This window comes from Rhipicephalus microplus, chromosome 7 (genome assembly GCF_043290135.1).
Source record: "Rhipicephalus microplus isolate Deutch F79 chromosome 7, USDA_Rmic, whole genome shotgun sequence".
NCBI classification, from domain to species: domain Eukaryota; kingdom Metazoa; phylum Arthropoda; class Arachnida; order Ixodida; family Ixodidae; genus Rhipicephalus; species Rhipicephalus microplus.
The window spans coordinates 97,111,064-97,235,754 of record NC_134706.1 but is presented as its reverse complement, the minus strand read 5'-3'; the positions used below and the strand labels follow the sequence as shown (position 1 = coordinate 97,235,754).

Here is a 124,691-nt window from a genome sequence, read left to right as displayed (position 1 = left end):
CACAGTTCCTTCAATAAACCCCCTTTACATTTGGTGTATTGTGCTTGGTAACTACATCACCTACACCCTGGAACTCCGATACCGCACCCTGCCGTCGACCACGCAAATTGACACTGCCCGACACACAGCAACTATCGCGGCTGCTACTTGGCCCGGCCCGGTTCACCAACGAGACTTCCCGATCTTTCTCGGCACTGAAGACCAGGACGTCAAGGACTGGCTGTCGTCCTACGAAAAAGTCAGTGGACCAAACAGGTAGGATCACGCTGCTAAGTTGAGCACCATCAACGTTTACTTGGCTAATGTGGCGAAGCTGTGGTACACAAACCACAAATCCGAGTTCGAAAACTGGGCCGCTTTCAAGCAGGCAATATCATCGGTTTTTGGTCGCCCAGCCGTGAGGAAGTTGCGTGCCGAACAACGCCTGCGTACACGGGCACAAGAACCTGGCGAAACGTTTACCACCTATATCGAAGACATACTCGATCTCTGCAGGCACGTCGATTCCGCATTGAGCGAAAGTGCCAAGATCCAACACATTATGAAAGGTGTCGATGACGACGTATTTCGAATGCTCCTTGCGAAGTCTTATAGCACGGTGTCTGAAGTGGTAACTCTGTGCCAGAGCTACGACGAATTGAGATGGCAATGAGCTCGTACCAGTCGTCCATTTCAGCATAACCAACCACTCGCTGCACTCAACGTCGTGCCTGACCACTCCCGCCTTCTAGCACAAATGAAAGACTTTGTGCGTGAGGAGGTAGCACATCAGCTTTCCCTCCTGCTGTTTTGTCAGGGCCAAGAGCTGTCGCAGCACCAGCAAGAACGACCACCGCCCCCTTAGCTCCCGTGCTTCGATATGGGCTTCAGGACCAGATTGCCGAAGCTATGCCAGTGCCCTTTCAGCAGCAAGTTTTCGCCGTGCCTCTTACTGTTGTTGCTGGAGTAAAGAGGCAGCAGCCACACCAGCCTTCGAGCCGTTCAGAAGACTGCCGCATGTCACCGCTCCTACTGAGTCTTCCGTTGCATGGGCTCCTCCCCTCGCTACCGCAGCCTCGACATCAGCCGTATGCCGCGTGAGCGGCACCCCTCGCTGAAAATGCCTGGCGAACTCGCGATAACTGGGCGATCTGTTTTGCAGGCGGCAGCCCTAGCCATATCTCCCGATACTGCCATCGTCGCGCACCCGGCTACCGAGACGCGCCATCGCGGAGCAACTACATGCACCGACCCCCTTGGTTATGAAAGTTTGGATCATTGGTCAAGCACGTCTTCCCGTGACTATCCGGCAACTTCGTCTCGCCGCTCACCTCCACCCAATCGTCTCTTCATTTCTCTCATGCGTCCATCACCAGCCCCTCAATATGAGGGAAACTAGCCATCGCAGTTCAGGAAGTAAGAAGTCCTCACACTTCACTGTCAAATATCGTTGAAGTTTTTGTAGACGGCGCCCATGCATACGCTCTTGTAGATATTGGTGCCGCGGTTTCTGTTAAAGACGCCAAACTTTGCCACAAGCTCCGAAAGGTGACCACGCCGCTTGATATGATGTTCTTTTTTTTACGTGCAGCAAATGAAGAACCTGTTCGACCTATAGCCAGCTGCCTGCACTGCTCGACTCGCAATTGCGGAGGGCCACTACATTGTTCAGTTTATCCTCCTTTCCTCCTGTTCTAATAACATACTTGGCTGTGATTTCTTATCGAATTATCAGGCCGTTAAAGAATGTCCCCGTTCCAAACTTTAACTGCTTCATTTGTTCAACCAGCCCACGACCACACGAATCAAGCCGCGCACAAGCTAATTCTCAAAGAAGACACCAATCTTCCACCGACCACAGCTGTTTTGCTCCCTGTGGTCTCCGATGGCATGGATGATGAAGTAGCATTTTTTGAGCCATCAAGCCTCTTTCTGAACCGCGAACGACTTCTGCTCACTTCTTTGGCCCTCTCAATTTCTAATAAAGCCAGTGCTCTCTGCCCATCAAACTGTTCGAAGGCGAATCTCTTGGATGCGTACAGCCCATTGATAACGGACAAGTTTTTACCATGCCCAAGACTCATCTCAAAGTGACTTCGCCGCCATCAGTGATCTTAACCACTCTGATCTACAGGCTTCGAGAGTGTTCGATTTGGCGATCGCAGAATGACTGTCTCCATCTGCACGATCTGAACTCCACCGACTGCTGTACCAGTACCGCGAATTCTTCGATGTTATTTAACCTTCACTTGGCCGCACTTCTACCACTCTATATTACATCGATATCGGCTCCCATGCGCCACTACGGCAACGACCATGTGTTAAGAAAAAAATGTATTGTCACAGACGTCAATAACACTGAACAGAACGTTTCCTTCTTGACATACTCTAACGAGGATGACAAAACAGACTTCACATACATGAACATGGATATGAGATGATGTTGAAAGAACATATACATTCGATGGTTCACACAAACACAACCACAAAAAATATTTCAATGTAAAGAAGAGACACAAATAAAACATGAATATTGTGAGCGCTGACTATGTGCTTCATCTTTCATATGTATGAAAAAAAACATTCGAGTGATCATCATCGTATGTCACTTGGGCTGGGTCTCTTTGGCTCGTGCATCTGCGTTGAAAATACAACGTGGTTGCTGCCGTACCAGACGTGGTCTCATAAGTGGTGGAGCATGCTTTGGTTCCCACGACCTCCTGCTCTACCCGTCACCCCTGGAGCTCCGGTCTGGTCGACGGTTGTGCCCTCAAGCAACAGCATTGGCAAAACCCAACGCTTCCGCTGCTGCGATTGCTCCATCTCAGCCACTCAGGCTTCACTTCACCGTGAGTACCTCTCACCGAGACTCTCCGGTATTTTCCGGTCTTCACGACAAAAACGTCTAATAATGGCTGGACAGTTATGATCGAACCAGTGTGTGTAATTATTGGAACGAGGCGTACAAACTGCACTACGCTTCTTTTTACCTCGATGGCGTCGCTAAAACCTGGTATTACAACCACGAGAGTGACTTCTCCAATCGGTCGGCCTTCGCGGGGCATCTCCGTCAGGTATTGGGCATGTCTTCAGGATGCTCTGCGGTAGCGAAACAGAAGCTCGCAACCCGCATCCAGGGGGATGACGAATCATATACGTCCTACATTGAAGAGGTTCTGGCTCTCTGTCGCCGAGCACAAAATGACAGGGCGGAGGCGGATCGCATCCGACACCTACTGAAAAGTATCAACTATGTGGCCTTCAATGCTCTCGTTATCCAGAAGCCAACTACCATCCGGGATGTCACCATCACTTGCCAACGCCTGTACGCGCTTCATTCCATGCGCCTTCCATACACCTCCAGCGACGCTCGCTTTACCGGAGAGCATAAATTGCGAGCCCTTATACACACAATTGACAGAGAGGAACTCCACGGCCTTATTCCAGGCAACCAACCATTGCGTCTGTCCACCCATCTCCTCCCAACCTGCGTGAGATAATCAAGGACGAACTGGCATCAATGACAAGCGCTGCACATGCCCCGTCTTTGGTGCGCTTTCCGGCGCCGTCGTACGCAGAAGTTGCACCACGGGCCCCTGCACCAGTTCTAACCGTGCCTCCTGAATGCGATCATTTAACTGCAATGGCAACGCAAGTGCCAAGTTCACCCCATTATTCTACATGGCGTCCTCTACGCCCATCTGCTTCTACTGTGGCATAAGGGGTCATATATCCCGTTTCTGCAGCCGCAGTCAGCAGGATGAACGACGTGGTTATCCAGCTTACGAAAGAGACTTTGCCCCGCGACTTGATGAATACGATCCCGCACTGTATCCGTCCACATCCCGTCGGTCGCCATTCCCTCCACGGTCTCAAGCTGTACCTCATCTTTCTCGTTCATCTCACCGGCGTTCTCCATCACCGTTTCGGCGTACGTCATCACTTCTGCGTCCCGCGCCGATTTCTCTGGACTCGGAAAACTAGAAGGTGCAGTTTTAGGAAGGAAAGCTGTGTATTGTCGAAACGTTACAGCTCCTCCGCTTCGCCCAGCTAATTTACTGCCTGTTTGTGTGGAAGGCATTTTTGCTGACGCCCTCATAGACACTGGAGCCGCCATTTTGGTAATTGATCGTGAATTGTGATTTCGCTTGCGTAAAGTGCACACTCCTTATGCCGGTTCAATGTTATGCGGCGCTAATGACAGCCCGATTTGCCCGACCAAATTGTGTACTGCTCGTATTCTCGTCGATGGAATGCGTCATCACATAGAATTTGCTGTGCTGTCTTCGTGCGCTCATCAGATAATCTTAGCCTGGGATTTCTTGTCATCTGCGTGTGCCGTAATTTCGTGTGGTTGGCCCCTCATTCGTAATACGGACACTGAGCTTTCTTCTGCTGCCGACCTATCGTCGCCCGACCTCGTCACAGCTGCGGATTTCCTCCTGCCTCCTGCACAAAAGCGTGTCCTTACGATCAAGTCGCGAGACATTCTAGATGGTGACGCTGTGATTGTTCCTTGCCAGGGCTACATTTTTCGAGGGATCAGCATCGCATCTTGTTTAGTGTGGTGGTCATGCAAGCATCATCACCTACAACACGACGCCAGAACCACTACTTTTTCGCCGACTTCCCCAAACCAACGAATATAAAGCATTTACGGAGCTTTGTGGGGTAATGCTCCTACTTTCCCCGGTTCGTGCGCAACTTCACCTCTATTAAAGTGCCATTGAACTAAATTTAGCCAGCGCCGCTGATATTTAGTCATGGTCTTCTGAATGTAACCAAGCCTTCTGTACACTAGGTCGTCTCCTGATTTCACCACCGATACTGCGTCACTACGATCCTACGGCGGCAACTGAGGTCCACACCGACGCCAGTGGTGATAGCCTCGGTGCAGTTAACACGCAACACGAGCCTGGATTCACCGAGTACGTCGTCGCCTACGCCAGCAGAACTCTCACCAAGGCTGCATCGAACTACAGTGTCACCGAGACGGAATGCTTGGCGATCGTTTGGGCACTTGTCGCAATCTGCCCACACCTTTATGGCCGTGCTTTTGATGTAGTAACGAACCACAACGCATTATGCTGGTTGTCTTCGCTCAAGAATTCATCGGGTCGTCTTGCCCGTCAGGCTCTTCGGCTTTAATAATATGACATCCGCGTTGTATATTGTTCCGGCCACAAGCATACCGATGCTGGTGCACTGTCACGATCTCCCTTATCCCCGGTCATTGCATCTGTTTCCTTGGACAACACGTTGTCAGCTCTTGGCGAGGACACCTTCTCTTCTGCACAACGCGATGACCCATGGATCGCTTCGCTTCATTACGCGTTATCTGAGGCACCGACTTTTCCAACCACTTGAACCCTGTGCCGCTCCGCTCTGCAGTTCAATATTCGGGATAGTCTTTCGTACCGGCGCAATTATTCCGCAGATGGTAGGAAATGGCTACTAGTCATTCCCCGAACGCTGCGCTCTACTATCTGCGCGTCGTTTCATTCCGACCCGCAATGAGTTCACGCCGGTGTTTTCAAGACATACGAGCGCCTACAAAAAAGGTATTACTGGCGTCGAATGTTGACCTTCGTACGCCAGTTCAATCGCAGCTGCCACGAATGTCAATAGCAGAAAAACCCGCCACATCCTGTAACAGGTTCATTGCAGCCACTTCCATACGTAGACCACCCATTCAACCGTGTAGAAATTGACCTCTGCGGACCACAACCATTCACAACAGCAGGCAACCAATGGGCTATCGCGGCTGTGGATCATCTTACACGGTACGCTGAAACTGCTTTCCCCACAGCTGCAGCACAAGACGTCACAACTTCTTAGTGACCGTGGGCGTGTTTTCCTCTCCGATGTAATTCAAGCACATCTTCAACAGTGCCATATTGTACACCCAAAGAGCACAGCCTACCACCCACAGACGAATGGTTTGACTGAGCGGTTTAATCGTACTCTGATGGACATGCTCGCAACGCATGCCACTTCTGATCAAACAAACTGGGACCTAGTTTTTCTATTTGTGACATATGCGTATGGCATCACTACGCAAGTCACTACAGGGTTTCCCCCATTTTTTCTCCTGTACGGTCGCCAACCATCGCACACCATTGACACTTTCCCGTCATACTCGCCAGATCTCTCCGTATGCACGCCTGTCGCGGAAGTCGCTCGTTACGCAAAAGAGCGCCGCAAGCTGGCCAAGCGGCTTACCACATCCGACCAAAAGCGCCAAAAGGAGACCCATGATAACGACCATCGTTCTGCACCAACGTTCCTTCCTGGAGCACTTGTATGGCTGCATGTACCGCCCTGCGCCCCTGGTGTATCACCCAAGTTACTCTCTAATTATCATAGTCCCTACCGCGTGGTCAAGCGTAACTCTTCCGTGAACTACGCCATTGAACCCCTCACGCCACCGAGCAACCGTCGTCGGCGCGGACGTGATATCGTTCACGTAAACCGCCTCAAGCCCTACTTCGACCCGCTTGTCCCCACGTGTTTGATTGCGAGGATGGCTTTATCTTTTTCGCCGGGGGTAATTGTAGTGAAGAAGAAAGACGTTGATACTATGGGCTCAACTATCATCAACACAAGAAAAGGCACCAGATCGGCGATCGAGCACCGTCATCTGGGTCCGCCTGCGTTCCTTTTGAGCTACCACCCCCTTGCTGAGTTCCTTCAATAAACCCCCTTTACACGTCATTCAAAAGCGTGCGTGCCATTGGCTGCGTTATGAGTTCGCTGGCGATGTCAAACGCTTGCAACAGCGCGGAGCTGAAGCGTCTATTGGATGATTGCGGAAGCCCGTTTGCCGTGTTGAACGCCTACTTTCGGCAGGAGTTTTTCCAGTGACACTCTAGTTTCGGCTGAGACGCCTGTGACCACTTGTGGTTAGAGGACGAGCGCTGTAACTAACGCATTGCGACACACAATAAACCACTCAATACAATATTTCATGACCGAGATTTAGCGAGGCAATGTGTGCGGCATGTGAAATAAGTGTGGTAAACCCAAGCCAAACGTGTCCTCGACCTCATTAAAAAGGACGAACATGTAAACAATAACTATGAAAGGCTTCAGTGCAGCGTCGGGTTGAACTCCCTACTAGACCCCGGGGAGTAACGCTGCATTTTCGCTGGTTAACCACGTGTAATGACTGCGTGGCCAGTGATAATTTTTCTATAAATAAAAAAATAATACAAGTAGCATTTTATTACGTCTCTTGACGCACAAAACGTTCTTTCTCTGTTGCAGCCATAGTTTGACTACTGGGGATCAATTGTAGTCGTATATGCTCCTCGTAATCAGGATCATTTTCGAAATGTTGCGTATACATTGAGCTTAATTTCTTGATTAGTAAGGTATTGCTGTTGATATATTTCTCGTTTTGGAAGCTGTCGTATACACCGAGCTTTCACTCTATACCATAAATTGTTATCTGTTTTAGTGTCCCTTTAGCGTGCATTCACATCGAACAGCAGATGGGCCCGATTTGGCTCCACCTAAACTGGACTCTTACGGCCGAAATCAAGCCCATGTCTGGTGGATGAGCAGCGGAGCACCATAACGTCTAATCCCCAGCCGCATAAGGCCAAGGTGGTAATGGGTTTCTGATTTAAAGATCGGTGCAGCTTTGGCGGCAGAGGTGCGACTTATTGCCGCGTGTCTTGGCCGCGAAATCCTTGTGACTGCCAAGAACTGTCTGATGATTCATCGGGTACTACATGGTGGTGGGCAGCCAGGAGAAGGACAGCGATGAAGTATTGAGAGGCCGCAGTTGAACAAGGTTTCAGTAGGCCTAGATATGCGCATGACTTGGCTCAGACTTCCGAAGCAGTGGTGCTAACTTTTATTTTTGGCAAAGTCACCAGGGTGCTTCTGAAAAGTCGCAAGTTTACCTAAAAGTTGCTACACAATGATATTTTTTTCCAAGTCCTAACATTTTTTTACTTGTGAAAGGATTATTTTTTATCTAAACAGTGTTTTTTAAATCAACTTTTCTTGTGACGAATGAAGTTGTACTGTACTGCTACCTCCTGGTTAAGACACTGTGAACCGGTCAGCAGCTTTAGTCCACCTGTTCGCGGTGAACTGCCAGCCGTTCAACTAAGCCGGTTCAGTCACTTTGCCCATCTCTAACTGGAAGAGGAGTGCTCGGACAGGCCCCATTGTGTGCTAAATATTCCAGTGCTGCAAATAGCTTGATCCTGTATTCTTTGGACTCACTTATTCTAACTCGCTCCGACAATTCACTGTTCTCAGTTTTCTAATTTTCTATATCTGCTTTAGAACCTTCTATATCAAATTTTGAAAGTTCTCTCAAAAAGCCACTAAGGCTAGAAAACATATAATGGGTGCTTGCACGACTGAATAAGTGCTAAATATAATACGTCACTGTTCCGAAGTCTCTCCTGGCCTAACCCATGAGAGTAACAGGACCAAGTGTGCTCTACCCACTCGTGAGAAAATTGTATGGACGCAGCCTTAGTAACCGGCATGACCCTTCTTTTGTGACATGTAAGCCTCAGTATGTCAGACGCTTCAACGTGCAACTTCATCGCTTCAATATTCTTCATTAAGGATCAGGCAAAATAATCAAAGCTATTATATGAGAATAATATTTTTTGTGGCTATATTACATAGAGATGCATTGCATACTGTCAGGCTGAAAGCGGCAAAAGTCACTCTTCACGGATGCTAGTTATTTATTAGCGCTCACATGTTGTTGCATCAGGAGCATATTTCTTTTTTATACTTCGTTTCATGCCCTCTGTAAAAGCTGCATATCTTTAGGAATGCACTTTTGCATGCCACGTGCTCTTCGCTGGTACCAGCTGGCCTCCTCCAGAGTAGGCACCGTGAATTACCTGACAGCAAAAAAAAGATAATAAAGTATGGTGTAGAGTATGGTGTCGTACTTCATATATTTGTACAATACGATCAGTTGTAAGAGGTCCAATATAATAAGTGCAACATAGTGCAGGCATGAAAGTTATATCATGGACACTCTAATTGGAAGACATTTATGCCCACTATGCATACACATGCTTATCTCTTTCTTGCCATAGTGAAAAAATGTGTATATCAGCATCTTTTCAGCTTGCACAAGGTAGGGTAAACTGAAAATAAGTGCGAGAGGCCTTCGTCTAGCAGTGGGCTAACAGAGGCTGAGAATGTTGATGATGAATATCATACTTGGTGCACATGATGGACAGCCAATATATAATATTTCTATGCACTGATTTCAAATCATTTACTGTACAAGGAAACCACTTCAATCAGAGCGAACACAATATTTTTTACTTGCTGAAGTGGTAAAAAATCAGGAACCGTAATGATGTCAGAGAATTCAGGGCAGGCAGATCTTGGAGTGGTCGCACTCAACGTACAGCTTTTAGTTGCAGAATAACTATGAATAGGCCCCGCCGCGGTGGTCTAATGGCTAAGGTACTCGGCTGCTGACCCGCAGGTCGCGGGTTCAATTCCCGGCTGCGGCGGCTGCATTTCCGATGGAGGCGGAAATGTTGTAGGCCCGTGTACTCAGATTTGGGTGCACGTTAAAGAACCCCAGGTGGTCGAAATTTCCGGAGCCCTCCACTACGGCGTCTCTCATAATCAAATGGTGGTTTTGGGACGTTAAACCCCACAAATCATTCAATAACTATGAATAGTCAAGCTTTTTTTGGATTTATAATGATACATAGAGACACAAGGGAAAGAAGAAAAATACGACAATATCTGTCTCCCGTGTTGAGACATGGCTAAGCTTTTCATAATGATGGAAAGACCAATGCGAGAAAAAAAAACAGATACAGTAATACGGGACATGGACATTTCTTCTTTAGTTGCTTCAAAGGCCCCGTTTTTTCAAATATTCCGAGGGTGAAACGACTGTGCGAGTCTCGTATCTTTGTGAGACCACGTCTTAAGGACCTGATGGAAAAATGCGCCAAATTTTCTACGTTCGACAGCGCTAACAATGCGGCGCAATGTTGAAGGCTCTCTTGTCCGAATTGTATGGCTGTGGCTACCGTAAACTCTCGCCTCTATTTGCTTTGACAATAGGTTACCAGGGAAGGAAAGGTTGAACGCTTGTGCAAAGACCTTCACATATTACCGACATTTTCTAGTCGCTAATAGTTACTAAGGCTAAATAGTTGCAACGAGAACGAAGGTACAAGTTCGACACTGAGCCATATGAATAGGCCAGTCTTTGATGAAAACAAAGCTGTACGTTCAGAGGTCAATCTTGTCTTTCTAGCTTTGGTGTAGCCAATCAGCGTTTGCTAACTTAATTTATTACGTCTAGTGAAATGTGCTTGGAAAGAGGCTTTAATTAAAGAGAATCTTAGGTGTGTGCGACGATCACGTTTGGAAAATGCTGTTGACTGATTTGAAAGATGGTTCCGCTAAGGGCAGCCTACGCCCTGATGCGTTGTGTATTTATTTGTAAAAGAGAGCTTCGCCAGTATCTTTTCACACACAAAAAAATAAATAATGCACTAGTTTATTTACCGACGTATCAACAAAGCGTGAAAAAATTAAACCCCTGACGCTTGTGAAAGCCAACATTGAAAGCGTTGGTTGCATCAACAAGTAAGGGCCGATTACCTGCGAGTTCGTGTAATAATCATTTGAAATGCATTCGTAAATACCTCGATGAGGCAGTATTCTATGCACGCTAATCGTCATGCACTTTCGGAGTCTACTGAAGCCTTGTGCTGTCTGCGCGTTGAACCAAGTTTCGCGTCCCATTTAGAACGCTTCCAAAACCACCTTCGCGTAACCTATGATACCACACCCACGCTAGTCCATAATGGCATTTTTTTAGGAGCAGAACACTTGAGGAGCGCGGCTTATCACCCATCGATGCATCTCACTTGGCATGACCACGTTGGCAGTAAAGCGCAAACTACAGACCGCTACAAACCTAGTAATGTTAAGACCCGCGTTAAAATTGACGAATAAGGTGTAAAAAGTACATTTATTAAAAATTGTTGAGGAGTAACTGTGTTATTTACTTTAAAATTGCTTAAACATTTACCAAACATAGGAATGACTCCCGTGGGGCACGAAAGAGGGCGCCACCGCCTCGTTGAGTAAGCGATTGACCCTCCCTCTGCGCCGATGGGCGCTCCATTGGCGTGGTGGTCAATCACAACGTGACTGCACTTGGTGGGTTGAAAAAAGACCTGACAAATTCTGATCATGCGCAGCCGAAAACAATTGATATTTTGCACACCGAGTATTTGGATGTGCCTAGCAAGCTTTTACTCGTGCCAAGGAAACTCTATTGGCTTTGCACAAACTTTGGCGTCATTGACATTTTGGTTTACGGAGCAGTAGAACTCAACGAATAAGTTTCACTGAGTGCACGTCAGATTCACGTCCTGGGGTTTCACTGTAACGGAGCTGTCATGTAATTTTTTTTCGCTTCATACGTAAAGCACAGCACACTTGACACATACAACATTGTAGGAGCATGGGCGAGTATACAGTTTTTTTTTTTTTCGAATGGCGATCAGTTGGGGGGGGGGGGGGTAACCTTAGGTGTTGCCTTCTCGGGCTATGCAGTTAAAAAACAAGTGAAACGCTCGGGTCATTCGGGCTGCTCACCTATTTTCTTTGCATTAATGTCACACGAAATGCTTCGAAATACGTATAGTGGAGTGGTGCGTGCGCAAAGCATCACAATAAACTGTACCTTGTTAACCTCCACATCCAAAAACAAACTACACAAAGCACTTTCCAGCATAACGACTTTGTTCGATGTTAATCGGTGAGCTAACCCGTTGGACATGCAGTTGCTATTGCTATTTAACACGCAGTAATGACGTCAGTAGCAGTGCAGGACTGCCCGAGCAGAGCCGCCTTCATGCAGCTTCGAAGCTCGTATGTGAAGCCGCTTGCTGTGGCTCCAAGCACACGCCAGTAAATGTTCATCTTTTTGGCACAGCACGAAACAGTGTTATTTCTGAAGAGTGCAGATGATGAGCACAGCACAAAGCAAAACCAGCTGTTCGAAACCCGAGATTCCTCAAAAGAAGTATAGCTGGATGACCGGCTTTCAGCCTTCAGCGTGGTGAAAATGTACCCGACGGGAGAGGATCTCTAGGGCTAAGCGATACTAAACCTGGAGGGGGGTAGTAATGAAAAGCTGGAAGTGGGGGTGTCAAAAAGAAGGTTGTGCTGTCTCCCTTGTCTAAGCTTTGTTGAGGGCTCGAAAGCTTTGGGCCTCGTTGTCAAACCACAATATGCCGTTACCAAGGCATTTGGTTCAATGTTTTATAATGCTTCATTCACACGCCGAATTTTACTCAAAGAGTTGCTCAACAGGGCATAGACATGTTGCCTTAAATTGTTGTTCTAGTTCTTCTCTATGTACCCTTCATGCCCTTTTATAGTGTATGAAATAACTGACAATTTTATTTCTACCATTGTTGCAGTCACATAAAAATAGCAATATTTTGATTGTGACACACATTCAATGTAGTAAAATTTCAGGAGAGTAACCATATGAATTCCTGTCACTTATGAACATAGCCTTACGAGATATAGTTTCAAAGATCTGTCAAAGGTTACAAGACGTTACTCAATTCTGTATGTGGTGGATAAAATGGAAAACACAGCTTCGCGCAAAGAAGTATATACAATATGTTTCACGCTTAAAAGAAATTTCGGAGCGCTTATAGTAGGTGATGTGGCCAGCGCTGCAGTTTCGTGCCGCTGTAGTAGACAATGCGATTCAACCCTATGCGCCTTGACTGCCTGGTCATGCAGGAGCTGCTGATTGTGCGCGAGTGCAGCGCTGTACCCAACGGGGTGTCATGCAATGCGGTATTTCTGTGCAGGATGACAGAGACTGTACTTATATTTCTCAAAAAATGAAACAATGCTACCTGTCGACACTGCGGCTGTGGCGTTTCCTTTTGGGCGCTTGTTTACTGCAAAAATGGCATACAGTAAAAATTTTTAACAACTTTGACAACTGATAAATGAAAAACAGTCAATGCGAGCTTTGTAATTACAGCACCGAATAGTCGATAAATCACTTTCCTATATAATCATACTTCGTAGTTTGCTAAAGTTGACCGTAGTGGTATGGGCTAGTCGGAAAGGATTTGCTTTTTTTCAGTCGCTGGTGTCAAGCTCAGCTCATTTTCTTTCTGCCTTTTTTTGGTTAGGTCACAACACGGTAACAATCTGAACATTTATTTCTGATTGCACACCTTGGTCATCCCCGAACCATGTTTTTTTTTTGGCCTATTGTAAGATACAACACGTCTTATAGTTGTACCTTACAATAATATCTTACAACTTTGTAGAGTAATAAAATGCGAGTTGTGCCTTATAGAAAAACATAAAACGCTTAGGAAATTCATTGTCGTCTGCATATACACATGTGTAAATATATGAGATGAATGACGGAACAACTCCTTCAGCGAGAAATAACAGGTCATTTGTGTCTTATCGATAGTTCGAGAAAAAATGCACATTGAGTGTTCGCGAGCCAGAAACACGTATTTACACAGCCATGTGGTGTGTGATAAAAGACCAGGAGCTGATAGACACAATGTGATAACGGTGAAGAAACGTGTTTACTCCGTGTATATAGAGATCAGGCAAAGTTCAAAAGTTTACGTGACCGCTCAACAGAGGGGCAGTAAAAGAGAACGACTTCGCTTCGAATAGGTTACATTTCTTTACGGCATATACGCGAGACGTTCACATGTATAGCAGCATAATTAGGAATATGTCGTAAGAGAGGTTCATAAACCAACAGTTGAGCTGTTTTTTTTTTTTGTTGTTGCCACTATGGGCTGTGGTCACGGAAACAACATCTTTTGGTAAGAAATAGTCTCTCCTCTTTGCTGGCCTCGATAATCAAAACGGCAACAGCGAGCCTCATCATTTGGACACACATGTACCATGGCCTGAAAGCGCATTCATTGGGTTGTGCATAAGTAGTAAATATTGCATTACATTATGCTCTCAATGCTGAGTTAATGAGAATATATCTTCTATATGACAGTGCCACAATCTATATATCTTAGCGTGTGCAAAATTAATGCACTCAGATAGTATGTGAAAGCGCCAAATTACAAACTAAAAAATGGGCCTTGTGATCAATGGTGGGTAAGCCTCTTTTTTATGCGTACGTTGCCTATTATTCTATCGTAATTATCGTACAGTTCTCAAAGACGACATAGTGACATTACTGCGATTCCTTATTCTTAGCATATATAGGAGTATATAGCTTGTGTCAGTCGTCACATACCTGGTCTCTTCTCACGCGCAACTGCGCTCAATACACAATATTACTATGAGCTTGGGAGTAAGCTACAGTGTAACGAGCTGATCTTTCTTGTCGCGTGTCAGGGAGCAATTACACGAGTGTTGCCCCTTTCACGTACAGGCTTTAAAATGCTCAGATTTATGCAAGGTACCCAACTGAACCTACACTATAGCATCAATTTATCGGAGGGGTTAGAAAGTCATTGGTTCACTTGGGGCAATTTCAACAATCTATATCCAGACATAGTAACAACTATCCATAACCAGTTTTGGAGAGTCAACTATAGGCAGAATATTTCTGAAGTTTTGTTTGAAGCTTCTGAATCATCGGCGTTTGATTGCATTTACATTCTCACAGAAGCTTGGTTTCTTGTTTCTCTTGACCTTCAGGAACCCCCGAAAAATGATACCACATGAGTATTCACGTTGTTGGTGGTCTTTTTTTTTTTTACAAAGTCGTCACTGCCATCTTATTTTAAAACGCAAGGCTTACCTTCTATAGTTGTCGCTGCAACAAAGCAATTATCTTGAGCGAAATAGATATCATAGCGACCGGATACTGCATGGTCAATGTTAGAATAATCTGGAAAACGTTGTAGGAATGCGATATGTGTTTTAAAGGTCAACAATAATGTGTATCGTGTCGCAGCAAAGTAGTTTTTCCTACAGCACCTGTAGGCTGGCGCTAAACAGGGCATATTCAATGTAAAAAATATCTCTATTCAAATTGGTCCTATATATCCCAAGTTTCTGTTGCCTTTTCAGGTGGCACAAACAGTTCACACAGATCATGAGCTCGCATTTCTGGTTGCAATGCGGGGAGCCACCAAATGAGGGTGTGCGATAAGACTATATATTAAAGTCATATATTAACCTACATAACGTCGCTTACAGCGTACATTTCTGTAGTTGCACTGCAGTCATTGGAATCATGTAGAGTGGCCTACCTATATTTTAATTGAAGTTTATTTATTTAGTTTGCTACTTATTGAATTATTTATTTACTTAAGACTGTCGACTTCATGCTTGGAGCAACGTATTACATATTATTCACTCACACAACAAAGCAACATTCAATACAAATGAGAAATATCCGATTATTAACCAGCATAAACAAAAATAAGCAACAGTGACTATACGGATGAATATATCAAAACAAATGCTCGCACTAGAAGCTCGCGCATTCCAATATAGAGAATACTGTGTAATGCATCCTCAAAATTTAATGACGTTTTTCATTTAACAACCGTATTAGATACGCTACTCTTTATTTACATTTTGTCTTCGTAAAATGAGTCTGGGAAAGCATTCCTGCGTTTGAAGTGTGCTTGAGCTGCTGTATTATTGTTAAGTCGATTGTATCACTTGCAAGTGGTCAAAGGTACACATTTTTTGCTTATTTTCGTTTGCCTACTAAGTATATACAAAATAAAATTGAGGCGATGTTTGTAACTTGATATTGCCAAGACTCAAGTTCACAAGACTTGAACAAAGCCGTGCCAGGGTGTGTGTGTTGGTATTTACCGCCTACAAAAAGGACTGCAAATATCTGTATTCTCTCAATTTTTGTCCTTAGGACGTTCTGGTGAGGCTAACAGACCATGCTAGTTGCAATACACTTATCGTCGACCGGCTTTTGCTTGTGGCAACGAAAAAAAATTAATAGTGTCCGTCGCCTTAGCAACCAAAGAAAAAAATTATTTTTGCTTAGGTAAATTAGGTAGAATGACGTGTGATATTTAACATATGCCTTCCTTTCATAAGGTTTTTATTGGAGCGGCTTCTTTAGGAGCCAGTTTATGTCACAACATTCATAACGTTTTTCTTTATTTCGAAAAACTATGTAGTGTATCATAGGATGGCCAAGAAAATACAGCTTATCTGTTTAATGGACTCCGCAGACAAAGTCAAATTGACTCTATAACACAATCATTACCTTAGGAAGATCACCCATGATACAGACAGTACATGTGCGCTGGTCACTTTATATCTGTATCAAAACTTCTGAACACTAAGACAGATACACGGAACTTTGTTGCTGCAGTTATCCTACAGAGACGCCTCGCCCCTGCACGTATTGAGAAACTCGGTCACAACATGGAATGCAGCAAGCAGCAATAAATGATCGCTGCCTGGTGACAGTGTGATAATGCACTAGAGAATCCTGACACGCTTTCAGAGTATACTACTGCGCTTTATCGCCAATTTTATAGTAACAAGATGCCATTAGGCATCTTTTTAGTGTTTACCCTGATTATACACCGCTACTACTATGTGTAGAAAAAAAGCTTGGTTTTTTTCCACCATCCTGTTTTCAAGAAAAATGAAGCGATGCCAGAAAACTAGTAGTATACTTTAACAGGGAATATGATTTTATAACATTCATGAAGTACTTGAGAATGCGTCATTACCTAAAACTCGAATGTTGTAACCTCAAGTCACATCTATCTCCAGAAATATCTTTATTGTATTCTGCCCACCGGCTATCCTGAGAGTAAACGTAATCAATTTGGAATAACAACTTATTGTGCAACAAAACTAAAGTTGATATTTTTTTATTTTATTTAAATAAAAATATTCAATAATTTGAAATAGAAATAGTAGGTTTTTTATGGCCAGGGAAGGTTGACCTTTGGATATATATCATAATGCCATTTTAAGTATGGACATTCGAGCTGTTAGCTCAAAGCGGGAATAAATCTGCTCTTTCATGTGTAAGTCTGTGCTATGGGGAAGTAAATATTGCATTTTTTTCAATATGTGTAGCTTTGAAAATATTTGCTAACATAAGGTCTGTTAAAATTTAGTACTTATGTAAATCTTCAATTTACAAATCATAGTGAGCTTACCATTTTTCTTTATTATACTTGTGTCCAAAGTATCTGTAAACACCGTAAATGGTAATAATAAAAAAATCGTAACACATTATTAGCACGGGCCTCTTTAACTATTTGCGGCTATCAAGGAGGAATACTTACCTTTATAAGCTTTCACAACAAGAAGTGGTGGTGTTCGTGATTTTACTTTAAGTAAGGCTTTCCTGAAATGAATATGCAAATGTAATTGTTATGGTCTCTATACGAGCTGCGAGGTTATTCAATGATATTTCTCTCTAAGAGCACGACGTATACCAGAAGTAACACAAAATGGCCCTATGTTAGCCTTCACAACTGTGGATAGTTATTTGTGAGGGAATGCGTTATGAGACGACACTAGATGAAAAGATGGCTTTGAAAACATGTGGAAATGCCAAGCATTGTGTGCAAAAAGCAAAGTTTAAGATCACCAGATGTGATTCTTACTATGCAGTGGCGAACCACCGCTTTTGCGAGGGGAGCAAGCCTTCTTTATTTATCCATCAATATATATATATATATATATATATATATATATATATATATATATATATATATATATATATATATATATATATATATATATATATATATATATATATATTTATATATATATTATAAAGGAGATTTATTAAGCAGAAAGGTCGGTGCTTGGAAGGCTTGGAAGGCGATGCACCAGCCGCAATTTCCGGGCTTTCTGTCACCGGGCTTTCTGTCACCGGGCTTTCTGTCAACTTACATGAGTCCTGCAGGGCTATTTCAAAGTTATCTTTCAGTCTCACCAAGATCAACGGCCATTGAGCGTGTGTATACGCTCAGTATGCACAGGTGTTGCCTAGCGTCACAGAGAGGCAGCAGAGTAGCATTCATGCGACGCTTGAAACTCGCATGAAAGTAGTTTTGAAGATGAATATTTTCAACAGCGCACGGCAATAGGAGTATGCAATGAATAACCTGTGGCAGTTAGCGCAGAAACGTCACTTTCTGAGAACGCACCACCGAAGATTTAAATGCATTTTATAAAACTTACCGGTAAATTCGTTCTCTGTGTTTTAATACCTGGAAGTAAAACGTAAAGATATTCGCCTGAAAAACTATAGCTTTTTTTCCGAAAGTTATCCATTACACTTGATAATAAAGAAGCGCAAATAACACAGTCAACGTTAGAAAGCCACAGCACGCGCTTACTTGAGGAAGATTTTTCAAAAAAAAAATATAATAGAGGCAAGCACAAACCCTATCGCAACAGCCCAGATGCCACATCGTAACAATAATGTTTGCTTGGCGAAAGGTTGGACCAAAAAAAACTAAGTTGGCGCCTTAGCTCTAAACATGAAAAAAAAATCTGCAGAATGTAACATATTGTGAAATGCCTAAAATGACCCGGCTTTTGACTTTCTCCTTACCATGCAGAGGTCCAAAATTTGATTTCGAATCACGGTAATGCAACTGAAGAAGACCTGGCACTGCTAACTTCAGAATTGCCTTTAAATATGGCTTGCATTACATCGCACGCTACATCGTCTTTGTGTCTCATATAACTTCCTTGATCGAGTGCACACCCGTTAGGATTCTCGACTTTGCTACCAAGAAAAAACAATGGTGCAAAGAAATCGAGAAAATCAACTTGACGGTTGCTAAGCATGAACTTTCTCCTACTATATGTCATTTATTCGAAGAATGCTTAAGGTATTGCTGATTCTAGCATAAAAGTGGCATGCGTGACCTATCAATACATCGCTGACGCCAATTACGTCACGGAAGTGACGTCGGTAAAATGCTCGTTAACATGTGAACAAGGAATAGGAGAAAAAGTTTCGGTGTTCTAGATGAAGTAGAATTCGAACTCGTAACACTTTCTCCGCACCGTAAATGTACCATATTTTATTCCTACTTAGGCACCGACACACTTGCACATGCACAAGGCCTTGCTAGCACGCGTCATGAAGCTTGCTCTTCCTCTTCTCACTGCACTCTAAGTTGCCATGGCTGGCGTCACCGTCTAGGAACCATGAAGTCAACTACTGCATCATTTCACTTACGAGAGCCAAACAGAGATACTTCTAAGCGAAGTGGAGGCTATCACTGCAGCATGGCATATGCGATGATTCGATTTGGTGACCATGTAGTTACATGCGTTCTCCTTCGAATCATCTGAACGTCTCAGACCTGGTCGCCAATGTAGCGCAGCTCACAGATACTTTAGTACGTTTTCTCAACCACCAATTTTTTTTTATTTTGATAATAACGACTAATATTTCCGCCGCTAAAAATGTCACAGAAAGGCAACAATGTAGGTGCACGAGCATCGAGAAAGTGTAGGCTTAGATGCATCGAGAGACATCTCTGCCTCTCGAGTTCCTGAAGCGATGTGTCGCAGTGTATGCACGAACTGTAGGTTATCCTATCACTGCGGAGGGCACGTCTTGTCGTTTGTCTTGTTGAATGGATAGTATTCAAATAACCATGTTGCATATACGTAATTTTATTATGCAGTTCACGCCATTTTTCAAGTGTTTTTTGCGATATTCAGGTAAACCATGACTGCTCATGCTATGAATGGGTTGTATTAATGCTCATATACTTTTGATCTCACTCTGTAGATATGGAACGAAGGATCACGGTAGGTGCATCAGTGTCAAACTGTGCTTTACTCTCCAAACGTGAATAAAGATTGCGGAGAATTTCATAAATCAATGCACAATGAACATCGAGGTATTTTATTAATATGCACTTCACATCATTGTAACAACAATTTAAACGAATGAATGAATCCACTTTCACCCACTTTATTTACGCCGAGGGTGTGGTGGTGGATGCGGTGGTCAGGGGCAGGGCACTATAGCATGTCAAAGTAGTCAACTATGTTCTGCTCAGCTGTAACAATTTTAAGCAACACATTTACTGGACGTTCATGAACTATGCGCTCGTCCTCGTTTCTTGTGTTCGTTATCGAAAGTTTTTTGCGCTGAGAAGTTTATATTGAATTACCAACTAGCCCAATCAGACACTTCACTTTACAGACCATCATAATGCAGCAAAGATATTTGAAAGATGCAGCATTATTTCTATCATCATTTTACTGTCAATCTTTAAATGGTCAGGTTTTTATAAATGAAATTCAAAGAATGACTAGGTTAAGCATACCCACACTCATTAATTTCGTCTGTTGGTATGGCAAATTACAACAGGCGCCTTCGTAGTTGTAACTAGGTAGGACTTCTTTAAAAAGGCAATAGCAAGCAAATGATGGGAGCTTGGGATAAAAAGTTTAACATTTATTGTAGTAGAGCGAACGTTTTGACAAGCTCTTCCCTCCAGGGCTTCAGCCAAGCATTCAAGGCTTGCAACAGTGTTAGCCTTGAAGGAGACAAATGCATTTGTCAAAGTGACGGCTGCAGCACACGCCCTGTTTACAAGTTTGGTCGGCACGTAGCTTAGTGGTGATGATGTTGATGGTGTTTACTGGCACTAGGGCTATGAAATCGCCAAAGATCGCAAGTACACGAGAGAAATTATATAGGCAATGAGTCTGGTTACGGGCTGTATAGGGGCTCTCAATTCATTGCGCTGAAGGTGAGTAATCATATATGTAATAAAATGACGACAGAGACACGATATGTGTGCTGTAAAAAAGATAGGCACACGGACCTTATGATAAACCTATAGAGATATGATATAGCACGAATGTCGCTTCAACCTCTTTGTCTTCAAGAACCATGAGACAGGAGCTTCGTAATGTGTCGACTGCACAGCAAAGGCCTTCTTTCAGAGGCAGCGCAAAAACATATCAAGGAAGATCGCGTGATATCAAGGAATATCTCTTAAAAAACGCGAATGCTGACTTCTGTTTGAGAAGTGGAACCCCGCCGATGAACAACGACGGATAAAGTGGTGTTTGCTCTCGGTAGTGGGATGTAAAGTGCTTTTTTTTCTAAAGCTGTGTAGTTTCTCCCACTGGATTAGGATGTGGAAAATGGTGAGTGGTTCACCACAGTTTTCTGCTGGACAAATGGTGTGGATAAAAGGTAAATCACCGCCAGACAAAAGGTATGAATGTATACTGTGTGGGTCCTATTCTTAGCCTCGTAAGTGTTGCGTCTGCATGACATGATAAATATTGGCGGGACTTGATAATGGTGGTCAGTTAGCAAGGTGCGACTTGACGTGTAGTTCATTTTCGTGGAGACTATCCCGCGTACATTGCAAATAAGCTTTGAACGGTCGGAAATGGTCGACCTTCAAGTGCAGGGATGGCTGTGGATGTATTAGAGGTGTTAATGTGGATGGATCGAAATAGCTGGTCCGGAATACCCTTACCTTGGATTTTGCCCTGCCCTGGCAACCACCATACTATCATATGTTTTTTGAGGGTGTAGAGTGCGCTAAGGAGTAAGTAAACCACACAAGGACAACATTTTTAAGAGTAATGAGAGATTTTTTGATACGTAAGGAATCAGAAAAAATTAACTGCTTTTGTACTTTCAATTTTTGATGTGTTTGACAGCCACAAGTATCGCATGAGCTTCTGCTGTAATTATGTTTGTACTTGGATACAGAAAGTCGGCATTCGAAAAGGACCAACCGACTACTGCGTACGACAAACAGGGGTGAGACTTTGAGGCATCTTTAAAGAATTTAGAACACGTGTATATGTGTTGAAGTTCCAGCAAGTGTGCGTAGATGTGAGGAATCAGTGCGTGTTTTGTGACTTTGAAGCATGCACCACATTCTATAGTCTACCACTGCCATGGCGGGATATCTGCAGCAGGGGACACCAGGTGCTGTTCAGGAATTTACACACCTGTTTCCTCAGCTAGGCTCCTCACACGAAGCTAGTAAGGCCGTCGAAACGAAGGGTGTTTCTTGAATAGGACAGAGCAGGACAGATGATCGATTATGAAGTGTGAGATGTGTTTTTGTGTGTAGTTTTTTTTTCGGGTTATACACCAAAAAATTGTAAGATCTCTGCAGATGTACCGACCACTCGTTCGATTCACCGTGAGAGTTTTTCAAGGCCCTAGTGTGAATGACTCCTGTTTAAAGACGAGTTTCGAAATGGTGCACTGGGTCAAGCATCTTGAGAGCGCTTGGAGTAGTAAACTGGAATTATTGCTCCATTATCAAGGCTCGTGTGTATGAGGCTTTCTGGTAGAATATTAAGGTGTTTGCTGTCTCTTCTCCACCAAGTGCGCAAAATGACTTTCATTATGTTCATTCTTTTTATACACTTATTTTATTATACTTAATATTTGATATGAAGGTGAGCTTATAGCATAAAATGAAGCCTTGAAGTTTATGTTCTGCCGATACAGGTAACCGCTGGCCAAGCAAGTCGATTTCGCGATTTGGGTGGGAGCCTCTCTTTAAAAAAAAAGAACATGTGTCATTTTGTAGACTAAGCCTGATCCCATTTTCATCACCCCACCTGGAAAGCTTGTTCAAACAGAAGTGCCACGCACACATAGTAAAATTACGTGAGCTAATACCTATTTGGACATCCCCCACATATGTTGAATAGAACATGTTATGTGAAATAAAGAGACTTAAGGAATTCATTTTTGTCATAACAATAGTGCAACTCAGGACACCCTCCAGTAGTATTCCCACCCAATCTAACAGAAAATGTGTATTGGATAGATTACTTTTAACTGTGGTGAGCATCGTACCTCGCCCACATAAGTGTGAGGAACCTTGGCATTCAAAATTGCCATGTTACGTCATGCGCTTTTTGCACGTCCAGAAATCCTGAGAGAAAAAACTGTTAGTGTAAAGACGCTTCACGAGTTCAGCTTTAGTGCGTATATATAAGTGGTCGGTTCTAGAGCGGCCTGTTTACGGGTGTAGTAGTTTGTTTTTTTTTTCGTCGAAATGTATTGATCTGAAATTTATATTTAGCTCGAAAACTTTACACAGGCGAATTTTTAACGCGATAGGCCTGTAACCAGGGACAGACGATGATGACGAATCTTTTACCTGTTTGAGAAAAGGTGTCATTATAGCATAACTCCAGAAAGTAGGGATGTACCGGAAAGCCCTATGCTACAATAGAAGGAAAGCATTGTTCTTTGGAGCATCATGGGGTAAGTGTTTCAGCATGTCGTATACAGTACTACTGGAACGCGCTGCAGAATCGCTGCAGTAGTTATGTGCTGCCTGTAGCTCTGCCAATAAGAAAAATTCGTTGTACCCTTTATTTCGTGACAGATTTTTTTCCATACTCTCTCGCTTTATTATCGTTCTTTTTAGCTTTCGAAATAGTGTGTTCGAAATAGTGTTTCGAAATAGTGTGTAGAGTTAGATAAATATTTGGAATATTCTCCCTGAATGTCAGCTTCGTTTTCCATGCATTTACCCTCGGTGTCCACATGGACACCAAAATTGCTGGTTTCTCTACTACTTTAGTGCATACTTTGGCCTTATCTCTATAAGAATTGCTACCCGATATGAACTACTGTGAGTTGTTCCTTCTAGCTTGCTGGCGCCTTCTCTGGCCAAGCCTTGAGGCGCTCGTCGTACCACCAAAGAACACGACGTTTGCCTTACTCCCAGCTCGAACTCCTCTCAGTTGGATCTTTAAAGCTTCCACCGAGAAGCTGGAGTTGAAAATTCATTTTGGTTTTCGAAGAATATTGTAAAATCGCTAGTTGTAAGCTTTTTGACAACTCCCCAATAAAAATCAAACAAAATGATTGAAAAAATTGTGGTAACATGAATTTAAGAACAAGTTTCTTTTCAGACTAAAAAACGTAGGTATTTTACGTTGAGTAGACACGCGGCCAAACAGAAAAAAGGCTACCATGAGCACTGAAGCCGCCAGGGACGAAGTAAATCTCGAGCAGCACATCAATAAATGAATTGAATTCGTATTTGTGTAGCTTGTAGTGGGGCGTATGTATACTGAGTAGTTTGTCAGGAGTGTCTGTGGAATCATATCTCGACTTGCTGCTGCTTCCAGTGCTGTTTAGAACAATAGCTGTTCACATGCACGTTTTTGTCGAATAGAATCGCAACACCTCAAAAATATTCCAGAGCACCCTGGTCGTCTTTTCGGAAAACCGCAAACTGATAGAGATAATTTAAGTGTTTAGGATTTAGCTCTGTCTTCTGCAGACACAGGACCTTTGGACTAAATTTGTTTAGTTCTTGAAAACTGTCTAGTTTTTTGTGACAGTCTTCTAATTGTGCACTGCAATATTTTGTCGATTTTGAAGGTGTGCATGTGCTGCGCGGAGAAAAACGATTTACTTTGAAAGCTTTTTGTAGATGTGAATTTTATCTTTCTTGAAGCGATCGGGAGGACTTAGCCGCTCCTTGGCGTAGTCTAAGCCATCGAGCAGGAAGTGTTTATTGTGGCTGTCGTGTTGACAGACAGTCACTCTACCTCATGGTGTTTTCTGAGAGTAGGCTTTGTCACATTGCATGATACTTTCGGCCATACCGAGCAAGAGGTCAAGGTTTGTGTGCTCCAGGGCCGTGTTCAGGATGGGTGTGGCAGCCGTGGCTTCTGCCCCTGTGGGGAACAGGTGGCATTTGGATTGACACACCATGCATGTTCCTAAGCAACGCAAAAAGCCGTAGTTGTTCGCGTTCGGTACGAAAGAGCAGGTGTTTGCTTTCAGTACGAAAGAAGTTGTGCAAGCACTATTGCTTAAATGCATCATTGGTGCGCGTGTCACATTTGCGGTTGACGCCGCCGTGGTGGTCTACTCAATAAGGTACTCGGCCGTTGACCCGCAGGCCATATGATTGAATCTTGGCATCGGCAGCGGCGTTTTTGATGTAAGAAAAAATGCTCTGGACTCGTGCGCTTAGATTTGGGTGCACGTTGAAGAACCCCTGGTGGTCGAAATTTCCGGGGCCCTCAACAAGAGCGTCTCTCATAATCATATGGTGGTTTTCGGGCGTTAAACCACACATATAAATTAATTACATTGACGATACGCTCAAGCAGCTTTCTGTACATGTTTTATCTGCACTCACATTGTACGACAATGGCTTGCGGAATGCTTTGCAAATGAATAAATGCGTGGGCTTGAATGCATCGTAAAAGCTTGGTTTGGCGAATACGTATGCTACCAGGCAGGTGATGATCATGATGCGTTGGTATTGTCATAAGCGGCGAGGAAACTGCGCGTCTGTCTTTCCTTCAAGGGGCACGAGCTTGTGCAAATCAGTGTTTTAAAAGGCATGCCCTGCCGTAGTTGAGGAGCGAGGAATGCCATGAGATTTTTATGTCCACATCTTAAAAGCTCCACTTAATCTTCCTGTACCTGGCTTGGCTTCGTACTGGTGAAATCGGTTCAGCTTTTTCTGTACGAATACGGTAGTGTATTGATATTCCAGTTAGATTAATTCAGACCGTTTCTTCTATAACGCATAGCCCACTCTCCTGCTACAAAACTCGTTATTCTACTGGCGGTTGAGAACCATGTAATGCTTCCTGAATGTCTTGCATTATGTTGCAATGGAGCGCTGTAGGCTGTTATCTTTCCTTTAGGTATGTCGTAAACCCTTAAATTTTTGGATGAACCTTGCCAGCACTTTAACATTGGCATAAAAGTGCGTAATTGAAAATGAAAGGTCTAAAATAAGGTAACACCAGTCATCGAACTAGCCTGAACTAAACTGGCCTGTATTGTTGTGTATCTGCAGTTGATAGAAGGTGGTCCCATATCAAGCCGAACTATTCAGTACCTTGACGGATTTATGATGGTCTTTGTTTCTAAAACATCATCTATCAAATAATTTAGCACAGTTTGCCAACAGTTATAATTTTATTGTTTAGAACTATACTGCCATGGCAAGATATTAACCGCAAGCAACAAAGTTATATTCATATAGGAGCATGCAGAATAACAATTCAACAATAAATGCGAACTTACTGGTTTTTCTCGTGGAATGTAGCTTAAGGCGTGTATGAATCCAGTTAAGGTGACCGCATGGTAATGAGATCTTACGCATGTCGGGTAGTTGCTTTGAGAGTAAAGTCCGTGTGCTATGCGTATGTAGTCTCTCTGCTGCAGTAACTGCATAAAATGAAAGAAATGAAAACATAAAGACGTATAAGGCCACGTTGCGCAACTCCTGCAATCGACGAGGTCCCTTCAATGCACTAAACCCCTCACGTGGCTGGCCGGTGTTACGCAGTTGCACGTGTGTGGTCTGGCGGCTGTACCCGCTCACGGCCGACTGAACACAATCTTGTGGATGAGATCTGGGAGGCCGACCAGATGGTCATCTGAACAGGGGTATGGTACAGGACCTCAAGAATTCTGCAACACATCTCAAATTTCTAACCTTCAGGTTCCTGGAAGTCCTCGTACTCAAATAGCACCCTCAGGTCAGGTGCAATTCAAATTTACGCTGCCGGTGGTTTCATTGCCACCAGCTGACACAAGCTTAGCATGCGTCTACAGAAACATTAGTAGAGTAGAGATGGCCATGAGAGCGGTGCCATGGATGAAAAAATGAACTACACCACTTCCCGCTAAAGGAAAAAATGTGTACATATGATGCCGCTGCCGCTAACGCTTACAATGGTGGCGGCGTTGATGCGGGTGCTCATCAGGGCATCGAGCAGGAGAGATACCTGGGGAGGCACAAAGCCCGCAGTGAGTAATCAGTGTTTTCTGCTGGAACGTGCCAACCGCTGCTAATGCCAATCAGGGACCGAAAGTCCACATTTAGTTAACGCGCACGCTGCGAACTTTTACTGTTCAACCATGTACAGCAGAAAATGGAACTCAAGATCCAGTGCCTGTATATACAGGGTGGTCAGTGAACTTTTGTGCAGCACGACAAGTCAGTTTTTTTTTTGCTATCAAACAACTCACTAGCAGACTATGACTGCATCGGTATTGTGAGGCGAGAGAGGGGGAGAATAGGAAAGAAGGTGCAAGGAAGATACTGCTCTATGAAAAGCACTAAGGCGCCATTTTTATGTTATATACACGAGTACTATTATAAATAGTGACAACGTGTTGTATTACGTACGTTATTCGCTGCCGAAGGCAGCCCTCGTGGTTGTCCAGTTAGAATATTTTTGTTCCCTAAACACAAAATCTGCTCTTTCGAGACTTCAGGTTTATCTTACCGACAAATTATACGACACAATGATATAAAATACATCATTTTACGTGTAACGCTACATTGCGAAAATTAACCAATAATGTGAGTAAAAGTGGTTTTTTCCCCAAATTTCTCACAATATTTGGCAATATTTACACTTCACTTGCTCCCGAAGTGTTTCAATCAATTAATATGCAAACAAAGAAGGTGATTTTTATGAAAAACACTAAATACGCAGTATATTGAAATTTCTCACCAAAGCAAAAAACAGAAAACGAAACCAAATTGAATAAACTATCAGAATCAGGAAAGATTATTGCCTTGAGATTTGTTAAAAATAATTCGTAGTAACTACTTAAACCAGTAGTATTATATATATTATTTGACGTGACACAGTTTTTCTTCCTTGCCAAGCGTTTGCAGCGCCCTCTAGGCAACATAACTTTTTGTGAATTCTAAAGCCTTAATAACTACTTCTCACGTGCACATATGCCTTCACAATTTTTTACATGATTAGAGGTAATCGCGAATTGACCAAGTGCCATAACTGATTTGACATAACTGATTTGTAAGTGCAAGTGTAATTACGATAGTTATAGCGCGAGAACAAAACGACGACACAGAGACAAGAAGGACACGAAAGACACGAGCGCTCGTGTCTTTCGTGTCCTTCTTGTCTCTGTGTCGTCGTTTTGTTCTCGCGCTATAACTATCGTAATGCCATACCAACTAGCCCAAGCTGCCACACTTCTAAGTTGCAAGTGTAAGTAATGTGTATTCGGTTGTATTTGTATATCCTGTGTATTTTGTTTGCCCTCCTGCAATAGGGCAAACATTGGAACTGGCCGTTTGTATTATATATATATATATATATATATATATATATATATGTGTGTGTGTGTGTGTGTGTGTGTGTGTGTGTGTGTGTGTGTGTGTGTGTGTGTGTGTGTGTGTGTGTGTGTGTGTGTGTGTGTGTGTTGGCAGCAGCAAGCACTGGACCAGGTTAACTGCGGAACATGGGAAAGGCCTTTGTTCTGAAGTGGACGTAGTCAGGCTGATAATGATGATGATGATATATCATCAGCCTGACTACGTCCATTGCAGGACAAAGGGCTCTCTCATATGCCGCCAGTCAACTTGGTCATGTGCTAGCTGCTGCCAATTTATACCCGCAAACTTCTTAATCTCATTTTTACTCCTAACCTTCTGTCTCCCCCTCTCCCACTTGCCTCCTCTGGGAATCACATTGGTTACCCTTATTGACCAGCGGCTGTCCTGTCTACGCATTACATGCCCGGCTCATGTCCATTTCCTCTTCTTTATTTCAACTATGATATCCTTAACCCCCGCTTGTCCCCTTATCCACTTTGCTCTCTTCTTGTCTCTTAAAGTTACACCTACCATTTTCTTTTCCGTTGCTCGCTGCATTGTCCTCAATTTAAGCTGTACCCTCTTTGTAAGTCTCCAGGCTTCTGCTTCATAGCTAAGTACCGGCTAGACGCAGCTGTTATATATATTCCTATAGAGGGATAGTGGCAGTCTACCTGTCATGATATGAGAGTGCTTACCAAGTGTGCTCCACCCCATTCTTATTCTTATAGTTACTTCAGTCTCATGGTTCGGCTCCGCGGTTATTACCTGCCCTAGGTAGTCATAGTCTTTTACAACTTCAAGTGCACTATTACCTATCTCGAAGCGCTGCTCTCTCCTGACGTCGTTGTACGTTACTTTCGTTTTGTGCAGATTAATCTTAAGACCTGCTTTTCTGCACTCGTTCTCTAACTGCATAATCATGAGCTGAAATTCCTCTCCTGAGTTACCAATGCAATGTCAATAGCGAAGCGTAGGTTATCATGGTACTCTTCATAAACTTTTATGCCTAAACTGTTCCCTTTCTAAGCATCAGAAAACCTCCTGTAAGCACGTGGTAAAAAGCATTGGGGAGATTGTATTCTCTTGCCTTACACCCTTCTTGATTGGTATTCGGTTGCTTAATATATGAATCACTATGGTAGCAGCTCATCCCCTGTAGATTTCTTCCAGTATGTTTATATCTGCTCCTGTCGACGACCTATTTCCGTAGTTTCTGCATGACTGCTGATATTTGTACTGAATCAAACGCCTTCTCGTAATATATGAAGGCTATGTATAGTGATTGGCTATATTCTAAGCATTTTTTTATTACCTTTGTAGTGGGGAATTCGCAAGGCAATGACTAGTGGGACCATCCCTGAGTGCGAAGCGCGAGCGGGAGCATGAGCTGTAGACACTGGACTGCCCAAGCATTTGTTTCTGTACCGGCTGTCTGCCTATTACCTGGCGTCGCTAATAAACCCCCTTGCAAAGTGGTGGAAGTGTGCTGGGTACGCAAACCTGGAACTTCGAAGCCGAAATCTGCCCACTACATCAGCAATGCCTGATCAGACGACCGAGCAAGGCACCGCCCAGCAAAGCACGGCCCAATCTCAGTTGGTCATCGTGCCTACCACCCTGCGCCAACGAGATCCGCCCTTCTTCAGCGGCACCAAGGACAAAGATGTGGAGGACTGGTTGTAGCTGTTTGAGAAGGTTAGCGCCACCAACAAGTGGGACGACCCCTCGAAATTAGAGTATGTCCCATTTTATCTCAAAGACGTCACCAGCCTGTGGTTCACAAACCACCGTACTGAATTTATCACTTAGGCCGGTATCAAGACCACCCTCGCAGCTGTGTTCGATCGCCCCGCAGTGCGCAAGCTGCGTGCTGAGCAGCGCCTACGCGGACGTGCACAAAGGCAGGGCGAAAACTTCACTAGCTATATTGAAGATGTAATCGATTTATGCCGGCGCTTCAACCCTGAGATGACCGAACATGACAAGATCAGGCATATCTTGAAAGGCATAGACGACGATGCCTATCAAATGTTGCTGGAAAAGAGCCCAAGTACCGTGTCCTAACTTGTGACCTTGTGCCAGAGCTTGAAAGAGATTCGGAAACAACGTGCAGCAGTTCGGAGGTCGACGACTGCAGACGACTCTCTCGCTGCCCTGGCCGTTGGTGGTGACAGCTCCCTGCTGGAGCAGAAAAAAGAAAATGTACGCGAAGAGGTCACATGACAACTTTCATGTCTCTCGTATCTGCCGACCACCGAAGCACCAACGAACCGCCTAACGCCGACAATAAGACAGGCTATTCAGGAGGAGGTCTCCGAGGCGTTGCCATTACCTACGCCTGCCTCTCAACCAACGCCTGTTGCCGCGCCCCTGACTTATGCGGCCGTCGCGGCAATGCCTCCTCCATCTCGTCTGCCAATGTATACGCCACAACCTGTGCGACCGTCCACCACGCCGTTTCCAGTTACACAGCAACACACCGGAAATCTTTGGCGCACTGCTGACAACCAGCCTATATGTTACTTTTGCGGAATTCCAGGTCACGTTGCACGTCTATGTCGTCGGCGCTTCACAGTTAACGCACCAAGATATCCTGACTATTCGTTTCGACCTCCATACCACGCGCCTCACGTACCACCTGAAGTTCACGAACGCGATGCGCAAACTGCTTCCGGCGCCCGAACACTCACTTCTAGACGTTCTACTTCCCGCTCGCCTTCACCTTCACCATGTCGTCGTTCCGTGTCGCCTATGCGTCGACGACCCACCTCCATTGAGACGGAAAACTAACTGCCGCAGCTCCTGAGACACGAGCTGCGTCATCGTCTAATCGTTTAAGTCCTCGCCTGTCTCCCGCCAATCTTATCGATGTAATCGTCGAAGGTGTACGAACACTCGCACTCGTCGATACCGATGCCGCGATATCTGTGATTAGTCAGAGACTCTGCCGCTCTCTTCGTGAAGTGACGATGCTTTCTCCCGTACTGCGAGCGCCCAACAAATTGAGCCCGTCTCGTCATGTACAGCAAAAGTTGTGATTCGAGACGTGTTGTACACCATTGAATTTCACGTGTTGGCTTCATGTTCCCACGATGTCATCCTAGGATGGGATTTTTTATCACGTCATCACGCCATCGTGGACTGCGCTCGGGCCGAAGTGGAGCTGTTACCGTTTGGTGATGCGCCTTCTGTTGATGCGGCCGTATCTAGTGTGGCTAACCTTGTCGTCGCGACGGACATAGACCTTCCTCCTTTCAGCGCCCAGTTTGTCCCTGCCTGCTGTGCTTCACTTTCTGACGCTACCGTACTATTCACGCCATCTGACATCTTCGGTAGCCGCCACCACACATCGTTGCCATTCGCCGTTCTTGAGCTTTGTCAAGACACTACCGGAATATTTATTTCCAATCCCAACTCGTGCCCCCTCAGTTTGCGCCGCAACGAGACGCTCGGCCACATTCAGCTCATCGATGAAGTTACTATCGTGCCTGCCGATTTCTTCGACACCAAGCCGAATATGGAGCTGAACGCGTTGGTTTCTCACTTTGCCTTGAACAGCGTGTCTACCGATGCATTTCACCGTTCTATTGACAGCCATCTCGCCCCGGCTCAACTAGAGCAGCTTGTTACCCTGCTGCACGAATTCAAGCGTTCGTTTGACTTTCCCCAAGCGGTGCTAGGAAGAACGAACACCGTTGTGCACACAATTGACACAGGAAAGAGTACTCCTTTGCGCCAGCGCCCTTATCGTGTGTCACCAGTGGAGCGTCGGGTAATTGCAGAACAAGTAGACGACATGCTACAGCACGGAGTCATCAAGCCTTCTTGTAGTCCTTGGTCTTCCCCAGTTGTACTCGTCGAAAAAAAAGGATGGTTCAGTCCGGTTCTGCGTAGACTACAGGCGCCTAAACAACATTACGAGGAAAGATGTTTACCCTCTTCCCCGCATAGACGACGCTCTTGATTGTCTCCAAGGTGCAGAATTCTTTTCCTCGCTTGACCTTCGCTCGGGTTATTGGCAGGTCCCAATGGCTGAGTCTGATCGTCCAAAAACGGCGTTTGTCACACCGGATGGCCTCTATGAATTTACCGTGATGCCATTCGGACTCTGCAATGCGCCTGCCACATTCGAGCGAATGATGGACAGCATTTTACGTGGTCTCAAATGGAACATTTGCTTGTGCTATCTTGATGACGTTGTGGTTTTTTCACCCGATTTCACTTCGCATCTCACTCGTCTGCGTAAAAATCTACAGTGCCTTACAAACGCCAGGCTTCAGCTTAACCTGAAGAAATGTCACTTCGGGGCTAAACAACTCACCATACTTGGTCATGTCGTCTCGAAAGCCGGCATTCTTCCCGACCCTGACAAGCTTCGTGCTGTTGCCGAATTTCCTAAGCCAACTACTGTTAAAGAACTACGGAGCTTTGTGGGCCTGTGCTCCTATTTTCGTCGCTTTGTCCGGAACTTTGCCTCCATCATCGCTCCACTCACCAAACTCCTTGCTGGCCCTGCAGATCTTTCAAATTGGACAGCAGCCTGTGAGGAATCCTTCGCAACAATGCGCCAACTCCTTATTTCACCACCCGTACTGCGCCATTATGACCCTACTGCGCCAACCGAAGTACACACGGATGCAAGTGGCGTCGGCCTTGGTGCAGTACTCGCGCAACGCAAGCCAGGTTTTACGGAGTATGTGGTCGCCTATGCCAGCCGCGCCCTCACTAAGGCATAAGCCAACTATTGTGTTACGGAAAAAGAGTGCCTCGCGATTGTGTGGGCGTTAAACAAGTTTCGCCCCTATTTGTAAGGCCAAACTTTTGATGTGGTAACTGACCATCACGCACTCTGTTGATTGGCTTCGCTGAAAGATCCTTACGGCCGCCTCGGACGTTGGGCACTACGCCTCCAGGAATTTGACATACGCGTCGTCTACCGATCGGGGCGAAAGCACTCTGACGCAGATGCGCTTTCACGATCACCTGTGAAATCTGATGATACGGATATATCAGTCCTGGACCTTCCCCTCTCTGCCGTTAGCGTCACAGACATGCCATCCGAACAGCGGAAGGACCCTTGGATCGCCTCGATATTGAATATGTTTTCTGACGCATCAACTTCCTGTTACCCGCCTGCTCTTCGCCGCCAAGCAACGCATTTCACCATACGGGATGGCCTGTTATACCGTCGCAACTATCAAGTGACGGGTCGTAAATGGCTGCTAGTCATACCCAGCCATATGCGATCTGATATCTGCAAATATTTTCATGCTGAACCGCAACACGCACACGCCGGTGCGCTAAAGACGTATGAGCGGATCCGCCAACGTTACTACTGGCGGGGTATGTACACGTTTGTACGCAAACACATTCGCTCATGTTCCCAGTGTCAGCAGCGCAAGACATTTCCTCATTCACCCGGTCAACTGCAGCTTTTGCCATGTCCTGCATACCCATTCGACCATGTTGGAATTGACCTATACGGCCCGCTACCGTGCTCTGTTGGTGGCAATCGATGGGTGATTGTGGCTGCCGACAATCTGACAAGGTACGCCGAAACGGCAGCGCTACCTTCGGCTGGTGCTCGTGACGTTGCAACCTTCATCTTGCACCGGTTTGTTCTTCGTCATGGTGCACCACGGGAGCTCCTGAGTGACAGAGGACGCGTTTTTTTGTCCGAAGTTCTGCAGCAGCTCCTACATTCATACCGTACGGTACATTGCACATCAACAGCCTACCATCCTCAGACCAACGGCCTAACGGAACGTTTCAAAAGAACCCTCGGAGACATGCTCGCTATGTATATTGATTTCGACCACTCCAACTGGGACGTTGTTCTTCCTTTCGTGACGTACGCCTACAATACGGCGATTCAATCAGCAACGGGCTTTTCTCCTTTTTTTATTTTATATGGTCGTGACCAGTGCAACACACTCGACACAATTCTGCCATACAATCCTGATGCCTAAGAGTTCAGCCCAGTTTCTGAAATGGCCGAACATGCCAAAGAGTGTCGTCAACTTGCGCGGTCCTTCACAGCCGATAACCAAGCCCTCCAAAAAGATCGCCACGACCATGATCTTGTTTTTATTTATTTATTTATTTACAAATACTGCTGTCTCTCAGTTCGAGACATTGCAGGAGTGGGTCCATAACAGTGAATACACACTAAACTAACAAAACACATGGTTTGGTAGTTCATTCAAAAAACTATTGGTAGGCAACTTTCGGAGAGAAACATCCAGATTATTCCACAATTCCACTGTGAAAGGAAAAAATGAAAACTTAAAACAATCTAGAAATGGCATGAAGGGTGTGATGTTAATGGGGTTTGACCTGCGAGTGTTTGCAACGGAGTTGGCAAAGGAAAAGGGCATGTCAATGGTGATTATCTTGTTCACGATTTTATGTAAAGTGCCGATACGCTCGCAAGTACGTCTGTGTTCAAGTGATTTGAGTGATAGACGTACAGCGTGTGACGAAGGCGAAAAATTGTGATCATAACGGTGATATATGAATCTTATTGCTTTTTTTGAACACCTTCCAAGTGTGCTATGTCGCATGCGCAGTGAACTGACCAGACAACGAAGGCGTATTCAAGAACAGGCCGTATCAGGGATTTGTATGCTGTTTGTTTGCATTCGTGAGTTGCATCTTTTAACGTTCGCTTCAAGAAGCCCAATTTTCGGAGCGCTTTCGAGCAGATTAGGTTTATATTGCCACCTGGCCATGAACTGCGGCGAGCACGAGCCCGCATCGAGGAGAAGAAACGAGGAAGAAGTTGTTGGGCTAGCGCGCTCTCGCCGAGGCTTTTGTTTTTTTTGGTTGTGGTGTCCCTGACCTGCGCCTCTGTGACTACGCGGTATTCTTTACCTGAAGTCCCTCTTGTTCACGCGCGACAACTGGTGGAGTCGCTGGGTATTCCCAGTCAATGATCCAAACGCCTCCTGGGAGCCCTATACCCGCAGTCGCAACACCTGTCCACCGGGCCAGCCGGAGAATCCGAGGATTGTCCCCCGAGCGTGAACCTCTACCGGAGATGGCATCAACTGCACCACCCCAGAGCGGTACGGAAAATATTCCGATGGCTAATTACACGCTGCAGAAGCCACGAGTGCCGAAGGTGTTCCGTGGCTCCATGTTGGAGGATGTTGTGGACTGGTTGGCTCACTTTGAACGCGTTGCGGCTTTCAACGAATGGACCGACGCCAACAAGCTGCGGAATGTATATTTCAGCCTTGAGGACGGAGCTCGTACTTGGTACGAGAACCGCGAACCCTTCTCGTCGTGGACGATGTTTTGCCGTCAGCTGCTGGCAAGTTACGCTGACCCCCATCGCCGTGAACGAGCGGAACGGGCCATCCAATCACGCATCCAAATGCCGAACGAGAGCGTGATGGCGTACGTGGAGGACATGACGAGCCTTTTCCGTCGCGCTGACCCAGGTATGGGAGAAGACAAGAAGTTGCGCCACCTAATGCGAGGAGTTAAGGAGCAACTCTTCGCTGGTCTCGTGCGAAGTCCCCCGAATACTGTGGCAGAGTTTTTAACTGAAGCAACGACAATGGAAAACATGCTGCAGCAGCGATCAGCTGTGTACGACCGCCACGTGAATGTTGCCTCGCCGGTGGACCAGATTGGAGTTGCGGGGAGTAACGTCAATCTCGAAGCTCTCTGCGACCTCATCAGATCGGTGGTACGCGACGAGCTGCAGAAGATTCACGGGCCGCCTCCACCTGCTGCGGGATCCATCTCCAGCCTCATCAGGAGTGAAGTACAGCAGGCTTTGCAAGTCCCGCTGTCCAACGATGCTTCCCCGCCTGTACCGATCGAGCCTCACCGTGCATCTTATGCCGAGGCTGTGAGCTGTTACGTCGCTCCTGCATCGTACGCCGAAGCTGCGAGTCGTTACGCTCCTCCACGCCGTTTCGTACACCCTGCACATCGCGATCCACTCCCAGCAGTTCAACCAGTCCAGCATTTCGAGAATCGGCAGCTCCTCCCGCGGAAATCGGACGTATGGCGCACACCGGACAGGCGGCCGCTGTGCTACCACTGTGGCGAAGCCGGACACGTGTACCGCGAATGCCAGTACCGTCGCCTCGGACTTCAGGGTTTCGCCGTCGACTCACCCAGGCCAAGATTTGGCGAAAGACCCAGAGCGATTGAGGAGTACCTGTCCGAGCAGCGCATGCCACTGCTCCCGCGGCGCCAGTCACGATCACCATCTCCAAGAAGGTCTTCGTCAAGTGTCCCGAACTACCCAGGGGCGGCGCCAGCACGGCCGCTCAGCCCTAGGCGGGAAAACTAACGACAGCGACCTTCGGGGGCGGGGCCGCTGATAAACGACACGAACAAGGGCCCCAATCCATGCGAGTACGTACCAGCAGTGGTTCAACGACGACAGCTCCCGAATCAGAAAGCCGACTTTCCCTAGATATACCTGTAGTGCTCGACGGCCGCCACGATATTACAGCTTTATTAGACACAGGGGCCGACTACTCCATCATGAGCAGAAAACTGGCGACGCATCTCAAGAAAGTGGGTACGCCGTGGTACGGGACACGAATCCGTACAGCCGGCGGGCACGTCGTCACCCCTCTCGGTATCTGCACGATTAGAGTCGGCATTCGCAAACGCACATTTCTCTGCAGCTGCCTTATACTTCCTGAATGCTCCCGAGACCTCATCCTAGGCGTCGACTTTTTACGTGAATACGGCGCTATCATTGACCTCCGACAGCGCACAGTGACGTTCTCTACAGACAAAGCAGAAAAGCCTGATGACAGCCATCTCAGTTCGCTTCGTGTTTCGGCCGACATAATCACGTTGCCTCCACGTTCAAGCATCCTGGTTGAAGTCGTGTGTGACGAGATACGTGACGGTGAGGCAGTCGCCGAAGGCAACTTGACACTTTTGTTTAGCATAGGTGTCTGCGCAGCCCGCAGCCTCATTACGCTTCACGACAGACGTGCCACGCTGCTTGTGACAAATTTTAGTAATGAGCAGCGGCACCTGTTTCGACGCACCGCTATCGCTTTCGCCTACCCCATCGAAGACGTTGCTGAATGTTTTTCTGCCGCATCAATAAATAGTGGGCTACAATCGACATCGACCGGCGTTTCTAAGGCTCTTGAAAAGGTGGACATCAATTCGAGCCTCACGCAGAAAGAACGCACAGCGCTGCAGGAGCTGTTGCTTGAATTTCAAGAGTGTTTCGCTTCATCCTCAAAGGTGCGTCAAACGCCCCTTATGAAACACCGGATTATTATACACACCGATGTCTCGCCCATAAAGCAACAACCCTACCGAGTTTCTGCCAAAGAACGTGACGCGATCAATGCTCAAGTCGAAGAGATGCTTCAGGATGATGTTATACAGCCGTCCAATAGTCCATGGTCATCGCCAGTCGTTCTTGTAAAGAAAAAGGACGGAACGTTGCGTTTCTGCGTGGACTACAGAAAGCTGAACGACGTGACAAAAAAAGACGTATATCCTCTGCCACGCATCGATGATTCACTAGACAGACTACGGCGAGCAAGGTATTTTTCATCCATAGACTTGAAAAGCGGATACTGGCAGATTGAGGTTGATGAAAGAGACCGAGAAAAAACTGCTTTTGTTACACCGGACGGCCTGTATGAATTCAAGGTGCTTCCCTTCGGCCTGTGTTCTGCACCAGCGACATTCCAAAGAATGATGGACACTGTTCTTACCGGTCTGAAGTGGAACACCTGCTTAGTTTATCTCGATGATGTCGTCGTATTTTCGGTCACTTTCGAGGAACACTTGAAACGTCTGCAGGCTGTTCTGGAAGCACTCCACTCTGCGAACCTCACGCTGAAGCCAGAAAAATGCCACTTTGGCTATAAAGAACTTAAATTTCTGGGGCATGTTGTGAGCGCAGACGGTGTTCGACCTGACCCCGACAAGACAACCGCCGTAGCCTCCTTTCCCGTTCCCCGTGACAAGAAAGCAGTACGCCGCTTCCTCGGTCTGTGCGCCTACTATCGTCGCTTCATCGCCAATTTTTCTAGAATTGCCGAGCCTCTGACTCGTCTCACACGTGACGACGTACCATTCGTTTGGAATGAAGAACAGAACGCGGCTTTTATCGATCTACGTGAGCGTATGCAGGCACCACCAGTTCTTGCTCACTTCGACGAGGATGCTGCCACGGAAGTTCATACCGACGCGAGCAATGTAGGTCTCGGCGCCGTGCTTGTCCAACATCAAGAAGGCACCGAGCGCGTGATAGCTTACGCCAGCCGTGCCCTGTCTCGCGCCGAGATGAACTATTCCACCTCGGAGAAAGAGTGCCTAGCAGTAGTGTGGGCCACTATGAAATTCAGGCCTTACCTCTACGGTCGTCACTTTAAAGTAGTTACTGATCATCACTCATTGTGCTGGTTAGCCAATTTACGAGACCCGTCTGGGCGTCTGGCACGATGGAGCCTTCGTTTGCAAGAGTTTGACCTTACCATTGTCTATAAATCAGGCCGCAAGCACGAAGATGCTGATTCCTTGTCACGTGCACCTACCGGAGTTTGTGATCCCGACAATGACGATGACTGCGGCTTTCTCGGAGTCCTCACTGCAACAGACTTGATCGCACGACAACACGATGACGTCGAGATTCGCGCAATCATTGACCAACTAGAAGGACGCAACACACCCGTACCTCGGCACATCTCTCGCAATCTCTCTTCGTTCTGCCTGCGGAACGGTGTCTTGTATAAATCAAACTCGAACGGCAATGGAAAAGCCTACTTGCTAGTGGTCCCATCTGACATGCGAGACGACATTCTTCTGGCCTGCCACGACGAACCCACATCCGGGCATCTAGGTTCTTCACGAACTCTCGCCAGAGTTCAACAGGCGTACTACTGGCCGAGACTTGCTATGTACGTCAAGAGATATGTGAAAAGCTGCCGTGAATGTCAACGCCGCAAATCTCCGCCACTGAAGCCTGCAGGCCTGCTGCAACCAATCACACCACCAAGGTCGCCGTTCGATCAAATAGGCATGGATTTACTGGGGCCGTTTCCTCTGTCATCTGCCGGTAACAAATGGATAGTTGTAGCGACAGATTATCTAACGAGATACGCCGAGACAAGAGCCCTGCAACGAGCTACAGCTTCCGATGTTGCCCAGTTTTTCGTCGAACAGATCGTTCTTCGCCATGGCGCCCCGTCTTGCGTCATCACTGATCGCGGAACAGCTTTCACGGCTCAGCTCATTGACGATGTATTCAAGCTAAGCTTCACGAGCCATCGCAAGACGACGGCGTATCATCCGCAGACTAACGGCCTGACGGAACGACTTAACAAGACCATCGCCGATATGTTGTCCATGTATGTAGACGTTCAACACAAGACGTGGGATCAGGTCCTTCCATACGTAACATTCGCCTACAACACTGCCATCGAAGAAACGACACGATTCACACCGTTCCGTCTCGTCTATGGGCGTGAGGTCCAGACCATGTTGGACGCTATGTTGCCACACGATTACGACGGGTCGCTCACACCTGACGCTGAGCAGCTTGCTCAGTTTGCCGAAGAAGCTCGACAGTTGGCACGCCTGCATATTACGCAACAACAAACTGCAGATGCACGCCGCTACAATCTTCGCCATCGACAGGTCGAATACCACCCAGGAGATCTAGTTTGGGTATGGACTCCGGTTCGCCGCCAAGGGTTGTCCGAAAAGCTCCTGAGTCGCTACTTTGGACCCTACAAAGTAGTGCGTCGCATCAGTGACGTGAATTATGAGGTGGTTCCATATGGAACCATGTCACCCCAGCGTCGAAAGCACTACCCAGAGATTGTTCACGTTGTACGGCTCAAGCCGTACTTCGTACGTTAGTGGGACCGTACCTCAGCCTTGTTCTTTTGTTGTTGTTTTTTTTTTCTTAAGTGTGCCCACAGTGTGCATGTCTGCTTTACTTCCGCTTATCCACTACCATTCGCGCGAGCATCGGGGCGATGCTTTTTTTTTCAGTGGGGGAATAATGCCACCTGGCCATGAACTGCGGCGAGCACGAGCCCGCATCGAGGAGAAGAAACGAGGAAGAAGTTGTTGGGCTAGCGCGCTCTCGCCGAGGCTTTTGTTTTTTTTGGTTGTGGTGTCCCTGACCTGCGCCTCTGTGACTACGCGGTATTCTTTACCTGAAGTCCCTCTTGTTCACGCGCGACAATATGTTTATGCCATTTTAAGTTCGGTGAGAATGTTACGCCAAGATACTTGTATTCGTTGACATGCTTCATGTTCTGGCCATAGGAAAAACGTAGGGGTTCCTTCTTGTTTGTGAATGTCATGCTTACCGTTTTGTTAAGGTTTAGTGCCATTTGCCACGTTGAGCTCCAGGTACGGAAAGAAGAAAAAACATTATTTAAGTGTATTTGGTCACGGGAGGTACTAATACAAGCATAGAGGACACAGTCGTCGGCGTATAGATGAAGTTTGACCTTTCTATTTTTTGGTTATTTCGACAACATCGTTGAGATAAATTAGGAAAAGAAGAGGCCCAAGGACCGAGCCCTGCGGCACACCTGATGTAACAGGGAGGGATGACGAATGCGAATTGTTAAACGTGACAAACTGCTGCCTTAAATTTAGGTAATCTGAAAGCCAAGATAACAAGCGAATGCCGTGAATGCCGCGCAGAAAGGCTTTTAATTTGAGGAGGAATTTATTGTGGCAAACAGTGTCAAACGCTTTCGAGAAGTCAATAAAAATGGCGTCCACTTGACCGCGATCATTTAGAGTCGAAGCGATGTCATGCGTAAACCCCAGCAACTGCGTGACTGTTGAAAATCCTGCACGAAAGCCATGTTGATTTTGGGAGAGGAGGTTGTTTTCAGGTAAATATGTGACTACATGTTTGTGAATAATGTGTTCAAGAATTTTACAGCAGGTGCAGAATAATGAAATAGGTCGATAGTTTGGAATTACTTATTTGACGCCAGATTTGAACACCGGAACAACTTTTGCATTTTTCCAAATCTGCGGTACAATTCCTGTTTCAAGGGATCTCTGAAAAATGACTGTTAAATACCTGGCATTCCATTCAGCGTAACGTTTTAAAAATGTGTTAGGGGTGTTATCAGCGCCGGCACTCTTATTTGTGTCGATGTTCAGTAGGAGATTGACAACTCCAGCGTAACTAATCTGTAGTTCTGGGAAGGCAGGCAATGTACTGTCAAGACCGAAAGCGGGACTGGTGCCATCATCTGTACTAAACACTGATTTGAAATAACCATTGAACGCTTCCGAGATAGCTAAAGAATCCGAAGAGGGCTGCTCGTTCACAATAAGTAAAGAAGATGTCGGGCCTGCAGGATCAAGAGTTTTCCAGAATTTAGACGGGTCGTTTTTCATAAAGGTTGTTAACGAACTTTCATAGTAGAATTTGCGGGCAGCATGCATTTTTTCTCTTAGCTCTGTTTTCAGAGAGTTCAATAAGTGCTGGTTATTTAGGAGAGTGTTACGATGCCTTCGAAGTCGCTTTATTCGCCAGTAAGCTGAATAATTTTTCTGTTTAGCCAAGGATGCCGAGGGTTTCGTTTTAGGCACTTCTGTGGGACATATGTGTGTATGCAGTGTTCAACAATCATATAAAGCTGATCAACTAACAAGTCCACATGACATTGGTTGCTATTGAACAAGAAATCATCAAAAGACGCTGCTAGAACTGCAAGAATTGAATTGTCGTCCGCGTGGGTATAATCCAGAACCGTTTTGTACGTCGGAAGTTTGGGTTCACAGGCAACATTCAAGCTAAGAAGGACTGCCTTGTGGTCAGATACCCCATTCACTGCTTCACATTCAAATCCATTCTGCTGTACAGCCTCATTCAAGAATACAAGGTCTAAAATTGCATTTTCCCGCGTAGGAACATCGACTACTTGGGTAAGATCAAACGACACAACAAGGTCAACTAAAGCTTCACTTAGTGCCCTATCGCGACCAGTGGGTAAGAGTAAATTCCAGTCAACATGCGGTACATTAAAATCACCACATAAAATCAGTTTAAATTTGTGAAGCCTGTTTTTCAATATATAATCACTAATAGCAGGAAAAACAACGTGGTCAGTACCAGGAGGCCGGTATATTACGCCTAATATGGTTATTTTCGCCCCAACGCTGATTTTGCACCATAAAGATTCTGACTCGGGAAGGTCGGGTAATGGATACAACTTCAAACTATTCTTTAAGAAGATGGCGACACCGCCACCGCGGCTGTCCTCTCTGTCTTTACGTAGCACCGAGAAACCCGGGGGTAGGAATTCAGTCTCAGAAATAGTATTATTTAACCATGTCTCAGTAACACAAATTAGTGATGGGGTGTAAGTTTGGATGAGCCAATTAAAATCTACAGTCTTATTCACCAAACTGCGAGCATTTACGTTCAGCAGCACTAATTTACGCTGGCTTCCGGAAAGTCATTCATTGCTACGGGGAACACGATTGCTAGACGCTTCAATAATTGTTCAGAATACCTTCCCCGTCGGTTCTCTCGTGTGGCTCCGACTGCCTTTCCACTCTCCTGGACTGACTCCCAAGTCTGCACCGAAGTATACGGGCCCTTACCGCGTCATACAGCACCCTTCTTCTGTCACCTATGTGATTGAACCACTCAAGCCGTCCACGGAGCAGCGCCGCCTTGGTCGTGAGACGGTCCACGTCTGTCGCCTCAAACCCTGTTACGACCCTCCTGTTCTCTCATCACCTTGAGTCGCCAGGATGGCTCGTCTTCGTCGCCGGGGCATTGTAGTGGGGAATTCGCAAGGCAATGACTAGTGGGACTATCGCTGAGTGCGAAGCGCGAGCGGGAGCACGAGCTGTAGACACTGGACTGCCCGAGCATTTGTTTCTGTACCGGCTGTCTGCCTATTACCTGGCGCCGCTAATAAACCCCCTTGCACCTTATTGATAGTATGAATGGGGTCGATCGTTGAGTAGTCTGTTCAAAATCCTGCTTGTTCCTTTGGTTGATTGAATTCTAACGTTGTTTTGATTCTGTTAGCAATCGCCATTGTAAATAGCTTGTATACCACGGAGAGCAAGCTGATCAGCCTGGAATTCTTCAAACCCTTCTCATCCTCTTTCTTATGTATTAGGATGATGGTAGCAATCTTCCAAGATTCTGGTACTTTTCCCGTCAGGAAACACCTCATAAATGTGGTCGCTAGTTTTTCTAACACAACGTCTTCTCTATCTCTCAGCAGATCTGATGTTACCTGAATCTCCCCAGTAGCTTTGCCTCTTTGCATGCTCTCCAAGGCTTTTCTGACTTCTAGTATTACTAGTGGTGTGATATCTGGGTTACTGCTAGTTCTTGTATTAAGGTCATGGTTGTACTGGCTACCGTACAGATTTCTGTAAAACTCCTTCACTAGATGTACTATCCTGTTCATATTGGTAGTTACTTTGCCTTCCTTGTACCTTAGTGCACACATCTGGTTTTTTCACATCCCAACCTTTTTTCACTGCTTTGACGCTTCCTCCATTCTTCAGAGCATGATCTATTCTCTCCATGTTATACCTTCTTACATCAGATACATTACGCTTATTATTCAACTTCGAAAGCTCTACCAACTCTATTTTGTCTGTTGTACTTGAGGCGTTCATGCTTTGCCGCTTTTTAATGAGATTCTTTGTTTCCTGGGACAGCTTGCCAGTGTCCTGTTAACTACAGTGCCACCCACTTCTACTGCAGACTCCTAATGATACTCGTTCACTGCATCAACGCTAAGGATGTTTTCATCAATAGGAGCCGAATTTCTGTTCTGAGATGAGTCTCTGAATTCCTGTATATTCCTTCTCAGTGCTAGCTCATTGAATGACTTCTTGCGTATCAGTTTCTGTCGTTACTTTTTCAATTCTAGGCAAATTTGAGACCGCAATATTCCATGGTCACTGCATCGTACCTTGCCAAATACTTCCACATTCTGCGCAATAGCCAGGTGTGCACTCAGTATAAAGTCCATTTTTGTTCTTACTTTCGTATTCAATATATATTTCTTACTTTCGTATTCAATATATATATATATATATATATATATATATATATATATATATATATATATATATATATATATATATATATATATATATATATATATATATATTGAATTGCGCAAACGCTGTACCACTGGCATGACTGTTCTACCACAAATTAATTACTACTACGGATTCAACCAACAACACAAATATCAACTAGACTTAGCAGACAAATTCACAACGGTTGAAACCTTCTATTAAATCAGCCTGCTCTCAGCTTTCTCGAAATTGACGAGAAAAAAATTTCAATTTTTAAACGCTCACCTTTCTTACTCGGCTAACTACGATGGAATAATCATATGTGATGCTAAATGCTGGACCTGAAACAATATCGGAAGGAAGGTATCATAGGTGTGCGAAGTAAATGCAGTACAGAAACAAACTCGGCCTCACGTGGGATACAGCCGAAATTCTGACATTCCTCTAGTAACATTTCTTTCGGTAAAGAAAATAAATTGGTTGATTCGTAATCGTTTTCGAATAACGTCATGGCATAAACTATAAAAGGTTGATGAATTGATTACCATGCTTTTTAACATTGCATTCGGTGAAAGGGAATATTTTGAACGTAAATCTGATAATTCATATCTGCAGTAATTACAAAAACCGTAAATTACACGGTAAAATGAAACACGATATTCTTGAGGTAGAATATGCTATGCGCAGGAAATGCATTTGAAGAACTCCGTCTTAAGTGAAGCAAAGTGTGAGCTGGTATGGCTGCATTAGTCCTTATCACTGAAATCCCAAACATTAGTTGCCACTAACACGTATTAACAACTAGTATAACGTGAAATATTTCAAGCGGTCAGTGCAGAAAACTTTATGAATTGAGGTGTAATAGTGAACAGTTACGATTACGGGACGTTTTTTTTGGTTGACGAAACAGTGAGCAGCTACTCTTTTTTATATGAACTGAGCGCACTGCGAAGGTGTAGAGCAATGCCATACCTTCCGTACATTCGGTGTATCATAGAGTAAATGTTTGTCTCAAAAATCTTTTCATTTCTTTTGTCAGCATGCAAACTTCTGTGTGACTTTCAGCAGTTCGTGAAGTTGTGCGTTTCTCAATCTTCATTATAATACTGTAGTGTACACATGCCTATGCCCTCGTTTAAACTCGTGGCCATGGTGGTCTTTGTGGTTATTAAAGAAATATTTTTGCGAAAGTCCTGTTCCTGTATTTCAAATACGCGACACATTAATACGTCTACTTTTGTCGCAATATGTGTAGTAAGCCTGAACTTCTTCAGTTTTTTTTCGGTGACCTGCATGTGACTTAAAGCTAAATACCAAGTTCGCTTTAATGTGTGCTCTATATTGTGATATTCAGAAGGCATAGTCCGTGTATCTTGGAGCATGAACAAAACGGGAACGTCTGGGTACACAGACAAAATATTCAACGAAATGTCTCTCTGGTGCCCATCACTCTGCACAGCTAGGCAAAGTTCAAAGTTTAACTGACGCTTTGACAGATAACAAAAGACTACAATAGCGAGGATGGGGGGGGGGGGCTGAACTGTTTTTTTTCCAAAGCAAGGTCAATACTCTGAAAAACATTTTGTGTAGTATCATCTCTTATGAATATGCTTTGCCAGTGTACTTTTCATGCTTACATATACTTAATTCCTATTTCTCGAAAGATTGTTAGCGTAGAAAGTAGCATTATAAAGTAATGAAGATTTGATTAATGTCAACTACACATATTATTATTATCAATAGAAAACTGATTTGCTGATGTTATTTGGCAAAGTACCACTACTTCGAGGATGGAGTTGGGTAGAAAAACCTGAGCAACGTAAAGCTGGTATGAAGAAACTTGTGATATGACACCAATGATGACAATAAAATTGCATACCACTGTTTAAATACACTTCATGTGTTCCTCTCCACGCACTACAGCGATATAAAATACATTAAAAACCACGAAACCTGCTGTGACGAGATGCTGGCGCCGTAATTCTGCCGTCTAAAACAGATGACTATTCAAGTTCTCTACAAAATCAGCCATCGCATTCTCTTTCTATGCTGTTCAGATACACTAATAAACACATTCAAGGGGCTTTTATAACCAATTAGTGCTCTTTTATTTTGCAAACACCAACTCTGATTGAAGTGCACATAAAGCTGTGGTCAATTTTCGTATTGATCATGTGTTATTATATTGATGTGCGACAAGTAAAAACGCTTCAGTATTTTGGATATTTTATGCTAGCGCGATTATCAGATATTCAACAAAAATTACTCACCGCAGAAACAAAACCGTAGCGTCGACAAGCTTGACATGAACAAAAGCCAACTGAGTGCTATAACCATGTGTTTCATCTGACGAGAAAATAACACTATTGATCAAAAAGGGCTCACGCTTACTGCATAATTGTACAATGTGTTTCAAGAAGTGTGACGAAAATTCTCAAAATAATCAAGAAAACGCTGCATTTGCTCGCTGTTTACTTGCTTGCTTTTTTTGTAGCTAAAGGCTTTCGAAGATGGCTGAAGAAAACATTTGGGACAGTAAATAAAAGTTTTCGGTATTTAGGTTTTAATCAGCGGTGCCAACCTTTAAAACTTTATGAAATATTTAGGTTTTCCTGTTAAGAACCTGATGCAGCTTTAGGATATTTAAAAAGAGGCTTCAAATATTAGTTGCGAGGTCGTGAAGTTTTTCCAAAATGTGCGGCAAAACCGAAACCGAAATGAGGAAGCGCGTTACTGGCTCAATGTTCAGCTACGTCCTGAATGAGTGAGGGTCGTGATTGTCTGAAGTTCAATATTTCACATTATTAATTGAGGCTGCCATTTTTACATCTCATGGCTGCGATTAGGGGTTTCACGCATGAAGAATTTAAATTACCCTGTTTAACCCACCTACACAGCTTACCTAATTAAAAAAACCTTTATGTTAACTTTTCTAATTACTGTTACAAATGATCGCTTCAGTCATCCTAAAAGGCAAGTGTCTAATTAAAAGGCACTTGTAAGGAGAGCAATCAACTGTTATTAGATTTGCCTGATTTAAAAAATTTTGACACATCACTTCAAACGCCATGTATTTTAGTATCCTAAGCAAAACGGGGGACCGGGCCTACGAGACTACATGGGCGTCACTTCGAAAAACCGAAAGTAGATTATGAGAGCCTTGTCGTGTTTTGCTGCGTTCTTGCTTCTTTTTCGTACCGAGGTTCGCTTTGTAATCATGATTGCATTGATCCTAAATGACGTTCTCCTTTGTAATATTTCCTCGTAGCCTAATAAGGTGAGGTCCATTTGCGAGATTCAAATGAACCATGCATACTGCCTGGGAAATAACATACTGACTATTGAGCTTTTCAGTTCATCAGACTTTGGAATCTGCCTGTTTGCGAAATCTGAACAGACTTGTAAAATACCGCGACAATCAAAAGATGAAGTGCCACATGTCTACCATCGCCTGAACGCAAATGTTGTGTCCGGACAACTTTTTACTTGTGACATCGCAAAAGCGGAAACTGCTAGTAGACATCTTCCCCACCGCGGTGGTCTAGTGGATAAGGTACTCGGCTGCTGACCCGCATGTCCCGTGATCGAATCCCGGTTGCGGCAGCTGCATTTCTGATATAAGCGAAAATGCTGTAGGCCTGTGTGCTCAGATTTAGGTGTACTGTAAGGAACTTCAGGTGGTACAATATGTGGAGCCCTCTATTACGGTGTCTTTCCTAATAATATAATGGTTTTGGGTCGTTAAACCCCGTATATCTATCCTCGTCAAGCAATCAATGCAAGTGGACATTTGTGTTGATGGCTTCTACTTTGATCATATATGGTTCAATCTCCCTATCTTCGGCGTTCGCTGCTAAAACTGAACGCCGAGGACGCGCAGCTTCAATTTTTACTTCACCATGTAGTGGTAGTCATGGAATACGGTGTATAGTAGGCGTAGTTGCTTTGCCATGTGTCTGCTATTGGTAATGTGTACAATGAGTTTAGAATGAGTTGTTGCTGGGCAAGTTGGTGCGTATTAACACAAAGGGTAACTGGGCTGCACACGTATTCAACAGAGACGCACGCATAGGTGCAGTCTTTCAACAACTTAGTAAGCAAAGTTATCGCCTTTGTACGAACTATCAGCTTGACCTCAAGACTTCAAGGCACCATGCTTGCCCTTTGACAGACTCTTGTGACGTCAAGCTCAATGCGGTAACGGGTGTCGCCACAGGATAGCGTCTCGTACCTTTCTCACGGACACTTAATACCTTTCTGAAAGAACATTGCGCGGTGAAACAGTCCCAGTTTTAGCAATAAACCCAGGTTTCTTGAACCTGCTTGGGCCCTTTTTCAAACGGTGACTGTATGTTATTGATACAAGCATCGGCTTTTGATTTTCTAACAACAGCATACCCTTTTCTATTGCATTTGATTAGTTGAATGTCCATTGCTTCCACTATTATGGGACATGCATGGGTTATGTTTTGTTTTCGCTAAGAAACTTTTTGAATAAAAATTAGAGAATACGACACCAAGCCAATAAAAAAATTAGGGGTCACGCACACCAAATGGGAACCTTGTTTAATATTTATTGTAAACAAGGGTCTTGTTCAGAGTGCTGAAACGTCAATGCCTTTTCCTCTCTCTTTGTCGTTGTCCTAGTTCATAATTCAATACTTCTTTTTGACCAGACGTGTGACCACAGAATTATCAATATCAGAAACTGTCTAGATCCATTTTTAACTAATTAGCCGAAATTCCTATCATTGAGAACAATTTTACGTGAAAACCTACTTTTAATCAAAATATGATCATCAATAGTAATATTGTCACATTTTAATATTTTGCTAGATCTGCGGGGCGCTAATCAGCAGACTTTTTTTTGTTGAGCGAGTTTTGAGTTTTATATGCACTATATTTATTTTATGTGCACATTTCTAGGAAAAAAGATTCTATAGCAACGTAGCTGTCCCTGCCTGTAATTTAATGTTGAAGTAAATACTGCTTGTTTTCTTCAATACTTCATCTGAACGCGTTGATTGTTTAAAAATCCATCGCCCTCACATTAATGCAGACGAGTTCGAAATCCAAGACACTTCTGCTTATGAACTATGCTTCCAAAACCGTTCTGGTTTAAAATGTTGGGAACATAAAATACACTTAGATTTGCGTCAGAATGCTATAAAATTACACCGATTTTACTTTTGTGAAACTGTCTTCATTAAAAAACAACGCGCTCATGTGTAAGAAAACAGCTGGTTGAGTACTCGAGAAGAAATAAATAAAGTAAGGCTCACAAATTGAACGAGTGTATAACGTCACTCTGATCAATTGGTATAGCAAGCAGAGCAAAAACATGATGTACAAAATAAATATGTGAAATAAAATGATAAAACAAGCGAATCTATTCCCAACATAAGCATTACATCACGTAAAGCAGATGATTTATTCAACTGAGAACAAAGCAAAAATTGAGTGGTAATACGAAATGTGTTATTGGCTGCACAGACGTGCCAACAGGTGTTACATAACAGAGCGCTTCACAGTTAGGGTATTTGAGTCTACTGCGGGTTGCAGAAATGTAAACATTGTGTGTCTAACAATTTCATTTCAGTATCACTGTAAGCGATCTGCTATATATAGAATGATTTATGATGTTGCAGATTGCATTGTTAGGCGTTAGCAGACCACCTAGAAACTAAAATTTATTCAGGCTTCGAATTTAAGTGATTTTTTCTTGTTTGTAGATCGCGTTTTACAGTGAAAGCTGTTGTGAGGTCACAACAAGTGTCGCGTGCGGCACCATAGTTGCCCGCTGCTGCTGCCGGTGTGCATAACCACTATTGCGAAAAATAGCAAAAAATCTAAGTACTTAACATCACCAAAAACTCAATGTTATTTCAACCCGGATTCCTGCCTGCCAGCCTAGTATTCTACCACGGAGCTACGCTGGTGCAGGATACTACGTAGCAAACAGGTCTTAGGCAGGCTTGATGTCTGCTAAGGAGTCACGTTAATATGAGTAATAAGTGTTTTAAAATGGTATAGGAACACCAACCAGGCGTCACACACTAGGGGGTCATTGAATGCTCCAACTCATTACAACAGCTTGAGGTATAATTATTTGTCATCTTCAGCCACAGGATTGAAGAAATGCGCGAAACTCTTTGAAAACGTGCAATGGGTACCACGCTTCTCCAAAGAATGACGAATGTGGGCATGTGAATGGTTCCCATAGTGCAGAAAAATTACGTCTGATGACGTAGAGGTTACCCTGAAAGCGTGCTTGTACTAGTTACTGAAAGAGTGCCTAGCAAAGGACTCTAAAGGGTCGATCTTTCCGCTTTTGCTGTGACTGTGCTGCACGTTTCGTGCAGACCTGGCGTTTTATTCTTTAATATGCTTCATTTTGTTGTGAGACGATTGGGGTTTTCGAGGGCTGCGTTTTGAGTACACCTTTGAATGCTGCAAATAAGAGTCGCGAGATCATAATACGCATTAAAATACTACGCACACCTCTCTACCATCATCGTTTCGGCATATGCACCTTCGTTTATAAATGAAAGCGCGAGTTTCCGAAGTTTTATTTCTAGCGATATCCATGCTTCCCCAAAATATTTGGAATGAACTTTTTTTTCTTGCACTTCAAAAACGAATGCACGTGCTCGAATTGATTGAAGCAGGTTCAATGCGCTTCACTCTCCCATTTTATTATTTGAAATTTTTTACGGGCCTCTTCGGCATTGTGTAAGGGAAGCTCTGAAATAACATTATTAGGCAAAAAAAAAAACGTGAAGGAATCAAACACTATACTAGGAAACAACGCAGGAAAAAAGTGAACACTTCCTAAATAAGATGTACATAATGCTTATTACATAGTGAACAAATACATGTTGAATGCATAGCAATAGTACAATACACATATATTTATATATACATACACATGCACACGAAATTGTGCTGTTTATGGACAATGAACTACTTCAGTGGAAATGAGCAATTAGTTGGTGGTGGATGTCCTCGAGTTCGGAACAATTGATGAACTTCCGAATATGCCACGATTGCTGTCACGATGAGTGACATTTGAATAAATCTTGTTGCTCATCTGCGCACACATTTAGCGAAAGCTTGGGAAACATACTTGTGCGTGTTGAACGCAGTCTAAGACGAGAACAAAAAGAAAGAGAAGTGCACCGACCGGTTCTACTAACGCCGCTATTTGTTGTCAGTAGCACCCGTGCGCGTACAACTCGTCCTTTTCGCAGCAGTCCTTCAGTGCGCTAAAATCGTAAAAGTGCAGCTAACCAACAAACCCGCATCGTCGAAAAACCCTCGTCAAAAAAAATATTATTCATGCATACCTTTAGAAGTTTATTGACTGTATGTTCGTCGCGCACATTACAGCAAAGCTGTCGTGTTGGAGGTTTGCTGTGTGTCGTAGGTAGAAAATAGCCGGCACGATGGACCGGCACATGCTCTTTCACCGCCCGAGGACTCTTTTCAAATGATTATCAAGAAAATTGTAATTTCACAGTGGTTAGAAAACTGCAAAACAACCCAGCGGAAAAGAAGACAAGGCAAGAGGTGTGCTCCTCTTTTCATGTTCTATTTTTTTGTAAGTCGTTGGTGCCTTCCTCTCCGTGCCACCGCATTACAATGTCGTATCAACTAGCCCGAATTGAAGTTTTCCTAGCAAAACAAGCGTCGACGTGCAGCCGCTTATCGGCGCTTCTCGCTCTTGTGTACACTTCATTATATTCAGTAAAGCAGTGTTGTGAACCTTGTGAGTTGCCCCATTTCCATGGAACATACACGTCATTTACCCCGGAATCTTTGTGTATTGCCATCTCGCGTATGACGTCATCGCGGGTATACTCTGGGTGCTACGCTGGTGTGACAGGGTTTCTGACCATGGTGCAACCCTTCTTCCGACGGCAAGATCAGCTTGCCACCAGAGATTCAGCAAACTTTTGTCGTCCGAACCAACGCCATAAGGCACTGATTTTAGGAAACAGGTCTGTCTTTGTGATTCCTCTGCCAGCCTCCGACGAACCATTGGTGCGCCAACATCAGTGATGAATTCCCACATGTTTTAGTTCCGTGGTAATCAAAATGTCTTCGCCAGTGTAGTGCAGTTTCGTGTCTATTTTACGATGGCTGGTTGACACCCAGCGTGTGCATGAGTGCGTTGTAAAGACATAACGATGTAGACCACGCTTCAAACACTGTGAAGATGACAGCAGGCAAAGGAGTAGAAGTTATTTAAGGCATACCAGCCCCATGGTAGGCAGTTCATACAACCTGCCTTGTCGTGCTTGTAGGCTACTAAGTTCAATGCGCTAAACTTCTGTTACTTCGCTAAACGCGCTACAAAGTTTGTTATTCCGCTAAACATTTCCCTCATTGTACAGCTTTTGAGCGAAGACTCGTCTTTAGCTCCGTCGCCTTCGTAGTGTGGTGCTCTCGAGTGCCGTTTCTTCTTAACGTCCTCGCATTTAAATTATCGATGTGCGTTTTTGCTGTTCCTCGGTAGAGATTGGTGTTAAGGTAGATATAAACTGTCAAACACTTGTGGCGCATACGCGCTTTCTGTGGCCAATGGTATACGGGTATATGCTACACGTGTTTGGAGGACGAGGCCTCAAGTCGTGGTCGACGGAATTTTCACCTAATGATGTCATGCTCAGACATTCATTGTCGTCCACGTCCTTTCCCCTCTGACAGTAATTTTAGTCTACAGCAAAATATGAAGGTGATCACGAGTGCACCCAGACGTAGGCGGCTAGATAGATAGATAGATAGATAGATAGATAGATAGATAGATAGATAGATAGATAGATAGATAGATAGATAGATAGATAGATAGATAGATAGATAGATAGATAGATAGATAGATAGATAGATAGATAGATAGATAGATAGATAGATAGATAGATAAATAGATAGATAGATAGATAGATACGCTTGAAGTATCTGCACTACGCAAATAAATGCTTATCGTATCGCTGAATGCGAAGCTAGCCGTGCATTATACAAAGTGAATGATATTAATTATTCGGACAAAAAACAGTGGAGAACAACGCTAAAAGTGATTAGAAACGATCGGTGTTGTTCAATGACATGTGCGAATCTCACTATCGTACGATCGGTACGCTTGGAATTTGCGGTGCTATTGTGGACACCCGATTATTTTTGAAAATCATTTCTAAATGACAAAATTAAATTCTGTCCTCGTGAGGCAAGCTCTACCCTATAAGCCACGGTTTTTTTTAATGAATCGTTGCAATACCTATTACGCAAGCCCACCCGCTCTCTGTGCAAAAGCAAAGCATACGAAAAGATTAACTGACTGAGCCTAGATTTTAAAACGCTTCCGCAGTCCACCTCGACTATTAGCCACAGAACCCGACTTGAGGTTGCACCGCCTTCGCACGTTGGTGCGCATAAGAGGTCAGTGGCACGCATCAAAGGTACGTAGTGGGAGGGTTTCGACAAAGGAAACAAGTTGACTGCAACGCTCTCATAATAAGTATATTGAGGGACCTTTGAGCTTCTCCTTTAGGAGTTGGACGCCATAACGATATTTTGTTCCTAGTGCGTACTGTGAACACTTAGTGTATGAAATCTTTTCGAACTTACTGTGCACTCACTATGTGACCTTTAGGGTGCAGCAACGTGTGCATTTCGTAATGGGTGACTGTACGCTTGTACAACGTAGGGTGCCTCGAAGCATGCGCTCCGGAGGAACGGGCGTCGAGGCACTGTAGTAACAAGCATTGTTATGGCAGTATTTTATGTTGTATCGTAAAGAATTCATACGGGACGCGTCTGTTCGTAAAGCATGAACATTACTTGCAAGCAGAAGAAGTTACTTTCATGGTTATCGCAAGCTTGCAGGGACATGGCTGTGTGATGTAGCACCCGCTTGTCACGCAAACGACTCGAGTTCGATCCATACTCAGACCCAGATATTTTTATAATTATTCATTTTCATCTTTCTCGACTGGTCGGTCACAAAAAGATGTTCTTTTTGCTCACAATCAACGAGGCTGACGTGGAAGCCGGAATTTCTGTGGAACGAGATTTTTAACGCTATGGTGTTAGTACTTACGCTGTCTCTTGTCTAATAAATGCAGAAAGTCAGCCGAATATTCCGTTAAATGTAAAATCACCTACACTTGCAGTTGTATGGAGTCCTGCCTTTGGGTGACAACTGTGTGCTTTCGCGCTATGCCTCATATTTACGCCGCAGCTGCTGCAGCTCGAGGGTGATCCTTGAGAAGCGTTGATTGATTGATATGTGGGGTTTAACGTCCCAAAACCACCATATGATTATGAGAGACGCCGGTTTGGAGGGCTCCGGAAATTTTGACCACCTGGGGTTCTTTAACGTGCACTCAAATCTGAGCACACGGGCCTACAACATTTCCGCCTCCACCGGATATGCAGCTGCCGCAGCCAGGATTTGAACTTGCGACCTGCGGGTCAGCAGCCGAGTACCTTAGCCACTAGACCACCGCAGCGGGGCTCCTTGAGGAGCGTAATGGAGCTCTTATTGCGTATGCACTAAAGAAAAAATGGGCAAGCCTTACTACACTCAACCAGTCTACGTTCTTCACTGCAAATGTCTCCGAAAGACAACAGTCTTCTCTTTGGAGGCACTGCGTGAGATATGAAAGCCATCTGGCAGTAATCTCGGTAGACAGAAGGTTATGCATTACGCAGAGCGAATGTTGGTGGCAGCTTTAGGAAGGCATAGGGAACACCCGCCTTTTCGGGCTTATTGTCGCACTGTCTGCCCAGCGTAATAATGCTACGCCTTCAGCATTGCATATTTATTTCTGTGAAGAAACACACCACATAATATTTACGTATTGAGGTTGCGCCTCATATATGCGTAATACTTGCTTTTCCATTCACAATGTTCAGAACCATGAACCAAGCCACTAGTTCGAGATAGCCTGGCAATGAGTAAGTGCTTAGTGTTTGGTTGTGTGGCTGAATCATTTCGAGTCACATGCAGAGAGACCAACATGAAAAAGTCAGACCGAGTTTTCTGCATTTAATTACCTATGAATGACTATCATCGTTACAAGTTAACCCTGCAACTGCGTACGGTGAAGTGCGACACTTCAGCAGTGGTTCACAAAGAAAGGAAAAAGGAGGAATTAGAAAAGATGGAAAAAATTGGTCCCGAATCTGCATGATACACCGCAAATGTCGTCGAAACACGATAGTCTTGCGCCCGGAAAGAGTGAACAAAACGTTTATTTGATAATTTGCGCAAGGAAATTCAGTGAATGCTACTCTGGAGGCGCAGCGTTAGAGCGCCTCGAACGTGTAGTGGAGGCGAAAGAGCGCCTCAAGTAAAGTCGCACGTGAGACATGAGCGCTATTTGGCAGTTATCCGGGAAAAAAGGGCGCGCACCGTGCGCGCCCGTTGCTCAGGTAATATGGTGTAGAACGCAAGGCGACCAGTAGGTGCCACCACCGTGTTGTTTTGGCAAAGCGTTCGAAACACTTGCCGTTTCGCGCAAGCGTTGCATGGCCAACGCAGCGTTATAAAGGCTACGATGCTTCAAATTACTGATGTATGTCTTTTCTAGTAAAATTACACATACAAAATATTGACGTGTTGTTATGGTGTCTCAGATATGCGCAATAATTGCTTTTTAATTGACAATCGCACATGTATTAACCCTAAATCTTGAGTAATATTGGTGGGCGCTGCGGATGGAGTCAGCAGTTTGGATTATCGTTTGGTCACATCAGTGCCGTGTAGGATACCATTAAAAGTGCACGACTGTACAGACAGGCAGACAAAAAATTTTTGCGTCGAAGGTACCCAAGAAAGAGTATCGTCTTTAAAAAGGAAAGATTAAAAGACAGAAAAGTCAAGATTGAGAAGTGGTTAGATAAGTTCGCGGACGGAACATTTGTTGAAGAGGAACCATCAAGGACAGGAAAGCTTTCGAATTTCTGAGCACCGCACCATGACAACTTTCCTGTCACCCTGACACAATGGTGCAGTTGTTCTGCCCCCGATTCACGCTCGATCTTTCCCGACAATGTGCCCGACTATATCGAATCATCGAACATCCTATCGCGGACCGTGAAGATGGATTCAGACCCTTGCTACGAGGCAGTGAAAGCCACGTCTCCAACCATACATACATGTAAATGTACAGTTCACTAGGAGAGGAACTACAGTAGATAAATACTGTGCGGTACCCCTTGAAAACAGGGACTGATATATTGCCCTGTAACAGCTGACATGAGGCTTCATAACTCTGCCGCTTTAGGGCGGAGCATCCACCTTTGTAATTTGTATCTTGATTGATACGTGGGGTTTAATGTCCCAAAACCACGATATGACTATGAGAGACGCCGTAGAGGAGGGCTACGAAAATTTCGACCACCTGGGGTTCTCTAACTAGCACCCAAATCTGAGCACATGGGCCTACAACATTTCCGCCTCCATCAGAATTGCAGCCACGCAGCCGTGATTGAAACTCGTGACCGGCGGGTCAGCAGCCGATTACCTTAGTCACTAGACCACCGCGGCGGGGCATAATTTGTATCTTGCTACATGTGTGTTTATGGGGCGACTTCCAGAGACTCAGCTTTGTCTTCTAGTTTTTTTTTTTTGCGTGGGAACTTGTTAGCTCATATTTTATAACGGCATTGGAGAGCCCTGGTGGACCCCGTCATAAAACACTTTCATGTTATATTTTGTACAATCATGAAGACGTCACAAATTATCACTTGACTTCTTGCAGCGTAACGACACACGAAGCCATTATAGCACCCTCTTTTTGGTGGCGAAAACAAACGCAATGCACATGAGCTCAAGAGAAGAAAATAAAGACTGCGCTGGGCAGTATCTTGTGAAACCACGGTTTCAGCCACAGGGATGTTTTATTCGCCGTTCAGGAGTGCATCAGTGCGACTAAACGATTTTCTTGCTAAATTACGGTCTCACTGTTTTTTCTTTCTTCCTTTTTCTGCAAACTTTCAATTGGCACTAGAAATCTTAATAAAATAACAAGCTTTTTAGGAATGACGCAATGCTGAAAGTATCGGCAAATTCACTCTATAATCGGCCAATTCACTCCTTTGGGTACGAGCAGAGGAAAACAACAACAACAACAACCACGACTCTTGTTACCTGCTCCCTTATTCATCAACAGAGAAGAAGGAAGTGGGGATGTTTTTTAGGCACGATGCTTCTCTTAGTTTAACCTTGTCTTGCGTCATGCGCAACCGGCAGTATATCCCGAAGAGTATAATAGAAGACGCTGTCTCGTAGACGCACATTCAAACTGCAGTTGAGTGGTGATATTCTAGATGGCGCTGATCACTGTGCTCTTATTGGCTGTTGCGCAGGCTGTGCCTGGGTGTTCGTGCAACGAGTGCCTGCCTCAGTCTCTTCGATTGTCTTCGTACGTGTCGAATCGTCGGTGATGCGTGGACAAAGTCAAGAGGAGGGCACCGAAGGCCACGGCCGCTCGTACTCGTCGCCAGACAGACAGACAGACAGACAGACAGACAGACAGACAGACAGACAGACAGACAGACAGACAGACAGCGGGAAGAATAGTCGGATGGACGCTTCGTTTCACTCATCATTCACTCCATGAATACTCTGTGGAGGTTTTATCTTCTAGTCATCTTAGGTAACTATGCAATGAAGCCTGTGAGTTTTTCATGCGAGATGCATCTTATTGTGGCTTTTTAAAGACGATAGTCTTTCTCGGGGACCTTCAACGGAAAAATTTTAGTCTGTCTGTGTGTAAATTTGTCTGTTTGTCTGCCCTAACGATACCTCAAACAGCACCAAACGGCAAACATTATCCGCAACGCCCATCAATAATGATTAAGGTATAGCGTTCATAAGTGTCCGATTGTCAATCACAAAACGCCAACATTGCGCATGCCTGAGGCGCCATAACAACATGTTTGTGTTTTGTACGTCTGCCTTTACACTAGAAGAGGCACACACAAGTAACTCTAAGGACTGTAGCGTTTAACGCGCTGCGCGGACACTGCAACGAAATGCCCAAGAAAGTGTTTCCAACACTTTGCTACGACGGCATGGTGGTGGCACCTGCCCGTCCCTTTGCATTCTACACCTCATCACCTCTATGACTGGCACGCATCTTTCTCCACGGTCGCGCATGTCTTCATTTTCGAAGATAACTGCGAGATAGTGGTCGTGCCTAACGTGCCTAGATGCGCTTGTTCGCCTCCCTTACACAGTCGAGGCACTCTAACGCAGCGCCTGCGGAATACCATTCACCGGTTTTCTTGAGCAGAACATCAAATAAACGCTTTGTTCTTTCTCTCCAGGCGTAATACTATCGTCTTTCGACGACATTTACAGTGTAACATATAGATTCGGGCCAATTTTTTTACAGGAAGCTTTGTATTTATTTTTATTAGTGTGAATACAGACACTCAGTTCACCGTAGTTTCACCCAAGGTGAACGAGTCATAAAATGTAGGCTTAAGAAAGCAAGGATTTAACTATACCGCTTTGGAAAACGCGAGAAAGCATTTCAATAGTCATATTACCATCATGTGACCCCATCTTCCTCGTGCCCCTAGCTTAACAAATAACATGCTGAAAATGTTTAGCGGCTGTTGGTGACAGTGTCCTAAGTGCTAGTAGCACCAGCCCGTGCATGCCTCTTCCCCTTGTCCACGTCCTTTAGTGCTCTCAAATGGCATAAGTACGTCTTTCGAGCTTTTGCTCCGTGTCGGGAGTTGGAATTTTTCAGCTGCTGTCTGTGAAAGTATCATAAGCGTTTAGCGTATTTAATAATAAAATATTGCTGCTTGCAACGAGCAATTCATTTATTTACATGACGTCTCTCATCATTCGTCATATGATTAAATCTACAAATAACGGAACTTAACCAGCGAATGAGCGGTCGTTGCAACAAAACGCGCAGAACATGTTATGTAAAAAACAGCGCAACAATGCCGAAACGGAAGCCGAACTCTAAATGCTAGAGTCAGTGACAAAAACAGGCCGGTAACTTCTTATCAGTGCAGCAAGATCACAGAACCACCATGAGAAGAAGTTGACACCATACACGCTGGCGAAAAAAAATTATTACTAGCAGAAAACACAAAAAGCTATCGATAGTTCGCGTGCTATTGACTGCAACTCTACTTGATTTCACAGAGGGTTTATGTTAAAAATTTAGTAGAAATAGTCTTATGGCAGCTTTGGTCCTGTCGTTTTTTTGTGCCTTGTCTTGGTGTGTTGCTTTACATTTTAACCTAGAACTATCACTCACTTAGCCAATTTTATTTTTTATTTACTGGCTTTTATCAGCTTTCAAACTGATGTTTTATTACTCTAACAGGTCAGACTGGCGGGCAACACTGAGCTGCCTTCACATAGCGAGCGCCCACGCGCTGTTGAGATGTTACTGGCTAGCACTGGTAGCGTGTCTTCAAGAGCCCATGGCTTACGAGGTGATATAGCCGAAGGGCCTCTGCTCAGATGCTGTACAACGAAGCCAAGGTAAGGAAAAAAACAACCTATAGCATGTAGAATTTTTGTCACACAAGGCGTCCTAGCACGACAAAGGCAGCAGGATTGACGGGCGAACAAGACATTAGTACTGTCTTACAATATGCATAGTTCATTCTTTCGTGTCCCCTTCAGAACCCTTGGAGCGTAGTCCACATTGTCCTCCTACCTTTGACGTCCTCCAACGCACGCCTAATTTTTACTATTGTAGTGAAGCAAGCACGAAACTGCACTGCACTGCCCTTCTAACTACCACAGGCCGGAATTCTGTGGAATTCCAACTGCAAGGTTAACGCACTGGTGGTTCGTCGGAGGTTGGTAGAGGAATCACGAAGATGAAACTGTTCTCCGGAACCACTGTGTTTTGGCGTTCGTGCGGACGACAAAATTTTGCCGAACTCTAATGGCTAGCCGACCTCCACGTCAGAAGAAGGGTTGCGCGATAGTCAGAAACTCTGTCACAACAGCGGAGCACCCCCACGACGATGTCATACGCGAGATGGCGCTACACGAAAATGGCGGGGTAAATAGCGTCTATGTTTCATTAGAGTGGAACAATTGCCACCACTGAGCACTCTACTTTGCTGAAAATTCGGAAGAGAACACCAGAGCAGATAACAGCTAGGCATTCAGCATCACGTCTGCTTCTCTTAGTAACCGTCTATCCAGAGTGCTTGCGCTCTGAATAAACGTGTGGCGATTCGAGGTGATGATTGTTTGCTATCTATGACACACAGCGAACCTTCTCCGTAACGGATTTGCTGTGACAAACGTGATGGACATACAGGCAATGATCTTCTCTATGTATGTAAGATGAACAGATTTTTCGACGAGGCTAGATATGCGGGCTTGCTTATTAGTTGTACTTGAACTAATTCAGTGCTCTAAAGGTCACGGAGAAAAAGATCATGCACAGCCACTGGGTGCTACTAAGAACAGTTAATAGTGTTAGTAGCACCAGTCAGTGTATGCACCTAAGGAATCCATGTCCACATCCTTTAGTGCATTCAACTTGTATAGTTACGTTTTTCGATCTTTTGCCATACGTGGTGAGAACACCGCATACCTATCGTAATAATAACTAGTCACGACGGTGGCGACGACATGGTGAAGGAAGTCAAGCGTCGGACTAGAATTCCTATGTAACACAAGAAGATTACCTTACTGGGCCATTGATCAGCTCCGAATTTTTACTAGCCAATTTAATATTTATTATTTACATATTATACTCTAGTGACTTAACCATCCGCATAATTTCAAATAACGATTACACCTCCGATATTTTAAAAATTCAATTATTTCTTTTCTTTACTTTTTTTACATTGTTCCAAAGTAATCTCGCCAAGTGAAAATAAACTAATCCTATTTCCCTAGCCTGGATAATCTAAAGGTGTTGACTTATATTGACCGCCGGCTTCTTGGCCGATCCCCCTTAGTGGGTGAGACCCACGAAAAAGGATCAAGCAAGCAATCAAGCAAGCAAGTGAGCGTTGTCACTGCGACAGCAAGCGGCGAGTAATCAGAATTTATGTTTCTCTGCTCTATTTAGTGTTATTCTTTATTCTTCCAGTAAAACGTTTTATGTAAGATAACGCATGTAAGTGACTTAACATTTGGAAAGCGCTTACTTCAGCCTCACTCGTTCTGACGCGTACTATCAGAAAGCGCGAGTCGGAGGCGTGTTGTTGACGCTGTTGAAATGAAGACGGGCGATCAAATTGCGATGAAGACGAGCGATCACATTGAATTCATTGAAATCTATGAATTGACGTAACGCAAGCTATATTTCCTCATATGTGCACGTAAGAGGTGGTAACAGCATTGTTAGTTTAGTGTGGTACACTAAACTACACGCCGTTACCACCTCTTTTTTTTAGTGTGGTACTAAACTAGCACACTAAATTTCTGCTGGTACACGTGTCATTCCTGCAGGCAAAATTTGGACGATCCTTCCCTAGTGATGGTATTTCCTCATCTGCGTTTAGACGTTTAACGTAATTTTGATGCTGTACCTTTCTTCTTGTGTAGTACACAGTATAAAATAGCGGTTGTATTCACTGTGATGTGTTTATGTTCATCGGCGCAACAGAGAGACATTCTCTTCGACGTCCATTCAATGACAACTAGCTCTCCGTAATTCGTAGAAGTGTTGCGAGACGCGCCCAGGGCAGTTTTTTGTTACGCAGTGCAACAAAGGTCGACCATAGGCCACCTCACATAACAATATGTACAAGCTCTGAATGCACAACTAAGGAACCCGAAGAAAATTATGCTATCTCGGACTATGTGGTCTGTCGTGAACTTACTTACAGCGCAACACCAGAAAACATACAGGACAGGGAAAGAGCAAAAGAAAAAGAAAGGATGGCGCTGACTCACAACTGTAGTTTATTGGAAAAAAACGCGGTGAAAAGCATATATATAGGTAGTGGCAGCGTATATCACAACATGCGCAGAATACTAGGGGCACCGAGGTAGCGTTGTAACACTCATGGCAATAAACAAGATTGGCCTAAATAACTTAATTCTTTTTCATGCAGTGTGACGGATGGTTCACTAAGGCATTTGCTACCCCTAATCTTTATATGGTATGCCCCAGCGCGATTTCTCTTGTTAGCTGGTTAGGATGCTTGAAGAATATGGTGGTTCTCTCAAAATAGGGACGACAACCGCATGACCTGCAATGTTCCGGCAGATGAAGTCGTGCGATCCCTTGAAGAGATAACTCATGCTTCCTTAAACGAACATTCACACATCGTTTCGTTTGTCCCATGTACTCCCTACCACACGATAATGGAGTTAATTACACAGATTTTTTTGCGCCTGCAATGTACTTGTTTTTCTGATTCACAGAACATTTCCCTTTGGCTTGTTTGCTCCTCAGCGCATTAACAATCATCGAGCAAATGCGACCTACCTTATGTTTGGCGGAAAAAAAATGTCAACACCATACCTTGAGCCTACGATTGATCCTAACCAACTGTTCCCACCTACCGTGTTACTACTAGGTTGTCTGGTTGTGATTAGCTATCCGCCGTTGTTTGATTTAGTCATGCTCACATTCCGCATTGGCTACGTGACGTGACAAAACATTTAAAGCTCACGCAGTCAAAATAACGTATTAAAGCCGGCAGCACAGTAGCATGCCAAAGAAACCTCCATGTTTTGCGGACTCACCGTAGAGCGAATATTTTCAGATTAACTAGTAGGCAGCTGCCCGCTGATGGTTCTAGCGCTAGCTCTCGCATTCCCCATGCTGGAAAAGGTTACTTGCAATTAGGAGTCACTTTGCATAGTAACATAACGCTCTCAAGACGCTCCTGGGAGCCTAGAACCCGTTATGGGAGACATCATTTGATTGAAGATGTTATGAATAACTGCTTTGTAAACACCTCAGCAGTCGCTGCAAGGGGCCGCACAATAAGCAAAGGAAAGCTGACCATTTGGATGTGAAGCAGCAATGCCCACCTCCCGGGCTTTTCTTTTGACTCTCTGATCTGAACAACATAGCCTACTTTGTAGGCTATGTATGTGAAATAAACGTGAGGTTGTCAGTCAGGGCCGCCTGTTGCGATTATGGCGAAGGAGGATCATTCTTTCTTTCCCTGTCGGCGCCACGTACCACGTCATGTTATTATGAGCTAGCCATTGACCAAGAACCTCTCGCATACTATAGGCCTGAAGGCATCGAGTCTGTCAGAACGAACCCTCACTCTGAATGAAAGTAAATAATGTAAACTTAAGAGTTCGTTCTACAGCGAATACTATATGAGATCACAACTTGGGTTACGCGGGGCGCCGTAGTTGTCTGCCACTGCCGCAGGTGTCTCTAACCACTTTGTACGATATAAGAAAACAAATTCACAGCATATCCACAGAGTTAATGATGATGAGTGACGTGAAGCATCCGTCAGTCCATCCTTGCTTCATTCCGTGAGCACGACCATTCGTGCATCCATCCATGCATCCGTCTAGCCACCCGTGCTTCCATCCGTTCGTACGTCCGCGCGTTCGTCGATCTGTCCGTCCATCTTCTATTCTTTCTGTCTGTCTGTCCGTTCATGCGTCCATCTATTGAACACTCCAAGAACCATTATCTCGCATCTCGCAACATCCTGTGGCACATACCCCTTCCGCGCGTCCGTCTAAACGTCTGCCCGTCTGCTAGTCTGTCTGTCCGTCCATCCATGCGTCCGTCCTTACGTTCATTTAGTGAACACTCCAAGTACCCTGTGGCACATGCCCATTCTAGAGCACGTTATGTGCCACCGGTGGCTACGTATGACTACGGAGGATGAACAGGTCCACGCCTTAACGAGCTTCGCTCCTAAAAACTGAGTAGTACCTAGGACACAGTGGCACTCGCACCCCGGTGCGCTGCCTACCAGCCCAGTATTCTACCACTGAGCCAAGCTGGTGCTTGGGACTTGTTCGCAAGTTCCCCTTAGGCCGGATCAATTTCGGTAAAGGAATCACGTCAATAGGAATAATAAAGCGTTTTAGAACAGCAAAAGAACAACCAGTCGTCACACATTGCGCATAGCGTAACAAGTGCGTTGTTCAATGCTCCAGCCCATTACAAAAGCTTTTTTTTTTTTTTTGATCACCTTCTATCTGCGGCGCATGCTCGCTTCAGGCATAATTCCGCATTACCATCAGCCCCTGCATGAACAATCGGCACAAAACTCCTTGCAATTGTTTCGTGGATACCACGCTTCTCAAAATAATGACGGCGGATAGCAAAGCGAATAACGGCGTACCACCCAGAAATCATTATCATCAATGACGTAGTGGGTACCCAGAAAGTGTGTTTGTAAGTCTGCTTGCGTTTAGAAAACACTTTTAAAGGCCGCTCTTCAAGTTTTCTCTCTGACTGTGCTGCGCCTTCCGCGCAGGCTTGGCGTTTTTTTCTTTCTTAGATACATTATTATTAGGAACAGACAACGATACTAAAGAAAGTGTCATGTACGCCATAAGAAGTTATAATGTTGTATGCCTTAAGAACGAAAAGTCAAGAAATACAAACATATGCTTCAGTGGACACGAGTAAAAATATGATTTTTTTTTGCAGTTTTAAATTTGCGGCGTTTTCTGAACCAAAATCAGCCGATTCTTTCAGCTGTGAGACTTTTTTTTTGTTTAAAACTGAACTATTTTGAAACTTGTGCGATGACCTACCATGCCCTCATTCTTAAGTAGCAAGGAATTTATAGCATTTCAAGCATCAGCGCTATAGGCAGAGGTTACAGTTTGGGCGCTAGAGGGCATTTCGTGTATAGAGAAAATACTGAGCTGAGAAGTGCGCAAACAAAAGAAAACAGAGGGATCACGCTTTCTGTCGAGAATTCTAAATCAGGCTGGGGATGTCATAGTGATGTCATCAATTACAAGGTGAAAATCTCTTATGGTTTGACTAATAAAATAAATATAACCAGCTTAGAGGACATGCGTAAAGCTGTCCGGCCACATTATTTTCACATGGCTTAAACGGATGCCAATATTTTTCTTGGAAGACGTCGACATCTGGTGTAAATTCTAGAAAGGCCAGTTGAATTGTGATCTATTAGTTCATAAAGAGAACTTTCCGGCAACAGTTCATGACGCTGTTATGCCAATGTATCTAAAACGAGCTGTTCCATGGTTGCATGAAAAGGCCTCCAAGGGAAAACTCAAAACATCTACAAGTCATTCAAGGTTTTCGTGTGAGAACAAGCTCACAAAAACTTTGTTCTTGGACACCAACCACCGAAAGTATGCGCTCTTGATCTGTGTTCAATTTCAATGATGACAATAGAGACTGTGTGAATATGATGAAATTCTTTGAAAATTCACCAGGGCACTTGACAATGCAACGCTACTCGATCTCTCACTGACTGTTGGTTCGCTCTCCATTTTCTTGTTAAAAACAATATCGTTTGTCTGATATTCTGAGTACTCCTCACATCACGCCTCTACCTCGTTTTACAATGATAAGAGGCAGCTCATTGAGCGAGGTGCTCTTTACACTTTGATGTCCTCGTTTTACCAACGCCACTGAACCATTTGGACCATTTCTTCAGCTTCTCTTGGTCTACCAAGGCTACCTTCTACGATCTAGAAATAAAACTTAGCTTTTTGAGTGAACTGTCACTACAAACGCCTGCTTCGTAAGCTTGACTAACTTAGTTTTTGGTTTTAACTATGCGCACACAACCCCACACGTGCATGTACCAGGCCTAGCGAATTAGTTCACAGTGTAGGCACTGTTTTCTGCGGAAATACTACGAAATATATTCGTACTATGAGATATACTTGTTGAGAACGTGGATGACGTCGGAAGGTCTTCACTGACCCATTGAAAACTCAGTCTCTGCTCTATTCTGTGCACATTCATAATGTTGGGTGTTTATAGGAGGAGGCGAGTTGTGCAAGAGCAATCGATTTAGTTTAGGTGATTGCTTACAGGTATGTAAATAGTTTGGCCAAACATACCTAAAATTGCAGAGCAAATCGCGTACGTAGCCAAATGCGCGTTAGTAGAAAAATCTTTTGTTCCATTTTTTATTTATCGTGTACAAATTTGTTTCCGTTATACACTCATTCCGTAGCAATACTAGCCTTATGAGGAAACATAAAACTTCTAGACAGCGGCTCTTTTGCAGTAATACACCCAGAGCATCGATTACCACTGCCGATATGAAGCACACGGCATTTGTTGAAAAAAACTTCATGACATACATTTTTAATGACCTATCTTGTATTAACCCCGGTCCTGGCACCGAGTATATAGTGTTTGGTCATCCAGGCCTGTGGTACGTATCAACTTGAGGTACTGATATTTATTGAAACAAGTTTCGCCTATGTTACGTACTACTATGACGTCTTAACCTATTGTTTGTTTTTTTTCTGCAGAAAGAATGGCTAGGCATGGTGTACTACAGAGCGACAAGCATGCACCTAGTGGGTCGGAGCTGGCAACGTCGAAGACATGTTGCTTGGACGACCTAGAGAGCATAGAAGCTTGCTGCCCGGTTGAAGCAGTCAAAGAGAGCATTCAGTGCGAGGACGGTGGCAAGCGAACATGCTGTTCACCGCAACGAGTGTCCACATGGAACAAAATATTGTGGGCCGCCCGATTGGAATTGCGACACACAATGCAAGGACTTGCACTTGTGAGCTTTTCACAGCCTTTTATTCATCGAACCACTGCGAAAGTTCAGCAGGCCACGACACTAGTTCAAAAGGTGCTTTTGTCGCATCACTGCCTGACCACACTTGACATCGATACCGATAGCTTCAAAGGATCAGAAGCGCATTTCTGTGATGCCTTACGTGGGAACTGCTCCATTCGCTTCCTGAAGCTTAACATCAGCACATTCGCACTGCGTAAGGACATATATTCTGCAATAACCTGCCTTCCGAACTTGAAAGCGGTCGACTGCCTGACCGACTGCGAGTGTCCGGTGGAGTTTTCTGCAGCGCTTGCGAAGGTACTACGAACGTCGACAAAGCTTACTACCCTGAGAATTCCAAAGCTGAATATGAATACCGCAAGCACAACCAGCTTTTTGCCAGCGCTCGTGAACAACTGCACTCTCACAGAACTTTCCTTGCACAGTTCCGTGATAAGTGAAGCTCTGCCAGAACACCATAGCTCATTTGCGAAATTTCTCGCCAATTCAAAAGTCCTCAGTAAATTGGTCGTAGCAGCTTCTAATGAGGTTAGGCAACTTTCCCTCAAGTGGGTGCTTGAAGGACTGCTGAAGAACACTACTCTTTCAGAAGTCACGCTCGACGACTTTGTCGTAGATCCAGACAGTGCTGTTATGATGACTAAGGTTCTGACCTTCAACCATGCTTTGCGCGTATTGAAGATCCCAACTTTGGTGTACGATGCTTGGCTGAGCAGAGTAGAAGATCCAACAGCGTCATGTCAGACAGATTTTAGCCCCTGGATTTCTGCGCTTGTGGAAAATAAAACACTCGAAACAGTCATGCTGCCCTTGAGAATTTGGGAAACCGAACAGTGGGAAGAGCTTTTGAAATGCCTCTCCTCAAGAGCAAGATGCTTTAAGCTGACCATCAAGGGTCACTTCAGCAAACGGTACCAATGGGAAAAACTGTGCAGTACTCTTCGAAGTACAGGAATGGAGGAGCGAGTGTCCTTCGACACAACCTTGTATATTTTGGACGAGCATGAAATGTTGGAGTGTAAAGCGTTCTCCAAATTTCACTCATTTCCCTGTCAAGACGATCATGGAGAAGTATCTCGAATGTTTAGACGACTAACATCTTTTACTCACGTGACCGCTGCTCACTTGGAAATATGCATACCAGACGTGAACAAGAACATCAGCTCCGATATAGCTCACTACATCGCGACAGCGTCTGCGCTGAAGGAGCTGCGTTTAACGATATGGCTGTGTCAGCTGTTTCGCAAAGCGGCACAGAAAGGCTGGGCGGCAATCTTAGAATCACTACGAAAAAACACTAGTGTGAACGAGCTTTGTGTCGTCACAAGATTCATGAGCGAACCGGAAATACAGCTTTTGGCAGATACACTGAAATACTGCCAGAATGTTCGGAGGGCCCACGTAGGAGTCGGAGACACTGAAGTTGCTGCGGCCTTTGTTCGCCGTCTGCATGATGGGATCGAGTTCAACTTCAACTTGCTCCGCCTAACGGTCGACGGCTGTGAGCTCACACGGTCCATGGTGAGCAAGGAATGGTTCGTCATCTGGGACACAACAAGGCGCAACTCGGATCTGGTTGCTCGAGCGGCACAGTACCTTAATGGGACTCGAGTCGACAGGTAAGTGTGGAACATCCGTGTGTCTTCATTTCATCAGTCAATTACTTCCCGCTGCTGTGGTCTAGTGGTTAAGGTTCTCGGCTGATGACCAGCAGGTCGCGGGATCAAATTCCGGCTGCGCCGACTGCATTTCCGGTGGAGGTGGTAATGTTGTATGCCCGTGCGCTCAGATATGGGTGCACGTTAAAGAACCCCAGGTGGTCGAAACTTCCGGAGCCCTCCACTACGGCATCTCTCATATTCATATGCTGGTTTTGGGACGTTACACCCCAGATATCAATCGAAGCTTTGTGAACAAATGTTATATCGATTACTCTTCTTCAAGGTAATCGCCACAGAATCGACAACGTAACTGCCGGAGAATCACCAACAATTTCTGCCCACCTAGCACTGCGCGAGATGTTTCTATTTTATGATAGCAAAACTTTAGTGCGACGACAATGATATGAACTCTGGAGGTGCATCGCGATTTGCGGTGTATATGCGCGGTTCAATATGCAGGGCACTTGAGCTACCTTTAGCCAGGGTTCGAAATTGTGCCGACACACAAAATGACGATGCGACCAGGAGCATGTTGCTGATTGTTGCCAGAAGTGAGTCATACTATATTTCGTTTGCTTATTAATTGTTCAGTCGGCTCCCTTCATTCAATTGTTGTTAAAAAAATGAGTCAAAAATTCAATGAAAAAGTTGGAGAATGATTCGCAAAATTATCTAATTAGACAGTTTCGAATTTCATAACTGTTAATTATTGTATTTTCTACTAACTACAAATGCATTCAATATACAAAAATAAATAATACGCCATAAACCCACTGGCGTGCATACTCAATCCCTGATTTTCGTGTTCCCTAAAGTTTCCTGTACGAACGGACGGCTTCCTTGGCACTGGTTTATACAAGCGATACGGAGCCGCAGTGGTTAACGCTCTTGTGGCTGATAGCAAAATATGTCTATCGCAAAGCCACCACTATCGTCGTAGCCCTGTCAAGACAGCCCAATCAGGCGAACGCCATGGTCGTCCGTACGAGCGACGCTAGCGAGCATTAGAGTAATCGTGCGCACCCGTGCGTGAGCGGGCTTGTCGCGTGGTATTTTTCGCATTTTGCGGTCACTATTAGTTAGCAGAAAAACACTAAACATTAACAGATGTAAAGATATAAAGAGCCTAATCGGATGTGTTTCGGACAGATGAACAACTTTCTCATTGGAATTTCTGTACAATTTTAGTTGCTTCAAAAGTTAGTTACCAAAAGGGGTCTAATTAAGCAAATAATCAGAGCACAACAAATTGTGTGACTCACTCTAGGCAGTATTCAGCAACACGAATTTTATCGCGAGGTCACTGCGTGGGTCAGCATATTTTCAAACTCTGGCTAAAGACAGCTAGGGCATTTAGTATAAGCCGGTTGTCTGAACCACGTTAGACAAAAAAAAAATGAGCTTCAGCAGTATTCTACCTATCCTACATTAGTGGTAAAATTGCTCAAATACAACTTCTTTTTTATAACTAAGCATTAGGGAATATATTTTCTTTGATGAGCCCTTTTTTCATTCTTGCATGTTTTATTACGAAATCAACTTTTTATTCTAGGCCGTCTGAAATAACACCAGGTTAGAGTGTTTTTTTTTTTTTGATACTGACGCCATCCTGGTTGTTTCTGTCTAAAAAACGAGAACTGCATGAATGACGTTAAAATATAACATAGACCCGCACTCGCGTGCCGCGATTTAAGCGCTTCTATGCGATGTTTGTTTGGTACAAGGCTGCGGGCGGTAAATGTACAGGGCTTCGTGCTACAGACTTCATGAAAGTTTTGCTGCCATTTAGCGGCCGCTTCGTGCACTTCCTTTATGTTGAATACAAAGAGCGCTTCACATGTGGACACTGAGTGTTCGTATGAACGTGCGCCGGCTGATCTGGTTGGCAGTGCTGATTTAATTTCGTTTTGTGGCATTGCTCAGATTGAGAAAATTGGGATGCTGTGAAAAGAGTTGCATGTAACGATGTTTGAAATAAACTATTTTATTCTATTCTATGTCAATAGATATTCAATTGGAGGACGAAAAGCAGCAAATTGTTGCTCTGCTTCGGCCATTGCTTAAAACTAACGTGGTATTTACGCTTGCTGTTTTTCCACAAGTTCTTTTTTTTCGTATACGATGCAGTGTTTTTCTTAAAAACTATCAAATCAAAGCATTCCTCTTCGCAGCAAATATCTTTGCCGAAATGGAAAGAATGGGCAATTATTTAGGTCATTCAGGAATGATTATCTCACAAAAATAATTAAATAAAGTTTTTTCTATTTTTAGTCTGGTTGTTTATATGGCAAAGTTATTCTACGTCACAAACCATGGCAAGCCTAGTTTATCAAAACAAAAAGCTTACGCGTACTTTTGAAGATACATTGTGAAAATTGCGAACTAAGACGCCAGAGAAACCGGAACGAACTGCACTGGGTGACCCACAAAGGTGGTCCCTGTAATGGGTTGTGCGCGAGTTTTTAGCTAAACCACCACGAGATGCAAGTTCTTAGCAGAAATCGAGAAATAACCAAACGCTGCAAGGTTTCCGAACATTGCTGGAGATGTTTATATCATTTTTACCGCAATAATAGCCACTTTTGGTGTCCCACGTTTAAACTACACTGCATCTCTTGTTTCCCACCATGCAGCAAGAATTTTCTACATCCATTTACAAACAGATCAGTTCACCATGTACCGGTAACTTCTACTGCAGACGTATGCATTTCCATGTTAGCCAAACAATGAGTATTCACGCAATGAATAGCCAGTTATTAAAATGAAATTTCTAGCCAACAATGAAACGGTAATACAGTTCATGGAAGATTCGACAGACCGTATTCTTGGAGCTCGTACTCACTCGTGAACATGCAGTGACATGAGAATGATAAGTTTATTAAGTTTATTGTTGTGATGGCAGTTGTACGTACACTCTCACCCGCTATTCACCGTCACCGTCATCGTCATGTCCCGCTTATGTATATATATATATATATATATATATATATATATATATATATATATGTAAAGACACCAAACACACAAACATAACATACCAAAGACACCAACCAGCGACCACTCACTGTACAGCTTGTTGCGCTTGCCTACGCAGCCATGCGCCATGCTTGTGCAGGTAACTTGACCGCGAGCTATACATATGCCCTATTCCCTGCACGCTACGCAGATCTTAGAGCAGCTTGAGATTATTTTGTATTACAATTGCTTCCACAATTCTATTTAAACTGAAAACTGTCTTTCAGTCGCGCAAAAAAGTGGTCCCCCTCTATTCTTCACAGAATGAAAGAAAAAAAAAACAAAGAGAGAAATGGAGAGCTACAGGAAGAAAAAAAAGCAACTTCTGCAGCCCTATTATGACAGAGTGCACATCACGTGTGTTCCTATGCACCTGTCGTCCACTAGTTTGGTCGAGGTTTTTTTTCTGTGTGTAAGTAGGTGCACTAAACTAACTCTCTGTTGATTTTCGTGGCTAATTACGCTTGGTAGCTTTTTGATTTGTTTTGCTTATTTCTGGATAAAATTACCAGCGTTGCATTCAAATTACCCCGACCTTTTGTATTTATTGCTCACGTGACCAGTTTTTATAACCTTTGTAATGTTCGAATTTTCATATTGTTATGCATCGTGTGTACCAATATTCACTTCAGTATGTGAGTCAAATACTCATGGTCTAATCGATTATTCTAAAACATCATTTTTGATCATCAGTGGTCACTTGCTCGCTACCTTGCCAGAGAAGAGTCGCGATTAACATCCCGGAACTTAAACGTCTTCTTTGCCACTGCTTCGAAGCCCTTCGCGCCCTTCGAAACAACCTACATGGAATTCAGGTGACAGTGGTAGGAGAGTAGTTGCACAATAAGGTAACAAGCAGCCTCCGCAATGCAGTTCAGACGGTAAAATTTGCCTCATGTGTACGTTGTCAACAACCTTCTTGAGCTCCGCCTTCACAGTGACGCTGCTCCATTCAACACCTTTTTTGAAGGCCAGGCCAGTGTCTCTTGTTTGAGGCTACTCGTGTGCGCCACTATTTCCTGCCTCACAAAATGATCTGGCGCGTTATCCATTAACATAACACTGCCAGGTTGTGGTAGCGGAACCAGCTTCTCGGCTTTCCAATTGGGGTTTAGAAGACAAATCATATTAACGGGGTTTGTACGTAGACTGCACAGCGCTGTTTATTTACGCCCGACTACGCTTACAACCAGCGTTGACCAACGTTTCGTCCATGACAAGAATAGGCCTACCGTGTCGTCGCATCTACAATATTTAGTGCAGGTACCGGCATTGACTCTAGACAATGTGCGTCACTTATATTAGAAAGGCGTTCCGAGATCATTTGTTGTACTTGGAGCGAAGCCTTTTTGAGAATCCTCTGCATCGTCGTCGTCGTGGACGTGGTTGGTAGCATCTCGCCTTCTTTAAAACACTGCAACGCTTTTGCGATAGTTGGAATTCGCCTTTTTTCAAAAAAGCCCTGCACCACTTTTTGCAAGACGCTGTGCTCAAAATCGTCAATTTTTTACGTTCCATCATGACTTTCCGACAAGAAAGCTTCATTTGTGCTCTGTCTTTGCTGGTGTCCACCGATATAGCCTTCACTCACTCACCTGGTTTAGGTTTGCGGTCGACTTGATAAGTGCATGCAGACTAGCACTTTCCCCGCACTTGACGCGAAGCCGTTAAGATTATTTATAGCTAACTGCTTACCCAGCTGGGGCAAACGATGCACACTCTAAAATTGTTTCACTGGACGCACAGCTTGTGTGGCATCTTGCACAGCGAAAACCAACTCTGGTGACGCCATGTTACCCTAAGGCGGCGCATCACCACTTCACAACAAGCACCCCCAGAGGGGCATCTATGCAAGATTTCTCAAATTCACTAATAATTCACATCACTCTTTACACTTTAGAAAATTGAACCCTAACAATGTTTTCAAGTTTTGTGAATGCAGATAGCAGAAGATAACTGGATTGCTAAAATCAAATATCTAGGGGACTATTTGATGTGCCACTACAGCTCTGATTGGACAAAAAAGCTCTACCTTAGGCTGCACTGCCAACAGCTTGTGAAACGAATTATAGTATTAAGCATGGCTCAGCGCTGTAGGGGAATGGGGTTGAGAGCACGAAGATGTTGAGAGAGGAGAAATGGTGTGCGTAACTGACGGCGCGAAAGACGGCTTCTGCAGCTCGTTGTCGTCTCCAGTGTCCCAAAGGCAGCCAAGAACCGCCTTGAAGACGTTAGTGTGGTGCCGTGAGAAGAAGACGAAGTCCCTCTCACTCTATAGGCATCAGATGCCACCGCGAGGCAGGAGACGCAGAGGGGTCAACCCGTGTGCTAGAGTTCAAAAGAAAAAATGAAACTGCGTCGACGTCTGCGCTGTGACCATATTCAGCGCGTTCCTCAAGCACAGCCACCTAACAACTTTGACAGTTTTTATTTTATACTTGTCCTCTGTATTTTTATGCGTTCTTTTCAAACGCACTTCTTTGTACTGCAATGTCGTGCGGAAAGTACTGAGCTACTTGTAGTTCCTTGTGCGATATTCTGATTTCTTGCTATTGCATTCATTGCTTCGCCCCGGCAGCAAAACTGACCTTTTTACAGTGTACACAATTTGAAGTACTTCCGCATTATAGAGAGAAGTGCGAGCAAACTCTTAAGCTCTCATTTTAGTGCGTGACGCTTTTGCTGGAACAACTTATAAAAGTACGTATTTTGGGGGGAGCGTTAAAAACTTCCAGAAAAAAATAGGGCTTTTACTCACTTCTGTTGTAAAGACTGGAAACAGCAAAGCTTACGTCCTTGCCAGTAGCATGATTGCAGCTTCCTATCGGCCTTCGCATAAGTACTGTGCTAGAGCCTGCATCTTCGTTTCCCTTTTTTTCACGCCCACATCACTGCTCCTCACCCTTGAGTCCCTTTGCCATTCCTTGCTGTACTATCGTATACAAGGCCATGCAGTACTTTACCCTTTCTAATCCTCCCTTTCCTCTCATTTCTTCTCGCCCTAATATGAGTATTCTCGTCACCATTTTTTGTTCTGAAAGATCGCTGTACTTTTGTATACAAGGCTGTATGCTATATCCATGCTCTTCATCATTTCCGTCTTGCTAACCTTCACACCTCTTCTTTTTTCTCATTATGGCTTACCGCTTTCTTATGCATTGACTTTCTTCCAGCTCTGCTTGCGCTGAATTGCCTAGCTATGCTCAGCTTTCCTTCTCGACCGGCCTCGTTTTCTCCCGCTTCGCCAGTTTCTCTGGGTTGAAAAACAGCGCTACTCCAAGCTTATAGAGCTCTCTAACAAAAAAAGGTCATTTGTCTATTTTGTTGCGAGAGCAATTATAAGTGCTCTCTCAACAGGTTTAACCGATGCAGTAGCATCACCGTCGTTTTCTGTAGAATGTCGAATTTTATAACACCACTCTGCACACTGCATACTTAACTATTAGGTAAAAACTCCCGAGCATTGACGACAAACGGGAAGAGCTTACGGGGAAAGTGTCGCACACAGCAGCAAATATGTGTTCGTAGTATACAGTGAATTTACGAAAATGATAGCTAAAAATAGTCAACACGACAATAGAGCTCATAGTAAAGAAACAAGTTGGATGTAGTACAGACTACTCAAGAATAGACAACATTCATACTATCAATCAAGACATCGAGAAAGCCCGATATACAACTAACCCTTATACCTGATCTTTAGAGATTATGACAAAGGATTTGATGTGGTAGAGATATCAACAGCCATGTTGGAACTGTGGAATCAGGGCGTCCATGAAGCACTTATGCACCCTGAAATAGATCCACATCGGATCCATAACCAACCATGACGGCGAAGTAACGAGAAGAATAAGGAAGGGGTGTAGTACATTCGGCCGGCATTCTTCAATCATAAATGGGGGTATGCCTCTATCTCTCAAAAGGAAGGTATAATAGCCGCATCTTATCGGCACTTTCCTGCGGCGCGGAAACCTGGAAATTTACAAAGAGGGTTCGACCTAAATTGAGGATGAGGCACCAAGTGATACAAAAGAAATTGATAGGTGTTACCTTCAGAGACTCCAAAAGAGCAGTGTTGGCCAGGTGTCAAAGGGAAGTTATGGATATTATAATAAATAAAAATATTCACATGGAACGGCCACGTAGCAGCTCGGAAGGATAATCACTGGTCACTAATGGTAACTGACTAAATTCTAAGAGAACACAAACGCGCATAAGTTTGCAGATACAACGTGGCTGCAGAAATCACAGGACCGGATTGATTAGGGGAACGTGGACGAGGCTTTGAGCCCTGCAGTGGGTGTAGTTAGGGTGATGGTGATGATGGTCCTCTGTATACGGACCAGTCGATGGCTTATGTGTACACGACATCACTTGAGCAAACAGCTCATGTCACAAAATAGGCTTGAAATATGGGTGATGCCAAAAGACAGTGCCACTAACCCCTTTTTTTCAGACCTTCCGAAAGGGCCCTTTGAGCCATACACAATTATAGAGTAATGTTTGCCACTAAGGCCCTGAAATAAGTTTTCTTCTATCCCCTTGCAGGTACGGCGCTGAGGCTCTCGAGCGAATCGGCAAAAACTTGTCGCTGCAGCAAGAGGTCGCACATCTGCTTTCAGTGAGCGAAGCGGACGCCGCAGCTTTAGTGCGAACTGAGCTGAAGGCCATGCAGTCGTTAGACGGCTTCATGCGAGCCGCCGGCGTTGTGAAAGATGGCGTCTCTTGCGAAAGGCGCGAGGACGGCAATATACAGTTGGAAGACATCAACGAAGATTGCTGGAGTCTGATCAGACGTCATCTCAAGGTAGAAGACGTAACAGAACCCGCAGCTACTACACTCACCGAAGACTTGGGACAGCCCATCACCACAGCATCTTAAGTGACGAACAAAAAACGCATGCTGGGCCGGCTTTCTCTAAAATGAGCCGATAATTCGCCAATAGCGGATAATATAGGTACGGCTGCGAAAGTCACTTGCACCTGTGTATGCTTCTTGCTTTTCAGGTACTCTATTTCAGGACGTTAGTCCACATATGATAACGTTAATATAACATTTTTTCTATGCAAATCGACGTAGTGATAACGGGGTATTCGATAATTGTGCCCCGAAGTCGAAACGTGAACGAAGGGAGCAGACTGTATGCCTAAGGTGAAATTTTATTTCGCCAAACTTTTCGCCGGTAATTAGAAACTCTGATTGCAGCGATACACTCTGGCACAGATAGTCGTAAACACAACGTCTGCCGCCGATCAACTGACGAGCGGTGAAGCGCATCGGCATTTATGCATGTGATGTAGAACACTCCAACGCTATTGCTAAAGGCCGTGTAACTTCAAGAATAATCTGTTGCGCACGTAATCTTAAAAAATTCATCTACTACAGTCCAGAAACTTCTAGACCACTTTGGCACGTTTTGCGCTGAATATTAGTTACAGTGAACGGGGCTACAACAAAATTTCAGGAAGGATTGTTTCAATAGTATTTTATGAGACTTGTCTATGTCGGTAAATAATAAATAGGGCAGTAAATACAGGCAAGTTTAAAGTGTCATATGATCGCTTACATTGACAGACTATAAACAGGGTCGAACCATTTCGGCACTCTTACATACCTAATCACTAACAACAAAAGTACTGAGAATACCTGGGCGTGATTATCACAGCGCGCATTCCGTACACAAAAAGAGTGCATAAATTACCCAGGATACTTTACGGGGTATTTACTTACAGATTTTGGCTATTATATGCAGGAGGTTTGTATTCATGCTTAAAAAATTATTCTTTCTTCTGCAAGGAAACATCAAAGCACTGCAGTTAAGAATATCCTGCAGAGCAGAGTGAAAATAAAAATACCAAGTAAAAAATATGTGACCTAGGCAGCATGTAACTGGCTGCTTTATTTTCACAGCAGCGTCATCCTCCAGAGCACAATGCCGTGTACTTGCGAACATAGTAAAAAAATGTTGCTGTTGTAGGAAGGTCCTCAGCGCTCTTGAGCTCTACACGAAAATGGCGCAACTGTTCAAACGCAATAATGCGATTCTGTTCAGGAACTTAGCGTGGCATACTGCCTCACGCGAATTACAATATGCGTGGCTCTTTTTTACATCACCATCATCATCAGCTGCAGCAGCACAAGCATTGGCCTGATGAGACGCACTACAATTACAGCCACCATGACCCGCCAATACACGGCATTGTGATTGCTGCTGCATGTGGTCAGCCAATATTTCCCTTTCTCTCTCGTGCCGTCGCCTTTCTTTCGAATCCAGCCAGTTACGCCTATGATCAGCGGTCATCTTGCCTACCCACTACGTGCCCTGCCCATGTCCAATTATTCTGTTTGTTTTCTGCTAAGGTTTACCGAGCATCAGTTTGTTTTCGGACCACCTCTGCTCTCTTCGCTCCTATGGTTCACCCATGGATTTCCTTGTCATTGTTCGGTGCTTCGCCCTCGGTTTATTGATACAGCTTTATAGTAACAATATAGTTTGTTGGCACATTTGTGAGAATACATGTCAAATTTTCGGTGCCCAATACTCCAACCACAATAAGGGCACTTTGCAAACCTCCCTTATCTTCTGTGATTAGCGTGCAAAGAAGCAGTGGGTTACTATACTTTGTGTCATGACAGTGGCTGAGAGACAAAGACAAACAGGTGGAGGTAAAGCAACTTGCAGCCGGCTGAGGAAAGTTTTGACATCAAGAAAATTATTGTGTCTCAAACGTCGTCAGAAAGGCCTAGTCTATGCAGACTAACTTCATCATAGCAAACTATCTTAGGATGCTTCACAAGTCCGTTTTTTTAGTATGGCCTGTTGTGTAGATGGGGTATTTGTTTGTTTGTTTTTTTGTTTTTTTTATGCGCGTGGGCGCTTCACGTGTTCTGAAAAAGTGCTGTTGCATGAATACCTCTGCTGCACATACGTAGTTGCTCTGTCAAAGCGGACTAACCTGTTTATTTATTCCTGCCTTTTATTTATAAATCTTTAGTAGAAAGTCAGCAATTGTGTTGTCCTATACTTAGTCTGCGTCCTCCTTGCGCTGTGAGGTATCAAAAATGAACAATCATTATTTTGTTAATGATGTTGTTGAGCAGTGCAGCATGGTGTTTGTCCCTCTATTTAGTGCAACACTATCAGTGCCATTAAAATACTGAAGAGGGGAAGGGGTTTTGAAAAGTACGAATCTGGCATACTGCTATTGCCAGTGCAAAGCGCTTCTCGCGAACGTAACGGCTGGTACATCTTAGTTCAGGGAGTGGTCATGGCGCAACTCTACATATATAAGGTAGAGCTGCTTTCGCCACGAGTGCGTCCGAGCGTTTTCGCACGAAGATGTATTAGTCGTTGTGGCGACACACTGCACACAAAGCGGCGCAGTCATCGTGACTCGGCTGCATGCTGCAACGCCTGCGCGATGAGTATTAGCGCCATCGCTGTTTCACCAGAGGCTGACGTCACCTCTGGTGACTATAAGACTCAAGCTGCCAGGCTCGCTTATCTTATTGTTTCTCCAACCTTTCGAGTGCAGCATCGGCGTGGTTGCACTGCTCCCACGTTAATAAATGGTCATTACGTTTTATGTCGGGATCCATCCTTCATCAACCTGGCATTCCCCATCTTGTAACCCGGAAATCAAAGTAATTCTGCACCGCTATGACCAAGCAAGAATCCCTTACCGATCTTCGCCAACAATACAGTTTCAAGAGCTACTTCAGGCTTAACCACCGCCGCGGTCAGTCCACGCCCACCAAAGCTCTGTTCCAGCAGGCGCCACCACCCCTACGGCCACGGCGCCCTGAATCTTCATACCATCGCAATTTCCAAAATTTTGCCGAGGAAGCCAAGCCGACTGGCTCCTCAAGATAGGGGCTGCTTTCTGCCTGCGCAACATCAGATCGCAGCAGTAAAGGTACGTATTCACGGTAGACATGCTTCCTCCTGATCTGGGATGCGTTGTGCCTCCTCCGGGACCACAGGCACACGACCGACTTCGAAGTTTCGGGCTAGTCCTACCTCAACCAGCAGTGCCACGTCAATCACTACCTGCCATGCGAAACGATAGCATCGAACCTCGGGCCTTCACTACTCCACTGCAGAAACAAGTGAACTCAAGCTGTCCAAGTGCACCATGTTTTGACTCTGTGACGTTAACCGGTTCACACGTGACTACGCAGACACCGCATTTGCATCACATGATTTCCCACGACGCTCGCAAGATGCCACTGAGTACATCAAGTGCCACCAATGAGTGTCGTCTCACGCCTTCTCGCGGCGAGATCGTGCTATAAGTGGCAGTGCCAGCCCCACGCAAGTGTTGATAGGCGGTTGGCGCCTCCTACACAAATTCACACAGCGGTGCTTTATTGCGTGCGGTCTGAGCCGACTGCAAACGAATAAAATGCGTTGATTACAGTTTACTGTTAATATCTATGCTCTTATCTACTGAATTGATGCGTGATGCTGATGCAACGAACATTACCCACAAGTAAAGCGCATTCTGCCTTTCATAGGATGGCTCACCCAGGGTGACTCTCTTCACGCGTTAGCAATAAATCGCACCTTTCCTGTATTCTTTGTACGTAGTTAGCTTGTGTTCCGCCTGCAAACCACTACAGTAGCGTGACTAATCTACTTATTTAAATTTTTGTCATCTGCACGACAAAAAGCAGAGAACGAAATGTCGTAGAAAGTCTGTATATCTGTGGATTCGTTCAGCACCACTGTTCGCACTTTATGTTCATGATTTTTTTTCTCTCATTCTTTTCACCGTGAAATCCAGGAGAGTCGACAAGTCTAGTCAGGAAAGCATAGTGGCTGACGGCGATTTGCTCTACACTGCGTTTAATGCGTGTAGGAACATGTTCTTGCACCAATAAAAATTAAATTGCTATGTAAAAGTTCAGCAGGAAGCTTTCATCAATGAAATACGTGCATGGCAGTACCACAAAGGTCTGGTTAATGGGACAAGCATGTGTGATTTTTTGTTACAGAAAACGACCCCTGTGTTTCGTTTGTCACTAACAATACCACAAAAACACTGAGGACAATATAAAAAAGGTGGTATTTTCACTAGAAATATGTGGCTTTATAGATAAGACATTCCAACTGAATTAATCTTCAACGTCTGGGCTCACTAAAGTGTTCCTAAATCTAAGCTCTTGGTTGCGCACGATAACCTTGTTTTAGGAACAGTTTCAGTACTGATGTACCACAGCTTATGCGATAGTAATACTTCTATGTAGTGATACTACGGCCAGATAAACACAAATAAGGCTCCTTGATCGATAACTACAGTGTCTTAGTTGTACACCTACCAGCAGTGCGCAAGTGCGTCGCTTAAGGTTTTTTTTTTTTACAAACGTGTAGCTATAAAACGTTACATTCACACAGTGTTTTTTAGTCATCATATTTGGGAGGATGCCAAGAGCATTTTGCGATGTGCTTAAAAAGAAAGCGGCACCCACTCTGAAATTGGTTTGGTGAATGGAGGGTACGATGATAATAAACATCACTCTGGACAGTTGCACTTGTCGATCTTATTACAATGCATTAGCAGCCGAGCAAGACCAATTGCTTTCGTACGTCGTTTCAGGCATATGTAGAAACAGTTACACTTGCGCTAACGTGACCGTATATACCACATTCAGAGAACGTGTATGACGCACGCACACACAGAAACACGACGTGCCCTGCAGACGACGCACAAAGTAACCCACAATTCGCCTCATCGGCCAGGTGCTGTCAGTCGGCGACTCTGCTCGATCTCGCGGCCAACAGCTTCTTTTGCCAAGCCTACTATCACATTCACGTTCGAGTCACCAGATGTGGGATGCCGGATCGATAAAGGATGAATTTCATCATAAAATGTTACAACCGTTTATTAACTTGGTACCAGCCGCAGGGCAAGCATGCAATTGCTGCGCTCCAACGGTAAGGGAAACAATCATAGAAGTGAGCCTGGCAGCTTGGGTTTTACAGGCTAACCTCACCTGTGGTGAGGTCATTCTCCGGTGAAACAGTGGTAGCACGGACTCTTATCGGACGCGCATTGCAGCATTCGGCCGAGTTTCGCTGATTGGGCCAGTTTTCACGCAGAGTGTCGCCACAACATGTTTACTTCTCCAATATCATAAGTCTGTCAGATTTGCTCCTGCGTGCTCCTTTTTGTGACTGGCAGCAATGTATGTGCTGGGCACTACTTGTCGGTAAACAGTGTGGGTATATTGCTCGAATGCAACGAACAACTTGACGTGTTAAAAATGAGGCCTTCTTAACAATTCCTACAGTGCAACGAATACTTCAGGACCACTTCTAGTAATCTAGCCAGTGGAGCTTACTTTCTCAGCAATATACTTGTCTTCTGCTAATAGCAAGAAGAATTATGATAATGTTTGAAATTTAGTATGTGTTATACTTGTTTAGAAAACCCATGCAATGGTAAGTGCATAATAAAAGATGCTTCTGAAGAACACCTCGTATTCCGTTTTTTTTTCTTTTTTACGACGAGTGGCGGAGACAGATAATATCGTAAAAAAACTATATTGAGACAATTACCAACTAAATACGCCTTTTTCACTGAGTAGGTTAAAAAAAAGGGCACTGACAATTTTACCAACGTTAATAAAACGAATATTTCAGTATGGCGAGCTTTCAGAAATATCCCTGTTATTTTCTATTCAGTTTATGCAATAATCTGCCCCTTAAACTACCTTCTGTATAGTAAATATTTAAGTTGAGCAAACGTATTTTGTGAACAATCCCTCAATTTTAGATCAAATCAATTGAGTTTTGCACTCCGTATCCGGAGCGTGCCGCCTCCTAATCACCCCTACATCGGTGGTGGTGGAACACTGCTTCTGCATGGAACGCCACCAAGACAAAGCCGCCGTGAGGAAGATAAAAATGATTCTTGTGGGCTTCGGTACCTTAACAGAGCCATCAGATTAGAAAATTGCTATAAGTGTTCACCCAAAACCAGTGCAACGAAGAAGTTGGGATGGCTAGCATGTTCAAAGCCTGCATCTTTGGTTGAGACTGTGCGAAATAAAAGAAAGTAGGGCTACCTCGCATCCCAGCAACAAGTTCTGCCTTAGGCAGTGCACAGGGGCACATTTTTCGTTTAAAGTCTTGGGTCCTCCTTCAATCTAAGTGTGCGAGGACAGATGAAAATTGCATATGTATTTTCCAAATCAATTCAAGTGGGCATTTGTGACTTGATTTGCTGCTGTGCTCGATGCTATTTCGCATTGTATTGTATATTCAGCTAAGTGAACGTTCATTTATGCGAAGTATTTCTTTGGGTTCCCTGAGGTTCGCTAAAGCGCGAGTTCACTATATATACTTGCAGGAAAATCTAGTATGTTTTTGAGTCTTGTTGAACTGAGTGAAGCGTGGTCTATTAAGTTGATTGCGTATCGGCTGGTCAAAAATTTAAGTGTATTAAAGAAAACGTACCTTCGTCACTTTCGTGCGGTCTTGAGTGGCGCCTCACTATTCTTACGGTTTTGCCACAAATTTTTTTCTGGGCGTACAAATAAAGCCTAGACAACCCTGAGTTACTCAAAGTAGCAAAAGTCAGCAATAGCAAGGTACACAACTGCCGTAAAGTTACACATGCTTACCTAAGCGTGTTTTCCGTGTAATAATGTGAGTATGATGACAAAAGTGCGAGATTTTTACTTTCAAAGCGGCTGCATTAGAGAACCCCAGGTGGTCAAAATTTCCTGAGCCCTTCACTACAGCGTCCTCTCATAATCATATGAATGGTTTTGAGACGTTAAACCGCGCATATGAAACAGTCACCAAGAAAATAATTTTCAACCTAATTTGAAGAGAACACTGCTAATTTTGCTTCTCAATTCTTAAGTATTTTACGTAAACTCAGCGTAATTCAGTGCAACTGTACTTTGCTTGAGCTCTGTAGCTAAACTCTCTGTCAGTCGGGTAGTGCACCAGTTAGACTTGGCAATTGCAAGATGCGCTATGTGTTTCACTTGTAATAATTCGATGTAATCTCTGTGTGCACTTGTAAAGTTTCATTATTTTCTGAGATAGATCGAGCAGAGAAGGGATAGAGGGAGGCACTAAAGGGTATTCACGTCCAATTGGTGTTAATTGTACAGCCTTAAACCGAAAAAAAAACGTTTTTAAACCATATGCCGAGCAACATATTTTCGTCCATAATTGTTTTAGTGGCCAACACCTCCATACGCAACAAAACTCTCATGAAAACTTCGTAATTCACGTCATTGTTTCAAACTACCTTACATGTACAAAAAATACTTCGACATTTTATTTTATTAGTATCGGCAGAGACCACCATGTTTTTGCCCAATCTTCTCAGGCCTTGATTCTATGAGCTTTTGTAAGACAGTGCTTACTTATTTTTATATCATGAAAGTGTTTCATGCCGAGATCCACTATGGCTTCACTGATCTATTTCCGTCTCAGATATGACGTCGCATAATATACCATAAAAGTAATGCCAAAACTGATAACAAGCGATTACACAGCGTAACATGACACTTCAAGCGTAGTGGGGCCTTCGATATTTGTTCTTGTTCATCTGCAAGAAAGAATCAATGTTGGGGTGCTCAAGAGCATCAGTAGCTAAGGCATTTATTTCAGCGATTCTCTGAGGAAAGAGTACTCAATAGTGTTTTTTCTGCACTTCAACTCGGCCACTATTTTTGTGGGTAGAGACCTAGTACTAGCCAATGAGCTAATGACGGCTACTATGAATGCGAATTTATCAACTTTTTAAGGTGATGAAACCACGGAACCTCAATGGAAATACCTGCCAGGAGATCAAAAATTTTTTGTTGGATAGGGAAATTCGTAAAATACCATTTATTTAGCCGGAGCTGTAACTTCATTCATGTTTCAGGCACGTTTATTTTGAAGAAAATTGGTAGGTCATTATCTAGGCATATTACAATGTTATTGTCCCAGGATATGTACGCAAATTAAACGTGTTCTTGGAGCACCACTGACACTCTTTCCCTTCGCGTCATATGTAATCAACTTTATCACATCAGTATCAAACAAACGATGAACAGGCTCTCCAAAGTTTGAACCTAAACAATATTAAGCAACAAAACCTATAACCACTCTTTTTTTTAATGCCTCTTACCGTTTCATTGTGGTTTTGTACATTTCGTTTGGGGATGAAACGCATACGGTGCGCATATGGAGGACTAATTATTACGATGGACAGAGAAAATTGGAAGGTGTTTGCGCAAAGCCCATTCTGTAAACTTTTTTTTTGCTTCCCGATAACAAGCATTACTCTATTTCAGTGCAAGAGCATTGCATCAACTGTCGTAACGGGATGCTGCTTGAGGTGAACGCACTGTGACTATTAAAAACGCCAACACAGCGTCAGTGCACTAGCGGTAATTTCCGGTGAGTACTGATAACATGTCCCAACGTGCATACGGTACTATCATAAGCAAAAAACGGGCGCGATCATTCAATGGTAGCGGAAACAAGTCGTGTTAAAAAATTCAAACCTTTACTTGCGCATGTAATTGTCAAATGTTACTTAGGCACGCCTGTTATACACGTTTTTTTTTTTTTGGTAGGAAATGGTAATGATATTTTACATAGCCCAACACAAGCCGGCGTTTGGTATGCTTCGAGAAAACTTCCCAATAGTTTAACCCTTACTTTAGACAACACTAGCGTCGTTCAATTTCTTATTCTGACAACGGCAGTGCTTTTGGATTAACTGCGTCGTATATATATTGATGAAAAGTAGTACACCTTTTTCTTTATTCTGCTTCAACTACATATATTTGCTGCCATTTCATACCGTCGAAAAGTGTTTAGAAACTCGAAAAGTGTTCAGAAAAGGACTAGAAAAGTGTTTAGATACTCAGCATGGTAATAAGGATACCATAGGTCAACTTTAGTGTGCAGCTTCATTGATAATGATATGTGTCCTTTTCTATTGATACAGAACTGAGAACTCAATATTTACGAGTCGCTTGAGCTAACACAACAATTCCCAGACGTTGAAATGCTTACTCTGTCGTCGATGTCTACTTCCTGCAAACCTGTACAAGGCAAATAATTGCCGCGCGCAGTTGTCCTGTAGCTGCACGAATTCATAATTTGTAAAACTAAGAGTAACTACTATGATCCCCGTTACGGTGCTCATGGTAGCTGAGATTCTGCCAGATAATCTCATATGAGATCCCACCAGTATGTCAAGTGTCAGTGTCTAACAATCAAAGCAATGTGCATTATTACGTATCATGTATTATTCAACCTGTAATGTTTTCGCATGTATATACGTACTGCCGCAGCATTGGACCGGTGGGTGGATCTACAACGATGACACTACATAACCATGTAAACAGGCTTTTCATTGCAGCAAGCATGTGATGTGCGCCATACGCTCGTTAAGTGAAGGAAAAGAACAAAAATAAATTGCAAAAACTAAATCGCCAGGAACATAAAGAATAAGTCATAGCGAAAACATTCCCCAAATAGTGTGTGTGATTATTAAAATTGGTTGAGCGTAAAGCAGAAAAGACATATTTATTCTCCATGATCATGCAAAGAGTTTCTTTTTATTTTGTTTACAGGTACTGCAGGCTTTCTTCGTTCCATGCAGGAGTAAAACAGAAAGAGTATATTTTACAATATTGTCACGGGGTCGTGACGTGGCCGAAGACAGGAGACTTCGTGTTAGGATTTAACTGTTTATTTGGGCGAACCTGTGCCCGGTAAACTGAAAGTCCAATTACAGCAGCAGTCTCGCACAGATAGCAGTCTCGGACTGATAGCGGCGAACGGAGCGTCGGCCTTCGATCAACAACTGACAAGCGGCGAAGCGCGACGGCATTTATACTCTTGCCGTCGAATGTTCTAGCGTTATCGCTGGCGGTGGCGTAGCTTCCAGAACAATCTGTACCGTTCGCACAGTGGGCGTGATCTTATCGAAATGATCTACTACAGTCCGGAACCTTCTAGAAAACTGCAGGCGCGGTTTGCGCTGAGAATCGTGCGGTGTTTTCGGACCATAACAAAAACTTGGGAAATGGAACGTGGCAACCCCCCTCTAAAAAAAAGGCATCGTCCCGATGCTTTAACTAAAGATGAAAGTACAATAATAATGCAAGAAAGTACAATGAATAAATTACGATACAACAATAATACAAAAAAAAACACTAGTTCAGTTTGTTAACGCGCATGAAACGGCTTGAGGCGCGCGACATGGACGACTTCAGGTCGCGATCGGCGTCGTTGAGAGTTCGTGATGCCGTCGGGGACAACCTCGTAATCAAGTGGGCCGAGCCGTCGAACCACCCTGTACGGTCCGAAGTACCGTCGCAGAAGCTTTTCACTTAGTCCACGTCGGCGTATCGGCGTCCACACCCAAACACGTTCACCGGGCTGGTATTCCACGAAGCGTCGTCGAAGGTTGTAACGGTGGCTGTCGGTCGTCTGTTGATTCTTGATACGGAGACGCGCAAGTTGTCGGGCTTCTTCGGCGCGTTGAAGGTACTCGCTCACATCGAGGTTTTCTTCGTCGGTGACGTTGGGTAACATGGCATCGAGCGTCGTTGCCGGGCTCCTTCCGTAGACCAATTTGTATGGCGATATCTGCGTCGTCTCCTGCACCGCCGTGTTGTATGCGAAGGTCACATACGGAAGAATGGCGTCCCACGTCTTGTGTTCGACATCGACGTACATTGACAGCATGTCGGCGATCGTCTTGTTAAGCCGCTCGGTGAGGCCGTTGGTCTGTGGGTGGTACGCTGTCGTCCGGCGGTGGTTTGTTTGGCTGTATGCCAAGATTGCTTGAGTTAAGTCGGCAGTGAATGCCGTTCCTCTGTCGGTGATAAGGACCTCTGGGACCTCCTGTCTTCGGCCACGTCACGACCCCGTGACATCTGGTGGAGGTGCTGCTTCGTTCATGTACCGGACGCCCCCGTCAAGCCGTGTACCCAGCACCTCCACCAGATGTCACGGGGTCGTGACGTGGCCGAAGACAGGAGACTTCGTGTTAGGATTTAACTGTTTATTTGGGCGAACCTGTGCCCGGTAAACTGAAAGTCCAATTACAGCAGCAGTCTCGCACAGATAGCAGTCTCGGACTGATAGCGGCGAACGGAGCGTCGGCCTTCGATCAACAACTGACAAGCGGCGAAGCGCGTCGGCATTTATACTCTTGCCGTCGAATGTTCTAGCGTTATCGCTGGCGGTGGCGTAGCTTCCAGAACAATCTGTACCGTTCGCACAGTGGGCGTGATCTTATCGAAATGATCTACTACAGTCCGGAACCTTCTAGAAAACTGCAGGCGCGGTTTGCGCTGAGAATCGTGCGGTGTTTTCGGACCATAACAAAAACTTGGGAAATGGAACGTGGCAATATATATATAATACCTTGAATAGCTTGGCATAATTCAGAGAGTAGATAAAAAAAGTACACAACTGGACAGTGGTGTGAACACTCAGTTCATATATAGTTTTTCTAATAGAGCAGATTTCCACTCTAAAAATGTAGTACGGTAAAATGCTATACTCACTGCTTTTTACCGACGACAAATATTGCTCTTACATTAAGGGATGTCTTTCCTTTCACCGGGCACGGCTTATCTTGTGGCCATTACCTCGTGCCCGCTGATATAGATAGCGTGAAGGGCAGTTGTGCTGCCCGCTTTTTATCGGTGCTATGTGCGCTTTCAAAAACATGGTGCACTCGTCTTATTATCTCTAAGGGCGACACTGCAGAGATTAGTCCTCATGGTTTTTCTCTGGCAAGTATAGGACTCTAGTTCAGAAGTATTTGTGTAGCCTTATGCACGTTTCTAGTCTAGCTCGCAGTTTTCAATAGCCTCGTGGCAGTAATAGTTATGCATTTTTTTATTCTCGGCATACAACAACCGAACAGACAGTGTGTGTTTCTACAACTTTAGCATAGACACTCTTTGCGAACCATATCGCAGCTATTATTTTATTGAGATGCCTGAGCTACTACGCGTTGTAACACTCCGGGGAATTCAGCGTGGCGTCGACTGGAGACCTACACAGCTCGCCGGTCACCTCCCCTCATATCTGGAGCCTTGTAGCTTGTGCGGGGGTGTAGAGCCGACGACGACTGCGCTGCCCTGCTCACACATCTTCTGCGATAACTGCTTACAAGCGAGCACGACTGAATCTGAATGTGGTGCGCAATTTTGCGTGCTGGATGGCCAGCCCTTTGTTGCAAAGGAACATGCCTGTTGGAAGAAATGTTCGGCGAAAGATGCTGCATCTATAAAGGTGGGCCTCACATAGCCAGCGTTTACATCAATGTCAGCTCGTGTATATATGTGCATGTTTTCGGTCAAAAGTGCCTTTCAAAACCACCAGTCATTTAACGTTCGGAGGTCCTTCACGGTTTCGAGCAAGCAAAGTGGTCTGCAACGACAAGCGGGCTCAGTTAATCTGGCTTCTTATAGCTCCTTCAAATGTATTGGATAGCTTCCCACAAATATATCCAGACTAGTGGCACGCGTGTTTAGTGCCGGAACATAGTTTCAAGCATTGCCTTCCTGTGGTCAATCTAAACTCAGGAGGCCCATTTATCTTTCTGGGTTTCCAAACAGGTAAACTTGATGTGGCCAAGAAGCACAAACTTGGATCTATATAATATTGCCGTTTATATTATTTGGCAGTATGTAATACTGACTCATATATTCTTGAAAGTCCTATTAGCGTTTGACTGTTTTTGCTGCCTAAATCTTTCCGTACAACAGGAAGTGCTTTTTTGTATGTTGAGGCGGAAGCTATTTCGCCTTTCGGGTGGAGCCGCTAAGATGGCGTGCTGCTTGTATTTTGATGATGCTAAAATACAAAAAAAACGCTAGCATTCTCGCTGCTCTTTGCCAGCATCCAAGAGAAGTGAAAGTGAAGCATCCCACTGATGTGGTGTTGTCGGTATATTACATCATTAGTGCACTGGTGGCGTGAATTTATTTTCTATAATTATACTGCAGTTGGAGCTGGTTCATATGTATATTTTTTGTTGTGAGATGTTTAACGCTTACATTACTTAATCTTCATAGTGCATGTTTTACGCAGCGCGCAATCTTGAAAACAGATCAAATTAATTCTTCTGTAATCTTTTTCAACAATAATGCGTTTATGTAGACCACCACAGATTACATTCATCTCACCGCACAAATAAAATAATATTTTTCAATGCCTGGAGCGGGAACGTCTTGCGATAAGTGTTAAAGGTGAGCACGCTTGTAATCTGAGTAGCGTTTCATTCACTGTGACATTTCCTTCTTGAGCAAACAGCGGGAAGAATCAAAACAGACAGACACAGAACTTTATTCGGTCCTGAGAAACGCTACTCTTTTAGCATGATTAATAAATTGTGCAGGGGAACGTTGCAGCAGGTCAGCAAAATGTTACACGAAAAATTGCAGTTCAACAGTCTTGGAAGCGAACATCAATTTTCAGAGTAGCGAAGCAATGAAGAAAAACGAATACGTAAATTACGGCAGTTGTCGACGGTTGGTACCAACTATGAGACAGCAATATTCGGAGAACAAGAAAGGTGTATAGCGAGTCGGGCAGGTATTTTCAGATTATGAAAAGTTGTCGACCATTCTCGTTTGAGAAACAGGTGTACAACAGTTACATCTTGACGGTACATTCAAAATACGGTCAGTTTAACAACTATCGATGTCTTCATTTTCTCGATACGTACTTTAGCAGACGCGTCACTTTGATTTTTCTTTAGTTCACACTCTGCGCAAATCATCGCCGCATTAGTTTGCTGGACGCCGCCATAAGGCCACACGTTCCAATGAGTCTTGTACCATGACGTTCGGCAAATGATTTTACAATGCCTCGGTATACTGTGGTAACTTTACAGCTTGCATATGAATGCATGCTAAATAACATTTTGACCCACGTTTTAGAAGGCCTTTCTCATGTACCATTCTCTCTACGCAAAAACTAGAAAAAATATCTAAAGCTATGCTAAACTTTAGACCCACCAAGTTTCTAGAACTCTGTGACTTGCGTCTTAGTAAGGAGCTGACCACACTCTAAAAAAGAGTATGTGTGACTCTTTTCATGTATAGTGCTGACCTATCATGTATATACTCCTTTGTTACTCATGGAACTCCCAGAATAGAGCGTGATGAGCGCCAAAGAGTGTTTAAGTGGCTGCGTAAAGAAATTCATACACGTCTCAAGCCACAATTTTTAAGAAGTAGTAAAATCATTTCTTCTTATTGTGTAGACAATTCATCAAATTCTACGTACCTCACTTTTCTCACTCAAAACTAACAGTAACATTTTTTAAACACCGTGAACAAGCGTAAAGTTATAGCCGTTTATATTATTCAAGATTATGACACGTTGGAACCATTGCCAACCCGAGGAAGTATACCGCGCGTGTGTGTGTGTGTGTGTGTGTGTGTGTGTGTGTGTGTATGTGTGTGTGTGTGTGTTTGTGTGTGTGTGTGTGTAAAAGAGAGAGAGAGAGACCTAAGATTTTGTACAGTTTTCGGTCAGCACCTGCAGAGGCCAGTGTCATCGTTGAAATGGTTCTATTTTCTCGCAGTAACATGGGTTGTACAATATTACGCTGCTTTAAAAAGGTACCAATTATTTCATCTGCTGAACTAAAGCCCTACGACGGAGAATGTGCGAAAGTGAAAATGTTGTACTTTTGCTCTGTTCTAATTTTCATCGTCCATTCACCATCATAAATCTATATTGACTCTGGCAACGCTGTAGTTACGCTTATCGTACAGGTGTTTTTGATTGCCAGTTTCTTTTCTTTATGGACTGCTGTCATTCGGCGTGTTCGTGGCTGTTCTAGTCATTTACGATGGGAACACCTTAGATGACCTCAGTCATAAAGTAAAAAAAAATTGCTGCTCACACACATCAACATAGCTAGAGGTTAATAAGCACGTCGATGCCAAACCACAATACAATTTCTGAGAACCTTGTCTTGAGAAACTATCGTTATGTCTTGACATATGGGGCTCATCAGTGCACACCAAAGTCAAGCTACAAGCGTGATATTTTGTTAGGTATCCAACAAGGCAGGCTGTTCAACCGGACACACCTCAACCCTCCCCCAATCCCACCCGAACCTAATCAGTGGTTGAGGTTACATGCCAAAATATATTGGCATGTTTCCAGTATGTATGTATCCAATATTATGGAAAAAGCACAGAAATCTGCGCACTACTTGTGGCGTTCTCCTAACTGTGGCAGAATGAATGTAAATATAGGTAATAGGATTAACTGCGGTAGTAATTGCATAAAGTTAAACAATTCACTTTTCAACCAGACAATATAGATGGTGAACCTCAATGTCGAATTTGACTCTTTCCTGCGAATGGTCCAAAACCGCTTTGAAACTTTTGAAAGCCGGTCACTGGTAATCACTGCGGTATGACAAAATCTGACTAACTTAGCTGGCGCAACCTGAACCAACCCACCAAAAAGCGCATCTGTCATTCACTTTGAAAAGAGCCCCCACTATTTCTCTGGCATCGGGGATGGAGGATGGAGAATAAGGAAGCGTCGATAAGCCATCAGGCAGCAGGAAACGCTGCCACCAAACTGAGCGTGTAGATTGACGGTAGGTAACAGCAAGGGAACGAGTGTTGTTATTTATGGCATTTTTGAAGTGAATGACAGATGCGCTGCTTGGTGCGTCGGTTTGCCTTTCGCTAGCTCAATTGACCAGATTTTATCGCTACGTGGTTATTACCAAGTACCGCCATTAAGAAATTCGAAAGTGTCTGTAGACTATCTACAGGAAGGACTTAAATTCACTCTTTTGTGTTGAACGCTTATTTACACTGTTGAAAAAGTTAATTGTCACAATTTACATAACTATTGCCATAATCAATGTTTTTACTCATCTCAAAGGGCTCTCTGCCACAATAAAGGTGGTGGCGCAGGCACGTCTTCTGTGTACTTTTTTAATTATGTGTTTAGAACAAGTGGGTAACGATTTCGAGTACTTAGTACTCGACTATGGGAGAGCCTAAAGCCGTCCCGTGGGCTTGAGAGAGATGGAAGAATTTTTTGAAACACCTTGCATAGCCGCTTAACGGCAAAATCAATCACGATACAGCCTATTATAGCCTCGGCGAGTTGCGCTAGGTGTGTAAGTGATACTCACGTTGTTGTTTTGTAACCTCTTGCAGGTAGCGTGCTGGAACTCTTGCTACGGGTGTGATTTCATAGGGTCAGTCTCACTTTTACCAGAGCACTTTGAAGTGGACTGCACATTTCATCCAGCTGTGTGTCCTCGGTGCAAGGTGACTATGCTGCTAGTGGACCTCCCGGATCATTATCGGACATCCTGCATGGTGCCTCTTGAGCGGACTGAGTCGGCTCATTGGAGTCCTCAGTTAAATCACGCTACATCCCGCACCACATGGGGTGAAGATGTGACACTGACAGCTCACGACACACTTGTCGGCTTGGAATCTAGAATGAATGAGCTAGTGGAGTATGTAAGAGACCTTGATACAAAATCTACTCGAATGAGTTTGAGTCTCAGTGAAGTAACAGAAATTCTGCGGCAAATAACTGTGACATTGTTGAAGTCATCGAGCTGTTCAAGTAATGAAGCTGAGTGCGCCACTTTATCAACCAATCCACAAGGAAACATGTCAAGTTGTGTATTGCAAAGCGCAACAGCAAGCGCCGAAGCGATAGTAGCTCCCACACCTCCTACTCTCGCGGAAAATGGCACGCTTTCCGAAGCACACGGAAGCATACGTGCAGCATCATTGCCTAGTCCCATGTATTCTGTGCCTGTAGCGAGTCATGGCTTGAGGAGACAGACAACGCAATTTACACATTGCGTGCCCGGCCGAGAAGTTGCCGACAGAGAGAATAGAGCGTTCCTGGCTTCGTTCAGGAGAAGAAAGGCACCAAGTTCTGGATCCGCTTCTGATTTCATGCCACTCTATGACCTACTGAAGCGTGGCATAGAACTCTCTGTTCCGGAAACCTGGACTGCGAAAGTTGCCTTGGATGGCAAGAAAGACTGTCATGTGAAAATTGTCATACTGGAAGAAAACTCGGCGCTGGATGTCTACGCAAAAGTGGAAGAGCGCCGGAAAACATTCAATCCTTGGAAGGTGGAGTCCGTGAGGTTGGTGCATCCGAGCGAAAGCACGCTCCTATCACACTCTAGTGGCAGCCATCCACTAGAACCTACATGGATACATTCCAGAGCGGCTCGTCTTAAGTTTCCGGCTAGCGGTTATGCATTCCACGGGTCCCACAGGTTTGAAGCTATGTGCAGGCGAGGCTTCGTCGTGGGGGATGATACCGTGACGTTTTGTGTGACACTCATACGCAAGTGGAGCGCGCCCACGGAATCCACCGAAGCTGAAGGAACTTAAAGAGCGATAATTTGTGCACGAACTGACACGTAGGTTTCCTTTACTTGTTCAGAGCATTTTAATTATCCAGGATAAGTGTAACAGGTCTTTACCAATTCTACATCATTGTTCAAGCAGAACTTAATGTGCGCGCGAGTATTTCTTTGCGTTCTATGAACAAAAAATATAGCATCACGCTCACTTTTTTGCATGTGCAAATAAATTTTGATCTCACACTGACAAATTATTTCCCACATGTAAAACACGTGCACTACGAGATAAGGTAAGAGAACACTTAGAACGGTGGCGCTATATATATATATATATATATATATATATATATATATATATATATATATATATATATATATATATATATATATATATATATATATATATATATATATATATATATATATATATATATATATATATATATATATATATATATATATTGCCCGCGATCGTCCTGACGCGATCAGGACACCCGATCGCGTCAGGACTAAACTGTATTCTGATGAAGGGCGGACCCGCGGCCGAAACGTCAATAAAATAACTTCGTACGTGCGTTTTCAGAATAGAATCCGCTGCAGGGATTTTAGGACTTGGAATGTGGCATTCAAAATATTAATTTGCTAGTGGTGTATGGTTACATAAATTACACCAGTAAAATTAAATATAGCATGGCTGTATTTTTCTGTATTATTTATGAATAAGTGTTCTGTTTTTCTACGCCAATGTACAGTATTGATCAAATGGGCGGCTTTCGAAGTCATGGCAACTCATTATGCAGGAGAGCATTTTTCTTGATATTTGTGGTGAACGAATAAGCGGTAACGGTTACATTTCTTTTTACTTTTTTTGCTTTCTCTAGATTGCATAAAAACTAGAGAAGTAAAATGTAGCTTGTAGGATGGAACGAGTGATTCATTTTGTTCATGGAGAAACATTGATGGGCAAACGTGCTTAAATCAACCACTTACACTTTTTCTCCAGTATCGACGGTACATCGCGCAAGCAAAACCAGACGTTTGTCAACGAAACTTCATGCCTTTAGCCAAGTTCAGAAAAGCAGCGCTTTGTTCCGGCATACAGTCGGTGCAAAATATATTCGGGCTTACGGAAAACAATCCCGTCATTTAGGCTTGCCCTTTTGTAGTTCAGACCGGAGTTGCGAAAAACACGTAACGAAAAGGTCGCCTATTGTTAAGGAGACTTCACATTTTCGTAACAAACCTGTCTGCTATGAGGAAAGAATACCACTGTTTAGCTGACAAGCTACTCGGAGGACATAGTTCCTTTCGCAGGGATTTGACCATGCGTACGGCCTGTGTGACAGTGTTGGTTTTACTGTGCGTACACTTAAACGGTGCGCAGTACGCCAAAGGAAACAGCTATGGGGGAGTCAAACTGACAATACTTCACACGAATGACATACACTCTCGAATTCTCGAAAGTGATAAGCGAGGTGTTCAATGCAATGAAGAAAAACGCAGGCAAAACAAGTGCTATGGTGGCGTCGCCAGGATTGCCTACGAGGTGAGCGAACTGAAGGCCTGCTATTTGCTTCTGTAGAGATATTCTTGGTGCAACTACACTGGAGACGTGCTCTTTAACGAGTATGCCGGAGATCTGCGTTAGTAATGACATTTGTTATTCTTTTCAGTTTTGTGTCGGTCGCGCCAAATGTTTTACAGGCGATGAACTCATTTTTCATAGCATAGCTTTACCTTTGAACCACAGATATGCATTCCACGGGTATGGCGTCCTTAGATTACATATTTTAGGCTTTAAAGGTAAAGTTAAGTGAAAATTTGAACTAAGTGAAAAGAAACCCGAATAAAGAAAGTGCGTATTAAATGAAGTGACAATAAAAGCTAATTATCTTTTACGCAGTAAACCCATTGAAATTGAACGTTCCTAAAAAGGCGTTCTGGTAGGTTGAATTACTTGCTCAGAGGTGCTCGAAGTAATAGAAAGACTGTGATTTTTTATATGCAAAGCAGCTTAGGGTGCAGCTATATACGGGGCGTTGTGTGAGCACCCTCACAGCGGGTCCACTCCTATGCTTCCCCCTTTCCCAACTCACAACGCCGACGCAGGCCTCGTCTCTTCTGTGCGTTGTTGAACAATAATAACCACTGCCAGTTTGCGCATTCACTAAAAGCCGTCTGCGGATCTCTGTGTCCAAGCGGAGTCTCCTGTATCTCAGTGCCCATTGGCAGCGATCGGCATGTTCAAGTACGAAACACCGGTCTATAACTGAGTGCTTTGCGCCTCTGTGGGTTTCTCTATCTGCGCAACGCCGCGATGAGCGCCAGAGTCAAAGTCGCCGCCAGTATAAGGGTTAGTGCCTGCTCCTTCACATCTACACATGGTTCCCTTTAGCGGAAGATGGTGTATTCTACAGTACGTGTTAACTTTTGGCATGCGGTAGCTTACTAATTTTTTCTTCCACCGGACTCATTCTTGCTAAAACTGACCAAGACATGTCAGCGGGACTCACAAAGCATAAAATTATTTCTTCGTCTCATTGTGTACAAAACTGTTTCTAAACTGTAATAGCTCATTTTCATCGTACAGTCTATTGTGGTAAACTAATATGGGCAGAAAGGAAAAAAGCACGTTTTGTACTTGTACGTTTCAGGTTAACATCAACTATGATGCCCTATATAACACACCGCCGTTATTCTTGATACACCATTCTTTGGGTAAAGGTCGTCAGAATGTCCGTGTTCGCATGTTTTCCCAGAAGTATGGCGACCACTTTGGTTACATCCTATCTTTCTTTTGCTCACAATGATCGACACTAGGCATGTCATTGACAATAGTCGATTGTTTAGAGATAGCCACACATCGATCTACGAAGTATCACTGTTCTGCATATTGTCAAGTGATCAAGAAGACTTCGAAGAAGCGATTTTATTATACCGCAACATTTATAGCTGTTCTGTATTTTTATATAGCTGGTCTGTATTATAGCTGTTTTGTATTTTAAGTCCCTCTGGTAAAGTTTTTTGAGAAAAATTATTGCGTTCCCACTATGTTCATCTTACAATACCTCCCTTTATACTCGCCTAACCTTGGCAGAATAAAAATATCCAGTCGCCCAACAATCGGCCGTTATGTTGAAAACTGTGTGTGACATGAGCGAGAATCCTTCTCACTGACCCTGGGCATACCACTTCGCAGATATATTGAAGTTTGTGTGTGTATGCAAGACGGTATAGAGCATGTGGGGCTCAAAACGTGTGATCCAAAATATAAACAACTGATATCATAATCTGTTTTGTATCACCTATGTAGCTCCCTATCAATGCGTGCCCTTCATATTATGCATTCATTTATTCGTTACAGTACGTTATCGACTGCCAGCCTTTGTAGTTGTTGTTGGCACTCCAACAGCACATTTTTATAGCTACAACATGAAATCTGCTGATGTTTAGGTACGAAACTCAAATGCACATGCGTGCGTGTAATGGCCAGCGTGTTGTATGACGTAGGACTTCATCATACATATTCTGCAGTGAGCTATCGTAAGCGCTGGTCGGTGAGACTTTCTTCGAGAACATGTGCGAATATTCGCTTGCGTAATAGAAAAAAATGTAATCTTTGACAGAAGAAAAAGGCCATTTTTCGACATTGTTGCAAATTGTCCTGCACATAATGAGCATCCTAGAAAGCTAACTGTAGACGATTGTATCTTTCTATAAAAAATTTTAATAGCATTACCTCTTGTAGTTTTATAAACAAGGATGTTAATAAATGTAGTGCGCAATTCGCATCATTCTGTCGTTAGTCCTTTTTTGGCTATCTTACGTTTTTTGGTTATCTTACTACGAAGAGAAGCACCCAGTATCTTAATACCCAGAGAAGTATCTAACTACCCAGAGAAGTGCCAAATGACTAAACGTAAGCAGGAATACGCATATATTTGAAGCGCTTAGCTTTAACACATTTTGTGAAATTCATCGCCAAAATTTTAAAAAAAAGCAGAGCGGCTTAGCGTGGCACTCCACCGCTTTGTCATTATGTATTTACTGTACTTTGGACAATTGTTTCCGGCAAAACCAGTTGCGAATGTCTTCTTTCCACTCACAAGGAAAAAATATATGAGGTTTTTGAAAGAAATATAAATAGTCGACAGACCATGTAGGCCCGTGTGTTCAGATTTGGGTGCACTGTAAATAATCCCAAGTGGTCCGTATTACCGGATCCTCCCAGTAAGGCGTCTTTATTATTCATAAAGTAGCTTTGGGACGTCTAACGAAAGTATTAATCAATCATTTTTCTTCAAGTTTTGTTTTTGCCCTACCACACTGTAAAATATTAAAGGCACACCACTCCTGCAGTGTGCGAGGAACTTTGAGGTAGTAGAGTAGATAATTGTATTAAGATTGCGCACACAGCCCGAACATTACAGATTGTTTTGGAATATACGTGGTCACTAATGATAATGCTTGATTGTTCTATGACGCATGTGTGAATTCCAACGTGCGTCCGCGTTTGTCAGTTGACCAACGGTCGACACTCTGTTCGCTGCTATCAGTACCAGTGCTTGGCACTGTAATCTGACCTTCTGTTCACCAGCTACAAGTTCGGCCTCAAAAGAGTTTAATATTCGACCTACAGCCTGTTCCCTTCATGACTGTCACGACCCTGTGACAATATTTCTCACCCTTTCTGTCAATGTCTCTTTGTTTCTTTGTTTTTGTAAAAATTTTTCAGTGTTTCTTTCGTTTCTTTCTCCTTTCCTTTCTTTTTCTCTCAATGTCTTCCTCTCTCTCGCTGTCATCGCTCTTTGCTTGTCTGTATTTTTCTCTTTTTATGTGTGTCCCTTGGTATCTACACATTTTTTTTCTCTATGTTTATCGACGACACACGCAGACCCCGACCATAAAGCTCGGACGTAAATCTCCACATCTCGCATGTGCCCCACATATTGGCCGAATCACCCGTGTCACCACATAAGTTCTAAAAATACGAGCCAAGGAACACACAGGCAGTGAGGACCAATTAGTGGCCACCTCCAGCGGGTTTTCTTGTCAGGCATCTGTAGACAGCACTTTGCTGGTTGAACGCGTTCTCGTACATCATGCTGATACTGTTCCATGTCACCCGGCATACCTCCATCATAACAGCCCTTGTGTAATCGCGGCCCTACAGGACCACCGCATCTATGCCTTATGTTTCAGAATTCAAGGTGATTTCTAAAATAGCATAAAGTGATCAACAGACTATGAACTTCTGTCAGCCTCAGTGTGCACTTTATAGTTATTTCCGTCACTGTAGAGCTAATTTTAGTATATTTTTCAAACAGGCACGCAAGCTAAGGAAGTCTTCAAGAAATGTGCTGTTCGTCAATGCTGGTGACTTTTATCAAGGAACACTATGGTATTCTATACTAAGGCATAAGATTGTGTCAGCGGCAATGTCCCAAATGGGTTATGACGTAGTGGTGAGTACTAATATATCTAAAGGGAGCACAACAACTACGATGGCCGTTGTACAAGCAAGGGTGCTTTATTGAGATGTTCTTGCGATGACCTGCAACGAAGTATTATAATGTAATGAAACATCTTGGAATAAGTAACCTTGACTATGTGGCGTGGACCGAGTTTTGAATGCCTCATTGTGCACTGGTACTCTCCTTTGTGGGACTCATTTTCACCACAGCAGCAATAAGTGAGCTCTGCAGCTGCCTGAAACCAGTATACATTCAATACCGGTCCCGCTAGAATACATTTTTACCGCAAGCACTTCGCCTTTGCTGCAGAAATTGCAGCCAGTTTCTTGTCAGTACCGAAGTGTCACAAGGCATAGCCTTGAGAGTTAAACGTGATAATAAATGATTAAGAAATATATATCGTACTGCGAAACTTTCAGTGCAGTATAAAAACAACAAACTGATGACGGTTGAGAATGTAATTCCGCATTTCAGTGGTTTGCGTTCATCTTCAATCTCAGAACAAGAAAGCCTCATTCACTGCCTTTAACATTTAGTTATGATGTTTGTCGTGTGCCACCACCATACTTTAAACCAATAATCACGGTTCGGCGAAATATTCAAGTTAGGTGCCATGTTCTGAAAAGCGTCGTGCCCTTTATGGAGCCTTAAATGCTAGGATAGAGTTGTGTGCTTTGAAATCCGACATGGCACCCTAATGTAGAACATACATCATCTGATAAGCCACCCTACAATGTTACATACTTTCGCAGTAAGATTTATTACAAAGACTTCTGAGCATTGTGAGCGTCATATATATGCAAGGAGAGCAGCTCTTTTACCTATAGTTGCACTGTCTTACTTGTAATTGAGCGCTTTGCTATAACCAACACGTTCACGAAGTGGCAATCTGCAGTCGCACATTGTATCTTATAGAACATATTTTCATAAGGGCACAGTTATACGCGTAAACTTCTGTGGTCATGCGTCGGTTTTCCGGAAAAGCGCTGGTGTAGAGATTCAAGATTCGTGGTTTTTTTACTGACTGCAATCTTTTTTGAACACGTTACCATGTTTTAAGGCATCTATAATTTTATGTTCAATACGTTTTACCTTCCGAATTTTCGCTGGTGTACGTCAATACCACTTATCGAGTTGCTTAGGTGCATTCTGATGAATGTTTTTGCACTATCTTCTTCTTCCCAACTATGTTAGCAATTCTGAAGTTTGGTGTATGTGAATGAATAAATAAGCAAAGGGACATAATGCAAAATGGACAAGTTATCTTAATGCCCGTGAGTGGCGCGGCATATTTTCAAAGTGGCCAACAGCACTTATCACCACTCTGTTACACCACTTAGGCAAAGGCGAAGTTACGAGGAAGGTAAAGTTGAAGCTTGGAAATGAAGCTCAGAAAGAATGATTTATACAGCATTTGACACCTACTAGCTTGCTTCCAAAAATAATCTATGAGGCTTCAGCAGAAATAGCAAATTCTAAAAGTGACCGCGATGATCGTTACGAATGAGAATGAAAAATCTGAGAAATTCGTATCATCGCTAGCTTCCAGCCGTACTTGTTTCTGGGAGAGATTCAAAGAACAATAATATGGCTCCTCTTCAATAAAAGCACTACACACGATTACCTAAAAGCTCTGGCAATAAGGAAACTGTAAACTGCCAGGTTCAGTTACTAACGCACCCTTACAGCCCTCCACTCCCAATCTTCACGTGCAAACTTTCGCATTTTTTATGCGTCGATTTGCTTTTTGCAGTGCCTAGGAAATCATGAGTTTGATGACGGACCGGAAGGACTGGCACCATTTCTTCGGACAATGAATAATGTGAATGTGACGGTTCTGGGAACAAACCTTGACACATCTGCCGAGCCGAGCTTTAGGAGCATCTATCTTCCAAAGTCTACAGTGTACACTTTTGATGGCCTCCAGATAGGTTTTCTGGGTGTCGTTACAACTGAAACAATCACGATAGCCAAACCTGGTGAGCATCTGCAGCTTAGTATTGAAATGCATGTGGAGCAACCAGGCAATGCTAACATTCACTGATAAAGGGGTTGTACGAATGAATTGGCTGTCTTCCTGGGGACAGATTGGATTTGAGCATGTAATGAGTCATAAGGTACGTGTGCGTATTGTGTTGCGTGCATGATCCCCATGCTATAGGAAGAGTACGGTGGATAATCTGTGCAAGCAGTATATGCTAAATTTAATCTATCGCCCATAAAACTCTTTTGTTGTAACGCCTTTGGAGAGCACAATCTGATTAAGAAGCGTAGTGTACTATATCATTCTGAAAAAAAGTGTACTGGCCACCGTCCTTTTTCAGCACTTACGTAAGCGTACTGGCCATAGTGAGCCGGATATTTTGTTCCGATTATGCATCTTAAAAAAAATTCATCCACACATTTCTCGTGAATCAGCAAAGAAACCCATACATATTCTTCAAAAATAAAATCTTCCCAGTTTTGATTTGCGCGTGTCTCTAGTACGGAACCTGGTCCAAACTTTACCACTGGCCGTCGACCAACTCTTAGAGAGAAGCAAGGATCAAACCATCGGCAGTGTCAAAAACAGAAAATAAACACATAGGTGGAAGAACGCGGAGTTTAGTTGACAATAAATTGTTTCATAGAATACCTACCAAGTAGGTGAACAAATATGAAAGAGAAATTGGAATGGAGATGCTTAGCCTGATCTAGGAATTCCCCGTCAACTGGGAATTTTTTTCTGTTTCTCAGCAAAAACAGATTTTTTAGCAGCTTTGGGCTGAAAACGTGAGTAATGCAATTCTTTGTTTCATATCTGTCCGTCGCATTGAACGATGGCGTACTGAATAGTCACACTTACAGCTCACCGCACAAGGGTGCTGCTTCATTCCTGACTGATCGCTTCCGCAAATCAACATTTTCACCAGTGCTTCGCATTTTGGGAGGTATTCGCTGCTACCGCCACTGTATACATAGACGTTGCGACATGTTCCTACTAGGGAGTGGTGTATTTCATAGCAGCCCAGCCCCTTTAACCTACTTCACTTGGTCCTTTCCAAGATACAACATGCGCCACAAGGAATAAAATAATAGAATCGAGCTGATAGTGTGCTTCTCACAATGGTCTACTTATGATTTCTAGCTTTCCGGAAGTAAATATGGGGAGTAAACGCTTCTTATTACGAAACCTTAGGTGCCTTTCACGGCCATCATTACAAAAACCAGCGTAGCCACAAGGTGTTCTTTAAAGTGGTGGCATAGGTCCAACTGAGTAAAAGTATGGGGCAGATATTTTTGCTCCTCTTTAACGTCAAGTGACTATACAGAGCTTCTTGGAAAGCCCTCTACCTCGTTCCATGGCAGTCGCTTTTGTATTTTATTATGTTAAAGATCTTCCAATTCTCCCGAGCCATCGCGGGGCCTCTGACAGAGACTTGCAGGTTCCCACGAAAAGGGCTGGGTGACTGATGCCCCTGCGTGTATGCTCCAGAAGCTAGATGACTGCCCGTTGCTGGACCAGAGTGACCCTTGCTTGACTGGATGGTACGGCTAACAATAGAGGAAGCGAGAGGGATGGGTATGGCGTGGCTCAGTGGCCGAAAAAGCAGCGACATCTCAAAAACAAACGAACGTAAATTCTCGGCTCTCTAAAGCAGTTGTAAAAATTGTGTAAATAAGCGTCTTTTATATAATAAACAAGTCTAGCCTGAGGAAATATTTGTATTGAACCGCCTTTTATAACGCTGCATAACTTGTCGTCGGTATAATAGTTGGTGTGCATTGTGATAATTTATACAGTAGTCTTTTTATCATTGCTACCTCAGTGGCAGGAACGAAACAGAAGGCTGCCAAGCATTGTGAGCACTCTCCGTGGTAGCTTAGCACGTATGACGTCCCGGTGGTAAGCGCTAGCCCGTGGGTTCCATTCCCAGCCCCGCCAACCGCATTTTAATGGAAGCTAAATGCAAAGAACATCGGTTTGTTCTCGGTTACGTGCACGTTAAACGACACCGAATGCTCAAAAAGAATGCATTGTCCCTCTCCTCAGGTACTCCAGAATATTAACTTGGTGTTGCCTTGCGAAACGGTTCCAAATATCAATGACAAATCTAGAACGAATGTAGCGACGAAGCAAACAGTTACCAAACCGCTTAAGCTTGCACTGTCCCTTCTCAGTGAATCTTTACTCGGCAAACAAACCAGCACTTCGAGTGCAATAGTGGCACGCACAGTATAATCAGTATTCTTTAAACTGATGATGAGGCGCTCATACAGCCAGTCAACAGTTTTATGTTTAAGCACCTTGTACTACAACCTCCGGGCCAAATTACTGCGCTTTTTTTTCTCTCTTCCTATAGCGCATTTACATTCACATATTCACACTCACAACTGCAGAGTAAAAATTGGCGCTTGCGCAAGTTGCTGGATGTCCTCCTCTCATGCGTAGCGCCTGCAGTGCGAGTCCTTTTTAGGAGACTTTTGAGAATTTTTCCTAAGCTCAGGCGCACAATACACTAACACATAAAACAATAAAATCTTTAAACAGCTAACCGATGTCCCTCGGCGAAATAAATATTTTCCTCCCCGTGCGTATACAACATGGGAGCTAGAATTTTATTACTTTTGAACCGATTCGTTTCACACGATACTTGATCCTAGGTCTTAGTACTCCTTCAACAGCTATAATTATGTTACATCTCCAATAAATCGCTTGCATTCATTTATTTTCTGCCTTAAATCAGTTCTCATCTTTCGCGCACGTTTACCTCAACTGTAGAAGGGAAACTTGCAGTACGTCGTAGTTGGAGTCAATGTGCATTGCTGAAAAGTGCGCACGTCAATTTCAACAAGTGCCCATTGAACATTTTTCTTTCAAGCGTTTTAGAGGAAACCGACAAAACTAAAATGCACAGTTTTTGAAGAGTGGTGCTGTCAGGAACGCTGGTCTAAACAAAATCCAACTTTGGTTAATTTTTCCGGAAAAACTGACTCATGTAGATCCAAATAACTAAGTAACTTTCATTACACTGCTTCAAGCGACAAACAAACTTTAAAGGCGGGAGGGGGCAACATGCCATTTTAAAGTTTTGACAAGCTTGCTATGTTGTATTGGAATGATACGCTTTATAATGCGAATATTCTTATTCAACCCCATTAATGGCATGTATTGCGCTCGGATTCCACTTCTTCCAAGATGTAATTCCAGTATAATTAGTCATTCTGCTTGCTATATACCGTGCACATGGCCTTACGTTTTTTGCAGGTCACATCGCTATACTGCCAGAAGTTGAGAGTATAAACCGGGAGATTGCCAAGCTCAAGCAGCGAGGTATCAATACTTTCATCTTAATAAGCCACGTAGGCTTCGACGTCGACCAAAAAATTGCGGCGGCATGCCCTGAGCTCGACCTTATTATTGGTGGGCACACAAACACGTTTTTATACACAGGTAAGACTCCCTATGTGCCTTTATTCGAGGTTCTAGTAAAAGGTCACTTCTTGCCATTTTCGATATCATCTTCCCGGAGCTTCCTGTCCCTGATTTTAGGCAGCCAGAAAGAGGAGACTCATTCAAACTGCGTTGTTTTTTGCAATCATGTTGTCTAAAATGGCAATTTGAAAGCATCTGCGCAGGCAAATAAAGCAATGGCCTGTTTCGAGTTTAGCGAATGTTTTATTGGAGAAATGAACATAATCTTTCTCATGTGACGCAGAATTTCTGCGCTGCTTTGACCTATGGTGAAGGCCACCAGAAATTCAATTTTTATTGGGGCGAATGTCACTTCAAGATAAATCGGCTGCCCCTGTATATATATGGTGCGTGTCTCATGCACAGTGTCTTGATAAGAATATTACCAAGTTCGATGCTCGTGTAATAGTGGAGCATAATATATTGAAATTTATTATTGCTGATTGGCGCTTCTGGGAGATGTTTTATTCTTAATTTTCAAACAGTTGTTGTACACGGCAAATTTGATACAGCTAGACCATGAAATATAAACATTAGTGCAAAATATTTAGGAAACAGGCACTGCAGAAACACGGCGATGAAAAAAAAAGCTATATACAAAATCAGGTGCATGCTTCTTTTACATTTTGTACACTTGTGAAACTGTTTCTTACGCTATCTAGTCTTTATTCGCCACTTAAAGAGTTTTGCAGCTGCTGAGAGAAGACGAAAAAAAGAGAAGACGAAAAAAACAGAGAGAAGACGAAAAAAAGAAACTGACAAAAAGTCAATGCCAACGACTTGCTCCGTGGTTTATGTCTTCACATCATAAGCTTGCTTACTTATATGAGTGGCAGAGACGCCACGATGATGCCTTTTTTTTTTCACTGAGCCTTCTGATCATTTTTGTACAACTGAAATTCTTGGACAAGATTCATTTATTAAAAAATCGTTGGCCAAAAGACTGGTGCCGGTTAGTTGTTTGCATAGAAACGTAAGCTCTCTAATATTTGAGGCTACAGTACACTAAAGAAAAAGCCCTAGTTGCAGCTTCGTGTCACGCGATAAGCATATTTTATGCGCTTAGTTTTGGTCTGGCAACTTCACCTGTCCGTTGGTCACAACTCTCGACTGATCAGTATAGGACAGCTGCCGCTCATACAAGTCCTTCAACAAGAGCGCGACTCTCGTTCCTCGACTGCCACTCGTGAGTGTTCCTCAAGCACACTATTATTGTTACACGTAGTTTATAGGTTTACCTACCTCGCACAATGTGGATTTATGTCATGCCGCTTTGAACGAAGAGTAGAATTATTATTAGTTCTAAGAAGCACAGAAACGGGACACAAGGAAGACTACACAACAGAAACGCTGTGTTGTGTGGTGTCTTCTGTGTCCCGTTACTGTGCTGTTAGGAATAATTGTTTGCACAGGGCAGGGGGGTGGGCGTGAAAAGCGTACAGGCTACGCTGCCATAGGGAGACGCGGAATAGTGACCTGGGAACTTGTGAACCCTCTTGTATATTACCAACAAGACCGCTTAGCCATCATTTTGGAGTTCACCAACTCGACCACTGGCATTGCCGTGCTTCTCTTCGCACCTAATACAAAAAAAAATCTGCACCTCTGTTGTATGGTTACTTCTGCTTGTCGTTTTTTTACTGTTCAGAGCAATTACGCGCACATACCAGCAAGCCCGCTTACCCATCACCGTAAAATTGAACTGGTTCCCACGAAACACAGTGCTATGAAGGCGGTATCCCGAAACCGCAAACACGCTTACTTGCGCCGATGCTATCGGTTCAGGAGAGCACTCGATAATAGTCAGACAAAGAATGTGATTCTCATACCTCTTATAAACACTGTTGTGGCAGTAGCATTGTATCCCCAAGTTAATTCACTTCTCGCAGGGTCCCCACCAGTCGACGATAAGCCCGAAGGTCCGTACCCTGTCGTGCATAAACGAAGCGATGGAACGTACTGCCTAATTGTGCAAGATTACCGCTTTGGAAAATACCTGGGTCACCTCCGTATGGAAATCAGCCGACAAGGAGTCATAACACACTGGATTGGCAATCCAATACTACTGAGCCAGGATATACCTCAAGGTACGTTATATAAAACATATAAAGTATGTTGCCACTACGTAATATACTAATATATTTAGTTCTTCGCAGAGGAGAGGACTAATTGATACAACGAACGTCGGTTGGTATGAAACTTTGTTTCTGCAGAAATGAAGATTCGCTTATTTATTTTTGTTGATATATTTGCATATATATTACAGATATCGTATCATTATAGGAAATATACGTAACACATGTTTGCAGACAACATTAAAGGAGGTAGTGCTGTCGGAAGTAAAGAAAATACGCAAAGCAAAAGCGTTATAATGACACTTTCGAAGCTGTTTTGCGACAGTGATGGCATTGATGAAATACGGAAGGTGGTTTGATTTCTTGCTATATTCGTGAAGAACATTCATTGAGGATATCGATTGGGTAATACGACATACCAGCTTAGCAAAGAGGGCTTAATGCAATGTCACCCAAAGTGTAGATAAAGAACGAATGTTTTGGGCGCTTCGTCAGCAAGCTTCTTTTGGCCGCGGCTTGTACGGCGGCAGCGGCCAGAGTGTACACCACCGTTGCCATTGTATCGCCGCTCAAAGGCACCGCTCAAAGTCGCCGCTGCAATCACCTCTCCGGTGATTCCAGCAATGCTCATAAGCTGGCACGCAACTATGTCCACTTCGTTTTTGTCGTAGGCATGGCAGCACGTGACTAGTTGCTATGATGAGTGTAACGCACTGGTACCAATATTCTCCTATGCCCCCTCACCGGCCTGCTCTCAACTCCGTTGAAGAACTTGACTGCTCCACGTCTGCCATGTATGAGCATTCGGCATTTGCCTCACGGCAGTGGCCAATATGACATAAAATGGCAAGTGGTTAACATGCCAATAGACTTGGCCCATGCTTTACAGTGCCGGCCGCGGAACGTAAGCAACAATGCTGCCTTGGACGCACACACATCGCCAGCTCGTTCACAAGCCTTTCTACAAAAATGGTCTCGCCAAGAAACGCCCCTGTACTTCCGAACAAACTACTCTACCATCATTCACTTTGGGTATATCACTTTTTTTTGGAAGCAGAATATAGTGATCCACCTCAGTAAACAAGCACCGGCAAATCCTTTGATGTTGCCAGCCTAGTTTAAATACCGTAATTGTCGCTTACGATGAAGAGCGGCCGCTATGACGAGAGGGACGTGCAGAACTGATCAATCGGCGTGATTTTGTGTGGGTTCGAAAGCTGCAAATTTTTTATTGTATTAGGGTCAGTGAAACTCTTCGAAAGTGGGAGGCATCGGCGATTTAGCAACAGAATTCCGGTGCACTAGCAAGATTCCACTTCACTTTCGGCTTGCGACGCCAGAAAGTCCTCGAAGTGCTACATTTGAAATTTTCGTAGGTTGGTCGACCTGTGCCGAGTTGAATGTGTAGTGATGTTCGGGTTCACCGATGGACTCATTAAAGGGACCCAAACATTTGATAAGCAGCAAACAAGTTCTCGTCTTGCAAATAGGTTCTGCGGAAAGCCTCGAGGTGGCGGAAGAGATAAGAAAGGACAAAAGAAGGCAACCAAGTGTTAGTAGCACGAATCCCCAAGGATTTGTTTCGGCAAATAAGAAGTTATTTTTCTGAGAAATTCGTACTGAATTTCCTTGGGTCTTCGAGCTACAAACAGTTGGTTGCATTTTTTTCTTAATTTCTCGTCTCTTGTTTCTCGGGTGTCCTCTCTGGTTGCGTTCTCACGATGGTTTCTATGTCACAACGCCAACTCGCTCAACAGTAATCTATTTTACAGCAAACAAGCATTTAAAAAACCGAGGTCAACGGCAAAACGTACGCGGCCATATAAAAGGAAAAAAACAAAAGTAAACGCCATATATTGAAGAACAACTGGACAATATATTCTCTAAACGAACACAAGTGCAAATAAAGGCAGTGCAGTTACTTAATCAAATAACTCAGCATAACTGAAACTGAAAGAAACACAAAAATAAATTGCAAGACCAATCGTGCTCCTGCTTAGAATTTTTTCGTGCAATGTTACATGCACAAAATATATTTAGATGTGGCTATAATGAAATGCTATGGTAGCCCAAAAATCACAAGAAAAGGCTCCGTATGCACAACGCCAGCTCTCATGCTGCTCATAGAGGTGTTGACGGCCTGCCACTCTTGGTCTTACCAGCTTGGGGAGACGACGTGGGTGACCGGTGTTGCAATTGACTCTATTATATGCGCGAGATACATGACGCTCACCGCCTGCGCGAGACTCACGACACCAATGACCAGGCTCCTTGCTGGTTCAATATCTACTGCCGAAGCAGTCAAAAGTATTTGGCAGTGTAGAACAGGTGTGCCTTGGAAATGCACTGCCCGAAAACTTTTAATATAACGTTGATTTAATACAATGGAGCACTCCAGTGATCGCGCACAGTCGTGAGCACAGCTCGCTAGCTGAAGATTCTCCTGCACAACCAATGCTGCTGCCCTTGCGCCGATCTACTTCGTCTTCATTACATTATTTTCTTGCAAGTGTAGGGAAGCATCGGAGGCGCCGTTCCCGTCGAGTCAGTTGTGGGACGTTTCTACCCTGACACAAAAGCGCCCTTCCTTCGACGAAGGGGTACCTGCTGGGTAATTAGAGGGGCTTTTGACACGGTTGTAGGTATAGCTGTCACATTTCATTTTAAGCGAGACAAGTGCATCATAGAGTAGTATATTGACTAGCCTGCATATGCTAATTTGCAAGAAGGAGCTTTTGTACTTGTTCATTTCAGGTAATTAGGGTTATCCCAGAAAGGGTCCATTAAGAATATATTACGTCAGCACATTATTTTAATTTCAACCATTCTCAATAGTCCCCTTGTTTTATTGTAGGTCATTTCTCGCTCTTATGTGTGTGATCTGTTTTTTTTCATCTGTTTGCTATAATGTTGAATGGAAAACGCTGAACAAATTAATAATTTTATCTCTTACAGATAAGCGGATTCTGGAGAGCATGATGCCGTACAAGAAGATTGTCGACGACGCAATCAAAAAAGCTGTGGGCTCCACGAAAGTTGTATTGGAGGCCGATGGAAAGTTGTGTCGTTACAGGGAGTGCAATTCTGTGAACTTGATGGCTGACTCATTCTTGGACTTCTACGCAAACAGGGACAGCCCTTTTCGGGGAGCCTGGTCTGTTGTAAACGCAGCCGTCATAAACGGAGGCATTGCCAGGGATACTATAAGACAGAATTGTGAGTATGCTCCGTACAAGTGTAACGTGTTATCGAACAATCAATGAATTGTTACAATTAACAATTTGTACGGCATTCCAATGTCAGTACAAGACATTCAGTTTGATTGGTGGATATGTCGGCTTTAACGTCCGAAAACCACCATATGAATATGAGAGACGCCGTAGTGGAGGGCTCCGGAATTTTCGACCACCCGGGGTTCTTTAACATGACCCAAGTCAGAACATACGGGCCTACATTGTTATCACCTCCATCAAAAATGCAGCCGTAGCAGCCAGGACTCGGTCCCGCGACCTGCGGGTCAGCAGCCGAGTACATTAGCCACTAGGCCACCGCGGCGGGGTGACAAGACATGTGTGCCTTCACATTGTTGACAAACAACAACTTTTCAAGGCACCTCTCACGATGTTGCGGTCCTCCTAATTCACCTATTCTCGCGTTCTCTCTACTGATGGTACAGTGCTAGTTACTCTCTATTCAATTATATTTCGATAATAATGGTTGTCGCACATGTAATGTTCTTTCACTTCCAGCAAACGTCACACTTGGAGACCTGCTAGGGGCGATGCCGTACGACAGTGATTTAGTAGTCATGGACATGAGAGGAAGTGAACTGTGGGATATGTTTGAATACAGCGTGAGTGATTTCACTTGGTATCCAGACCTGAATGGAAAATTTTTGCAAGTTTCGGGTACGTATTGTCTTCACGCCAAATGGTTCAAAAAAAAGGATTTTATATTGTTCATTTGAACATACCTTTGACCGGCGCAGGAGTGGTTGCATGAAGACGTGCAAAGAATACATTTCATAAGCACGTGCTACAAATTCAGCAAGTTTTATGACGTACATAAACAACTCAATGTCATTTGAACATAGAATATCATAAGGTAAACTATTCCATAGGGAAATAGCTAACGGAAAAAGTGAATGTTTATGAGGTTTCACACAATTTCAAGGTTGGCAGATTGCTTTAAATAACTCTGGCTCAATGATCGTTCAATAAGAGGGGTAGTGGGGGGGTCTTGCGGGTAACAAGCACGTGATTTGTTGAAATGACAATGATACATTTCATAACAAAACTTTAGTGGCATTATTACTCTGCTTTGTGAAACGCGTTTCAAGTGTTAGCCCTTGCAAGCAAGCCTGCAGAACTAGCTGTCTCAGAAAAAATTTATTTTAAGAAAGCGACTTCTGGTTGTTTTAGTCGATTTATTTATTGTATTTGAGTTTTTGATAATTTCTAAGTGTTTTTGAATATTTATATACGCTTATGCACCCTAAGCATCGCAGGAGAAACTCGTTCAGCGGGGCGGTAAATGCTGTAGTAGTTATGCCATAAGAAAAAAAGTACGAAGCAAACAGAAGAAAGAAAACTGTTGGCGGGCTGTCCAAGCCAGAGGGTTCCTGGAATAAGGGACCCTTTCACCTTCACTCACAAGCTGCATTCAATAAATGTTTTCTCTCTCTCTCTTTCTCCCTCCCTCTCTCTCTATGACAGCAATATTAGATGTGTAAAAAGCCAGATAGATAGATATCGAGTAACCAAGGTTCCAGTAGATGTTTTTGACAAGGAAAACTGAATTATCCGAGTCTATGCACGCGAATTATCGTTTTTTTTTTACTGCGAGCTGATCCTAACAATATTTCTGCGTAATATCATATTGAGGGCATTCTGCCATTATGCACTACGTTTGTTGGCCAGAGCGCGAAGAATCGCGATTCAGTAGGGGCAAAAGATGTTGAGGATCAAGTTGTGACACTTATCTCTAGTCAGAGTTTAAAATATACTGGCGCACTCGATGTCGACGCGACCAAGTGATGTTCCGGACTATTGAGTGGAGCAAGTATGTTTCAGTTTTCGGCCTAATAGCGGTGAAATCACTACGAAAAAGTGGCGGTTGAGGGTGTGCCTGCTGCTTCACAAACGGTTGTGCTAAGTCTATTACTTGTTTTAGGCTCCATAATCCTATGTGTTCGCGTGCCCTGAAGGGAGCTTTTGTTTGCGGGAATATCGACCTCTAGCTGATTAACACCACATTTGTATTGACAATCCTTGACTGAAGATGGCTTCTAACACGTTAATTTTTCATAGGTGCGCGAGTTATATACGACTTCCGCCAGCCAAATGGTAGAAGAGTTGCATCTCTGAAAGTGCTGTGCGCCAACTGTAGCATTCCTGTGTACAAGCCAGTTAGGAGAAATATGGTCTACAGTATTGTGACGACTTCATTCATCTCAAACGGAGGCGACGGATTCAAGTTCAGCAAGAGTGTTACTAAGCGCACAGAAGGTAAGCAACGTTTTGCTGGTTTAAATGACGTCATTTAGGCCTTCCTTGGACTTGTAGTCGAGGAGGTGTGTTATCGTGAAAACTATGAAAGGGGCACAAGAAGGTGTGGTGAGCACAATCAAGGCCCCCGTGGGGAGTTTTGCGGCGTCCCCTCTCGGCAATAAAGTGTAACAAGTAACGTGGTCCAAGTAATTGTCGGCAAACTTCCCTCGACATCACAAAATAAAACATCAGCTGATTTCTTAACACGGACTACTCACGATGTAAGGCCAATACACCAAGCAGAGAGCAGCGATGGGCTTTCTGTAGCATAGGACCACAAAATGAGTCGATTCGCTAATGTGTTGAAGTGCGACACATGAAATCAGTATACAGCAAACAATAAATAAAAAAATTGAACAACTCTAATACTTCGTTTTTAAGAGCTGAATGCAATATCAATCTCGTGTTGCTAATGCGTACTTCAAACACTCACGTCATAAAACACTTTCAAACTTGCTTTGCACGCACTACGTGGCTTTAGCGAATAGGCGCAGTGACGTAAGCGCTCTTTGTAGGGGGGGGGGGGGGGGTACTGGTTTTAAGCAATGAAGTCAATATGGTAGTCACAATTTCAGGCGCCCGATGGCGAAGTAGACTCTTACCACGCTATATTGCTGTAGTATTGCGTGTTGTGTTGTGAAGCATGTATTGAAGCGTGTTGTGTTGTGAAGCGTGTTTGTAAAGCATGAAAAGCATGAGAGTAACTTTCAATGCATTTCCAACCAGAGGAAGTAATTTTAACTGCATGCACATGCGACGCGTGGCTGTGGGGTACAACACCCAGTTGACGCAAATGGCCCCGGATAGGTTCCCACACGGACCAAGAATTTTTTATTTACTTTATTTTTATCTTTCTCAGTTCTTCCGATCACGAACAAGATGATGAATTTTCGCTCACAACCGACGACGTGACGCGCATAGCCACACCGACGCCAACTATGTAAATTCTTGGAAAGGAGTTATTCAGCAATATTGCATTAAATGGTGCTGCTCTTTTCAGTGCGTGAGCACTCAGGCTATTCGCCAACAAGCTCGCGTTCTAGCTCAAACATCGCTCATGATGGCACACAGCGCACAGCCCTGAAGAAGTTTGTTTCAAAAATAGAGACACAATTTTGCCGCCACCACGAGGTGATGAGTGCGATCGCAACAAACCGGAATGCCACGTGAAGAAAGGCAAGTTGATCGAAACGTGCAGGCAGCCTGCTGCTCAAACACAAAATACGCACGACAAAAACACACAGTGTAATCGTTACAAGAACTTTCGCAGTTCTACACATTGGGCGCTGCTCAAACAGAAAGGACATACGAAAGGTTTCCCAGGTATACACAACGCAAACTAACAAGTGTCACAATTGTTACTTCAGTGTGAACAGCGTCTCTCATTCACAAACGGGACCTCTGTAGTGAGCAAATGAATTCTGTACCTTCGAAGCAATCTTTGCGGTGAAATAGAGCGACGTGCAAACCACTTTCATCACAAGATAAACGTGCGCCTGCAAGGGCAGCTACGCCCCACAAGTTAAAGTATACGCGTTTCAGATGAGCACTCGCATCGAAAGGACCAGGTAACCGAGCACGCCTTTCGTACATCTCACTGGTATTGAAGGGAACTCTATTATATTCCCCCGAGATCAACGTGTGACCAGTAGAAATTTGTGTAAATAAATAGCTCGCCGTTAGTATGCTGAAAAACATCAACTGTCGCTCCCAGCGTTGTAACGCTATTCGCAACTTCCATATACCGTGGCGCCGTTGAGTGGTGGTCGCCGGAAGCTCTGTTACGATGATTGAAGTGTTGAACATGCTTCAAACTGCAGACGCTTCTGCTTGTTTTCCCGCATTTGTGGTTGTATTTAACGTTGTGAATGGTCTCAATATTACCGTAATCATTTGAGTTTCTCAAGCTAAAGGGAAAGTAGAAAGAAAAAGAAACAGCCGACTGATTTCACTGCAGGCCTGGACGCTCACACACTGGGAGGAAAATTAAGCGTCCCGTTCAAATTAGTGCCCCGGAAAGGCATCAGGGGTTAATCGGGTTAAACTAGCGGGCAAATAACCAAGGCCCGTGAATGTATGCAGCACCCATTTTCTGCACTAGTACACCGAATACCAGGTTTTGAGTTATCGCGCTCAGTTCGTCTGCTTAATACGATACAATTCTGTGCATATATTGATCTTCCCAATATGCTACTCGGCATTTATTTGCTTAATATAGCATGTTAGCACGCCCCTACTTTCTCAAAAATACAAATCCAAAGGCCACCGAAGGGCGAAGAATTAGAGTCTTCGCCAAAAGTGTATTTTTGGTATCGTCTCTTTCGGGGCGACCGTCTCAACGACCGCTATGTTTGATGTATAGCCGCGCCACCAATCGGTCGTGAAAGTTGCGACTAGCGCTGCGATGCAAGAGAGCGTCCATATACCTACCCTGCCGTAGCGACTGAACTATTGCAAATTGAAATTTACCTATAGCACAGTGAAAGGCATCCAAGCTTTTCCAAACTACCTGAAGTTACGAGGATAACTGCTGAGCTATAATAGGCCATCAAATTCAGACGTTGCACGTTAGTTTAGAAAGTATGTCAAGGGCAACAGTACTGGGTGTAACTTCTCCTAAGTTCATTTTATGCATGCCTGAGTTGCTACACTACTAAGGAAAGTAATAAATATGTTTATTGCCTGAGTTAATCGTCAGTGGCCTTAATCAGGTTATCTATAAGAAGCAAAGAAACGCGTCAAATCGTTCATCCACTTTAATTTTTACAATTTTATTATAACACTATCCGTGTCCCAGTGATAAGTATTTTTTGTAATGTGTTTAGGAGAGAATGTTTAGGCTGGTTAAATTTTTATATTCTTCCAGGACAATATTTCGTGAATCAGCACTTTTCCTATATAAAAGGCACCTAAAATCGAATGATCAAACTCATAACCAAGACAAGCGCATTTTTCACGAAACAAGAATGTTCGAAATGATTTCTGTTTTATTTGCACGTGCTGGCTCACTTTTTTTTCGCGGTTAGTGCTGGTAGATAGTTTTTTTTTTTTTTTTTTTGCTGTGACTTCACTGACTGACAGTGAAAATTGTGGGGGCGAAACTAGATCCCAAAATAATGAAACAAATATAAAACAACCAACAACGTTCTGTCTGCTGCTTAGAAATATTGTACGCTACCCAACGCAAAAAAAAATAATAAACGAAGTGTCAAATATCTATTTGAACGTATTTTTTGATGTTTTGTAAACCTTAGCGCAGGGTGCATTTTGAGATTCCAGGCACCATTTCTGCGCCGGCTAGTGGTTAGCAGCACAGCTGAAATACATCAGCTGATTAGTAGCTTGACTAAGCATGCAGTCGACCTCATTTCTATCTATGTACATTACATATTCAAAAAGATTGCCAGATCCCATGTATCATAGAAATCGATTATATGCGAAGCACGAATAAGAAATGTTGATATGTCACCTTAAAATCAGCACAACGTTACGAGGTGGAGGCAATTGACGCCGTACATGACTTCCGTGTCATGAATAATTATCATGCTGTGCCGTTTACCTTCGGCATCTATTCAAGTCACGTGATACCAAATTTCGTATATGTTGATCTAGCGAAACGGCCGTGAGCACGCTATGAGCGTGGTAGGTTGTTACGTTCTTACATGACACGCGTGTCGGCGTTATCATGTTTGCACCAGTCATTGATTTCGTCATCCATTGACGTCACGTCACACCGAATTTGGTATATGTGGAGCTAGCAAAACGGCCGCGAGCGCATCATGAAGGACCCAATATACTCCAATGTTGCGTTGACGTGCGCGCACGCTGGGCATAGTGACGCTTCGTTAGCAAAACGCGAACACTCTGACACCAGGCGCGACCAGCGTCCGTCAGCCCTGCCCGACGGCAACTGGTGCAAAATGTGACATACTGCATTTCACGTCGATGCGTTACCTGGACAATACTGCGTCCCCCTCTTTTCGCGACGGAGAAATGCCGGACGTGCTATGACGCGCATGCGTCAAAGCAACGCAGTACGGCGCGCGCCTGTCAGTATAAGGCAGGACTGGCGCCTGGCGTGGCAACGCCGGCGTGACGCGATGAAATTAACGCCTGCGAAGCTAGCGAACATGTGAAGCTAGCGAAACGTGTCAACATCTGAAGCTAGCGAAATTAACATATGAAGCTAGCGAAACGGCTACGAGCGCATCATGAGCGTAGAATGTAGTCATGTTGTTACATGACACGCATCTCATCATTATCACGTTTGCACAAGTCACATACCTTCGTCAAGCCTTCTCGTACCATAATACCAAGTGTGGTATATGTGACGCTAGTGAAACAGCCGCGAGTGCATCATGAGCGTGGCATGTAGTCAGGTTGTTACATGACGAGCATGTCCTGATTTTCATATTGGGGTCTGTCACATGTGTTCGCCATGCAATCATGCCATACAATACCAGTTTTGCGACATGCCATGTGAACGAAACCACCGCAAAAGGTGTAGGACCATGAAATGTAAATTATGACATTCATGACATACATGTCATGCTTTTCATGTTATGACAAGTAAAATATGTTCTTCATATGGTCATGTTCCGCCATACCAAGTTTCGCCAGGAGATCTAAAAGTCGTAGGTGGCTAAATAGATAGATAGATAGATAGATAGATAGATAGATAGATAGATAGATAGATAGATAGATAGATAGATAGATAGATAGATAGATAGATAGATAGATAGATAGATAGATAGATAATTGATTGATTTGTGGGGTTTAACGTCCCAAAACCACCATATGATTATGAGAGACGCCGTAGTGGAGGGCTCCGGAAATTTTGACCACCTGGGGTTCTTTAACGTGCACCCAAATCTGAACACACGGGCCTACAACATTTCCGCCTCCATCGGAAATGCAGCCGCCGCAGCAGGGATTCGAACCCGCGACCTGCGGGTCAGCAGCCGAGTACCTTAGCCACTAGACCACCGCGGCGGGGCAGATAGATAGATAGATAGATAGATAGATAGATAGATAGATAGATAGATAGATAGATAGATAGATAGATAGATAGATAGATAGATAGATAGATAGATAGATAGATAGATAGATAGATAGATACGCTGAAAGTCCCTGAGGTGCACTAAGAAATGCTTCGCATTTAACTGATGTATAATAAACTGCTTGCTATACGCCACTGGCATAATGTAAACACCTTGTATGCCAAAATCACTTCCTTTCTACTATGCTTCTTGCAGGTGTCAGCGCCTTCGATGTATTTTCGAGGTACTTCACCAAAATGTCACCCGTGAAGACTCCCGAGGAAGACAGGGTTATCGTGCTAAATCTTCCGAGGAGAGGGAACAGTGTACCGTACAGATAAAACACGAAACTATTATACGTCTATATCTTCTTGATAAAGAATTGAACATAACGTGACGACTCCTGTATTCAGTGTGTTTTAAGGTCCTAGTTCACTAGTCGAAAAAAGCACTTGGCACACCAGCAGCGCAGTTATGCAGATGTTATCTATCTCACATACTTGTAATTAACATATATATTTATCGAGCCATAACCAAATGTGTGTCTGAAATGTAGATACGCTAAAGAGACGGGCACGCGTACATACGCATGCACGGAACCTACAGTAAAAGTTCACAGTTAGGTGTAATCAAATTCGTCGAGGCAATCAGGCCACAACGAATAGCAACAGGCTGTTCTGATAGTCATGCCAGAGTAAAGAAATACCAAATTTTGACGTGTCTTCGCAGTGTTCTGGCGTGAAGAATACCTTCTTTTGTCAGCTTACAAATTAAAGCGTTGTAGAGTTAGGTTTCTTCTAACAAATATTTCTATCTGCAGTTATTAAAGGTTATAATGGCGACGACCTTATACAGCGACCCTTGTCATAGGTCTGTTCTAGCTACTGTCGCCGTTCTGATACGTTCAGACTACGTGGAGGTGGCACTGAGTATTACTACGCAGACAACACTCAAACCTCGAAGGTCAGGTCAGGATCGTGACACCTGGGTTGTCCTTCAGAGACAAAGCTTTTTGGTGCGTCATATACGAGCGCGCAATTTCTAAATCTCTTTTTGTACCCGCCTGTTTAAAGCCTTGCTACAATGACAGAACACGTGCAAATTGGCATGCACGCTGCAGCACGTGTGAAAGAATGCACGGGTGATTATGAATGAGATTGGTAATGAGTGCGTAGGTGGTTTAACGTTCTACTCTGGCACTTTATGAATGTGGTAGGTGAACCACCCAAACAAGTCATGCATGAATCATTCTCTTTGTTGCGGGAGGGGGGGGGTAGTGAAAGTGAGGTGAAAGTAGGGGCAGCTAAGTGTTCGACGCCTATCCCTGAAGATTTTCAGTTTCTCGTGCGTGCTATGAAGTTCTAAGCAGCAGCGAACCCAGAACACCTCTGGAGGCCCTACAAGGTACGTAATCATTTGAGTAACCTTCAGTGGTGTCTATTCGTCTTCCTCTCCGCCCATCATTTGCACTCTAGCAGCCACAACTTCCCATGCTGCCCCCCTTTCTCCATAGAAAGTGGAGAAGGAGGACAAGGCAACTGGTCGACGGACTACATGTGGCACACACAACCCCGTCTCGCCTCTATCAGTCCACAACTCCTCGTGGGACCTCTTCAATACCGTCGTTCTTAGCGACTTCCCGACGTCGTAACCACTCAATAGCATAGAGGAACCGACTCTGGCGCCACCACCCACTGGCGGAGGTGCAACGGACTTGCTCAAATAGGCGACCACTCAGGTCGGAGAGAATTTATTTGGACACTGATGCTTCAGATACACACCCACGCACACATATAAACACACTGTAAACATACACAATATATGGCTGACCATCCTTCTCCTCCGCCTCTTCTACACAATAAATCCCTGGCCACGCGGCTGTTCTAGGGACAAGAACAACAGGAGAGAAGGCAGGGAACTTAACCAGGCTCACGCCCCTTTTGCTACCCTACGCTGGGGGATTCGGAAGGGGGTATAAAGATGAGAGATAGAGAGTAAAGAGAAGAGGAAGAGACAAAAGAAGGAATTTCAATTAATTTGCTGATGAGTATGCAGCGGTGGAACTACACAAAAGGTAAAGGTGTTCACGTACGCCCACAGTCCTCAAAAAGTACAAGACGGCTTTGACTACCTTTCGAGCCGACAAAAGACGAGGACGGTGCTCCAGTAGCATATGCAAGAAGAGTAGCCAACCGTCCAATTGTCGCAATGCGTCAAAAAGCTTCTGTCTTTCAGAGGCTAATCGAGGGCAACGGCATAGCAGATGGTTGATGTCTTCTTCGGTGCCGCAGACGTCACATTTCGCACTGTCGGTCAATGCAATGAGGGTTGTATATGTTTTGTCAAGGCGACCCCCAACTAAACGCGATAAATAAGTGAAGCATCATGTTGACGAAGTCCGCATGGAAGTCGAAGTTTCATTCGAGGATTTATTCGATAGAGTCTCGTAGGTTTTATGCTTGGGGTGTTCCACTTCGGCAGGCACAGACTACGTGCTAGGTGACGAAGTTGTTTTGCGAATTCTGTCCTTGACAAAGGAATCGAAAGGGTGTGGTCTTCTTGGTAGAATGTGCGAGCCGCGTTGTCTGCGGAATCATTGTCACTGATACCACAATGACCAGGTAACCACTAAAAACTGACATCGTGGCCTGTTTCTGTGACGTGGTGAAGAAGTTTGACAACCTCGTATGTTAACTGTTCGTGGCAACGTCGTCGAAGGACTGACTGCATACTCTGTTAGGCCGGTTTCGAGTCGGAAAACATAGCCCATTTACTCAGTCTCTGAGATTTGATGTACTCTAGGGCGCCACGCAAAGTCGCAAGTTCTACCGCCATAGACGTAGTGACGTGTGACAGCTTCATTTGCAGAGTGATTCCTCTAGCTGGAATCGCCACCGCACCGCCAGAACCAGACGTTGCGGTTGAACCATCGGTGTCTAAGTGCACGTCGTTATTGTGCATTTCGTGCAAGAGGTGCAAGCTCAATTTTTTTAGGGCTGACAAAAACGAACTAGAATTTTTCTGTATCCCTCGAATTGAAGTAAGTACTTCCGGAAGTGTCAGGCACCACGGAGGATACACCGATTTCTGCACAGGTGTAAAACCGTGCGTGAACGGTGCACGATGCGCAACGACAATTGCACCAAATTTTGTGCAGGGCCTCTCAGTAGCGAGAGTTGCGAAGTGGTAGAAAGGATTCATAGCATGTTGCCTGAGGTATGTACGCATCGTTTTAATGGTGATGTGCGTCATGATCGAGTAGCCCTGTGCAATGGCAACGGTTTCAGCCGTCGATGCGATCCACAGTGGGGTAAACCAAGGCATACCCTAAGATCCTGAGCTGAGGATATCTGGGAGTGTGCGCAGGTCAATTTTTCATGTGTTAGATATAACAGGTAGGCTGTACCGCAGGAATCTAATAAATAATGCCTTGTACAGCTGTGACATAGACTCGGCAGTCACTCCCCAATTTTTCTGGCAAGGAACTTGAACAAGTGACAAATGTCGGTCAGCCGCTTATAGTTTACTTGTGTGGTTGATTGATTGATTTGTGGGGTGTAACGTCCCAATACTTGTGTGGTCCAAGACAAGTTTCGGTCTATTATGACTCCTAAGAATCTGTGATTCCAGCTGCATGAAACCAATTGGCGGTAATTGTTATGCCGTAAGCAGACATTGGCTTTCTGGTGAAAGCCACGACTGCACACTTTCCACTTGCGATGTCAAGCCCTTGTTTACGTAGGTGGTTCGATGTCACTGATGCTGCCTTCTGAAGTCGAGCGCGAAGTTGAAGTCGAGTCACACCTGATGCCCACACACAAATGTCATCAGTATAAATGGAAAGTAGTACGCTGCTTCATTGTTTGCCAACTAGTCGAATGAGTGTTAGGTTGAACAACGTCGCACTTAGAACTCCGCCTTGTGTAACTGCTCGGCTGCAGTAATACTCGATCGTCGGGCCATTCTCTGTCGGGACGTGAAATGGCCTTTCTTGTAGGCAGCTCTGAACCCACATGTATATCTTGCCACCGAGTCCTACACCTTTTATTGCGCTGAGAATGGCTTCGTGGGTGCCATTATCGTAAGCACCTTTAACGTCAAGAACCAGAGCAGAAGATAATCGTTTGCAGGCCTTTCGGTGCTCTACATATGTCACCAAGTCAACCATATTGTCAATTGATGAGTGGCCTCGTCTGAACCCGGAAAAGGCACCTGGATATATTTCGTAGAGCTCTAAGCACCATTCTAGACGCGTTAAAATCATTCTTTTCTAAACTTCTCGCACAAAGCTCGCAAGGGTCTTCGCGTTGCAAGAGGAAATGTCCAAAGTTGACTTGCGGCTTTGAAAACAGCAATCAGGTGACTAGACACACTTTCATTCCTGTAAAACCATGCCTGTTTGCCAGGAGTCGCTGTATAGCTGCAAGAGTGCCTTCCGAGCTTGATCTCCGAGGTGACAAACAGCGTGGTAGGCGATGCCGTCAAGTCCTGGCGCTGAAGAACGTCTGCACAAACGCAGCCTTAATTCTTCCTTCGAAAACAAACAATTCATTCGGGAATCACGTGAGGATACGGAGCAGTCGGGCGTCTTCATTCCAGTGGAACTTGCCCCGCTGGCAATTCTTTGATAGACAGATTTTGCGACGTCCATTTCTTCGCAATGTAGGTGATGTGCCAGAAGTTTAAATGGGTAGCACTGAGTATTGGTTGTACGAAGGCCCCGGACAGTTCTCAAGATTAGTGGCAGAGGCTTTCTGGATTCCAAAAACTCGAAAAAAATACACATCGTCACCTATCCAACTTTTCTATGTAACGCTGTGTTTTATTTTGTATGCGTCTGGCCACTCTGAGATCATCAAATTACTTTTGCGTTTATGACGTCGTTCTGCATGACGACAAATCGCTCAGAGTTTCTCGTGTTCAGTTTCCATATCACTGCGAGATGAGCTCACCGGAAGCGTACGCATGGTGGACTGTAGAGCACTCTTCATTGCGTTCTCTAGGTTGAAGGGTGAGCCACCAACATAGTCTTCCATGATTACCTTGTATTTTTGCCGTTCGGCACACTGGACGGCTCTGGAGGGCTTGAGACTTGGAAAGCCGTTAATCTTCAGGTATGCTGGGATGTGGTCACTACCCCTTGTGTCCGAATTCGAAAACCATAGCAATCTTTTGGCAAATCAGCGTGAGACGGATGTGAGGTCTAGGCATCTACTATAGGCCGATGCACACATACAAGTAGGGCGGCCGTAATTCACGAGGATAAGTTCAGATACCGAAGTGAAAGACACTGACTGTCTACTTCTAGTGTTGACCCTGGAGCTTCCCCATAAGTGGTGGTGGGCATTGAAGTCGCCAGCTATCACCTATGGCTGGAAAGTTGAATTCGAAATTCCGCACGAACGCTCGTGGTTTAGACCACTTGATGGAGATAAGGAGGCCCCGATTATTGTGAATGTGGTCTTCTTGACTTCAACTGTTAGCCAAACATATTGGTTTTCTTCGTCAGGAAGTACAAGGTGATGAGCCTAAGTCACGCTGTATAAACACAACAAGCTTGTTGCGCTCTCCGTGGGTAGAATACATAAAGAACTCATATCCAGACAGTCTGATGTGAGCTGACAGGTTCTGTTCACAAATCACAAATATGGAGACCTGGTTCCTGAATACATAATGTCGGCAGTCGGACATATGCGCCTTCAGCGCTCTCGCATTTCACTGAAGGGCAGATGCGTTCCTGACCTCCTCTCAAAAAGATAACATGTCACGGGCCATAGATTTACCTCAGATTTGCAAGCACTGAATTGATAGTGTCAAGCACCTGCGCGTTCTGCGCAGACGGGGTGTTCATGTTGCTTAGAAGCATGCCCATTGCACTTATAAGGGTCTGCAACTTGTTAAGTACAGGGCGATCCCGAGTTGTCTTTGCATCAGTGGTTCGTGAGGGCAACGAGGTTGGCGGAATTCAATGCACCTCTGGATTAGGCTGTGTTCGTGGAAGGTAAGGCCCCTCTTCATGAGGTTGAAGTGTTGACCCTGCTTTTGTTTTCGGTATATGCGTCTTAGCAGAGCTTGATGATCGGTGGCCAGTTGGTTTAGCGGAAAATGGCGTGTTTCTATGGGCAGAGGTGATGCCGACGTCGCCGGACAGTAACAGCAACTTCCTTGTGCGTTCAGTTGTCGCCCATCATGCGTTTCAACACCGCGCACTCAATTCACACTCGCTGGAAATCTTTAGACGACGCTTTATGAGCACCATGGCCGTTACGTAGTAGACACCTGCCACGCAGTTACGTTGCAGGTGTCTTCTGAATGAGGTTCGGCACACCGCGGGCACACAACATTGCTGGTACGTACTCCTTTTACATGTCCCATCCTGACACATCTGTAGCATTATAGGGGCTTCGACATGTATGGACGGACTTGGTGGCGAACGTGGCAAACTTTGACGTGTGGTGGAAGACTGTCTGCCTCGAAAACAATCTTCGGGCAACGTTACAGACCGAGCCTTGTGATGTGCTTGATGAGGATGTTGTCTGTAGTTGGGCTTCTCAAGATAGAAAAATCGTCAGCGGGAATGAAATGTCCACGTCATAACTGACGCCAACTCTGCCTTTACAGGCAGTCGAGATTACTGATTTAATTGTGACTCTCAATTTCCGTGGTGTTCTGTAGGCTGTGCAGCGCACTACTGCGTAGAACATCAACTGCCAGAACATTCTTCCGTGAGTTGATCCTCACGTCTTTAATTTCATTTGGAGCGAGTCCTTCGAGATATGCATGGAGAACTTGCCTGTTAAGCCGCCGTAGGTTGGCTGAAGGGTCCACAGTCATGAAGAGTATGAAGTGCGGCCAACGCTGCGGGGTAGCCTACACGGTGGATAAACTCGCCGTCGACGATGTTCGTAGCAGTCTTCGTTTTGCATTGCGACTCATGACGACCGTTTAGTCGTCATGCGATGAATCTGTTGCCTCGCTGTCTTTGCTGCTTGAGGTGCTCCCACGTTTTCTAGCCACTGCCGAACGGAGCTGTTGTTCACCTCGAAAATTTTAGGAGGCTTTTTCATCTATTCTCGCTCAGAGGGAGTCGGTTTTATCGTTAGCTCTGGTTGCTCCGTATGCGCATTACCATAGTGCTGCAAACCAAAATTTAAAGCACAGCAACTCTATGAAAAAATATACTCTCCTGCAACTTTGACGACCAATAAAGTAA

At 44.1% G+C, this 124,691-nt stretch overlaps 4 protein-coding genes across 10 annotated transcripts; 3 read left to right on the top strand and 1 right to left on the bottom strand.

The window, feature by feature from the left end:
* Positions 1-8,678: 8,678 nt before the first annotated feature.
* On the bottom strand, positions 8,679-95,028 carry LOC119179130 (uncharacterized). 6 transcript variants are annotated; one of them, XM_075869508.1, is made up of 10 exons: positions 94,877-95,028; positions 46,403-46,478; positions 44,418-44,473; positions 26,027-26,170; positions 18,172-18,200; positions 17,265-17,326; positions 17,136-17,168; positions 14,780-14,869; positions 12,891-12,935; positions 8,679-8,858 (listed from the first exon to the last, which is right to left on the bottom strand). In XM_075869508.1, the coding sequence occupies exons 1-10, from the start codon at positions 94,901-94,903 to the stop codon at positions 8,722-8,724; spliced, it is 699 nt and encodes a 232-aa protein (XP_075725623.1). In that variant the 5' UTR covers positions 94,904-95,028; the 3' UTR covers positions 8,679-8,721. The 6 variants fall into 6 exon arrangements, with proteins under 6 accessions (XP_075725623.1, XP_075725622.1, XP_075725624.1 ...); XM_075869507.1 differs by lacking the exon at positions 94,877-95,028 and adding an exon at positions 71,546-71,695; XM_075869509.1 differs by lacking the exon at positions 94,877-95,028 and adding an exon at positions 71,533-71,669.
* LOC142767566 (uncharacterized) lies at positions 61,111-76,455 on the top strand. The gene is made up of 3 exons (XM_075869505.1): positions 61,111-61,176; positions 66,553-68,452; positions 76,058-76,455. The coding sequence occupies exons 2-3, from the start codon at positions 66,558-66,560 to the stop codon at positions 76,389-76,391; spliced, it is 2,229 nt and encodes a 742-aa protein (XP_075725620.1). The 5' UTR covers positions 61,111-61,176; positions 66,553-66,557; the 3' UTR covers positions 76,392-76,455.
* Positions 88,244-94,137, top strand: LOC142767567 (uncharacterized). Its single transcript, XM_075869506.1, has 2 exons — positions 88,244-88,791; positions 92,703-94,137. Exons 1-2 carry the CDS (start codon positions 88,492-88,494, stop codon positions 93,912-93,914), a joined length of 1,512 nt encoding a protein of 503 aa, XP_075725621.1. The 5' UTR covers positions 88,244-88,491; the 3' UTR covers positions 93,915-94,137.
* Positions 95,029-95,124: 96 nt separating the features above from the next.
* LOC119179510 (5'-nucleotidase) lies at positions 95,125-117,870 on the top strand. Of its 2 annotated transcripts, none has more exons than XM_037430597.2 (9): positions 95,125-95,432; positions 99,214-99,351; positions 101,114-101,339; positions 104,609-104,794; positions 106,705-106,902; positions 109,846-110,106; positions 110,640-110,798; positions 112,200-112,397; positions 117,695-117,870. In XM_037430597.2, exons 1-9 carry the CDS (start codon positions 95,139-95,141, stop codon positions 117,817-117,819), a joined length of 1,785 nt encoding a protein of 594 aa, XP_037286494.2. In that variant the 5' UTR covers positions 95,125-95,138; the 3' UTR covers positions 117,820-117,870. The 2 variants fall into 2 exon arrangements, with proteins under 2 accessions (XP_037286494.2, XP_037286495.2); XM_037430598.2 differs by lacking the exon at positions 95,125-95,432 and adding an exon at positions 96,054-96,239.
* The last annotated feature ends 6,821 nt before the right edge of the window (positions 117,871-124,691 follow it).

Coding starts and splice junctions, on each gene's coding strand:
- LOC119179510 (XM_037430597.2), top strand. CDS start 95,139: ATGAGGAAAGAATACCACTGTTTAGCTGACAAGCTACTCGGAGGACAT. Junction 106,903..109,845: donor GAGCCAGGATATACCTCAAG/GTACGTTATATA, acceptor TATCTCTTACAG/ATAAGCGGATTCTGGAGAGC. Junction 112,398..117,694: donor TGTTACTAAGCGCACAGAAG/GTAAGCAACGTT, acceptor TGCTTCTTGCAG/GTGTCAGCGCCTTCGATGTA.
- LOC142767566 (XM_075869505.1), top strand. CDS start 66,558: ATGGCTAGGCATGGTGTACTACAGAGCGACAAGCATGCACCTAGTGGG. Junction 68,453..76,057: donor AATGGGACTCGAGTCGACAG/GTAAGTGTGGAA, acceptor ATCCCCTTGCAG/GTACGGCGCTGAGGCTCTCG.
- LOC142767567 (XM_075869506.1), top strand. CDS start 88,492: ATGCCTGAGCTACTACGCGTTGTAACACTCCGGGGAATTCAGCGTGGC. Junction 88,792..92,702: donor AAGATGCTGCATCTATAAAG/GTGGGCCTCACA, acceptor AACCTCTTGCAG/GTAGCGTGCTGGAACTCTTG.
- LOC119179130 (XM_075869507.1), bottom strand. CDS start 71,599: ATGGCGCATGGCTGCGTAGGCAAGCGCAACAAGCTGTACAGTGAGTGG. Junction 44,474..46,402: donor GCTACGGTTTTGTTTCTGCG/GTGAGTAATTTT, acceptor ATATTGTTTCAG/GTCCAGCATTTAGCATCACA. Junction 26,171..44,417: donor TAGTTAGCCGAGTAAGAAAG/GTGAGCGTTTAA, acceptor CATTTTATGCAG/TTACTGCAGCAGAGAGACTA.